We start from the raw sequence: 144,179 nt of genomic DNA, 5'->3' as shown, positions 1-144,179 counted from the left end.
TTATGATTTTAAATGTTATAGTGAAATGTTTATACTAAAGTTACGTTTTATCAGTGTTTGCACATTTTTCCTCACCATATATCGTCACTAATAAGCTGAACTATCGTAACTCCAAAAATGCAGTTTTGAGAAAATTGAATTTTAAAGTTCAGCCGTGTTTGCTGTACATTGTTTGATCTTTCTAAAAGTTTCAGGAATTCTCCTTCAATGTTTGCTTTTAGAATTGCTTATACTTTTCAGAGTGCTACGTAGTGCACTGTTCGGCTTATGCGATTGTTTAGCTGTTTTGTTTCTACCATGTAAGAAGTCTCGTAGTGGCAAAAAATATGACTCCTCATACGCATACAGCACTTCAGTTCAGTTTTTTTTTTATTTCTGACCATCACAGCGAAAACAATACACGTCAACATAGTAAGGGTCTAGAAAAGTTCTTCAAAAGCGCCTTCGTACAGGGTTTCTATATGGATTGCTGTATACCTTGCACAGTCCAAGTCCGGCAATAAGCTTTCTTCACAATAGTCTTGATATGCATTAGGCAGATTAAGGTTGTTAATTTCATTGCGTGCAATATGTCGGTGTAATACCCCACCTTTCGAAGGGAATATCCCTGTCACAGGCGAATTTCCACCTTCCAAATCTTCATTCAACTGTAAAATACAAATAAATTCAGTAATGCATCATCTTCAAGTGCCATTAATCTCTCCGAACTTGGGTGACCATTTGATGCCATAGTTTTTCAGCATACCAGTAATGTAATGCATATGTTTTGTGTAAAATAAGTCACGTTCAATTGCTATATATAGTATGCAAAAAATGGCACCCAAAGAAGAATGTTCATTACCGGTACCTCAAAATATAAATATAGCTACGGAATTATTGAATTAATGCACTTCTAACTTCTTTTCATAATATGCAATCATACTATACTACCATCATAATGGTGTATATTGCATATTATGCTTTCGAAAGCTAACTTTTTCAACGTGCAGTTATGTATTTCATTGGCTACATTTCCAAATTTGATATTGATAATATTATTATTACTATTTATTTGCATCAGACCAATAAGTCTATATTAATTACCATACATGCAAAAAGACAAAAACAAAAAATACAAGAATAATCACAATAACCCGGTTAACAGATAATGCTGTTGCGGAGAATTGTTAACGAGTAAGCTGCAAAAGTATTAAGTGTAGTTAAACATACCTCATCAAAAATATTATACAATAAGTTCTTCTTCACTCATGTCTTAAGAGCCTCCAAACATTGTGACAACATTTTAATGACTTTTTAAAACAATATAATAAAAAACCTTTCTGTACACTTATTGCTGTATTGTAATAAACATATACTGTATTTATGAACATTCTCTATTTGCATTATGCATATAAATTGTTTTCTATATCATGAGTGGCCCACGAGTAACATGCTAAATGTGACATATCTGAAATATCATATAGAAGTGCTGTATTTCCTTTTCTATGAAGCTAGCTGTTATTTTTAGTGGAATTGGCTCAAAATCAACCATGGTTACGGTAGTGAATAAGAACTCATAATATATAGGCTACAAATGTGTCATGACAAATGCACTTCTTCATTTTGGTGCAAAATATCTTAAGTGGAACAAGAAAGGAAATAACATACATAACGTAACTTTATTTTTATCAGTAGTAAACAAACAAGTTTTTTTGCCAGTATATCTGCAGTCTGTAGTGTAAACTGACAAACAATAAATATTCAATGGCAAGTTAGAATAAACTTATTGGGCCTAACCTAGAAAACTAGCCAAAAGAATGGGCAGTTTTTTGACTGTAATTCACATATTCTTAATGAACAGCAAAATTGTTGTTTGTGACAAGTATAGATTTGACCAGTGCATCATAATTTGCACATGTCTGATATCGCCTTATCTAGATTACATAATGTAATTAATATCTTTTAAAAATTCTTCAGTATAAATAACCTGTACAGTGTAGGCTACATATTATATATATTTATAGACTTTGAATAGACAAAAGTAACCTACTGTTTAATCTTGAGTTTAGGTCAATTTCCATTGGCAACAAGTGCCTTCCTTTAAACTGACCAGTGCCTAATATTCCTGGCAGAAAAGTTTATCAACTAACCAGCCTTTCAACAACCTATGTTTTGGTCTTCTGCTGAAGAAACTCAAACTCACATCATCTTTTAACTACTTGTAGTCATGCTAACCTAAGCCTCAGAAAAGTAAACCAAACGAATTTTTCTAGATAAATACTGTAACTAACTTCCTAAACATTCTACATTAGTTAAAAACAAGTCTGCAACCACAATATCTTGCACAATTTCACCATTGATAGTAGACAATATAACTGTATTTGCATACCTTTGCTGCTTTGCTTTCATAATATTCTGACGCACCACTAGGGGCGCTGTTTCACGAGCGACGACAACTGCCTTTTTCGTTAGCCTTCCAGACTAGTAATATAGAGACTGTGGTCCAAATCACCCCTTTTCTGGGATATTACCCCTCACCAGTGGTGACGTTCTCCGAAGTTACGCCCTAGTGAAAGAAGAAAATCATGAAGAAGGAGCACACCGGAGATTAAGAAAAGGGTCATTGAAGGCCAGTTTTTGCCTTCACACTCTTTTCGACGTGGTTGACGACAAATTGCTGCACTCACGCGATGTTGATTTTGTTAAAAACCAACGCGGAGCACGCATTGGTTTCATTGGATTGGGAGGCAGTGAAATCTGAGAAGAGGGACGAGCGGAAATAGCAACTGTTTTCGAGAGAGAAGCGAGAAAACGAGTGGAAGAACGAGAAAAATGTAGGCCTACTCACCACTCGGATGACGACAATACAGAAAAAACTCCCGGAAGGCGCTTCCTTTCAAAGTGCTCGATCGGCAGAGAAGAATTCGAAGAATAGCAGGAGCGATGTACTTTCAATCTGCATAAAGTTGCGCGTGAGGCGAAAAGGTATGGAATTCCGAGTCTGGCAGCAGCTGTCCTCGCAACCGTAACATTACTGGACAAAAAAGATGATTTCAATCCGACGATGATAGTCGACAAAAACGAGCTCGTTCGTGCACGAAAACGACTCCGTTTAGAGACGAGTCACTTCGCGTCCAGTTGGCTTGCCACAATAGTTGAAGGCCTTTACTTTGACGACAGAAAGAATAAAACCCTTACATTGAATGGCAATACTGGCTATCGACAAAAATCAATCAAAGCCCACTACGTGATGCTGAAATACCCAGGATCTGAATATATCGACCACGTTTCCATTTAAGGGCATTCAACTGGGAGCAAGATTACAAAAACGATGTTTGCTGCTTTTGAAGTCAAGGGAACTGACGTGAAAGGCATTCGGGTCGTTGGCTGCGACGGAACTGCCGTCAATACAGGTAAGCACACAAGGCCATCACTACCATTGAGCATTGAGCAACATATCGGGAGTACGGTGCAATAATCGATTTGCCAGTTTTATTTCAACGAACTCCTGCTTCGGCATCTCTTCGGCAAGCTAAACGGGAAATCATCAGAACCGCAAACCTTCAAAGCATTTATCAGCCGTGTCGTCAATAATGATAAGTGCAAAATGGGAGAATTTGCAGTCGTCGAGTTCGAGAAGACAAAATCCAATGTGCCGGAAGTCGATAAGGTGATGGAAATTAGCGGCGATCAAAAGTATCTGCTCGATATCGTGTTGTTCATCAAGGGAAGTCTACCTCCATAAAGCATTCGATTCGTGATCCAGGAAAACAGGGTCATGCACGATGGCTTACTCTCGCTTCAAGGATATGCCGACTTTTTATCTCTGAGCCAGAACCAACTGAGGCGCTGATAGAAATGACGACGTACATCGTTAAAGTTTACGCTCCCATGTGGTTTACTACCAAACGAAACAAGAAGATTCACTTCGCTGCTCGGTCCTTCCTTCGGTTGGTTAAGCTGACTCGCATCTAACAGGCCAATCAAAAAAAGTCGTCGACAGTTGCCTACAAACAAACGCCTTCGCTGCGCATCCGAAAAATGTAGTGTTGGCCCTTCTGTATGACGAGTCTAAACTAATGCGTAAGCTCGCAGTTTATCGGATCCAGAAAGCAAGGGACAAGTAGGCTACACGGGTGGGATACGTCGTTTTGAAATTCCTAAACTAAACTTTGGGTACACAGGTTTGACAACAAACTCGTTGCTCCGGTGGAGCGAGCGGAAACTCACTGAGCCGCCAATTCTACGCGACTTCAGCATCCAACAGCTCACAGAGCTTTTTGTCGAGACCGATGTTCCTACATCGATTGACTGTTTTCCGTGCTGCACACAAGCAGTTGAACACGCAATCAAACTCGACACCGAAGTGAGCGATGAAGTCATCGGCCATGTCAGCAAACATGAACTTATGCTGACGCGAACTGCTGCTCGCTCACAGCGTTCACGTTTTGAGTCAAAAAAAGGTTACGTTCTGTGATTGTTTTTGACTGTTTTTTTCGTTTTGTGTATTTTCTAATTTTGTAATAATTTTTTTATTTTTTTTGGTAGAAAAAATGTTTTTTATTTTATTTGAGTAATATTGGCTTTTTTGTGCGGCGTTTTTCGCGGCACGATCTAAAAAAATTTGGATTATTGGTTTGTGACCTAAGCCTCCTATCTGAGCCGAGTTGCTAAGTGATTTGACAAAAAAAGTGCATTGACGGCCCTCCCTAATGCACAAGGTGGTGAGTCGTCGAACCCCTTTGGAACATGTTACGATTGAAACGGTCCATCCCAGTTGGTAAGCCATTGAGCTTCACCCATTTATTCCGAGATAGTTCTGCTCCGGGTAGAGCATTAGCACTATAAGAAGACCTGTAAATTGAATTGGTCTTGCGACTGCTTTGCATTCGCTGTTTTAGACTTTGGAGTTGCCGGTAGCTATAGCATGGTGGAAAACGGCATCGACATTTTAAGAGTTGTGACTCTTGGAAGTGTGAGTTTAGTACTATCTAGTGGAGGAAGTGGTTATTCCTTGATGTAGCTTGTACAACTAGACCATGTTCACGATTTTCAGTATCCAGTGTAGCTGGTGCAATACTTGATAGTTCCGGCAGAAAATCTTAATTCTTTTCCATCTTTCACTTTTTACCTTTCATATCATTGTCACGATTTCTTTCTATCTCTTACCAGGAAAAAGACTTGGAAAGGTTCAATGACGTAGTTTAATGGGTTATAACCGAAAAGCAGTCGATTAAATGTCGAATGGTTCCACTAGTGAGATGATAATCTAACTTCTTGAAGGACTTTAACGAACGGCTTCTCGAATAACTCTAATTTCGAACACAATTTATATCAGCACCAATTGTCATCTACTTGTATTCGATTTCTTCAACTCTCAATCAACAATAATTTCTGCACCAACTACCAATCCACAACTCATAACACAACTCTCATAATCAACTCGTCATAATACAACTCCCATAATCACATAATCAACTCAATAATAATCATTACGCAAACTACACTACTATTTATAGAAAGTTGTTTCGGTCTAGTAACATCGAGAAGGTTACGTAATGTTACATTGTTCTGTCAAGTTACAAAAAAATATCAACAAGCAGAAGCTTAAAGAAGTCTAAAGAATGTCAAGTAGGGTAAAAGATTCTTACATAATAACGATTTCGCAATCAGAGATCCATTGGTAAACATTCTTGTGACATCATGACAAACGATATTTGGTGAACAACAGAATGTTCGTGGTTCGCATCAAAGGTTACTTCAGGTCATAACCGGTAATAACACATCGCACCAGAATTTTACAATCAAAACAGCACGCTCGTTGAAGACACAAAGCAGTCTATCGCGAGGCCTTGGACATTGATTGTGACAATCATCTTTGATTTTGCTCCATTTTTTAACCAACAGCCAGCCGTTGCCTTACTGTAAAATCTGTAAGCTTACCATTAGTGATGTTATGCTTGTTTGTTTCTATCATATACACCCAGTCATCCTTCTCCCAGCTTTCCAATGTTCTTAGTTTGATATTATCCTATATCACTAGGCTCAACCGCAAAGGCAATCCGACTGTTGTCGAATATAGATGGAAATGGTTTATTGAATTGGAACGAAATTACAATGATATTTGACGTTTTTGTCAATTCTTGACGTTTTTGTCAAATCACAATTCCGAGTGACCAGAACAGGAACAGTGGCTAGAAAAGTCGTTTTCTGAAATAACATAAAAGCAAAAATCACGCATTTTCCTAAAACTACAAGGCAATATTGATTAATGTGAAAATATTGATTAATGTTTTTACATTGCTATACATCCATCATGAATATGCATCGATCTTAGCGCTTTATGAAGCAGATAATGTGCACTGTGAACAACATTAAATCAGCAATAAAATTCACATAATTAAAATGTCCACACCAATTTTTACCAAGTAAGCCGGGAATTTCGGCAACAGCTACAGTCTGAAATTCTTTACACAGGATTCCCATGCGGTCACAATTCAGCTATAACAAATGAAAATAACGCGTTACGATACGTCGAAAATACGTAGATCGTGCGCAATAAAAACTGTGTCATTAAGTAGGCCCTTTTACAAGTGAACACAGTGCGTACAAAACTGATAGTGATAGATATGTTCAGCTTAGATAGGTCAGACGATTAACACACCATCATCATTGCCAGCCATTGTTGTTCCACTGCAGGATGAAGGCCTTACCATATCTTTATAATTTTGTCTGTCTTTGCACGTTTGTGTCCAGTGTTTGTCGAATTGGTAGAGTTTGTCTCGCCATCTTGTTTTCTGTTTCCCTCTTTTGCGTTTGTTGTCAAGCGGTATCCAGTCAGTAGCTCTTCTTGTCCATCTGTTGTCAGTTGTTCGCATGATATGTCCTACCTAATTCCACTTTAAACTTTTTATTGTTTGAATGAATCTTTGATTTGTGTTTGTTGTCGTATCCATTTGGCTGGTTTCCTGTCTTTCCATGTAATACCTAAGAGTACTTTTTCATGTGATCTTTGTGCAGTGCGTAGTTTGAGTGTCAGTGCTTTCGTTAAGTTCCATGTTTCTGCTCCGTATGTCATTGTTGGGAGAATGCATTGATTATATACTTTTCTTTTCATTGAGATCGGTAATTTACTTTTAAATATTTAGCTCGCTCTTCCAAATGCCTGCCAACAAAGTGTAATTCTTCTTTTAATTTTTTTTTTTTATCAGGTGATGTGGTTACTATTTGGCCAAGGTATGTGTATTTTGTTTACGTTTTGGAGATTGGCTCAATCTAATGTAATGTTTTGGTTTCCTTTGACATGGTGATTGAACATAACTTGTGTTTTAGTCAAATTCATTTTGAGACCGACCTCTTTGCTTGTCTCGTCAAGTTCAGTCAACATTGTTTGGAGTTCATTGGGTGTTGAAGATATCAAAATGGTGTCATCAGCTAACCTGAGATTAGATAGGTATTTGCCATCTACTCTGATACCTTTTTCTTCCCAATTTAAATTTTTGAAAATTTCTTCTAAGCATGCTGTGAAAAGCTTAGGAGAGATGGTGTCTCCTTGCCTAACATCTCGTTTAAGTTGATATTTGGCTGAGTCTTTGTGTAGTCTGATGAAGGAAAAGCAATTTTGATAGATGTGTTGAAGGATATTGATATATGTCTGGTCAATTGCTTGGTTTCTGATGGCTTGTAGCACTGCAGGGATCTGTATTGAATTAAACGCTTTACTGTAGTTAACAAAGGCAAGGCAGAGAGGCAAGTTGTATTCATTTGTTTTTTCGATTATTTGGTTGATTGTTTGTAGATGGTCTATGGTAGAGTAGCCACTTCTAAACCCAGCTTGTTCTCTTGGTTGGCATTCATCCAGTTGATTAGCTAGCCTATAGGAAAGGATTTTGGTGAAAAGGTTGTAGACACTACTAAGTAGACTGATTGGTCGGTAATTGTTCAGATCTTTGTGATCTTTTTTATGCAGCAAGATCATGATAGCAGTATTTCCAACCTTAACAACGACATTATCCCCAGTTGTAGAACTTATACGTAGCTATACAATGTCAACCTCTGGGGTTCACTGTTTTATTTGTTACCTACTATTCTATACCTAAACATTAAATTGAGAGCCGCTCTGATATCAATCATTCATTAATCTGAGCGGGATATAAATGCTATCATTATTATTATTATTATAATTTCACGATTCAACTAGCAACAGTGCAAGACTATAGCCTAAGGGTTTAAAAACATTGTAAGACTTACGACGCTAGTCTAGACGGCTTATTAGAAATTCAGGTCCTTCAAAATTGATTAAGTTGCTGACAGGCTAACAGTAGCCTGGCTGGGTTAACTTTAGGGCTGCACTAGAGTTTAATTTTAGGCTTCTGACAATAACATAATGTTAAATAATACGGTAGGTTGAAAGTAGCCTAACATGTGGATAGCACCTTACCCATGGTACAAAACTATATTACTAATTAGCCAAGCACCTTAGGCGGTGAGATAGCTCAGTGGTAGAGCTCAACGCACATAAAATCGAAGGAACATCCCATCTAAAACTCTTGTGATGTCCGTTTAATCCACTGCGCAAGTGTCTGTAGTGAAGCGTGACGGCCGACACGTAAAACGGAGCAAAAAGAGGAGTTTCCACTCATTGTGTTATATCTCGTTGGTTGCACGATGGCCTGACCAGCGAACCGAAAATTTATTAACAGTTTGTCCAACATATTTGTTCATGGCACAGCCACTCAATACGCCTTAAATTTTGCTTGATAAAAAAATTGCCTTTGACGTATAGCTTTTAATTTTCTGCTTATGTATTTTTCAGTATGCGCCTGATGATTGTACCTTGCAGTAGGCTACATGAAACCAATGGTAGCGCAAACTTTTTGAAGTTGAATAAATAATGGTTTATATATACTTTATTTCAGATAGATGGGTTCTACATAGAAACGAAAACTCATTGCTTTTCCTTTGTAATATATCAGAAGAGAAAGCAGAACCTAGCATCAGGTATCAACGTCATACATTTTTGTGGTATGGTGAAAGCTGAAAACTTTCACAAAGTCAAAGCTTGCTTGATACATTCTATTTTACTAGGAGCATATTTTGCATTGTGGACATGGTGCTGTAAAAAATGCTGTTGTTATTATCATTACAAAGACTTGGGTGATTAGTTTGATGCAATTAACTTCCATATGAAACCTAACTGCTTGGTTACTGATAAGCATATTTTTCTGCAGTGTGTCAATTAATGAAAATCTGGAGACAAAGTATGTGGCATACAGTGGTTGGAGATGTCCAGATTTCTCTCAGTTGAACACAGAGTTATGTCATTCCACATTATTTGAATATCTTAGTAAGTAGTTACTCACAAGCACTGGTTACAAAAAAATTCCACCTGCTTGATTTAGCAATTATTTCTGTCAATGATGGGTAGCATGTGTGCTTCTCAAATTGATACAGCTTTGGCTGCGAAGCCAGATATGTTCTTGAGCAACAGTCATGTTTACTCTGATAGGAACACAATGTGGTTTTGCAATATTTTATGAAAAATATTATTTTATCATGACTTATTATTTCATTAACTGTGTTGTAAAAAGCGCTATGAACTTCCTATTACTACTTCAACATTAACTTGGCAAACAAGCATTACAAGCCTACTGTATTCTTAATTGTTTTCTTCTAAAAGGTGATTTGGAAAGACATAAACTATGCAAAGGAGTTGTAGCTGCAACAAAAAACACTACTCCCCATTATTTGCAAACATGGTCAGGTGATCATATGGAGGTGATGTGTATAAACCGATCTCCAAAATGTAGTTGCATAGGTAAGTGTTTAGATTATCATATGCACTATTTGCAGTGTTGCTCAATGCGTCAACAACAAAATTATTTATCTTTTAATTTATTTTTGCTTCAGTTCTTTGCAGTAGCATTGGTGGTGTTTGCCGCCAGTGCAGTTGCTACGATGCAAGAACAAAACGTAACAGGGAGTTCTCTAAGGAAGCCATTTCTTCGAAGCAAGAGCTTGTAGAAGTTCAAAAAGATTTTCATAATGATGTGGTGGTAAATACTCATTGCCTTTTTGTGTGAAACGTGTTTTGCTGTAATCTTTTGTTTTGCAGGAACTGTATAGACAAGAAGAAGACGGGATGAATGAATGGCAGCAAATGTTCTTTGAAGAAAAGTGTACAAATGCCAGCAAATGCAGCAATGGGCGCCGGTACCATCCTGATGTTGTACGATGGGCCTTGGAGCTCTACGCAAGATCGCTTGCGGCATATGAGCACATACGGACTTCAGCTGTGCTCACACTTCCTTGTTCGAAAACCCTTTATCTTTACAGGTTAGTTTCCTTTGAGTTATGTTTGCGGTCTAGCAATTATCATACACATCATTCAATCGTAAGTGAACATTAAATGTCTACATATCCACATACATATTGTACCAATGTGTTGTGTTTGAAGGAACTCTGGTGTCTAAGCCAGAAATAAACCCTGTAGCTCTTGATGCAATGCGCAAGTTATCAAGTCCTGTTGAAGCATACATTACATTGGATGAAATGAAAGGTACTACAGTATGATGATATGCTTATTCCATGTACGGTACTTTTAATGCAATACAATAATAAATTGTCTGCAAGCAGTACGTTGTTGATGGTTGTTTTAACGAGTTCTTAATGTTTGTTTTAGCCAGTAGGCCTATCATATTTGGTGTTTTCCAGTAAGAGAAAACTTAGTGATTAAAAATGGTGGATTTGTTGGGTTGGTGGATTACGGTGACAGGAAATGCGAGGAAAAACTGGCTACACACATTTGCAATGAGTTATTGGAGAACTTTCTTGACAATTTCTGGATTGAATACAGAATGTGAGGAAACTAAACATAGCTTTTTTGGCTTGCAGTGTTCTACCTGCGTTCGTTCCAGAAAGAAATTTCTATTCCGTTGGCATGGTGGCCAACGGCAAATTCCACACCACCTCATAAGCTGACTTCCATGTTTTTGGATGCTGTTATCACCTGCGAAAATGAAGGCGTTCTCATAAATGCAGTTGTGGCAGATGGAGCGTCTACAAATAGAAAGTTTATTGAAATTCTCCATGGCAAGCCGTTAAACATTACATGTAGCTTCACTTGCCCCAATCCTTGTCGATTGGAACAGACAATATATACGTGTTTGGACAAGGTAAGTTTTAGTGGCAAGAAATTATATTGTATTTTTACAAAACTTACATTTCCTGCACTACACTTTTTGTAAGGGGATGATAAACTAAAAGTGTGTTGAAATATACCTTTAATTGAAGGGCTGTGTTGCATAATTTTCAGTGTGTTTGGAATGGTTTGTACAGTTCTAAGCCTAATGGAACCAAGTACTGCCACAAAGCAGGCCATGACTTGCTATGGACACACATACAAGACTTCTGGCAACCACTTCTGGCAACTAGCCAAGCTGGCAACCTTGATTGTTGATTGTGTCAATAAAGTCAGTCGAGCGTGACGATAATTCCACGATTGCTGAGTTGCATATCTATATGTAAGATATCTATGATTACACTGTATTTTACAGTAGTAGCCCATTTATCAAACTCAGTGACGTTCGGTGGCTTAAACCATTGGGAAAGCAACTTGGAAATATGTTGCAGCAAGGTAGTAGGCACGAGGGGCGTAACCGTCGGGCGAAGCCCGAAGGCGTGTTGCCGAAGGCAACACTTCCAGCGGGGGGTCTGGGGGGCCTCCCCCAGAAAATTTTGAAAAACACTTCCAATTTGGTGCGCTCTGAGAGCATTTCCAAAACAAAATCTTCGGACTTTCCCAGCCCGAGGATAAAGATTCAATCAATCAATCAAACTGGGACTAGTCTAGAATGTTGGCTGCTTTTTTAGACTGAGCACAAAAACTTATTGTCAATGTCATCTGTAAGCATTTACAACATGCATTGGACTGGTGCACTAGTAAAGAGCAAATAATTAGCCTATAAATTAAGCTAGTCCATTCTTGAAGAACACAAGTATGTTTGCTCTGAACTTGTGATGTCAGTCTATTGACCCAAAGAATTTAAAAAACACTTGTGCTGTTTCAGTACTGGTTGGTTAATGTACCCTTTGGAATTGCATGTCTTATTGTAGAATCTATGTTTTTTTTGGTAAGAGAACCAGCTTTATTTTCAGCGTACTCAGTAGCCTATAGTTACAAGCCCGAAAATCACTCATGCGTAGAGGCTGTATTCCTTTCACCTGAAACCAAAAACAGCCGCTATGAGATACGCATTGACGTCACTGGGAAAGCAAGTTTAACCATAACACCAGATAACACATCTGATTGGCTAAGCAGCTGGTGTCGTTTTGCAAAACGATTGAGGATTGGATAAAACGAAGGCGTTTTTCAATGTAAGGTAAGCACTTTTGAAAGTTGATTTCCTTGGAGCTTCAGTGATGGTTTCTGACAAAAGCGTTTGCGTTAATTGGCATTTATAGGCAAGAAATGCGGTTTGGTGAGGACTTAGATACTCACAAGAGTTACGAGTAATTCTAGTCACGAACACAGTAATTTTCAAGTTAAAATAGACTTGATAAAAATAATAAGAAGTTAAACCTAGAATTCAGTCATTATATTTTGCATAGTTTTCGCTCAGGTAAGCACTGCTTTCCTTGCTTTCCCTCACCGATCGTCACTGATTCAAACTACTCTAAACCAAAACTTTGCTGTCGTTTCAATATTTCGTGCCATTGCTTAGCTTTTTTACTGTATATATATTTTGTTCTTGTTCTATTTGATTCTATTTGAATAAGACCTTCTGATGATCCGTTAGGTGAAACAATTTGTAAAGGCTTCAGATAGTAATAACTATATTTGATTTATTTTGTTCTTGTTGTATTCTTCCCAGAGAGCAAAATCTGTCATTTTTACATTGATTCAAACTATGACAGATTTTTACAGTCTGGGTTACTTATGCCTCGTTATTAAGTCAGGAGATACTTCGGTAAGATATAGGTTTTGCGACTTTCGGCAAACCATACGTCGAATCTAAAAGCAATGACCCGTAGCCAGTGATGGGCATTATCGGCGATAATTTATCGGCGATAATTATCAGCGATAAATTTTTATCGCTCAATTATTTTTTCAGTTATCGTTTATCGTTATCGCCAAAGGCAATATTTGATTATCGCCGATAAATTACAGTAACTTACTAAAACTGTCCCTCCACGCAGCAGTAAAAAGTAGAATAACTGAGATGAATTTTACATGTAGGATAAGAAATGCTTATGACGGTGCAATCTAGAACAAACGCTTCTATTACATCATCATGCTAAACTTGCAAGATGCAAAACGTCAGCAATCAATGCGGCAGAAATAGGTGACAAGGGAAACTAGAAAAACCAATCTATGATCAAAAGTGAGAAAAACTAACTGTAAAAGGTGATCAGGTACTATGACACTTCCTCAAATGGGCGATCTACCTAACACAGAAAGCAATCAAGAAAATAAATCAATAGTTTTTTTTTCAAGTTTAAACCTTAAACCATTTGACCAGGTTAACACTCACAATAGTATTTCAAAAAAAAATTTAATATAATTTATGTTGTGGAACCGGTTTTCTTCCAATAGGATTCATCAGCACAACTGGATCGAAACGAAACGAAAAAATTACAGAAGATTACTACCAGCACAACTAGCCCGAAAAACGCAAATTTACATATTAAATGAATAAAAGTCACTGATTGTTCAAAACCTCCATTTCTTTGCTTTATTCTTTTTCATTTACTTTTTTTCTTCATAGTATTGCTAAATAGGCCAAATACAGAAATATTACTACAATCAAATGCGGTACAGTAACTTACTAAAACTGTCCCTCCACGCAGCAGTAAAAAGTAGAATAACTGAGATGAATTTTACATGTAGGATAAGAAATGCTTATGACGGTGCAATCTAGAACAAACGCTTTTATTACATCATCATGCTAAACTTGCAAGATGCAAAACGTTAGCAATCAATGCGGCAGAAATAGGTGACAAGGGATGGATAAACTAGAAAAAACAATCTATGATCAAAAGTGAGAAAAACCAACTGTAAAAGGTGATCAGGTACTATGACACTTCCTCAAATGGGCGATCTACCTAACACAGAAAGCAATCATTAAGAAAATAAATCAATAGTTTTTTTTTCAAGTCTAAACCTTAAACCATTTGACCAGGTTAACACTCACAATAGTATTTCAAAAAAAAATTTAATATAATTTATGTTGTGGAACCGGTTTTCTTCCAATAGGATTCATCAGCACAACTAGATCGAAACGACACGAAAAAATTACAGAAGATTACTATCAGCACAACTAGCCCGAAAAAACGCAAATTTACATATTAAATGAATAAAAGTCACTGAATGTTCAAAACCTTCATTTCTTTGCTTTATTCTTTTTCATTTTTATTTTTTTTTTCTTTATAGTATTGTTAAATAGGCCAAATACAGAAATATTACAACAATCAAATGCGGTACAGTAACTTACTAAAACTGTCCCTCCACGCAGCAGTAAAAAGTAGAATAACTGAGATGAATTTTACATGTAGGATAAGAAATGCTTATGACGGTGCAATCTAGAGCAAACGCTTCTATTACATCATCATGCTCGTCGTCGTCGTCTGAGCTTCTGGGGCCGAGGGTCTATCCTTTTGCATTGCAAGATGCAACCTAATAGGCAACTTATTGAACTGCATTAAGCGAAATGAGATGACGCACGTTATTTCACAACCGGAATTAGTTTAGTTTTCAATGGACATGACGCAAGCGCATTTCATGGCCATGCATTCTTTACATACTGCTAAGAAACATATCAAATTAACACCAAACAAACTAAGCCCTACATACAGAACTAAGCCCTACATAGAGTCACAATAAACGTTAAATTATTACAGTTCACGTTAGAGGCTTCTGTCGTAACGAAATTCGGGCGATAAATGCCCATAATTGGCAAATTGTGTCCGGAAGCACACTCCAATTTCGAACTGCAATGTTGCAATGGTGGTTTGCCTAGCTGCAGCCAACAATGTTTGCACATGCAATTCTCCCCAGCTCCAGTATCAACTTCAAAACTAAACATCATGTTATCAAAAGAAAAAGATTGTTGGAGCTGAGGCCCATTATTAGTTGTTTTTAATTTTTGCAATTTAGTGTTACAAATCACCTTCACCTGCGCAGTTCGCTTCTTCTTGAAACATGCCGGTTCGATATGTCCCTTCTGGTTAGGCTACAGTAGTTGCAAATCGAATCTTTGAAACGGCAATTTTTTCCAGTGTGGCCCTTCTTCCCGTAGTGTCCACACTGTAAGTTTCTTTTCGGATCTGCTCGCTCTCTATGGTTAAAGGAATTAGTTTGTCCTCTGTGCCGATTGTCTCTTTTCCTCGATCATTTAATCATTTTATTTTTCGTCATTAACGCGTCCGGGACGAAAAAGATACTAGCCTAACTACAAAAATCGATATAGACCTACCAGCACGTTAATGAACGGGAAAAGATGGCAAAACATTGAAAGGTTTAAAACGTGCCTGATTGGAAAATCATGTAGTAGGCTATATGTCTGTAGTTAGCACGGCCACAAAACCCAAAGGTTAACTTGGCCATGTTAACTTTCGTGATATAAACGTTTTTATACCGTAAACTGTCTATTTTGCTACCTAATTAGCAGCATTTTCTGTATCCAAGGCAATTTGTATGGCCTAGGCAAAGCTTAATTCTTCAGCGTCTACTTTGAACAAGGCTTTCAACACCGCTTCATTGCTGACGGAGCACATAAAGCGTGTGCACAAACTGCAATGGCCTCATCTTGAACATCCTTTATGGAAGAAAAATCGTATGTGAAAACGTCCAGTCCGATTCGAGCTGCCAACGTGTTGATAGAGTCGCCTGGCTTGCGGTGCATGTCGGTCCAGAACGTAAATCTTTCCAGCACTTTGATTTGTCAAGAAAACTTGCGCAGTCTTTCCTTCGGGGACAGAGTGTGATCCCAAAAATGTTTTGAATCTGGGGTGATAGTCAGACCATAACTCACTCGACGGATCGAATGCGCTGAAATTAGAGACAACAGAACTACTCTCTGTTTTAGTAGTAGTTGTCCCTTGGTCTTCAGGCTTCTCTAAAGCTTTCGTGAGCATTTGCATTTGTTGCATGTTATCTCTGCTGCTGCTGTTATTTCTGCTGCTTCTGTCGTGCATGATATTGAGCTTCGTTTCGTCGCTCAATTTGCAGTTGTTGCTGCTGTAGCTGTTCTTTCATCAGCTGAATGAGTTCTTTGTTCGACATTTTTATTCACTTTAAAAAACAATTTCAAGTTGCGTTAACTTCTTACCAACTCACTGCTTAAAACGAATATCCGATCCTTGTCGCCAAAACTTCTGTTGTATTCTTAATGCCTCGCTATTAAGTTAGGAGATAGCCTACTTCGGTAAGATGTAGGTTTTTAGTATATCAAACGAAACGCTTGTAGCCTAAGTCAGACAAGATGGTCCTGCTATATTGCATTTATCCAATGCTAACATTTGCACAACAATCTAACCTCTTAGTGTAACTTATTAGGAATCGATTTCGCTATAGTAATAGTTCAGCTTATTCAAATAGAATATAAATACTCAAATAGAATAAGTCAGACAACACAATCACAACGCACTGTACTTCACGAACTATATATATCACCAATGTTGCCACTCTCTTGTTATGGAAAAGTAGACTAGATTTGACTGAAAAAACACTGGATTCACAAAACAACACTCACGATCATTTACATGCATAATGCACAAACATGACAGCCACTGGTGTTAAAAGTTCAAAATAGAACTAAATTTCCTTAAAATAAGGAAAGTTCCTTGAAAGTGAGAGCCCTGAAGTTGATATAAATTCCAGATGAGTGACGTGTCTGTAAATGAGTCATAAGGAATGCTTCGTCTTCTACCATTATAATCCACAGCCGAAATGTAAGCGACTAAGCGTACCGTAAGGTAGGGCTACTTTGAACAGTTTTCACAGTTATTTTGGTTAATTTTTTTAAAGTATTTATTCTAAATATTTCAACTTTGGTCATCATTGGGTGCAACCAGACAAAAAACTCGCTGTCCACTTTGAAAAGCACTACAAACATATTGATGCAGCCAAACAAAACAATAGGTGGGTTACTTTTAACATTGTCCAAAGTTAAGCAAACCAACATAGCGCTAAATCGATAAAAAAACACTACATTTAGTGGAAAAACACTAGCAGTGGCACCATTGTATAATTATTGCATCAAGATACAACCACGTCCACGAGAGTTTACGCCTCATCAAATACTCAAGCTTCCATGCAATTTTACGCAGATCATGCCATATGTCGAATCTAAAAGCAATGATCCGCAGCGATACACAACAGTTGTTCAGTAGAAAACCGCTATTTCTTCAACCACTTGGTCTGCTGGTGTTGGACAGTAAAAAGAAAGACGCGCGTAAACACAAAGTGGAGGTTGCAGTTTATTGTCGGACGCAGCTACGTCCAGGGCTCCCATTCCTGGGTTTTTAAACCCAGATCTGGGTTTTTTGCTACCCGTCTGGGTTTTGAAGTTGTTTTTTTATAAAACGTTGATGTCTTTTTTTTTCTGCATTTTTAACTTTTCTTGAATATCTATTGATTTTGCATGAAATTATAGGAATCGCGAGCTGAATTAACCATTCTAAGTAATTCTTTCGCTACAAAATATAGCCTATCTAGAGTAAATTCTGTCTGATTTGAAAGCTATAAGCTAGTTCCCCCTCCTGATCACAAATAAAGCATTCAGTTTCCAGTTTGAGTAGCGGTAATGACTTTCAGTCAAGTTTAAATGCAGTTTTACCAGGCTGATCTGCTGAGTGAGTATCACTAGGTTTGGTTCAATTGCTAGTTTTGTAAAAGATTTGTTGATGGCAAAACAGGCCATGAAAAGAGCGGGGAAAAACTGTCATACCTGCTGGGAACATAGAAGAAAATTGGTGAACGAAGTAATGGAGGGTGTTTGCCATCAACGTTATGAAAAACGACTCCAAGGACAAAAAGACTTGCAGAAAAAACTCTTGTAGTAATGAAATGTATTTGAATAGTCAATTGGGTGGTACAAAATTTAAAGATAACAGAAAGTGTAGTAGACATCTCGAAGCTTTTCTATTAGCAATTATGAATACCTGTTTTTTTTTTAGCCAATCTGTTTTTTTTAAATAAAATCTAGTTTTTTTTTTAATTTGTGGATGGGACCACTGGTGTATCCTGACTGTAATAAGGAGAACGTTTCGTCAAGCTGAGCTATACACGGCATATGAAACATTAGGCCTACGTACACAATGAAACAAAATTTGTGAGATGGCATTTTACTTAAAAGGCTACACAGAATTATTGTTAACCAATTATCTAGACAGCCACTTTATCTGGTTCAGATCTGGTAAAGTTCTGGTCACACTCACAGCCGATCTAGTAAAGATCTGGACCAGATGAAATGGCAGTCTGGGTACATTGCTAAATACCACCCTATTGAAGTTCATTGCTTTCGCTTGCTGAATTTGGTGAAACAAAATATCCTATTTGAAATTACATGGTAGGCTATTGTTACGCTTGTAGGTACTGCAGAATAGCTGCAGAAACTCACAAACGTAAAGGAATTTAAAAGAGGTCTTAGCACGAGTAGAGCTTTGTTTACAAGTGACAAATCACTGTGTGGTAGGAACCAAGTTCTGCTGCAATAATTAGGAACTACTCACAGCTACAGGGTGGCACGACGTAATCAAGAGCACGTGACTCGGTGCAATGCATTTGCACTAAGGCAATAATCATAATGCAAAACAAACGTTACTGAACTGTATCATTCCTCCCTTATAAATTAACACTTAGCAATTGAAATAAGACATGGCATTCCACCATGTGTAGACCTACACGACACACGATCTCGTGTAAAAAAAAACATTACAACTAAAGCAGGGTGGTATTAACCAAGTATTCACATTTCACAACTTACCATACACAACAATACAGTAGGCTATATAATGCTTCTGACAGATCACTGTTATAATGGTCATATTACAATTAGGGTCAGAAGCACATACGACTAAACGTATTGACTAAGCTTGATAAAAATCAGGTTTGCGTCTGTTGCAAACTGTATAGCGTCTCTGTGGGACAGCTTTACTATGCCCAGAGTGTTCATTGGTATCAATCAGTTCACACCCTTTCTTTGGACTTGGTGCAACCTTATCTTTACTTGAATCAGAAAAGTCACTTTTAATTTCAGTATGAATGTTCTGAAACCTGGGCTGAAGTTGATTTATGTGTGACCTCCAAACGCCTCGTTCCGTTCGTAAGTTGTAGGCTACAGGACATCTCCCCGGGTTTTAATTACCGTACCCGGTAGCCACTTCGAACCAGATGCATAGTTTCGAGAATAAACTAATAAGTCTTCTTCATAGCTTCGCTTGTTATGAGATGCAGGTCCTTGTTTTGAATTACTTTGTTCGATTGGCGAGAACAAGAACAATAGCGTTTAATGAAGAACTTCGACTGGGGTCTTCCAGTCAAGGCATGAGTGAGGTGTGCTTCTGTACGTCGTAAGTTTTAACAGATGGGCATCTTGCTTGCTCACTTCTCCCTTGCAGTTTTTGTCCATTGCCCTTTTAAAGGTTTATATAAAGCGTTCCGCTTCGCCATTTGAAGCTGGATGGAACACTGCTGGCGAGGTGATGTGATCTATTTCTAATTTCGAGCAAAATTTCTTAAACTCTCCAGACGTGAACTGACTTCCTTTGTCTGAAACAATCGTGTTTGGGGAGCCTTCTATCGTAAAGATCTGTTTTAATGTGTTGATCGTTGCTTTAGACTTTTAGAGGTTGCCTGTCCGATGTTCTGCATAGAAACATAAGGATATTTTTAGTGTGCATCAATGCAAATCATCCACATCTTTTCCAAGAAGGGTCCAGCATAGTCGAGATGAATCCGCTGCCATGGCTTTGTTGTATTCGTCCATGCTTGGTACTCTTTGTCTGGAGCTTTTGCGACAAGCCTGCAAGGTCTTCAATGCTTTTGTTTAACTCCGGCCACCATACGTATTTGCGTGCCATCTGCTTCGTTCGGGTGATTCTCCAGTGACCTTCATGCAAGAGTTTTAAAACTTGTGCCTGCAAAAATTGAGGAATTACTGCTCGTGGAAAACCGTCGCGTTGTAAAAGTATTACATCGTTTTCTACCCACATCGAGTCTTCATACGAAGCATAGCAGCGCAGTTTATCATTGTCAGGTAATCTTCTAGGCCAACCGTTTTGTATATACGACAATTAAAATAACAGCCCATCGTTGAAGACGCTGAGCTGTTAGGACTGGTAGATTCTTTTTTGGTAAGAAACTCGAAACTAGTAGTTTATGATCTGTATTTAAAGTAAACTTCCTACCGTACAGGTATTGGTGAAACTTTGTTACTCCATAGATGATAGAGAGCGCTTTTCGTTCAATTTGTGAGTACCTCTCCTGAGTTTCACCCAAAATTTTCGATGCATGGGCGAGTGGACGTTCCACACCATCGTGCTTCTGCATCAAAACTGCTCTTATTCCGTACTGGGATGCATCGATGGCTAGTATGAGGGGTTTGCTCTGATCGTAGTGACTTAGCGCGTTGCCGGTCGTTTGGTCGACAGGACATTAGGGTTAGGGTTAGGTTGATAACAACCCAACCCAGGATAACAAACATGCCTTTTTCTTGTTGTTGTATTTCCAGACGTTTAATATAAAATAAACAATAATAATTGTAGCGATAGCCAACCAAGCGAGAAAACCATTTACCTCTTGTACTTACTGACTTATGTGCACAAAAACAACTCAATATATATCAAGAAAGAAACGCAAAACAATCAACTAAGGAACGTGGTACAGAACGCTCAATTGATTACACGCGCAGTGCGGTGGTAATCAATTCCAACGTCTGTACCAGAAAACGCTGAATGTGATTATGTAGTGAGGCAGGTCACAAGTTTACATAAAATCAACGTAAATAAAATGACGACTATGACATCTCCCCCGATAATTTTAATACACAAAGAAAAATATGAATAAGACGCCGAATTAAACAATAAAACTCAAAGTCCGAAACGGGCCGGAGGTCTGCGGCGACGGCTCGACCTTCGTGGATTGTGTGGCCCAAATTCCGGTACAGTCGGTGTGTCGTCCGAATCCGTTCGAGCTGAGGTGGAGACAGCGGAGGAGTCGACTGTTGGTGCAGGAGTTTCTCCCGGCTCCTGGTCCTCCGATGATGCATAGCGAGGTTGCAGTTGGTCCATATGCCGCCTCCACGTCGGACCATGTGGCAGCAGACGTACCAGGAAGATTCGGCTACCCTGTCGCTTAATCACCTCGGCTGAAACCCAACGAGGATCCTGGCCCTGTTACTGACAAATAAAACATTGATTGATCCGTGTTATGAGGTTTTTGTCGGGGTACCACTTGAGACGATGTGGGTAAAAGCGTGTCGATCTTGGTTCGAATCTGACGATTGTTGAGTAATTGGCCTGGAGAGTAGCCACTCGGAGTTGGCGTGCGTCGATACTGCTGTAGGAATTCCAAGACTGCCTGCTTCGGGGGTAGAGAAGATTTTCGAAGTGCTTGCTTGAACGTACGTACGAGGCGCTCCGCCGCTCCATTGGTTTCCGGATGGTAAGGGGCACCCGTGATGTGTACCATACCCCTCTCCTTACAGAAAGTTTGAAATTCTGTGGATTTAAAAGTAGTAGCATTATCGGTAACTATACTATGGGGATAGCCGAAATGAGCAAAATTTTCCTCTAGCAGGTTGATAGTAGCTGTTGAAGATAAGGAAGTAGTAGCATGAATACATGGGTATTTAGAAAAAGCATCAATGCTGAGTAACCAATGGTAACCCATGAATTCTACCGCATGATCTATGTGCAAGCGACTCCACGGTGCTTCTGGAACCGTCCATGAGTGGACCTGGGTTTTAGATTGCGGTTGATATTCGCTACAGGTACTGCACTTGTGACAAAGTTCCGCTATGTCTCGATCGATGTTTGGCCAGTAAACGGAAGTTCTTGCCAACTGCTTCATTCTCTCAATGCCAAAATGTCCTTCATGAAGCAATTGAAGGACGGAAGGACGAAGTTTGGACGGGATGTCCACTCTGGAACCGTAAAGTAGACATCCGTAACAAATAGAAAGAGAGTCTGCGTACTTACGAAACGGTTCGACCGGGTCTTGTGGGGAAGACTTGGCCGGCCATCCTTCATGAATGAAACGCATTACCGTGGAAATGGTAGGATCTTTAGAAGATTCCTTACGTAGTGAGGCAGCATTTGGCGTCTGGACATGCAAATCCAAAGCATCGATAGCGCAGACGATATCAATGTCATCCGCACTTTCCTCTTCATCGAAGACTTTGTCCCCTCCTGCTGGTAAGCGACTCAAAGCATCAGCGTTTTGATGATCCTTCGTCTTCCTGTACTCAATAGTGTATGTAAATTGCGACAAAAAGAGTGCCCAACGAGCCAAACGATTTGCTGCCAAAGAAGGTGTCGATTTGGTCGGGCCAAAAAGACTAAGCAATGGTTTATGATCTGTGACCAAAATGAATGATCTACCAAAAAGATATTGATAGAATTTCTTTAGCGCAAAAATTATCGACAAAGCCTCTATCTGAATTTGACTATAGTTTCTCTGCGAAGCTGTTAATATCTTTGAAACGTTTGCTATTGGCCGTTCTGTGCCATCTGGGTAACGGTGAAACAAAGTAGCACCGATGCCCACACTAGAAGCATCACATGTGATACCTACCGGAAGTGACGCATTGAAATGTGTAAGAACCTCATCAGTAGAAAGATAATGCTTCAGCTGAACAAACGAGTTTTCCTCTTGTTTTCCCCATCTCCAAGGAATGTCCTTTTTCGTGAGATGGTATAGTGGTTCTGCTGCAGTAGAAGCGTTCAACGGTAGAAACTTCGAATAAAATTGTAAGGAACCTAAAAATGAACGAAGAGAAGATACGTCAGTGGGGGCAGACATCTCCAGTATGGCGTTTACCTTAGGACCTTTGGAGATGCCCTGCCTGGACAAAATGTGTCCGAGATACTCTACCTGAGGTTGTGCAAACTTACACTTGTCTTTCCTACACCTCAGGCCTTTTGAGTGAAGTCCATCGAGGAGCCGTCTAAGATTCTGGAGATGCTCCTCAGCAGTAGTGCCACTGACAAGAATGTCGTCTAGGTAGACTGCGACCCCTGGAAGGTCGGCTGTAAGGTCGTCCATGATTTTTTGAAAATAACCTGGAGCAGAAGATATGCCAAAAGGTAAAACATTTGTAAAAGTACGCCACGGTGAGTGCTTAATGCGAGTCGTTTTCGACTGTCAGGACCAAGTCGAATCTGATTGTAGGCATCAGCCAAGTCTATCTTGCTGAAACCATACCCACCACCCAACTTTTGCATTAAGTCTTCTGGTAAGGGTAACGGGTGAGGATGGGTTTCCAGGAAAGGGTTCACCGTGACTGAATAATCGCCACATATGCGTAACATTGCCTTCGCTTCTGAAGAGTTTGAAGGCTTACGGACTGGAACAACCGGTGTGCCCCAATCGCAAAACTGAACTGGTGTCCATACACCACGTGCAATGCCCGAATCATAGGCTTGTGCTAAGTCCTCCTTTAGGGCGAAAGGTACAGGCCTAGGTTTGAGAAAAACAGGTTTAGCATCAGACTTAAAATCTATGTTTAGTTCATAATCACGTAAGCACCCGAGTTCAGGCTTAAAAACATCTTTGAACTCGTCACATAAGAGGGAGCATGCTTTCTCCAGACTCTTATCAGGCTTGTCGTATGACTGGATAATCTGTAAAGTAGAATAGTTAGACAGAAGGAATTTATCGATAGAAATTCCTAAAGACGAGATTGCATCACGACCTAGCCAGTTTAGTCCTTTGACTGTCGTGACTACAAAAGGAATATTATCTGACCTTTCCGTGGAAGGACAAGTTACCTGGGCCGTGAAAGAACCCGTGATTGGTACTAGATGCTTGGTAGCAGATTGGAACTGCGACACTGGTGCTTGCAATTGAGGTGCGCCTACCCGAGTCCAGACGTCGTTGGAACGGAAATTTCCATTTGTAGCAGTGTCCAGTTCTAGGTGTGTGGTTACCGAATTGGAGATCGGTACTTCCAACTTTGAATTTCGAGGTTTTCTGCAAGCACTAGAAAGCATGTTAATTTCCTCGATGCAATTTACCTTAGAAGGTTTGAACTGTCTAGCTTTCTTTCGACAAACACTCTGTAAGTGTCCCGTAATATTGCAGAAATGGCAGGTGGCTTTCTTAAACCTACAGTCATTGGCGTTGTGGTTGGAATTACCACAACGATAGCATTCTTTATTTTTAGAAGAAAAGAAAGTACCTGTAAGTTGCCTAGTTTTTAGAGGTTTGCTGATGGTCCTTACATTCGCAACTGGTGCTGGTGGAGTGCCGTAAACAGTTTCTTTGGCCACCTTGGCTGCCTCTTCGGTTTCTGATGCAACCTCTACCGCACGTTTGAAAGTAAGTTCATCAGCTCTGATTTTGAATAACGCCTTAAGCACCGCCTCGTTACCTATTGAACAAATAAAACGAGTACGTAAAGCTTCGTCCAATGGATTTGAAATAGACGAGAAGTCACAGGTGGCAGCTGCCTGTCGTATGCGGATGGCTAGTTCTTGACTTGTTTCACCGGGCTTGCGCTTCATTTCGCTCCAGAAACGGAATCGCTCCCTCACGATGAAGCGTTTTGGGTCGAATTGTTGAGCCATGTAATTTGTAATTTCCGTCATGGTGAGATCGTTGACTTCCTTTGGGTTTGTTTCCTGCGCAGCCAAATTTGTTAACATTTTGCAGATTGTAGGTGATTGATTGGTGAGAAAAACCTGCGACATTTTGTCTTGTGCGACTAAATGTGCTGCTACAAAGGCGTTAAACCTCTTCCAATAGTCTGCCCACAGTTCAGTGGTGGCATCGAACGCTACGAACTTAAGTAAAGATACCTGTTGTTGTATTGTTGTTGGCTGTGATCTCGCAGTTTGGGCTCGTATTTCTCGTAGTTGTTCTTGGTGGCGCCTTTCTTGTTCTTCTTGACGTTCCTGGTGACGTTGTTCTTGTCTGGCAATTTGCTCCTTCGTCTGGCGTTCTTGGTTGGCAATTTGTTGCTGCAGGACTTCGATCAGTTTCTCCATGTTTCTAAAATCCTGTAGAAATTCTGTAAAGATCCTGCCGACGACGCCAGTTAAATGTCTGTTATATTTCCAGACGTTTAATATAAAATAAACAATAATAATTGTAGCGATAGCCAACCAAGTGAGAAAACCATTTACCTCTTGTACTTACTGACTTATGTGCACAAAAACAACTCAATATATATCAAGAAAGAAACGCAAAACAATCAACTAAGGAACGTGGTACAGAACGCTCAATTGATTGCACGCGCAGTGCAGTGGTAATCAATTCCAACGTCTGTACCAGAAAACGCTGAATGTGATTATGTAGTGAGGCAGGTCAGAAGTTTACATAAAATCAACGTAAATAAAATGACGACTATGACACTTGTCATCAGTTGTAACAATGTAAATGTCCATGCCCATGCGATGCAAGAACCTTTCCATATACTGTTTCCATTTTTAGGGTTAGGGTTAGTTAACCCTAACCCTAAAATGAATCGTTCTGTCGACCAAATGTCCAGTCGATCAAATGTCCTGTCGACCTAACGTCCTGTCAATCAAATGTCCTGTCGACCAAATGTCCTGTCGACCAAATGTCCTGTCGACCAAATGTCCAGTCGGCCAAATGTTTGTCGACCTAACGTCATGTCGACCAAATGTCTGCCGACCAAATGACTGTCGATCAAATGTCTGTCGACCAAATGACCGGGTACCACTTACCGTGGTTACATTGATCACGTTCTCTTTCACTTGTTGAAAAGCGAGTTTGCACTGCTGCGTCCATCTGAACTCTGCTCGCTCCTTTTTTCAACAACGAATTTATAGGTTTTGCCTTGTCTGGAAGATTTGCTATAAAACGACCATAATAGTTAATTTTCCCTAAAAAAGCTTGACGGGGTAATTTTTTTATTGCTTCGACTGATGTGTTCGACGGTCGCTTACCGTCTTTGTCGATTACATGACCAAGATATTCGACCAAAGCCTTGAAAAATTCACATTTTTGTACTTTAACACAAAACCTATACTTGCTTAAACGTTCCATAAGCTTATCAAAGTTATTCCAACGATCTTTTCCTGTCGATCTCGTAACCAAGATATCATCTAGATATGCTGCTACACCAGGGATTTCCGAAATCATTTTATCCATGCAACGTTGAAATTGGGCTGGGCTTGACGCCACACCAAAACACATGCGATTGTATTGGAAGAGACCAAAAGGTGTGTTATGGCTCAAAGTTTTTTTGCTTCTTCATCAAGCTCTAATTGCAAGTAAGCATCCGATAAGTCAATTTTAGAAAAGTGTTGACCTTTTCCCAGCGCTTTCAGCAACGTTTCCAATGTCGGCAACGGATGTTGATCCACTTGTATTTGCTGGTTCAGTCCCTTGAAATCACCGCAAATTCGTATGCTTCCATTCGCTTTCGACACCGCTACGATTGGAGCTGCCCAGTCGCTATAATTTATTAGCTGCAAAACGTTACGCTCTACAAGTCTGTCCAATTTTTCTTTGATAGCTTGCTTTTTGAACGATGGAATTTGTCTTGGATTAGAAAAAAACTGGCTTTACTTCCGGTTTTAAGTGTATAGAAACTTTTGTCTTAACATATTTTCCAAGATTTGAAGAAAAACTCTGGAAAATTTGCAGGAGCTGAAACTTGTCTTTCCCTTTGCATTAGCAACGATTTTTCTGTCTGTTGAACTTGTGATGATACGAGATGTTTTTTTCTTGTCTGAAACTCGATCTAGCACCGAAATGCCCTGAAGCTAAAACTGTCGCTCCAGTCTAGACCAGAGCTTTGGAGCAGGCGTAAATGTTAAGTTGCTCCAGCTCCGGAGCTCTCTTTTATCATAAATTAGCTCCACCTCCTGCTCCGGAGCTTATTGACACCACTGCTCCGGCTCCAGCTCCAGGCTCCGAAAAGTGCTTTCATTAAAATAATGACGACATATTAATTTAATTTCTATAGCTTAAAAGTGCCTGCAGTCAACTGTTGCTAAAAACTGGCACAACTTTATGAAATTTAAGGTAGCCTACTTTCATCAAAATGTCATGCGGAACTGCGTTTCAAAACATATTCGTTAATTCGACGTCTGATTACGTAAGTAATTTTTTAATTTTCTAAAGGGTATCTGTTAAATTCTGTGAATTCAGCCAATAGTAGTATAACATCTTATGAAATACATCGGGGCCGGAGCTATTTTTCAAACCACTGGCTCCAGCTCCACTTGAATTTCACGTAGAGCTCCGGCTTCAGCTCCAGTTCCATTAAAAATGCTCAACTCCAAGGCTCCGGCTCCATAGCCCTGGTCTAGACCCATTAGATTTGTGCCTTTGTATTCATTTAGTACGATTAACTTCATCCTTGCTTTTATTTGACAACCATTTACAAAGCATTGACCTTTAACATGCAAAGGCCTACCACCATAAGCATGTAGTGAGGTTTATGATGAATAGCACGTGGGAGAACCTAACTTATGATATCCATCTAATCCAACCATGGAACACGTTGAGCCAGTGTCCCACTGGCACGTGAACGGTTTGTTTGCCGTTAACTTCGGCGCGTATCCAAATTTGCTTTCCGATGTGTTGGTAAGCTTTTGAGTTCCGCTTTTCCTTCCACGGAGGTATCTTTTGTATTTGGTTGCAACTGCTTACATGGCCTATAGCTTCTACTCGGTTTTTCTGCTGGCGTTGTAACGCCTTTACCTGGCACACAGATTTGATGTTCCCGTTTTTTCGCACTTGTGACACACGTACCGTAACTTTTAAAAAGACATTCACCCTTAGAATGTTTAGAAAAACAATCCTGACATGACTTCCACGCCTTGCGACCTTGATTTGTGGAACCAGCTGAAGGTTTCTTTCTCTTTTTAATGTAGGTTGCGGATATTTTATTAACGACAACTGCTTCATTTGATGTTCCTTCTGCTCTTAGGATGTTATCAGTTTGCACATTTCTGATATAAACTTAAGTTTTATTGCGAACATCATCAAGTGAAAATTTTAAATTCGTCAAACAATGACGCCTGACTTCAGGGTATGGGGCGTTTATGTTTAACACAATAACATCTCTAATCTGTTCGTCGACATAGCTGAGATGATTGCACTGCTCACTTTTGCATATAAACTCACAATTTTGAGCAAGCCCTTGTAAAGTTGTTGTCCAATCTTTATAAGACTGACCCACTTGTAATTTACAGTTGTAAAAACTATGGCGCACTGCTTGAACATGGATGGTTTCTTTAAAATGCGATACTGACTTATCTGAAATTTGTTTGAAAGATTTATCACGTACGTTTTTGTCACCAAAAAGATTCTCAATCAATCAAGCTGTAAGTAAGCTGTAGGCTAACAAGCTATACGTCTCGGAGCCAACCTAGGATAACAAACATGCCTTTTTCTTGTCATCAGTTGTAACATTGTAAATGTCCATGCCCATGCGATGCAAGAACCTTTCTATGTACTGTTTCCATTTTTTCTTATCATGGTTAAAACTTTCAAACTTTGGCACTGATTTGTTGGTTTGCATTTGAATAATATCATTTAACGTTGATAAAAACTGTTCCTGCTGTTTCTCCATTGTGGCTAGCATTGCTTTGATTGTTTCTTCCATGAGTAATTTCTGCAGAAAACCACCGCGACAATGTAATAATCTACTCACTTTAGAAAACTGCAACGTAGATTCTATTTTACTTCTGTAATTAACCTTATTGTAAACTTTACTGTAAAAGCAAAAGCAAGGATGTAAAATTAGAAACAAAAAAGAAGCTGATCAAAACTATATTCCCAATTGCAACTTACGGATGCAAAACATGGACAATGAACAAAACAGAATAAAGAAAGATTGACGCATTTGAATTGTGGTGTTGGAAAAGGTTACTGCGTGTTCCTTGGACAGCCAAACTAACAAATGAGAAAATTCCCGAACAAATTAAACCGAACATATCCCTAGAAGCTAGAATCGACAGGCAGAAACTTTTATATTTTGGCCACATAATGAGAAGCAAATCAATGGAAAAAGACATCATGCTTGGTTTGGTCAGCGGAGGAAGAGGAAGGGGGCGCCCAAAAACAAGATGGCTTGACACAATCGTAAATGACAGTGGTATGAGAGTGCATGAATTGAAGGAGGCTGCGTGGGGTCGAAAGATGTGGGGAAAGATGACGTATAGAGTGACCGAGAGTCGTAAACTACAGAACGGATGAAGAAGAAGAAGTAAACTTTACTGTAATATTGCTATACTAGATGTAGACTCTACAATGCCGTAGACGTCCGCCCCAAAAGCTCAGTTGGTTAACGCGTGACTACGTGAACGAAGAAGCTTAAAGATCAAGCGGCGCTGGTTCGACTCTCGGTGTGTGCGCTTGAGCAAAGCATTCTAAGGACAGCTCTCCATTCAGCGGCATTTAATGGATGGAATAATTTCCCGGCAACAACACTTCACCAATCGGAAATTTCACTCTGTCAATCTCGGTAACCGGCCGGGCGTCAAGAGCCTCTACAAGTATGCGAAACTACTAGGAATAACCAATCAAGGCTTTTTCAGTCCGAGGATAGAGATTCAAAATCAACCAACCATTTTACTGTGACTAGATGTGCAGTAAATCTAAAAAGTTTTCTTAGTTTGTGCAAATTATGTTTGTATGCCTGCTGATATGCTTTATTTTTGTCATTTTTATAGCAAATTAAGCTAATTACGGCTAAGTTATATCAAAGTTTTCTTTCTGGAAGTTCAATCATTGACAAGATAATGAAAAGAAATTTATTTTTGCAAATCAAACAAATTGCGTTTGGAATCTGCTTTCTTGTTGGCTTGGTTATAACTTCATATTGGTCTTCTCAGTTGTCGGAAGGCCATGAAAAATATTTACAAATGAATCAAACTTTTGTTCAAAAAGAACACACAAGCTTGAAGCCCAGGAAGAAAGGTACGGTATTAAAATAGTAGCTTATTATCCAAGACAAGTAATTAATCTAAAACAAATCAAGTGTTTGGTGTTTGGAGATACAGCCTTTTTTTTTTAAGGAAAATTTTCTTTTGCTTTTTTGACATACAGTATACAAGCAATTTTGCTTGTATACTGTATTACTTGTATACTTGTGTTTATTTGCCCCAGGAGTTGCTAGAAACGGGCCTAGCTTTCAGCCTAGGTTCACCTTTACACTACGTTGAGGCATTTCCAAAGAGGTGAGGTCTGAAGAAAATCAGTTTTCTAGACAGTCCAATATCGTAAAATACAAAATAGGCTACAAGGGGTTGGCCGGTTGGGCTAGTGAAACTACTAACTGTTGTAGTGAACACGTGAATAAAAAAATAACAGTAACCTTTCAAGTACATGTAACTCAACACAAACTGAAATTTGCATCACTTTTGACTCTTTTTTTAATTCTTTAAAACTAAAAAGACATTATTAAACGTAACTACGGACAGTGGCTAGTGTTTCGATCTTTCGATCTCTTCAGCATAGTAAAATGAAAGTAGAGTAAAAAACTATGAATTGGTCTGAAGTTTTGAAATGATGGTTTCAAAGAATGATTTTAATAAGCTAATGAGAATTGATTTAATTTTTAATTTCGGAATCCAGCGAAAGGTAAATTTACTGCCAATTGGAAAGAGTGATTTTTTTAAATATTTCAAGACAATTTTCTACTTTTGTTTTACTACGCTAAAGATATCGGAAGATCGAAACACTATGGCCACTGTCTGTAGTTACTTTTACTAATGTGTTTTTAGACATTATTTTCAAATAAAAAAGTAGTTAAAAGTCATGCAAATTTTACTTTGTGTGGAGCTACAGTACATGTAGCCTACTTGAGAGGTTACTGTTATTTTATTATTCACTTGTTGATTTATGCATAACAGTTTGTATCCTCTGTGGATCCTTTTCTTGCATCAAGGGTCAATCCTATGGATGTTTTCTACAACACGCCTTCATTTTCTTTGTTATAGTAAAGGTTGCTACTTTCAGAGAAAGAATTTCATTAAATTGGTTTACGTCTACTAAAAGTTTTTTGGTTAGTTGGGAATATTCCAAGCTTCCATACCAGGCCTGGCCAACCCACGGCTCGCGAGCCCCATGAGGCTCTTTTTCAGATTTGATGAGGCTCTTATGCACGGTATAATTCGTCTAAGTCGACTCCCTAAAATTTCCCAAGAAGTTGTGTCTAAAATATTGAATTGCTACAACGTCATCAAGCACTCAATTACTAGCAATTTAAGACTCTTATAACTGAGTTGAACCAAAAGCGGCCAGGTGACATGTCGCTGCATTTTGTGCTGTCAAAGACCCAAGTAGGCTACTCTCTTGATCTTCCAGCTTTGAGATGTCTTAGAACTGTTTCTCACAGAAAAAAAACTAAAACTATCCCGAGCCCTCGGCATCCTCAGTGAATTATGGATTTGGCTTTTTTGGTTGAACTAGATTACTAGAACTAGATCAACCTGAATTTCCAGGATAAGTTAAAATTCTACCTGACCTAGTGCGAAGCGTGTTTGTGTTTGTCAATAAACTGAAACTGTTCAAGGCGGAAATGCGAAAATGGAGATTTATCACATTTTACCGATCTGCTAAAAGTCAGCGAGAAAGTCAATAACATCGCCCTAAATAAGCAAATTGTTTGAAGCCCTGAAATCGTTTTGTGCTCTTGTTCCGTGATCTGGTGCAACAGAAAAGGTCACAAATTTCGTTCCTGAAAGCCCCGCTGGTCTCAAATGAGGCTACGGCTGAGTTGGACATGATTAATCTTTGTAAGGAAAATCAACTGAAACCTTTTTTAAAAGAAGGGACGATTGAGATGAATAAATATGCCAATGCAAGTGCACCCAATGTCAAAGGTCTGCATTTAAGTTACTGTCAGTGTTCATAGTCAAAATACGCCTATGAGTCCGTGCTTTTTATCTTAAAACACAGGACATCGAAGCATCGATACACCCATGTCAACGAGTTGCTTCGATTTGCAACCATGAAGAACAATTCAGATTTGAAGAGGATTGTTCAAGACAATGATTGTCAAAAGTCTGACGTGCATAACAATAAATTCAATTCAACAATATGTTTGATTAAGAAGGAGTGTTAACAGGAGAGAACGTATATAGGCTAACGTGTCAACTGTACTAGGTGTATGTAAAGAATGGTGACTATAACAAAGAACACGACTCCTACCAAGTATGACGTCACACAATTTACGTTGGTGATTTAGGTTTAACTGTAGATATTCTTCTTTTCTCAAAAATGGCGAATTACGTTATCAAAAAATATGAAGAGTAGACCTACAAGCAATGAAATAAATACACGAAACAACATTCATTCAACAATACATAATCAGCGCATCTTGTGAAAGGTCTTCGATTTCTCCGAGGACGCTCTCAGACAGGTTCCCTATGCTGTTCCTGCTGATGTGGTTTGCAAGGCAACTAGTTAAGTTCGGTAATGTCAACTTCAAAAAAATTACTTTATAGTCAACAGTGATTATGTAGTTTTTGTTTTGATAATGGCAAATTTCGACATCAACTTTTTCAAACAACGTTTTACCTTCGGCATGTTAAATTGAAGTTTCTATTTGATTTTTCAGCTTAAATTTTTGACAAACATCACGCAAATTAGCAATTTTAGAAACTTCTTTGCACATTCCTTTCCAAAAAATGGTGTTTGAAGTACGATGCATCATCCTATCACATCTTTAGTGTGCTTTATGAAGGCGCTGCTTCATTTCATATTTGAGAGCTTTTGGTATTAAAAGTCAATCGTTTTAGGACAATGCCATCGTGGCAACTTAGAGTGTCTCTTGAAGAAAAAGTATGGTCGTATAGATACTTCCAGTTCATTTTAGTGATCTGGTCATCCACTTTGACTGACTTAGCTTCTGGATGTCAGGATCTTTGTTAGAGGCTTTTCTTACTTCTTCTACCAAAAGATAGAGTTTTGCTACTTTGAGTTCGAAAGGTAGTCTATTCTACTAATACCGTTTAAATGGAGTGATCATAGTTGTAAGGTTTCTTGACGCTTCACTCAGCTTGATGTGCCAATCAGCTTTTTTTATATCTACTGTAGTTATACAATTTTGGTAAAGAGGTGACTTTCTTCAACCATAAACAGATAAAACCAAGCAACCACACGGCATTTAACATAATATATTAAACTGAACATAAACTATAAACTACGAACGTTTTCGGCCACACATGTTAGCCCTTTTCAAGTAACGAAAAAAATAACTGATTTGTGCCATGTCCACATCTGCTTTCCATCAGGCCATTTTCTTCCAAACCGTTGCGCAAATGCACGCTACACACTGCACAGCCTTATTCGATTGTGTTCTGGCATAGGCTTACTCCAGTACACAAAATGCTTTTTCTACGCTATTGTATGGCATTTCTAGCTTACACCTAAAACCAAAAAAGGCCTGAAAATGTTGTATTTTTACATACTGTTAAAAATTGAGATCGTATAAACAATAATTGGCAAAGTTACAAGACTGTACAATAATGTCAATTTTTTTGAAACACCCTGTAGGCTACTGTCAAGAGTTGATTTCTGTTACCATGTTAACAATTAAGGAGAGAACATAATTATATAACGTGACAACTGTTAGTAGCCTACTCACTAGGTGCAGGTAAAGAATTGTGACTACAACACAGAACAAAGAACACGACGTCTACCAATTATGACGTCACATAATTTACGTTGATGCTTTTTAGGTTGTAACTGTCGACAAAGAGACAGGGTGATTTAACGTGTGCCCATGTGTATGATGCGAGTGTGGCTCTGTCGTTTAAAAAATAAAAATTAGGCTCTAACTCTGACTGGTTGGCCATGTTTGCTTTACACTTCAGCAGTCATTTTTAAACTCAGTTTCCTGGTCCATTGGGCGCCCTCAAACACTTTTGGAGAATTGTAAAACCTTTGTAATAATCACATAGCTTGGTGTATCCATAACATTGTTTTCATGCTTAATGCAGTAGTAACATCTTTTCCTTGTGGTCACAGCGGTAAACAATAATCTCTTCGTGGGAAAATTGTAACGATTCCCGGATCCGTTCGTCTGTATGTAATGACCGAAAAAAAAACACTCTTCTGAAACGTCTATTCAAAAAGTGTATTTCTGTAAAATTAGCCCACGGCTATCGAAAATGAGGTGCAACGCGATACACCACTAAAAACCTGTCACTACAATCTAAACTACTTAGATAAAGACGGAATTTTCGTCCAGCTGGCAAGCACTAAGCAAACAGTTAAATATGCTACCAACTTTCAAGCAATCATTTTACGAATGACCGCAGTTACTGTGACGTCATAGTGAAACATTGTGAAGTAATTCTCAACAGGTGTGATACAAGTCTTACGAACGATGGTGCAATCTTGGCTCATTTTTTAGGAAAAATTCCATCACGTAATACGCTAAGATTCAGTAGACCTGAACTGTTTTATATGACGTTTGATTTGGTGAACCATTGTCGGGAACATAGCGACCCCAGTTATGACAGTCTGACATGGCATAACTAAAAAAGAATTGACGGCAATTGTGAGCCTATGAATAAAAACACACGATACACAAATTGTTTGAATCACTCACGTTTAAGTTAATACGCAAATACAAAGGGCATACAAAGAATGAACAACAATAAGAATAATACACGACGATACATGAAATTGGTACCATAGGTACACGCTAAAATGACGCTATATACAATTATTGCGATAATAACCGACTGTTCCGGGCTCAGACAAGGTATGGCCACCGCAGACAAAACCAGGCTCAAACCCTAACACTTAGGTGTTCTTTACGGGGGCGAGGCACGAAATATCCCTCAACACGTAGTCTACTTTCACTTTCCCCGTACTCTCATCATAGTCGCAGACGGCAACTTTAGCTTTACGAACCACAGGCTTCCCTTTCCTAATTTGTGGAACTACCTCATGCACCCTCCCAAGTTGATACTTCCCACGTTTACCAATGTCTTGGAGAGAACCCAACACTACAAGTTGACCAGGCTCCAAATTCTCGGCCATTTTTAGCCATTTTTTTCGGCCCTGAAGACCTGGCAAGTAAAAATCGATCCATTTACTCCAAAACTGCTGAGAAAGTGACAAATTAAACCGATAATCCCTTCTTAATTGGTCACGATCATGTGATTGCCCAACAACACAGTATGGGTCTAAGTATGGGGTCAAAAGTGAGGCAGGGGTGATGACAGTAAAATCCTTAGGGTCGTCACTCAAAGGTACCAAAGGGCGTTCGTTCACGATTCGAACGGCACTGCCTGTGTACGTAAGCAGTTCAATAAAATTGGGCTTACGAATTGAAGAGTCCAAAATGTGAAAAAAGTACTTGGTCATATCGGCCACAAAACCACATCTATCAAGCCAAAATCTAGCCAAGACATCTGCCAGAGGGTTTAACAAGTCAGGACACGAAAACATTATATCATTTACACAAGTTCCTCGAAATTCAGACTTGCCATCGTAAACAATGCGCTTTTTTAATTGTGACGTTACAAAGTATGGTAAATACCACTCAAATCCCTTTACATTTTCTGCTTCACCCGCACGCTCAATATAGCCATTAGGTTTATGATCCTTCATGGTGTCAGTAAGGAAATCACGAAGTTCAGGTTGTTTTAAAGCCTTCTTCCTTAAAGTAGCAGCTCTATCTGACGCCAACACAAAATTATTAGGTAAATCAATATCTTCCTTCAACGGTACAGGTATCTCAAATCGACCATCTTTCAACTCAATATTTGGTTCAACAAGTTCTCTAGCCAAAATGTCATTGCGAGACAATTCACAGGTTTCATTTTGCAAGGTCAAATCCTGAATGACTTTGTTCAGGTCTGCTATTTCCATATCACGAGACTGAATTTTACGCTGAAAGCCAAAGATGACATCCGACTCTGAAGACGTCTGCACTCTGCACACATTAGCAACGCTTTCATCTAAGGATGACTTACCACCACAAGCCAACCAACCGAGAGGAGTGAGTAAAGCATGCGGTTCACTACGATTCTCACCAACACGCTCTTCTTTAGCCCACATCAAATAAGCGTTGTCGTTACCAATCAGTACATCTACAGTACTACAATCATTCAAATGAAACATATTCACGTCATGAAAATGACGAAAACCACTTAAATCCTGCTTATGCGGTAAAATTTTAACATCGTCAGCCCAAGCTGGGTTAACCACCGAAGTTATATCACAAAACAGTTCATTCGTCTCTAACGACTGAATGTTGAGTTTAACAGGTTAGCACAAGTAGCTTTCTGACCAGCCAGAGTATCCATTTTAAACGACGCTTTATCATACGGTTTAAGGCCAAGTTCACATACCAAATCACTCGAAACAAGCGTCAACTGCGAACCAGGATCATGCTGACAATACACCAATTTCGATTTGCCGGTCATTGGATTCAAAACACGAGCAGCAGTAATGCGGTTAAGGGCTGCTTTAACATTTCCAATCTTAACATTACGCACAGGAACTCTGGCATCAGCATCATCTTTGCCGATCGAATCCAGAGAATCACGTGACGTCACATAAAAATCATGCAGAAGAAAATAGTGTTTCCTATCGTTGTTAGGCCCACACTTACGACAGTTGTTTGCATGAACGCAATCCTAACCATATGCTGGCGCAAACAATTCAAGCATTTGCCAGCTTTCCCAATAACATCTCTCCGACCTTTAGGTGTCAAGTGCAAAAATTCTTTACAATTAGACAAAAAATGATATTCAACTTGACCACGTGACGAACAATAAATACATGCCGGTAGGTCTCTTCGTCTGGCCCCACCACCGCGCGGCGCGCCAACAGCAGTCGAGTACTGCGAACTCCCCGACACCACACCACCATGGGATTCCACCGATGTCTGCCTAACCGGACATGAAGGCAATTTTCTTTGCCAAACTTTTTAAAATGCTGCGACTCACCAGAATCGCCCATTAGCATAATGCTAAAATCAGTCGACTTACGCGTTTCCTCCCGTACTACAAAATCAAACAAACTCTGAAAAGTAGGCTCATCAGTGCTACCATACTGATCACCTAAAAAGTCTAGATAATGCTGCTTAGCGTCAAACGGGAGTCGCTTAGCCAAATCCAAAACAAAACGTCCTTCCAATTTATCACGTTGACCATAAGCTTGTGCGTAAAGCAGACACTGCGACAATTCACCTTTAAACTCTTTCAAATCACTTGAAGAGATCGAAGTCAATTTGCTACCATAGCGATACTTTCTAATTTCTGGTTCGGTGAAAAAACCTCCACGAACTCCAAAACGTTGGGACAAGCGAGCTAATGACATTTCTATCCTGTCTTCCTCTGACAAGCCAGGAGTGTCAGAAACCAAGTTAGCAATCGTTTGCGCAGCTGTTCTAACACAAGCTGCTTGTAACAAAGTGAAACGAGTTCCATTTAAAGGGAGAAGCTGCCATCAAGGCCGTAACACGATTTTTAAAGAAGACAAATGGCATATTATTACCATCGTAACCAATCAAGGACGCCTTATCAAAAAACGTCCTACTATTTTGGTATTCAAAAAAAGCAATCCTGTTGTTGAGAACTCGATTTAGCGGGAGAAGACAAGCTATATCCCTTATGGGGCTGAGGGGGCTCAGTCACATGCACAGCTCGATCACGCTCCTTACACAAGTTAAAATCAGTACACGTGACACGCCTCTCACAACCACTTAGATTACGTGTAGCTGGGCGATCAAAACCTAGCGGCGCAGAAAATTGTGAAGGGGGAAAAACATTACTGCTAATGGTGGCCCCGTGACCTGTACGCTCTGGAAGAGGAGTTAGGTTATAATTCACAGGCCTTGGCTCTACAGCCTTCGGAAGACCCTTAGCTGCGGCCCCGAGACCTCCTGAAACAGCTGGAAAACGTGTGGATTGCACTGGTCCACCCACAGATTGAACAGGCGCCTGGAAAAGGTTATGTAAATTAAACTGCGATTGATGTTCATTTCTGGAATGGCTAGAAGAGCCCTTCTTAGAACTACGCCGAGAGCCCAACTCTGAACGATATTCAGCTAAAACTACCTCTTTACGTTGTTCAGCCCTCAACTGAGCGTCTTTGAGTGCGAACTCAGCAGCTCTCGCTTCGGCCTTAGCTCTCGCGGCAGCCTCAGCTCGTATGGCCTCAGCTCTGGCGGGGGCCTCAGCAGCTCTCGCTTCGGCCTCAGCTCTCGCGGCGGCCTCAGCAGCTCTTGCTTCGGCCTCGGCTTGTATCTGGAGCTCCTCTCGTCTTAGCTGTAGGTTAATTTGTGCAATTATTCGTGACGAGCTCCTAGACATCCTAGTGCTTACATTTGAGGCGCTATCCTCAGGATGTATGTCAGCATCTAACATACCTGAGAACTCACTTTCTTTTTGTTCGAAGTTATTTTTTAACGAGTTAAATTCGAGATCTACCCTATCACGAAGTTCTGCCAAGATTGCAGAGTTAAAAATTTTACTCAAAAGAGCATGGAAATGCCGTAAATCCTCTTCCAAAGTAGAGAACTTAGATCTAAAATTTAACAGTTCCTGCTTATCACTCAAAGAACCTAGGGCTACAGAAAGTTCCCCAATTTGAGTCAAAATATCCCTTTTAAAATGCCGGGCCTCTCGAACTGGCTTAGCCTCATCGTTACTGGGTCCCTCCCCAGAATGGCCTGCCCGACCGCAAAGAACATCATCAAGCTTAAACTCAGTCGAGTCGACGGCGGCCGAGTCCCTGTCACCACCGAGTGTAGACATATTAAATGTTGGGGCTAAATTTAACAATTAAAAAATTAAGTTACACAAACACACAAAATAGTAAGTTATAAAAAACTTAACTGCAAAGACCGTAAAAATACAAAAAGAATTTAAATGCACAATACCGTAGTTATAGGGTTATATGAAGTCCTAAAGTTCCACAAAACTTGCTTGGATTCGTCCACTTGAATCTTCAAGCACAGATCGATTGTCTTTAATCTTTTTTCTTGCCAATGAAGGTCAATGTTCTTTTCCTTCAGAACCAACAATAAAACGCCTTTAATTTTTAGCTTGAAGTTCTTCAGTACCAACTGAGAAGAAATGTCTTTAATTTTCTTTTGCTTCTGTAGACTACCAACCAACAAGATCTTCTTTTATTATTTCTTTGCTTCTGTAGCCTACCAACCAGCAACTTCGTCTTTATTATTTATGCTGCCTGTGCTTCCGTACAAACACCAGCTAGAGTAACATCTTTTCCTTGTGGTCACAGCGGTAAACCATAATCTCTTCGTGGGAAAATTGTAACGATTCCCGGATCCGTTCGTCTGTATGTAATGACCAAAAAAAAAACACTCTTCTGAAACGTCTATTCAAAAAGTGTATTTCTTTAAAATTAGCTCGCGGCTATCGAAAATGAGGTGCAACGCGATACACCACTAAAAACCTGTCACTACAATCTAAACTACTTAGATAAAGACGGAATTTTCGTCCAGCTAGCAAGCACTAAGCAAACAGTTAAATATGCTACCAACGTTCAAGCAATTATTTTACGAATGACCAAAATAGATTGCAATATCTCAAACTCACCTACGCAGTTACTGTGACGTCATAGTGAAACATTGTAAAGTAATTCTCAACAGGTGTGATACACGTCTTACGAACGATGGTGCAATCTTGGCTCATTTTTTAGAAAAAATTCCATGACGTAATACGCTAAGATTCAGTAGACCTGAACGGTTTTATATGACGTTTGATTTGGTGAACCATTGTCGGGAACACCTTGTGCAGCTCAGGCATTCTGATTTCTTGTTAGGCTACATTTCAGTAACACGTTTATCTTCTTTCAGGTTGGCTATTATCTGTTTTTAAACACAGTTATTTCTTTGTGTTTTTACAACCATCTCCCTTGTCTGGTACCGTGGTAACAATTATGTTGCAATTTTAAAGCGATACCGTAGCTAACACTTTGTTCCTCAAAAGGAGGCCAGATTTGCCCCCCTCCCCTCATATTTCCTTTGATTACTTGAAGCACAGTAACGCCATGCACTTGGTTTTTCTTGACTTTTCCTAAAATTGCCAGGCGGATCTAAGTGAAACATCCTCTTGTTTTCCTTTGTTTGGTTTGACCTCAATAATACAAAGCGCGTTATTTCTTAGGCTACAAAAGAAAAGCCAGTGATCACAAAGCTGTTAATTAGAAACAATAATAACAAACGTTTTTTGCGTTATCAGCTCTACGAATAATAGCAATCCACGATCAAAATAGTAGGCTATGTAAGCCACAAACTATTCAAAACAGTTGTTTCAAGCAGATAATATTCATTGACGAATAAAAAACGTCACAATAAGAAATCTTCCCTTGGGTAAAGACACAAAAAACCTAGTTTCGAAATAAACGTTCTATGGAAATGCTCTCATTGACAAAACTTGCAATTGAGGAAATGTATCACTGCAAATGCTTTTGGGAGAAGCCGGAGAAAGAGCATTGTTGCAAACAGTAATTGTGAGATACACTCAAAATTACTAGATGGGCTCCATTTACATTACATGTAACAGCTAACTCGATGGCTACATGTCCCTTCCCTGCTTTATGTCGCCTACTTGTTGTTATGTCCTGCATTTTTGTTTCACAGTGCACTGTGTGTTGTTCCAAAGAGCATTTATACACGATCCAATTATACCAAAAGTGGGACAACCTAGTGGATCAAAGAATGAATAAACAATGCTGAGAAAACTAAATCTAAGTGACGAACAATTCCGATGTCTTCATTTATCTTGGAAAAATGCTGCCTAAACTTATCAACAAAAAATACAGTAAATAACGGCAAGGATCCCTAAAGCAGAATTTGCTCAACTTTGGCATGAATTTAGTCAGACATCTACAGTAATAATTCCACACATACAATAACGGGCTTTCAACGGCTGTAAGATAAATAATAATTAACCTGGTTCTGGGCGGTTTGTGTAACAGTTTAGTGGAAGACACTACTTGAAATGATGCACCACACAAAAGATTTTCAATGAAGACTGAGTCTAAAAATTGATGTGGATTGTGCTGCACAATGACTTCAAGTTTAGGACAGAAAAGGCACAAAAATATCACGATAAAAATAAAGACCTTGTGGGAAAATTTCGAGAATCATCACACGATGCAAATGCCATAAACGCGTAGTTTGCATGCTGCTCTAAGCTGGCCGGCAACCACAAAGGTAGACAATACAAGCAGTTTATAATTCGATAAGAGCGCAATAAACGTTTGAAATACGTAAACCGACAATTTTCTTTTACAAACGTTTTACCTCTAATAGTAAATTTTCCGCAACAATTTTTGTGAAGCGCTTGCAAACCACGGTTTTGTAAAATAATTCATCATTATTATTTTTTACTTCTCGGATGTTGTAAAACGCCATCAGCAAAATCACAAAAAAACATTTCATTACTTTAATGTAGTAGGCCTAAGAATTTTTTATAGAATTGTAGCCACGTTGTTTCAACAAAGAAGCCATTTTTTGGCAATATAAAGTTATAGAAAATAATTTGCAATCATGCAAATGTTTAGAAAGAATCTAGGAAGTCTTCTCACAATCTGGCACAAAATGATTATGTCTATTGTATCTCTGCAATATTTTTTACGACAAACTTTGAAGCTTCGTTATGATCATTTTTATCTTTGAAGTCAAAAAGTTAATTTTTCTTTTGGCCAGAAACATATTCGCTGCCTTGCTGATGTTGTCGCTTTACGCGTATAATCAATAAGGACCCAGTCACTCAGCAATCCAGTCCTTTTACATTGGTTCAACATTTGTAAACGTTAAATTTATGTAGATTCGCTGACTGTGGGTTATTTCACATTTCCTCTATTTACGCATGTTCCTCAATTCGCTGTTGCATTGTTTTGACGCTGGCGGACTAAAAATGTATTTTCAAATTGATTGACACAATCTTGAATAAAAAGTGAGCTTCGAACTTAGCTTTTTTGATGTAAATGCTGCATTTTTTGTGGATGTAATTTATGAGTAAGCGAAGAAGATTGTTAACACCCGTAAGCGAAATGATTTATGATGCAGCCTGCATGATATTTGTGATGCGACTTGACACAAATCCACAATACACCAATCCATCGCCTAGCAACGCTCAGCCAATCAGAGCGAAGGAGAGCAAGCTATCTTTGCAAGCCCACTATCTGGCATTGCTTTTATGCAGTTTCTGTCACATTTATGCTGTGATTTTTTAGAAGTAGAATTTTCTTCTGCGGTACTTGCAGGTTTGACAGCAAATACCTATTTGAGATGTCTTAAAAAACTTAAAATTAGAAACCTGCTGGAAATAGTGCTTTCTAAGACACAGTTAACTGGGTTGTTATGGCCATGCAGTGTTATCAATGCATTGAATAGTTGATCATATTTTTATACTGTAGTAGAAGTTATATAGCCTGGATGGTGTGCTGTGCTGCAACTGCTACGTTGTTTGTTTGAGTTGTTACAATTCACTGCAGTAAAAAATTAATCTATAAGTCAAATCTTTTAAATGAAACCCATTTCTTAGCCTGCAAAGAGTCAAAATTGGCAAAATTTATAACCCTGTTTGATTTTTTGACGCAAAATGCCACAAGTGCCATTAAATACAAAGAATGCAAAGAAAAATGTTTGAAATTGTCTTTGGAAAATCAGCCAATTTTGACTCTTTGCAGGCTAAGAAATGGGTTTCATTTAAAAGATTTGACTTATAGATTAATTTTTTACTGCAGTGAATTGTAACAACTCAAACAAACAACGTAGCAGTTGCAGCACAGCACACCATCCAGGCTATATAACTTCTACTACAGTATAAAAATATGATCAACTATTCAATGCATTGATAACACTGCATGGCCATAACAACCCAGGTAACTGTGTCTTAGAAAGCACTATTTCCAGCAGGTTTCTAATTTTAAGTTTTTTAAGACATCTCAAATAGGTATTTGCTGTCAAACCTGCAAGTACCGCAGAAGAAAATTCTACTTCTAAAAAATCACAGCATAAATGTGACAGAAACTGCATAAAAGCAATGCCAGATAGTGGGCTTGCAAAGATAGATTGCTCTCCTTCGCTCTGATTGGCTGAGCGTTGCTAGGCGATGGATTGGTGTATTGTGGATTTGTGTCAAGTCGCATCACAAATATCATGCAGGCTGCATCATAAATCATTTCGCTTACCGGTGTTAACAATCTTCTTCGCTTACTCATAAATTACATCCACAAAAAATACAGCATTTACATCAAAAAAGCTAAGTTCGAAGCTCACTTTTTATTCAAGATTGTGTCAATCAATTTGAAAATACATTTTTAGTCCGCCAGCGTCAAAACAATGCAACAGCGAATTGAGGAACATGCGTAAATAGAGGAAATGTGAAATAACCCACAGTCAGCGAATCTACATAAATTTAACGTTTACAAATGTTGAATCAATGTAAAAGGACTGGATTGCTGAGTGACTGGGTCCTTATTGTTTATACGCGTAAAGCGACAACATCAGCAAGGCAGCGAATATGTTTCTGGCCAAAAGAAAAATTAACTTTTTGACTTCAAAGATAAAAATGATCATAACGAAGCTTCAAAGTTTGTCGTAAAAAATATTGCAGAGATACAATAAACATAATCATTTTGTGCCAGATTGTGAGAAAACTTCCTAGATTCTTTCTAAACATTTGCATGATTGCAAATTATTTTCTATAACTTTATATTGCCAAAAAATGGCTTCTTTGTTGAAACAACGTGGCTACAATTCTATAAAAAATTCTTAGGCCTACTACATTAAAGTAATGAAATGTTTTTTTGTGATTTTGCTGATGGCGTTTTACAACATCCGAGAAGTAAAAAATAATAATGATGAATTATTTTACAAAACCGTGGTTTGCAAGCGCTTCACAAAAATTGTTGCGGAAAATTTACTATTAGAGGTAAAACGTTTGTAAAAGAAAATTGTCGGTTTACGTATTTCAAACGTTTATTGCGCTCTTATCGAATTATAAACTGCTTGTATTGTCTACCTTTGTGGTTGCCAGCCAGCTTAGAGCAGCATGCAAACTACGCGTTTATGGCATTTGCATCGTGTGATGATTCTCGAAATTTTCCCACAAGGTCTTTATTTTTATCGTGATATTTTTGTGCCTTTTCTGTCCTAAACTTGAAGTCATTGTGCAGCACAATCCACATCGGTTTTTAGACTCAGTCTTCATTGAAAATCTTTTGTGTGGTGCATCATTTCAAGTAGTGTCTTCCACTAAACTGTTACACAAACCGCCCAGAACCAGGTTAATTATTATTTATCTTACAGCCGTTGAAAGCCCGTTATTGTATGTGTGGAATTATTACTGTAGATGTCTGACTAAATTCATGCCAAAGTTGAGCAAATTCTGCTTTAGGGATCCTTGCCGTTATTTACTGTATTTTTTGTTGATAAGTTTAGGCAGCATTTTTCCAAGATAAATGAAGACATCGGTATTGTTCGTCACTTAGATTTAGTTTTCTCAGCATTGTTTATTCATTCTTTGATCCACTAGGTTGTCCCACTTTTGGTATAATTGGATCGTGTATAAATGCTCTTTGGAACAACACACAGTGCACTGTGAAACAAAAATGCAGGACATAACAACAAGTAGGCGACATAAAGCAGGGAAGGGACATGTAGCCATCGAGTTAGCTGTTACATGTAATGTAAATGGAGCCCATCTAGTAATTTTGAGTGTATCTCACAATTACTGTTTGCAACAATGCTCTTTCTCCGGCTTCTCCCAAAAGCATTTGCAGTGATACATTTCCTCAATTGCAAGTTTTGTCAATGAGAGCATTTCCATAGAACGTTTATTTCGAAACTAGGTTTTTTGTGTCTTTACCCAAGGGAAGATTTCTTATTGTGACGTTTTTTATTCGTCAATGAATATTATCTGCTTGAAACAACTGTTTTGAATAGTTTGTGGCCTACATAGCCTACTATTTTGATCGTGGATTGCTATTATTCGTAGAGCTGATAACGCAAAAAACGTTTGTTATTATTGTTTCTAATTAACAGCTTTGTGATCACTGGCTTTTCTTTTGTAGCCTAAGAAATAACGCGCTTTGTATTATTGAGGTCAAACCAAACAAAGGAAAACAAGAGGATGTTTCACTTAGATCCGCCTGGCAATTTTAGGAAAAGTCAAGAAAAACCAAGTGCATGGCGTTACTGTGCTTCAAGTAATCAAAGGAAATATGAGGGGAGGGGGGCAAATCTGGCCTCCTTTTGAGGAACAAAGTGTTAGCTACGGTATCGCTTTAAAATTGCAACATAATTGTTACCACGGTACCAGACAAGGGAGATGGTTGTAAAAACACAAAGAAATAACTGTGTTTAAAAACAGATAATAGCCAACCTGAAAGAAGATAAACGTGTTACTGGAATGTAGCCTAACAAGAAATCAGAATGCCTGAGCTGCACAAGGTGTTCCCGACAATGGTTCACCAAATCAAACGTCATATAAAACCGTTCAGGTCTACTGAATCTTAGCGTTGCAGCACACTAGCGTTGCAGTTGCAGCACAGCACACCATCCAGGCTATATAACTTCTTCTAAAAAAATATGATCAATTATTCAATGCATTGATAACACTGCATGGCTCTAACAACCTAGTTAAACTGTGTGTTAGAAAGCACTATTTGCAGCAGGTTTCCAATTTTAAGTTTTTTAAGACATCTCAAATAGGTATTTGCTGTCAAACCTGCAAGTACCGCAGAAGAAAATTCTACTTCTAAAAAATCACAGCATAAATGTGACAGAAACTGCATAAAAGCAATGCCAGATAGTGGGCTAGCAAAGATAGCTTGCTCTCCTTCGCTCTGATTGGCTGAGCGTTGCTAGGTGATGGATCGGTCTATTTCAAAAGCACCTAATTTGAACTTAGAAATTTCAGATAATTTCAACAACTTATTCAATTGTCTTCTCTCTACTAAAAATATTCATACTGCAAACTCAATTGTAGACCTAAAATACACAAACGAAGATGTAAACAGCTATTCAAGCAGGCTAAGCTGTTACTTATGAGAAGTTTGGTTCCATAAAACTAGAAGCTAGCCATGAGTTTCGGAAAGCATTAGTTTAGGACAAAAATGTAAAACAACAAATGCAGTTTTGTCTTTTTTCAAACTCGTGTAACAATATTACTCTGATTGTAACTATTTTAGAATCAATGAGTAGCCTACAATAAGATTTGCTCGCAAGTCGTAAATCTTTATCAATGCAATAATTCGACACACCGCACACACACTTCGTGCGGTTGATCGAGCTCTTTGTTATTCAGAACTTTGCATGAAATCGGATTAGCACGGTAATTAAACAGCGGCAAGATAAATCAAAATTGTCGTTTTTGGGTAGGCTACCTTTGCAAAAATTGAAATATCAAATTTAACATATAAAATTTTAAAATAATGACTTTTCAAACTTATAGACAAATGATTTTTTTTCACACCAGTGCAACTTCTGTTGAAATAGCACCAGCGGATAACACGTATCAGCTGATTGAATTTGATCCAAAAACGGCCCCTCCTTGAGCAGTTAACTTCCAAAAAAAAGGTTGAAAAGCAAAGGGTAGTATTAACCCTTTATAACCCTTAATTAACCCTGGGTCCTTATTATTTGAAGCACAAAAAATACGCGTAAAGGCGACAACATCAGCAAGGCAGCGATTATGTTTTTGGCCAAAAAAAAAATTAACTTTTGACTTCAAAGATAAAAATGATTATAACGAAGCTTCAAAGTTTGTCGTAAAAAATATTGCAGAGATACAATAAACATAATCATTTTGTGCCAGATTGTGAGAAGACTTCCTAGATTCTTTCCAAACATTTGCATGATTGCAAATTATTTTCTATAACTTTATATTGCCAAAAAATGGCTTCTTTGTTGAAACAACGTGGCCACAATTCTATAAAAAATTCTTAGGCCTACTACATTGAAGTAATGAAATTTTTTTTGTGATTTTGCTGATGACGTTTTACAATATTCGAGAAGTAAAAAAATAATAATGATGAATTATTTTACAAAACCGTGGTTTGCAAGCGCTTTACAAAAAATTGTTGAGAAAAATTTACTATTAGAGGTAAAATGTTTGTAAAAGAAAATAGTCGGTTTACGTATTTATAATGTTTATTGCGCTGTTATTGAATTATAAACTGCTTGTATTGTCTACCTTTGTGGTTGCCGGCCAGCTTAGACCAGCATGCAAACTACGCGTTTTTGGTATTTGCATCGTGTTATGATTCTCGAAAATTTCCCACAAGGTCTTTATTTTCATCGTGATATTTTTGTGCCTTTTCTGTCCTAAACTTGAAGTCATTGTGAAGCACAATCCACATCGGTTTTTAGACTCAGTCTTCATTGAAAATCTTTTGTGTGGTGCATCATTTCAAGTAGTGTCTTCCCCTAAGCTGTTACACAAACCGCCCAGAACCAGATTGATTATTATGTATCTTACAGCCGTTGAAAGCCCGTTATTGTATGTGTGGAATTATTACTGTAGATGTCTGACTAAATTCATGCCAAAGTCGAGCAAATTCTGCTTTCGGGATCCTTGCCGTTATTTACTGTATTTTTTGTTGATAAGTTTAGGCAGCATTATTCCAAGATAAATGAAGACATCGGTATTGTTCGTTACTTAGATTTAGTTTCCTCAGCATTGTTTATTCATTCTTTGATCCACTAGTTTGTCTCACTTTTGGTATAATCGGATCGTTTATAAATGGCGGGTCTTCACAATAGCCGGCCTCTTATACTGTACATTGGCACAACGTATTCAGATGTTGAATCAATGATCAAGAAAGCTGATTTGTTTTTTGTCTAATGTGACGCCTAACTTTATGCCTTATCTACATTACAAAATATTTTGTAATGTACATGAGGCATTATCATCTTTATTTTGCGCTCTTTGGAACAACACACAGTGCACGGTGAAACAAAAATGCAGGACATAAGAACAAGTAGGCGACATAAAGCAGGGAAGGGACATGTAGCCATCGAGTTAGCTGCTACGTGTAAATGGAGCCTATCTCATAATTTTGAGTGTATCTCACAATTACTGTTTGCAAAAACGCTATTTCTCCGGCTTCTCCCAAAAGCATTTGCAGTCATACTTTTCCGCAATTGCAATGCTTGTCAATGAGAGTATTTCCATAGAACATTTATTTCGAAACCAGGTTTTCGTGCCTTTACCCAAGATTTCTTATTGTAACGTTTATTGTAACGATTTCTTATTGTAACGTTTCTTATTGTAACTTATTGTAACCCAAGATTTCTTATTGTAACGTATTGTAATATTATCTGCTTGAAACAACTGTTTTGAATAGTTTGTGGCCTACATAGCCTACTATTTTGATCGTGGATTGCTATTCTTCTTTGTAGAGCTGATAACGCAAAAAACGTTTGCTATTATTTTTTCTAATTAACAGCTTTGTGATCACTGGCTTTTCTTTTGTAGCGTAAGAAATAACGCGCTTTGTATTATTGAGGTCAAACCAAACAAAGGAAAACAAGAGGATTTTTCTCTCTGCTCGCGCATATCGATGCACGAAGCAATTATGAGCTTATGGCTTGTTATCGCAATGTAATCCATTTCACGCTTTGCTGGAAGTTAGCTAGAAATAGCAAAAATTCACCAAAATCTTGAATTTACAAGAAAACTACACAACTGTTAGCATCAAATTTAATATCATTAGATCCGCCTGGCAATTTTAGGAAAAGTCAAGAAAAATCAAGTGCATGGAGTTACTGTGCTTCAAATAGTCAAAGGAAATATGAGGGGGGGGCCAAATCTGGCCTCCCTTTGAGGAGCAAAGTGTTAACGTAATCCAAATAGTTTTCCTTTCAAACTGCTTGAACGGATGATGTTTGCCAGTAGTTCTCAATCTTTCTGTCTTGGCAGACCCCTTTTGGTGCCTTCGAAGTGGTCGCGGACCCTTAAAAAAGTTTTATTTGAAATTTTGGTATATCGCGTCTCCTAATGGAATCAAACGTTTCATAAGTTTCGAAATGACACACTCAAAAGAATTTTCTGAACTCACGACGCAATTATGAAGATTGATGATATTGACGAAGTTATGTTATATGACATGAGCTATATGTTGGCACACAGGATTAAAATCAGTAATTTATATGCTGATTTAATGTTTTTCTATAAATTTTATCGAAAATAAACCAGTCTGCGTCGGCTATTGCGCTTTAGGGTGGGCCGTTTTTGACTTTTTTTCGAAATTCAAAAACGGCTAGTCATAAAAAGTGGCACATGCATGAAAAAATTACGTGTGCAAAATTTCATCAGTTTGGAGGTGCATCTTCTGCCCCCGCAAGGGGGTCAAACTTTCAATTTTTTGAAAAAAAAGGCGAATTTCACTTTCCGTTTTAACATAATTTTTCTTATAATTTTTCTGCTGGCTAGTTATAAATTGTAAGTGGGATGTACCCAGAACTTTCCTATGTAAAGGCATGTTCGAAGCTTAAGGTTTACTGCCCCCGCATCGACGACCAAAGTGCTGACTTTTCACCGATTTGAAATGCTATTTTGTCATTGCTCAATAAACAAAGTTGTCGCAAAAGGGCGAGATGGTGATAACGCTGTACGCTCATTTATGTTCTGTCCACTAACTTTGCAGGTTGACACGAACTGACAAACTATAAGACGTTGTCTTGCTTAAATTAAAAGCAATAGTAGCCTAGCCTACGTTTGATCAGTTGCAGCTATAAAACGCAACCTATAATTTACTTCAGAATAAAAACAATATTATCTGCAGGTTCCAATGTACTGTACAGTTCCACGTGAATTGTTATCATGATTTTGTTTACACAAATTTGTCATTTACAAACCATTAAACGTTCACTTAGTAGGCTACGGTACAACAGAACCACATACAAAAGTAAATTTTGTTTGACAGCAATGTAACGATAAAAAAGAACTTGTGTTAACAAAAAAAAACAAAATTCTGTCAAAAATACAACAAACAACAAGGTCTTTTAGCCAGTTCCCCAGATTATTGCTCAAATTTAGTTCTGGCTGAAGTCTAATGAATCATAAAATCTTGTTTCGACTGGAACCTACGAAATTTTTTTCCTTGATTGTAATATTGCTTTAATGTAGGCTACCCATCTCTTTCAACGCTGTCCACCACATGTGATGAGCATCTGTTGTGTGTGGCAGAGAAAACGTAGAAAACAACTGTTGTGAAGACATCTTTGTTTTGATGTGCTCTTTTATCACATTGCTGTCAACACCACGCATCGGGGTTCCGTAACTGGAATATTTTGCCAGTCTATCATCTCAAAGTAACGTTCGGAACTGAACTGAACTGCAATATTGACAGGGTGAATTTTTGCTGACGAGTGGTGTGAGATGATAATATTCTTGAATTGAAAATTCTTCTTCATCCTAGTTCCCTTACATACTCTTTGGTATAACATATGATTGCAATCAAAATGTTTTCAGGATGGCATAAAACGCATTCCTCTATATTACTTTGTTGGGGATATTGGGGGTTTATTCGATAGCTTCTGAGCAGAGTGTAGAATTTTAATGTTTTTGGCCATTAGTGAAATTGCTTTCCTTTATAATGGCAAACCATACTGGAATATAAACATTCATAATATAGTCCACACGTTCCACCAATACAGCTGACGCGTTTGATGCAACATATAAGCGTAGAATTCTATTGGCTGTGTTCAACCATCTTGAGTGGTTCATCATACCTGGACTCTTATATGCGAAATGAATGGATATATCTCCAATTTTCACTGCTCTATGCATATGTAGAAGATATTTTTGGTCAGTGCTGAGGTCATTTTCATCAATTTCAGTCTCTGGTGCAGGAACTGCTTTATATTTTACAACATCTAGTTGTGTGGCAGTAGATACTGCTTTATAATGGGCCCAGTGAAGCTATCAGATCTGCTAGTATTGCCATATCTTTTATAAGATGCCTAAGAGGCAATTCATTACTATGGAGTAGGCATATTAACCATTGAAGTGGCTTTTGGAAATGATCTTCCAGGAGCTTAATCACGACGCCTTTTTGACCTGTGTTTATTGCGGTTCCATCGCATCCAATTACCATTACATTATCACAGCTAATTTTATTGGATCCAAGATATTCAAGAATTCCGGTAGCTATTGACACATTAGATCAGTTGGCTGCAGTAAAATGACCAATGAAATGATAACTTGGCTCCTCCAGTAAAGTAATGTGTTCTTCAACTGCAAAATGTTTTCGAAGTCACCCAGCAATTTCATTTTGTTTGATGGTTTAATTTTTTCGGCCATCAAAATATATGCTTTGCAAATTTATGCACATGATAGGCCTACTTTCCATTTGAGTTGTACGCCTCATTTTTTTCTCGCCCTTCTCACTTTGCTTTTGTGGCCGATTATTCATGTTTATCAATCACCATTATGCGAGTTGTTCTTTGATCAAGAAGGAACTGTTGTTCTGTAACAGGGACACGATTTTCCTGCGGGCAAGTACATTGCAGAAAATTGGAACACTTAGGCTACAACAACCGATTTCAAATATTTTTACTTTGCAGATTCTTTCATTTGGTCCAAATTTCGCTGAAATTTAGGCCCACCTCTAGAATTTGACTTCAAAAGGTTATTCATTTTTTTTTTGTAACTCTTTATCATAAATATGTAGGTTACTGCTGATGTTCGTACCTCATTCGTATCATCCTGCAAAGTTAGTGGACAGAACATAAATGAGAGTACAGCGTTAACACCATCTCGCCCTTTTACGACAAGTTTGTTTATTGAGCAATGACAAAATAGCAGCTCAAATTGGTGAAAATTCAACATTTTGGTCGTCGATGCGGGGGCAGTAAACCTTAAGCTTCGAACATGCCTTTACATAGGAAAGTTCTGGGTACATCCCACTTACAATTTATAACTAGCCAGTAGAAAAATTATAAAAAAAATTATGTTAAAACGGAAAGTGAAATTTCGCCTTTTTTTTCAAAAAATTGAAAGTTTGACCCCCTTGCGGGGGCAGAAGATGCACCCCCAAACTGATGAAATTTTGCACACGTAATTTTTTCATGCATGTGCCACTTTTTATGACTAGCCGTTTTTGAATTTCGAAAAAAAGTCAAAAACGGCCCACCCTATTGCGCTTACCGCATCGTAACGTACCATCGGCTTTTTTTAGGAAAAATGTAAACTCGTGTGAAACCACTTCAAATAGCAGATCTTCTACTTCAAACAGTAAATCAGCCTCTTTTAGATAGATTCAACGTATTCAGGTCTTCAATCAATGTAAAACAACTTTTTTAAAAACTAGTTCTAAACAAACAAGCTTTTGTCCGGTTTTGAGATTCCTTCAAGGTATGTGAACTGATGTGAAACGAATTCAGCTCGGCAATTCAGCCAGCATCTAGTAATCAGCTTCTTTTACCTGGATTCAACGTGTCTAGGGCTTAATCCTTTGCTTTTCAACTATTTTTTGCAAGTTAACTGCTCAAGGGGACCGTTTTTGGATCAACTTCAATCAGCTGTTACGTGTCATCCGCTGGTGCTATTTCAACAGCACTAACGTGTAAAAAAATTATTTGTCTATCTCAGATTGAAAAGTCATGGAATGAGTAGGCAGTTACACTTCGTGCGGTTTGGGTTTGGAGTATGAGCATTTTTAATAGAGAGAAAGCAATTGAAAATAAGGTGTTGAAATTGCGTACCTGAAATTCCTATTTTCAAATTCGTTGATTTTGGAATTATGGATTTTTGTCAAGTCGCATCAAAAATATCATGCAAGCTACATCATAAAATGACTCATGTATTACATCCACGAAAATACAGCATTTACAATACATCAACAAAGCTAAGTTCGAACGTCACTTTTATTGAAGAATTTGTATTTGTGTCAACCGATTTGATATCAGTCCGTCATCATCGAAAATTCGAAGCAATGCAACAGCAAAGTGAGGAACATGCGTAAAAAAGGAAATGTGAGATAAATCAACAGTCAGAAAATCAGTTCTTCTACTTTGATTCAACATTCACAAAAGCTACATCCAGGGGCGCCGGAACGATTTTTGACTGGGGGGGGGCAGGTTATGAAAAAAGGGCACTTTTGTTGGTGAAAGGCCATTTTTTTTCATATTTTAAGATGATATAGCGATAATCAGTGACGTTCGGTGGCTTAAACCGTTGGGAAAACAACTTGGAAATATTTTGCAGCAAGGTAGTAGGCATGAAGGGCGTAACCGTCGGGCGAAGCCCGAAGGCGTGTTGCCGAAGGTAACACTTCCAGCGGGGGGTTTGGGGGGCCTCCCCCAGAAATTTTTGAAAAACACTTCCAATTTGTTGCGCTCTGAGAACATTTTCAAATAAAATCTGTAAAATTATGCTTCGCCTATGTCGTGATCATACATCCATTTAATGTTTAGAAGTCATGAACAATCTTAATTTTAACGTTGCAGGACCAAAATCCAGTGTTAGACATGGAATAATAGTTGTCTAAATATTTAATTCGTCATGAATGTTTATTCTCAGATATTCAGTTAGGGCTACACTACAAAAACTAACACTTAGGCCTAAACATTACAACCGCAAGCAATTTGTACAAAAAGCTGGATAAGTTTGCCTCCTGCGTATAGAAGCTTAACGAACTAAATATTGCATCTGCACCTGAACGTTCATTGGCGAAGTAACGTTATATCAACGCTGTAAAAGGGCAAAGGCATGACTATGAAAGCTAGTAGGCTATAGTACATGGCGAGGAGACATCAAAAAACAGCAACAATTTTTTCGCCCCTATGATGCTGTGCTGTGTACCATGACGAGAGACCATTCTGTGCGTATGACCAGTTAGTCTAGCGATTGAACGCATTGACGTCACTGGGAAAGCAACTTTAACCATAACACATCTGATTGGCTAAGCAGCTGGTGACGTTTTGCAAAACGTGTGAAGATTGGATAAAACGAAGGCGTTTTTTGACGTTTTTGGACGTGGAGAAAGCAACTTTGCAAGTTGATTTCCCTGAAGCCTCAGTGGTTGTTTCTGACAAGAGCGTTTGCGTTAATTGGCATTTATAGGCAAGACATGCGGTTTGGTGAGGACTTAGACTACTCACAAGCGTTACGAGTAATTCTAGTCACGAACACAGTAATTTTCAAGTTAAAATAGACGTGATAAAACAATAAGAAGTTAAATCTAGAATTCATTCATTATATTTTTGCATAGTTTTCGCTCAGGTAAGCACTGCTTTCCTTGCTTTCCCTCACCGATCGTCTGCCGATAATGTTTATCTATCAGCTCATTATTATGAGTAATGATACAAGTGTCCGGTATACACAGAACAATAGCACGAAAGGGCATCATGCTATGTTATAATGATGTAACCTACTGTGATACAGATTTTGTGTCGTGAATATTATTTTGAGGCAAAAATAAAAGAATATCATTCTCTCTGTAGGTATCATGGCTGATACAGCCCTCGATGTACAATGGTGCTCCAGTTTGATCGATCTATCGTGCGTCTTGCCAAAGTTTAGCAGGGTTTTTGCAGGGATTCCTTGTTTAGGAATTTTTGGGTTTGAATTGTAGTTGAAAATTGTGCAAAAATGTGAATCTTTGAGCTCCTTTTGACTGTTTTCTTAGTATTTTTCCATCTTCCAAAGATAAATCTTCAAGTTCGCCTTTCCTCATGATGTGACCCAAGAACTTCAGCTGCCACATTTCTAAAGATCTCATTATCAGCTGCTCCTGGCCCATCTGTTGGAGAACTGCTCTATTGGTTCGAAAAGCTGTCCATGGAATTTTAAGAATTCTTCGGTAAAACCACATTTCTGCAGCTTCAAGTTTTTTTTTCGGGTTTTTACCGTTAGTGTCCAAGTTTCACATCCGTAGCCTACATCAAAATTGACCAAACAACAAACGAATTTTTAAGGTTTTGGAGAGTCTTCGATCTAGCTTTTTGCCATGGTGTTGAAACTTGACTTTGATAATGCAATGCGTTGTCTAATTTCTTCTTCACATCGGGTGCTTGGAATCAGTATTGAGCCCAAATAATTGAATTTTTAAACCTGTTCAATTTTGTTATCATTGCAGTACACGCAAATTGTTGGTTCAAAAAGATTATAAAGATTATAATTAAGCTAAAACCGAATAGCAGAAATTGTTATATTGCAAAATGTGCAGTAGTTTACATTACCTTAGAAAGGCACCATTTCCCCCCTGCCCCCCATCCACAGAAAAATTGAGGGCAGGGGAACATCCGCCCCCCTGCCCCCCCCCCCCCCCGCTTCCGGTGCCCCTGCCTACATCGTTTAAAAAACGTTGAATCAATGTAAAAAGATTGAATTGTTGGTCGTTATGGTTTGAAGCACATAAAAAAGCACCCATAAAGGTGACAAAGCGATGCACCTACAAAACAACAATTATTGAATAAGTTGTCCATCATGTTTTTGACTGAAAACAAAAAATAATTTACTTGTGACTTCAAAGATAAAGATGATTATAACGATACTTCAAAGTTTATGGTAAAAAATATTGCACTGATACAATTGAATAAACATTAATATTTTGTGCCAGATTATGAGAAAATTTCTTAATTTTTTTTCCAAACATTTCTAGGATTGCAAATAATTTTTTGTAAACTTTTATTGCCCAAAAATGGCTTTTTTATTGAAACAATGCGGCTACAATAATATAAAAAAAATAAAGAGCTATAGGCCTACTACAGTGGTTCCCAACCTGGGGTCGCAGAGCATTTTATAGGGGGTCGCGAAGCTGTTGCTCATGCAACAACAAAAGTGAATGTAAGTGGGACGAGGTACCGGTCCGCTAGTAGTATGTGCCAGGCTACGTTTACATGTCGTTTCATTGCGCCAGAAATGAAAAATTTCCGTTTCGGTTAGTCTGCCAGACTCGTAGTCTGTTTGCATGCGATGATCAAAATGAGATTCGTGCCAGTCTGGATTTCATGTCGGTAGTTTGAACAGAAATGAAACCGAAATGAAGCGGTTGCGGGTGATGTAAACACACCGCAATGAGATCCTAGCAACGAGATTGGCCCTAGTGCTAGTAGTTTGTGGTCTGTTTAAGTATTTATTTGTAGTGTAGGAGGAAGAGAGAAGTTGAACATTACATCAGTGCAATAGCTTTGTGTTTTTGAAATCATAATGATAGATAATTTAAACTGGGGCTGGAACGCTGGTTGTTTAATTTAAGTGAGCAATTAGCAATTGCGAACCAGCAATACAAAGTCACTCTCTCAATTTTGGTGTGAATTGTATGATTCATACCCACAGATTTCTTAGCTGGCTTTTCAAGTATTACTGCCCTTCGCTACGACGTATCTAAATGAGAGTGGTTTTTCAGCTCTTCTGCACATGAAAACGACGGAAAGAAATAAAATGCATGTGGAAGACGACATGAGACTGGCTCTGTCTAGCACGCAACTTCGAATTTCACGGTTAGCTGCAGACCTACAAGGTCAACCATCGCATTGATTTGTCAATAAATGCAAGAAAAACATTTTTAGTGCTGCCTTTTGTTGTATTATTCGTTTATAGTAGGCTATACCTGCATTTAGGAAAAATATAAGTGGGGGTCGCGGTATCTACGAAAATTTTTAAAGGGGGTCGCCAAGACAAAAAGATTGGGAACCACTGGCCTACTAGATTAAAATAATAAAATATTTTCTTGCAATTTTTCCTGAAGACGTTTTGCTGCATCTGAAAAGTAAAAAAATAATAATGATGAATAATTTCACAAAACTGTGGTTCGTAAACGCTTCACAAAACATTGTTGCGGTAACTACTAGTAGACGTAACATGTTTAATAGTAAAGAAATATGCCTACTACATTTGGCTACAAATCGTTCTTTGCTTCTCACTTCATGTGCAGCTTCAATTCAACAAATATTTAAAGATACGTTGTAAACCTTTGCTTTCATCATTTTGAGAAAATTTTTAAAGTATTTGTATTTGCTGCTTTTGGTATCGCGTGGCAGGTTACAATTTATTTATTTTTCAGTGTTGCTTATCATTACCTACTATCGATCGGGTTCAAGTTTTCTCGGTCAATACTTCAACCAAAGAAACGATACTTTCTATATTTTCGAACCGCTTGTTCCGTTTGGTGACAATTGTATTGAAGGGTCGAATGAAAGTCGTCAAGTTGAACATTTGATAAATCTCTTCAAATGCAACATGGAAGATCCTGAAAGCTTTTCAAGAAGAATTGGTGGTTTAGAAGACGAAAAGTTTGCAGGAAATCTTCGAGACTTGTGCTTAAAACGAAACTTTTGTTTCAGGTAGGCTACCGTAACTTTTGTATCGCTTGAATCTATTTCATTGATACTCAGACTATTCGCTTCACTCGCTCAATCACATTTCATTGACCTAACCAGTGGCATAAGAGTCGCATGTTTTGGTGCAGTATTAACAAAAAAAAATCATTCCATTGATTACTCAGCATCTTGAATCTTTGTAGAAAAGAATGAGAATTACTTTCTAACGTTATGAACAGAAAATTGTGCATGGGTGTAAGAGATACATTTTCATCACCGCCCAACCGGAATCTCCTGTTATTTTGACCCTCAGAGGAAAAACTAACAAACATGCGTAACGATGGAGATATAAAGCTGTTACATAAGAAAGTGCCACTCGATAAGTTCTTGATAAAAATTCGAAAGAAATATCCTTGCATTCGATAAACGGCAATGGTGATTTTATCACAGTTTTCCACAATATAGCCTACCATGGCCACCTGGAGATGCGGCCTGATTTGTCACATTTTGCAGATTTTGATTACAGCTACTGCTAGTGCTTGACTGACATTTTTTTAGATGTTTGTAATTTTTGCGGTTTCCTAATGACAAAAAACTTTTTTGTTGCCTTGGGGAAGCAGTAGCAAGTGAGAAAAAGGAAGTTGAAAAACGCAAAATCAGACTGTTATTGAAAATTAACAGTCTGACTAAAATCTACAAAATCAAATTTTCTTTGTTTTTCAACATGTGAGGATGTTAAAACCTATTGTGTCATCTGGGGAAAAGAATAAAGAAAGCGTAAATATCAAATTTTTAGAAAAATTTATTTAAACGTTCGCCCAAAGTAAGAAAAACCTGAAAATTTCTGCTAAATGTGACAAATCAGGCCATATCTTTAGGTGACCATGAGCCTACCTATGCCAGATTGGATTTTAAGCTTTGACCAACTTCAAAACGGAAAAAGGAAAAGTCTATTTATAGTCGAAAAGGAAATGAGGGCAGCTTAATCGAATGTGCCCCCAAATATAAAGAGGACTCGCACGGGAAACAAAAAACAAATTTCACACTGACTTCGAACTAATTAAACAAAAGCCTAGGCTACTTTGCTTTCTTTTCAAAGTAGCGTTTCAGAGTGGCATTCAAACTTTAAGTAAAACTGCTGTGTTACTATTATTTTTATTGATTTCTGAAATTGTTATTGTCACAACAAGCAAACGTGCCTAGTTTTTTGCTCACTGCTTTAGAGCTGAAAGTTAAGCAGAGAAGCTATGAATACCATTTTTAGAGTTTTTGGTATGAAAGTTAAAATTTATCCAATTAACTGCTGCATTCAAGATGAAAAATTTTTGGTATGCCACGGATGCCAGAATTTGTTTTCTTTTTTGTACGGCCAATTAATGCCGTACGGCCAATACGACCAATAATGCCGTAAGCCCAAGAAGGTTGGAAACCACTGACCTAGCCTAATCCTTATAAAAAATAGGCTACTGCTGTTAAATTTGTAGCTGAAAGTTGGTCACAGCGGAAAACCATAATATCTTCGTGGGAAAGTTGTAACATAAAATTCCCGAATCCTTTCGTCTGTATGCGATGACACCGAAAAAATACTCTTCTGAAAACGTTTTTTCACGAATTGTATTTCAAGAAAAAATAGCCACAGGCTGTCGAAAAGGAGGCGCAACGTGGTACGCACTAAAACTTAACACCACAATACAGATTACTGAGGATAAAAGACGGAAATTTCGTCTAGTTGGTAAGCACAAGCAAAACAGTTTTAATATTTGACCAACCTTTTTAACGACACTTCTAAAATGACGAAACTGACTTGAAATATTTCAAACCACATAACTTGCATACTGTGACGTAATAGTAGATAAACATTGTTAAGCAATTTCACAGGTGTTCAAAAGAATTGTGCAATGTTTTACAGGTGTTACGAAGTATGATGCAATCTCTGCTCATTTTTTAGAAATATTCTATGACGTAAGACGCCAGGTTAAATAGACCTTAACGGTTTTATGCGACGTTTGATTCGGGAAACGATTGTCCGTAACAAAAGTTAGCAGCAAAATTTGTAGATGAAAGATGGAAAAAAATTGAGTGATGGAATGGAAGATTTTTATGATGGAATGGAAATGGATTGGAAGAAAATCTCAGGATAGAAGATGAATAAACTTCTTCCATTCCACACCTTAATCTTTACTAGATCTGGTCAGATCCGTACCATATCTGATGAAGATATGTATAAGTATCAGATAAAGTGGTTTTCTGGGTAGCCTATTAGGTTACTACAAGGTCTACTATAAACTTGTGCTTGATGGAATGGTGTTATTTCTACAGCACATAGCTGGTGAATAACAATCATGCATACGGTTACAATCAACTTTGCAGTTACCACAAGCACAAGTAGTTTGATTAAACTTTTTACATTAAATTATTTTCTCACCGAGCCTGATATTGAACCTCATAATGAGAAAGATTTGCATGAACACAGCTCGTTTTTGCCTTCATCCGACAAAGCTTTTAATACCCGAAGCGGTCGTCGAGGTTCTTCTCTCACATTTTAACTTTTCATTCTATATTTTTCTACAAACTCCAAATTTTAAACTCAGCACAATATCATTAAATGTTCTTCTATTTATGTTTGTTACAGGATCAAAACGAAAGCATTGTGCTCCGAAGAATTTTGCAACAAAACAAGAACTTGTTCAAATTGCAAACCAGTCAACACGACTTTGGCTTCCATGAAATGCAAATCAGCTGATATTGTTGTCATCAAAGTTATACGAATCTGCAGAATCGAACATTTAAGACCATTACTTGAAGATCCATATCTTGATGTCAAGGTAATAAAATCATAAAACTTAAATACAGTAAAAATGTATATAAACAGTAACTTACAATGAGTAGCCTACATGTAGTTTTATAAAATGTTTTACAACTGCCTCTAAAAAAGTAACTATTTTTTGTGAACGCTTAACAACATTCTGTATCCTACTCTGTAACATGTTAGCCTATATTTTAAAGTGCAACCACACTGAATCACACCCAAGCAACTTATAAAGCAACCATACTGAGTACTGACCATCCCACTGGGTGTTTTACATTTACCACACATAGCCCTACAAGCATGTCTGGACATGACCTGGAACAAAAAGTAGGCTAAACAATAGGCTGGCGCAAAATCTCGAAAAAAAAATTATTTTCTTTTAAATTTTTTGTCAGTTTGTAATATTGTTCCTTTTGGTAAATGTATCTCCTATACCAGGGGTTCCCAAACTGGGGTACATGTACCCCCAAGGGTACATTTCGACTTTTCAAGGGGTACATTAGATTAAGTATAAGGATATTCTTTCCATAACTTCTAATCTGCCTTAAAATATTTTTTGTCACTTGATGATGTTAATAATTTGAAGATTTGAGATTAAGAACTCCTTAGTAAGACACATTTTAACCCCAGTAGAAGCTTTAACTACAACTACAGTAACTACCAAGTTCACATGACTTATTTTGTCCAATCACAGCACACAAGACAAAACAGCTGATTGATTGCTATGAGAACCGTAATTACAAAGACTAGCCTACAAAGTAAATACAGTCGACCAGTCGTCCCCGCTTATTAAACACCTGAACATGATCTTCGTTGTGCTGTTGCTAATGTTTCAACTCGTATTAATGAGCTTGTTGCTAAAAAGCAGACTCATCCATCACATTAGCTAGGATTGCTGGGTTTATTCAGCCGATATATTGTTTGTTTGATGGATTGATTGTAGTGTTTGTTAAAGCTTGGATTACATTGTTATGAATAACTTTGTGTGCTTTGATTGGTACAAAATATCATGTACGCAGTCTTCTAATGCAGCTCTACTGTTAATTTGTTGCAATATCTAAACTTTTTAAAGCCAAAAATATGAGAAAATTTTGGGGGTACACGAGCGAATCTATAAATTGACCAAAAGGTACCGATGAACAGAAAGTTTGGGAACCCCTGTCCTATACCAAATTTCACAAAAAAATATTAACGTTTGACCCTGGTTCACCTGGTTTGAATTTTTCAAAATATCGAATTTTCGCTTATCCCTGAAACTGCTCTCGCTATCTTCTACTGCACTCTAACATCTTAATGGACACAATAAGAGGCAGTAATACAAACTTGTAGCAAGCAAAGTGGTTTAATTAGCAGCTCCATGAACACTGACACGTGTATTACTCTCAAAATATCGAATTCTATCACATTTCAGACATGATTTTTTTTGTGCACCGTTTACTGTAGTAAATATCTACTGCTTTCAGTTTCTTGAATCATTTGACGATGTTTATCGATTTACACAGGCCAACAAAATTTTTTTATATATAAAGGCAGGACATGTGAGAGACATTTTAAGGTATTTCGATGCCCCTGATTCTGAAAATGCACTAAGTTTTATCGAATTGGCTCTAGTTTTGAGTTAGCCAAGATTCCAGCTACCACTTTTGATAACTAAATCTTTAACTACTACAGTAGGTGGTAGAAATGGTTTTGAGAAAAAAGCTTGACCTTGCTCCAAAACATTACTGAAAGTATTGAGGTTACTCTCAGTCATGCCCGTTTTCCTATTGTTTCAAGCAAATCACCACTTGAAACAAGAGAGGGCAAACAAAAAACAGAAATAGCAACGTCCACGCAATGATGGCCTTGCACACTCCATGTAAACATGATGTTCCAACTTCCTTCGAACATGCTCACCGAACAAAAGTATCAATTTTCATGGTGATTCCACGGCTCTCTTTATGCCATGGTACTCTGAACTTCTTAGTCTTGAGCCCAGAAACGGGTTTGAGTGCAATGTTTGCATACTTTAGGAGGAGCCCAGGACTTATCTTGATCACCCAGCTTCATGTCAAAGTAATAATAATAATGCTTGTTTTTATATAGCGCTGTGTCTACCGCGGAATGCGTTACTCCTCTGCGTTGCCTCATGCAGTAAAATATATCTGGGTTGTTTGTACAGCATCTTACTTGTCAAAGGCGTATTTTATTAGCCTATATGCCATTTATTTAGCCTATAGACCAGAAAAAAACTTTTTGCAGCAAAGACTTGGCCTTAGCAAAGGCTTAGAATAAAATTTCATTTGTACGTACAGTATCCATTTCAGTAGGCCTACCTTTTCAATATAAAGCTGCATTCATAAACACATGACTTTCGGGTATTTTTCTTGTGATGTAGGCCTACTGATTCACAACTGTTTACATTGAATATTTATGGCTCCCTTACGTTAAACACAGTTCATTTCAACCTTTGCTTGCGTTTTGAACTTTCGTGCAATATGAACCAATTGAACTAGACAAGTGTAATTATGACATCATAATGGTAAACAGGGCTGAAAATAAGTAATTTGCTAATTGAAAGCTTTTGAGTAACGATTTCAAAAATATTTTCATTGTCGAATATCTCAAAAACTAGAGCCAATTCGAAAAAACTAAGTGCATTTTCGGAATCAGGGGCCCTGAAATACTCTAATATGACTCTCATCTTTTGTGCCAAAAATTTTTGTTGGTCTTTATGTTATAGATTCACTGACTGCCAAAAGGCTGTAAAATCAACTAAAATGACACTAAAAGCATGCACTATTAGTGACTCTCAGACTTGGAGTAGGGTGAAGATGTTCCACGTGGAAGTTAACAGAGGAAGTGACGTCAAAATCACGTGGTCAAATTTTGAGAAATCCCCTTTTCAAACACTGCTAAACCACTTCAAAATTTACTAATTTTTCAGAAAAATTCAGAATTTCTCCTTGGGTGAACCAGTGTCAAAGGTCAAAACCCAACAAAAATTTTTGGTTTGCAAATATCAGTGAGCAAAATGGAACATTATTCCAAACTGACAAAAATTTTAAAGAACATCAAGGAAAATGAGCCACCCTACTAAACAACTTTAAAAAATTTTAGAACAAAATAGTAAATATGCCAACAATGCACTGGCGGATTTGGAAAGAAATAAGGAAAGGCCAGAATTTTAACAAAGCAAAATTTATAAGATAAACAGGCAATGCAAAACTTTACCTCCGAAAAAGTAACGTTGGATGGAGGAGTTGTGGGGTGAGGTGTTTAACCCCAGAAATTTTTGACAAATATTATTTTTTAGGCATTTTCGACCCATTTTGTTTTGTTTTTATCAAGATGTACAGTTGTATACTTTGTATGTAACCAAATTTATTAAATTAATAGTTGAATTAGGTAGAAGGTTTGGTTTAAAATAAGTTAGTATAGTAAATTTAAAAAAAAAGTTTACAACTACAAAAGTTTCAATAATTTATTTCTTGAAAATTTGTAGTCTTTCAGGAGGTTAGAGCCTCCAAAATCTATCTAAAGTGTCCTCAACTTCGTTTCACTTAGGTTATAGTATTTTCACGGCACATGGAACTTTATAGCCTATCTCTATTTACACTGAAACTTATCAATTTAATTGTTAATTAACTATAGGCTATTTGAGTGAGTATACTAGTGTTTATTTCGGAATATAAAATTATTTTGTTAGTATTTTGTGAGGTAGCCTATGAAAGCTTTTTATTTCCTTAAATTCACTTCTGAAACTCAGGGATATCTAAAGAAGGGGATACGAAAGCTTTTATTACGTCTGACAATAGAAGAGTTTCTGTTCATCGTAAATAATCTCTGTTTATCGTAAAATGACAATTGGCACCGATGGTAGTTTAATAAATCTTGTTATGATAACCTGCATTGCGCTATTAGAAGTTGTGTTATGATAAACTGCATTGTGCTCTGTCAATCAAGAAGAAGTATTAAAACATCTCAATAATCTTTCTGTCTCTAAAAGTACAGGACATGATAGAATTCCTATAAAATTTGTCAAACTATCCTCACCAATAATCGCCCCTTTCCTCACCAACTTATTCAATGAGTGCATCGATAAAGGTGTATATCCTGACGGACTAAAGGTCGCTCAAGTCACCCCAATCTTCAAAAGTGGCTCCAGAAAAAAATGTTCCAACAACAGATCCATATCACTATTGTCCTCTTTCACCAAAATATTCAAAAAATGCCTGTACGAACAAATGTACAATTATCTAACAAGAAAAAACCTGATCTCACCACATCAGTATGGATTTAGAACACAATATTCTACTTCGTTAGCTGTGTCAAACGTTTGTGATAACATTTTAACTAACTTAGATAATAAAAATACAACTTGCTCTGTATTTCTTGATTTAGCTAAAGCCTTCGACACAGTTGATCACACTATTCTCATACAGAAACTGCAAACATATGGTTTTCGGGGCCTTCCATTACAATTGTTAAAAAGCTAGATCAGCAATCGTGTACAGCACACGGTCGTCAATGGAATCTCTTCAAACTCAAGATAGGTTACCTGCGGTGTGCCCCAAGGATCGACATTGAGACCCCTTCTTTTCTTACTTTATATAAATGACTTACCAAATTCAACAAACATGAATGTTAAACTATTTGCAGACGACACCAATCTTACGATGAGCGACAAATGTGAAATTTGCAGAACAATGTGAATGCCGAAATGCAAAAAGTTTACAACTGGTTGAAGCTTAATAGATTATCGTTAAATTTTTTTAAAACTGAATACATGCTAATAACAAATAAAAAACAAATAAAAAAATTTAAGATTAACATTGGTAACACAAGCATTCAACAAAAAGATCAAATAAAATACCTTGGCGTTTACATAGATAACAAATTAACATGGAAATATCACATAGACAAAATTTGCGGAAAAGCAGCAAATGGTTCATGGGCGTTGCTAAAATTCAAAACTTATGTCAACACAGACACTTTAAAAGATGTGTATCACGCTTTGATTTACTGTCATTTGCAATATTGTATATCAAGTTGGGAAAAGGCCTGTGACAATGTACTGGATCCAATAATAAAATTACAAAAAAAGGTTATAAGAATAATTACGAAACAAAATTACCATGCTCACACTGACTCTATTTTTCAAAATAAACATCTTAAAACTAAAAGACATACATAACATTGAAATAAAAAAAACACATGTACAAAGTTCATATGAATCGGTATCCGTCAACGTATTGTGATTTATTTACAAATGCCTCATCCGTTCATCAGCATAACACAAGATATCAAACAAGCAACAACTATTTTATAAATAGATCAAACACAGAATTTGGCAAAAAGTCCATGCAGGTATTGGGACCAATGGTCTGGTCAGAGGTTCCAACTAGGCTAAAAAACTTATCATTTCATTGTTTCAAAAAAGATATCAAAACGTTAATTTTACAAAGCTACAGTGCATCGTAAGTGATATGTTATGGAAACCAACTTGCCAGTTTCATTATTATGCAATACAATGTTCAGTCGGAAACTTGATTAATCTCTACTTGCTTCTTGGAATTTTGCATTTAGGCCTACGTTATCTTAAATATGTTTTTTTTTTTTGGTGCGTATGTTGAAGCGCGGGAACGTTTTAACGTTTTATTTTATTTTTCTATTGTAAGCTTATTTTAAATGGCAAAATTGTCATTTCCGTAGGGTGGCAATTGACTAGTAGACCGTATGGTCGTCTCGTTGTCTCCTTGTCGGTATGGGAACTTGTGTAACTTTGCATTGTGTATATTAATTGCATATTTCAAACATGTACCTATGTTCCCGTTACTGACAAATAAAACATTGATTGATTTATTAGCATCAGGCCTGGATACTCATTGCATGCTCATTGTCACAATCAAGGTGCAATGCCTCGCCATGGCTTGCTTTGTATCTTCAACGAGCGTGTTGTTTTGGTTGTAGAATTCTGGTGCGATGTGTTATTATCGGTTATGACCTGAAGTAACCTCTGATTACGAAATCTGTATTATGTAAAATGTGTTTTCTGGAATCATTTTCCCTACGTGACATTCTAGAGACTTCTGTTGTTTACATTTAAATGCTGCTTGATAGAACAATGGTTCTTTATGATGTAACATTACGTAACCTTCTCGAAGTTACTGGACTGAACAACCAACTATAAACAGTGGTGTAGTTTGTGTAATTATGATAATAATTATGAGTTGATTATGAGAGTTGTGTTATGAGTTGTGGATTGGTAGTTGGTACAGAAATTATTGTTGATTGAGAGTTGAAGTAATCGAATACAAGTAGATGAGAATTGGTGCTGATATAAATTGTGTTCGAAATTAGAGTTATTTGAGAAGCCGTTCGTTAAAGTCCTTCAAGAAGTTAGATTATCATCTCACTAGTAGAACCATTCGACATTTAATTGACTGCTTTTCGGTTTGACCCATTAAACTACGTCATTGAACCTTTCCAAGTCTTTTTCCTGGTAAGAGATAGAAAGAAATCGTGACATTCTGGGGGCTCGTCCGGGAAGTTTTAACCGAAAAACCGAAGAATACCGAAGATTTATTGAAAGAATAATAAATTAATGTCAAGATGGCGGATACTGTCAAACATGAGATGATTGAAGACTTAAGGAGCATGGCTGAACGAATGGGGCTGACTGGTAATGAGAAGTCTCAGTTTGTGATGGAAGAGTATCACAAGATAATGGACCAGAAAGCTCAGCGAGAAGCTGACGAAAGAGAAGATAGAAGAGCTGCTCGTGAAATAAGGAAAGCAGAACTTGAAGCTGAAGAAAAGCGAGCACAACTTGAAGCTGAAGAAAAGCGAGCACAACTTGAAGCTGAAGAAAAGCGAGCACAACTTGAAGCTGAAGAGAAGCGAGCACAACTTGAAGCTGAAGAAAAACGAGCACAGCGTGAAGCTGAAGCAGAAGAGAAGCGGGCGCAGCGCGAAGCCGAAGAGAAGCGGGCACAACGCGAAGCAGAAGAGAATCGGGCGCAACGCAAAGCTGAAGAAAGAAGAGCGCAATATGAATTGGAAAAGATAAGACTTGATTTAGAAAGACAAAAGCTGGACATTGGTGAGCGATCTAATTCTACTAACGATAATGCTCGAGATGTTATTGTGGCGCAAGTTAGACGTCCAGATTTGCCATCATTTGTTGAAGAAAAAGATGAGTTGGATAGTTATTTGTTAAGATTTGAAAGATATGCTACAATAACCAAATTGGAGAAGTCGACGTGGGCTACCCAGCTAAGCATGTTATTATCGGGACAAGCTCTTGATGTATATTCAAGATTTTCACAAGAAGAGGCCATGAATTACGACAGATTGAAGTTAGCTCTGTTAAAGCAATACAATTTTACCGAGCATGGATACCGTCAAAGATTCCGTGAGGCAAAGCCTGAACAACACGAAAGCCCAGGTCAATTTATTGAACGTTTAAGAAACCTTTTGTTAAAATGGTTTGAACTTTCGGGGCCGAACAATCATTGGACGGATTGGCAAACCTTATAGTTAAGGAACAATTCACAGATTCATGTTTAAAAGATCTGTCTGTTTATCTAATGGAGAGAAGTCCAAAGACTTTAGAAGACATAGCCAGTGTGGCGGAACAGTACTTAGTTGCTCATGATGAGAAGTTGTCGACTGAAGAGACGTTGTCATTCAATAATGACGAAGAGCAAGCAAATAATTTTGAAGGAGGTGCTGTTCCAAGAGAAGTACGTTGTTTTAATTGTAATGGCTTAGGTCATAAGTCTGTTAATTGCCGGACTAAGATTAACAGAAATCATCAGGAATCGAGGAAGTGGTGCAATCGTTGCAATAGGCAAGGACACGAAGCGAAGGAATGCAAGGACAAGTCGTTTTCCCTATCCAATCAGTCTGGAAAAGATAAAGACACGGACGTTTATCGATGCGGTTGTGCGTTAATGATTCCTGAACCCACGCTTGAGGAGAAGAGATCGGATGAAGATGTTGTGGAAAAAATAATACCTGAAGATTACCTGCCAGTAGTAGATGGAAAAGTTGGAAACAAAAAGGTAAAAGTTTTACGTGATTCTGGTTCTACGGGTATAATGGTGAGGAGAGATTTGGTTAAAGACAGTCAGTTAACAGGAAAAACTGGAATTGTAATGTCGATAAATAACACTTCAATCCAAGGACCGTTAGCGAAGATATATATCGAAACTCCATATTGTAGTGGGACTGTGAAAGCGTTATGTTTACAAAACTCTTTAGTTGATCTTATAATCGGAAATGTTATTGAGAGAATTTCTGAAGTTACTTGTTATTCTCGTGGCAAGAATGGTCACTTTGCTCGAGATTGTTCTGCAGATAATCAGCAACGATCTCACGATCGCGGATGCTACGAGCGCGAAGAGCTGAGGAGAGGGTGCAGGCGACGACCATTTGGAGTTTGCTATGGATGCGGTAGACGCGGACACTTCGCCAGGGAATGCGTTGCTAACGGCGGACATTCGGAAAACAGACGTTGCTGTGACAACCACTGCTACCGATGTGGGGAGATTGGACACATAGCCAGGAGCTGCCCTTTTGATGAAAAGGCTTGCTACAACTGTCACAGAGAAGGTCATCTGGCCAAGGACTGTCCGGAGAGGAAGTGTTTCCGATGTAAGAAGATGGGTCATCTTGCTCGCCAGTGAACTGAAGTCATCGAGGACGATGGAAACTTTCACAGTAAACGTAATTATTGTTTTGAAAAACGCAGTCCTTGGTAGTTCATGCAACGATGGATTAATGAGAACTGTTTTATTGAGTAATTAATTGTTTTGTAATATGTTTTGTATTGATTGTGCTGTTATATTGTTTGCAACAATATTCTAAGGGGGGCGTATGTTACAATCAAGGTGCAATGCCTCGCCATGGCTTGCTTTGTATCTTCAACGAGCGTGTTGTTTTGGTTGTAGAATTCTGGTGCGATGTGTTATTATCGGTTATGACCTGAAGTAACCTCTGATTACGAAATCTGTATTATGTAAAATGTGTTTTCTGGAATCATTTTCCCTACGTGACATTCTAGAGACTTCTGTTGTTTACATTTAAATGCTGCTTGATAGAACAATGGTTCTTTATGATGTAACATTACGTAACCTTCTCGAAGTTACTGGACTGAACAACCAACTATAAACAGTGGTGTAGTTTGTGTAATTATGATAATAATTATGAGTTGATTATGAGAGTTGTGTTATGAGTTGTGGATTGGTAGTTGGTACAGAAATTATTGTTGATTGAGAGTTGAAGTAATCGAATACAAGTAGATGAGAATTGGTGCTGATATAAATTGTGTTCGAAATTAGAGTTATTTGAGAAGCCGTTCGTTAAAGTCCTTCAAGAAGTTAGATTATCATCTCACTAGTAGAACCATTCGACATTTAATTGACTGCCTTTTGGTTTGACCCATTAAACTACGTCATTGAACCTTTCCAAGTCTTTTTCCTGGTAAGAGATAAAAAGAAATCGTGACACTCATGGTAATTTATTAATCCAACTACCCGTATACTTGCTTTACATCTAGCCTACTGCAAAGGCTTTGCTAAGAAAAACAGATTACTGGTAACTTTTCAACTGTTTTTCCAAACAAGTATTCTTTAAAAATGCTCTACATAACATTTGCTAACTGTCTTCTGTAGCTGACTGTATCAGCTGCACAACAAAACTTTCTGCAATTTTGAAAAGAACCGCATGTTTCACGCGCTACAAACTCCCGCCCTGGTAGTGTCATAAGAATAAGGCAATCGCTGTGAGCCTTCGCATCCCCTTCTTTAGATATCCCTGCTGAAACTATGCATGCCCAACACCACTATAGTTAGGTAAATAAATGTGTTTTGAGCGAGCAAAGCGTGCTAAAAAATTTCGCAAACATGGAAAAAATTACATAATATTAAATTGTAGCCTAAATGTAAAATTACAAGCCGAAAAACGCTACCGTACACGAGCTAAATATGCGTGGGCCCCTAAACGGAGGTGAGCCTCCAGCCAGGGGTTTTGGAAGCAGTAAATGCGGCCTTGCACGATTTAAGCTATTGATTTTCGAGTTTCTGCAAAAGCTTTTTTAGACTGAAAAAAGACAAAAAACAGATCAAAATGAATAGGACACCAAATAGCTGTAGGCCTCCCTCGGCCGGGGGCGGTTAACACAGCCCTGGCCAGTACCATAAGTTAGCATCTTATTATACATATGCCCCAACAAAATAGTTGTAACATAGATAAAAGTTGTGTACTCAAATTTCTGCATTTTTTCGAAATATTATGCTATACTGCATGTTGTAAGTCAGCTAATTTTTTTAAAAAGCTTTTAATATTTTCTAGTTTTATATAAGGGAACGTTCAAATAATACGTAATGCCTTTGAGGGGGAGGGGGTTTATGCAAAGCGTTACGTTAGCGTCACATCGGGGGGGAGGGGGTTCAAGCAAAATGTTACGTAACGCTTTCGAGTACGGAATGGTAGTTTTTTTGTGCTGAATTTGTAGTGAAAAAGCGTTACATAGGGGAGGGGGATTGAAAAAAGCGTTACGTTGGCGTTACATGGGGGAGGGGGGGGTGAAAAATTCGGAAAAAAGCGTTACGTAATATTTGAACGTTCCCTAACACTTCCTTCCATCCAGGTGCTTGAGCTTGTACGAGACCCGAGAGGAGCCTTTGCATCGAGACTAATATTAAAAAATCGAGATATTTATAAGGACACTTCAGATACGTGCAATTCAGTAAAAAATAATTGGAATTTTGTACAAAAAAATCATGATTGGATTGGAAATAGCTATAAATTAATCAGGTTTGTATGAGATTGTAATGTCCATGGATACCAGAATTTAAATAAAAATTGGTTTTAATATTATAATATACATTCCTTTAGGCTACATTACTTCACTTCGAGATGAAAACTGGGTTACGCAGGCATAAGTTACTGGTATAAAAAGAATGTTGGTAAGCTTATTGCTTAAATAAACTTAATTTTCTCCCTATTAATGAGGTATTGTGTAGATTTATTTTGTCATACCAATAAGTTTGCATAGGATACAAAAAATGCAAATTGTTACTTGGATTTTTATTTGAATTCAAAAATACTCAGGAAATATTGTTGGGGTTCGACAATCGACATCCCGTAAACTTTAAAAACTGCTGTTTTAATAGATTGTTAGTGTTCTTAAAGAATGCTAGTGTCCATCCTTTTATAGTTTATTTAATTTTTTGTCTTCTTCATTTTCTCTTTGCCTTTTGATCGTTCATTAGAGAAACTTATCGATATGGGACAGCATTTCCGCTTTTTTGAAACTACACCTTTCAAATTTTTGAAACCGAAGCACCCAATTGTACAGAAATACAGTACAAAAGGATACGTACTGTAGAAATGAAATTAGGCTACTTTCAATTCTAAAAAGTCATTTGGTATTTTATTCTCCCCAAAAAACTTTTATCTTTCACGTGTTCCTCTGCTACAAACAGTGATGGGCATTATCGGCGATAATTTACCGGCGATAATTATCGGCAATAAATTTTTATCGCTTATCGTTATCGCACAATTATTTTTTCAGTTATCGTTTATCGTTATCGCCAAAGGCAAGATTTGATTATCGCCGATAAATTTTATTTCGGATCAACACACAAGTGGAAAAACCATGAAAAATAATATTTTTACTAGCCACCTAGTTAATGAAACTAAAATTGAAACCAGTTCTTCTTCAGTGCCTGAAGTGTGTGTGCACAGGTCGTTGTCAGGGGAGGGGGCACGCCCCCCTGCACCGATGGCCTTGACAACACAATAATTTTTAGAGTTGCAAATTGCAATGCAATGAAATGCATGCAACAATTCTCTTGTTGTTTTGCTGCAATCGGCAATCGTGAGTGGATTTTACAATTAAAATGTAAGCGCAACTCTGATTGCAGCATCGTGCATTTTACCGCACTTTTCAAGATCAAGACTCTGGAGAGTGGGATTTTATTGCATAGGCTTAGATTAGGGGCGTAGCAAGTTAAAAGTTGTTCCTGATTAAAGTTAAAGAAAATTAGCCATGCAGTAAGCATGAAGTAGATAGGCTATGTATGATCGTCGAGAAAAGATGCAAGAACAATTACAGTAGGCCTATAGTTCAGTGTTCTCGCCAGAGCGAAAAAAGTAGGGAGGGGGGCACCTGCCCAAAGTGAGAGAGCACCAAAATGTTAACCTAATGAACAAGTCATAAAAAAGCCGGTCACATAATAAACGCCATAAGTTTTCGTGGGGCAACAATATTATGAATGCGGAATGGTAATTTTGCAAATCAAAGTTAACAAATAACTAATCAACATAATAAGAAATCGGTTTATAAGGAGAGGCCACAGAGACAAAAAACGTAACAAATAATAGCCTAGTGAATTAGAATGAAAAATCATTTAAAACTCAGCCAGAAAACTGGGGAAGCGCTGCAAACTCATTTAGTGGAATCCAAGGTTTGGAAGCTCAGGGAGGTTATCAGAGAGTTTTTGGCATTAAATGGCTAATTTTAACATTGAAAAATCCGATATTGTTGTTCCGATATAAATTTCGTTTGATTTTGCGTTTTTTGGAATTTTTTCAATTATTGCTGACTTTGCTGTAAACAGCCCTTAAAGCAGAAAACAAAATACAAAGTTTGGAATTTTTTATGGTATTTTCATTTGATTTAATTATTTTGCCTACTGCACGTAAGCGGCAGTGTAACTCAATTGATAAAAGCATCCAACTGGTGTCTGAAGGTATAATTATAAGCACGGCGGCTACCTCAGTGGTTTGATCCTGGATCAAGAGGTTGAAGATTCGATACCCACTGCCGCTAGTGCGATTTTATTCATGCATAACTTACAAAAAGTTTTGTCCCTTTACAGTAGCCTATATTATGTTCGATTTTTCGTCATGTTGATGAAAACAGTTCGTGCTGCATGGGATGGGGCAGCGCTAATCAAGAAAAAAAAAATTATTGTTATCGGACATTATCGGCGATAATTTTATCGTTTATCGTTATCGCTTAACTTTTTTTTGATTTTTCGTTTATCGTTATCGCTTTAGGCATTTTTCGTTTATCGATTATCGCTATCGCTCAACTGAGAAATGAGTTATCGCGCCCAACACTGGCTACAAATAGGTAAATCTGAAATTGTGTTCACAGACTCTGTAAAATACCTGGGTGTTTTTATTGAGAGTTCTCTCTCAGATGAAAATGATATTTCAAGGCAGGAACGCTCTCAGTAGCCTACTGTGCTACAAACAATGCAAAATCTCATTTTGCTAAATGCTCACTCCCGCTGTAAAAAAACACTGTATTTCGCTCTTATCACATGTCTTTTTATGCATCCCAGTTGTAAAACAAGTTTAGATCTTCCAGCATAAAACGATTAGGCCTACTTGTTGATTACAATGATTCTTTTAGAATATTGCACAATTTGCCTCGTTATGTCAGTGCCCGTGAATATCAAGTAATGAATAATTACCATGTAACAAAATTTCGCAAAAGTTTTAGTTGCAGAAAAATTTTTATGTATTGTGTTCTGTTACTTCAAACTATTCACCAAAAAATAGCAAAAAAAATCTGAAGTGTATTTACTTTTGATAAAATGTCACTTTTTCTGATTGTTAATGTTACTCAAAGATTTTCTGTATTAACCAGCATAATTTTCTATTAAACGTGTAAGCATGCAAACCAGTGGTGGCGAAGTTAGTTGAGGATTGGGGGGGATAATTCAACAACTTATCAAATTTTAGATGATTTTTGAACATTGGGGGGATGCAAATTTTTGTACACAATTTTAGTGGTACCGGTATTAAGTTTATCCAATCATCGGACCTTGGTAAATTAGCTGCTAACAGCATAATATACAGATAAGAAATCATGGAGATAATAAAAGTGCTACCAGTGCGCTTGTGAATGCTTGTTTCTTATTTTTGCAGCAGTCAAAGAAAAATTGCTACTTCCAGCCGGATTCGAACTTATGACCTTCCAATGAATACTTAGTTTTTCAAAAAGACAAACAGAAGTTATACATTTCTTCTTGTCCTCTCCTTCACTAGAATCACTACACTTAGTGCACTATAGGACAAAGTCACTAGTCAGGATACTAAAAAACAATCGAAGCTACAGAAGAACATCTGCAAATTTATGACAAAAATAATAACTTTCAAACACTTAACAAGAACTTGTTACAACCGAACATATTGCGTCTTACGGTAGTACGCATTGAAAACTCATTAGCAATGTCATTTATGCTGATGTCATTAAGAATATTTTGGTGAATGTTGCAAATAATACTAGCATTCAACCTCTCCTGTCCCAAAGTATTTCTCAGAAAGGTTTTCAATCTACGAAGGTTGGAAAATGACCTCTTACAAGCAGCAGAGCTTACCAGGCAAACTAAGAGGATCTTAAGCAGTTGAAGTATTTGAGAATAGAGAGGTTTTTCCAACTCGGACAATGCCTGATAAGCTCTTTTAGATTAGAACAGCAGACACTACAGTTAGGAGCTGCGATTAAACGCGGGAGATTAATCCATTGCATACCAGAGACACAAGGCCTGCACAGGAGATTAAAACAATGAATCCCCTCATAAGCATTAGGCTACTACATTGCCGTGGCCGGTGGCCTGGTCCAACGCGTCCTTAATACCTTCAATGAAGGTCTTTCATTGTCTAGCGTCACATCCAAGACAATTTAGAACTGTGATCACACATCAACAAAAGAAAAACAACAGCAATGCATTTGCAAGATGCTTGCAAACAACTAAATCGAAGTACAACTTCATAGCAAATATTTTTTTCTAAATTATTGGGGGGGGGATGCTGCCAAAATATTGGGGGGGTATATCCTCCCCATCCCCCCTACTTCGGCACCACTGATGCAAACACAAAGAAATATTATGCAAATATAAGCCATATATGCATCATGCAAAGATGAAAACACTTCAAAAGTGATCACATTTGTGTGACTTGTGTCTAGAAACTGAGAAATCTTCTCGTATTACGGACCATACGTGCCCCCCCCTCCCCAATTCATGTTGCAAATCCACCGCCCTTGATATTTTCTTTCCATATAAGATGAAACCTTTCACCATCTTTTCCGCTTCCACCAATCACCCATACAGGGATCAACACAATCAAGATGGGAGTGCAGGAAATGCATTTTCATGGACATGAAACACACCATTTTTCATATTCTTTCATCACATTGTTTCCAAAAGTTGATAGTTATTGCTTCGTTTAACCTATTACTAAAATTCTGAATTTATGTTGAATTTGTAATGAGAGACTTTTTTTCTATATATTGAGACACTACCGTGTCTTATGCAGCTTTTTTGCTCGAAGGTTTGAGAATCGGCAACTCAGCTGCTGACTGCTATGCGAAACAGGTGCAATAGACTAGAGCAGTGGTTCTTAACCTATGGGTAATTACCCACATGTGGGTAATTTGAAGATAGCAGGTGGGTAATCAGCTGAACCAGAATATATAGAATTAGATGTAACAAACAATGTCACAGCTGTAAGTGGTAAAGTTGCTTTATTACTTACACTTTTTTTGATGTTTTGAGTCCCTTCAAAACAACCAAACAAGCACAGTGATATTTTATCATTTTTAAAATTGTTTCGTCATAGTAATTTATTCAAAAGTGAGAAAAACTAACTGGTAAAGGTGATCAGGTACTATGACACTTCCTCAAGTAATTTATTTTCTCATCAGTTTTGTCGCCGGTTTTATGTATTTTATTTTTGTGACATAATAATAAGATTTTTCTTGTATAATAATCAGTTCAGTTACAGTTGTTTTATGAGCAAGCTTGATGGCTGCGTTGCTGTTTGAAGTAGTATAGCTAAGTGTACATTTAGAGTTAGTGTTGAGACGAGCGAGCTATATTCTTTTGAAGATGAAAGCTTGGAAAAATTCTGGGGAAAGCATATCCAAAAATCACTAACATTGTTGACCATGTAGCCTATATATATTCTACTTATCTCTGTGAATCAGCAATTTCAAGTGTTGTTGCTTTTTGAAATCAAAATCCCGAAACAAGCTGTTAGATCTGGAGTCAGATTTGAGTTGTGCAGTATCCAAAATCGCACCCAATATTGCATCGATTGTACACAAAAAAAACAAGAACAAATGTCTCACTGACACTATTGATGTCGTTCTTTGCATTAAATGTTATTTTTGTTGAATAACGCTGTTCTATATTTTTAATACGGCAAAATAGATAAAATTAGATTTTGGGTAATCGGACTTTGATCTGGACAGAAATGGGTAATAAGGGAAAAAAGGTTAAGAACCCCTGGACTAGAGCATAGTATGGAAGAATATGCAATGTCATGCCGGTTTTTTGTTTTTCTAAACGATAAACTGTCAACCATATAGCAACAACGGTCTTCTGTATAGTTTCGGGGTTCTCTCCAAACTCTTGAAATAACAAATACTGCAGTATCAAACGTCGTTTTCCCTTAGTCAGCCATCTAAATTGGACCGATGTGTTCTGCAGATCACATAAGGTGCACAGCTTTAACTTGGTCATTAATTTCCATGCCAAAATACATTTCATAAGTATAAAAGCTTTGCTTCTAGCTTTGTTTCACTGCACATTTCGCTTGTTATTGTTAGTCTGATATGGTTACTGATGTAGATAGACCACAGACATAGCAAAAGTTTCAAAACAATCAGTAGAAAATTCAAAGAAAATGAAGGGGTGTACCAGCAAACATCTATAGGATTGGCCCATGATACAAGAGAAGGATCCCCAGATGATACAAACTGATATGAATGAATCAACAAGTGAATAAAAAAATAACAGTTAACCTCTCAAGTACATGTAGCTCCACACAGAGTGAAATTTACATGCCTTTTGACTCTTTTTTATTTCTTTAAAAGTATTATTGACTCAAAAAGAATGTCTAAAAAGACATTACGAAAAGTAACTACGGACAAAGGCCAGTGTTTCGATCTTCAGATCTCTTCAGCGTATCTCTTTCAGATCTCACAACAATCACTCAAGTTTCAAATCATCATCTCAACCAACGCTTCAAGACAACTTTCTACTTTCACTTTACTACGCTGAAGAGATCTGAAGATCGAAACACTGGCCTTTGGCAACTATGACAAAACAAAGGTCATTGTTATTATACTGGTTACAGTTGTGAAGCTAAAATGATAGCCACTATGACGTCACACTTCATCGACCTTATAAGGAATTTAGAATAGGAGATTGAGAAACAGGGTACTAAAAGTTCAAAAACCTTAAATACATATTTTTTAAACGACACTTGTGGAAAAAAAATTGCTAGAAGCATGTTTTAATTAGCAATATCTTTCAAAAAATACTAAAAACTTGACACAACTAATTTTTTGTTACATGGTGTACAACGTTTGATGCTTCATTGAGGAAACACATGTTTTTGTTTATCAACCGTTGCATTCACTCCTCAAATCGCTTTATATCAGATCTGATGTCATCTGATTGTTTTTATCGTTTTGATACTTTCAATTCTTCCAACGCTCATTGTATGTAAATTTGTAACAGTAGATTTACCCATTTAGTGAGTTTTTAAACTGACGAAATCCAAAGTGGCTCTCTGAGACCTTTGCAGTTTGTGTATTATTTCGTTGTTTTGTTTTGGATATGGACAGCTTTGTCTGATGCAAATAAATAATAATAATAATAATAGCCTTCCATTGCAGATACGAAGATGTTTGTCAACATCCTCTTGAAATGGGTTATCAGATTTATCGTTTTGCTGGACTAACTATGACATCACACATAAAAGAATGGATTAAAGCAAATACTCAGGTAAGAAAAAAAACAGTTAGGAAAACACTAGCTTTAAAACTGGTTTCCTTTTATAGTTTAATTTTTTTAGAAGAACCAGACATCTTAGCAGCAGTCTACTGCTTGTTAAGCATATGCATAAGCTGGTTTAAATTTGATTATACCATTAGGCTATTAATATAGGCTATAAGGGAATCATTTTCCTCGAACTGGGAAAGCTTCTTTGAGAGCTTTATCCTGGCAGTTTTGCATACTTGTGGGGGCTTTGAACCAGTGGCGTAGCTAGGCTGGGAGGGGGGCAGACCGCCCCGTGCGGCACGTCTGGGGGCAGCACTTTCAGACAGGACGTTTTTTTTTTGATAATGCAAAAATACACGAAAAATAAAAGCAAACAGAATGGCAACGTTTAAAACATAGAATAATTCCATGTCAAATCAATTAAGAAAATGAAATTATTTATTGCAAATGTCTTGAAACTACAAGGTTTTTTTTTTTTATTGCAAACTGACTAAATTAACTTAGTCTCTATAATAGTTTTATGACCCCATCGAGTGAAAATAGGAGAGTTACCTTGTTTTTACACATCGTTGCTGAATACTGATTAACCATAGTAGTGGCGTATTCTCCATGCATGCAAGTTATGCACTGCATGCCTTACAATTCTGATGAAATCAGAAATCTTTCAGGTACAACGAATTTATGTGTAGAAATAGAAAATGTTAATAGCAGAACCTACTCGCTCTCTTAATTTCAATATTTGAAACAACTGTTCGTTTTCAAACTTTGGCAACTTTGCTGACCCTGGCAACCCTGCATGCTGAGGAGAGCTCAGCATTAGAGATGCAGCAAACCCAAAATTTTTATCCGCACACCGCACCGCAACTGACTCATCTATCTGCGCACCGCACCGCACACCGCAATTTATCTGGAACTTTGACACTGCACCGCACATTAGTGATGCAAGCCGCGCCGCGCCGCGCCGCGTACGCGGCCGCTTTTGACTTTTTCGCCGCGTGCCGCGCCGCGCCGCGTGGAAGGTTGAAATGACAAAGCCGCGCCGCTTGCCGCGTAAACTTTCAAGAAATTAATTTTTCGTAAACGTAAACTTTCAAGAAATTAAACTTTCGTAAACGTAAACTTTCAACTTTTCAAGAATCAGCTATGAAACTTCAAATTTAAATTGGAAACACGGATCAGTTATTTTTCCCTTCGGAAACCCTAAGATGGAAAGCTATGCAAATGCAAATTGCAAATGGCTTGCAGTTGACAGGGTTTTAGGGCTTGCTTGTCAGGGAAGCTGTACGAATGTTTTTGGTTAGTAGCCTAGCTGATAAGCTCAGTTACCAGGCTATAGGCCTAGCGCAACTACCGCATTATTTACTATATCAGTTAGCCCAGTGAGTTCAGGCTATAAGTTTTACTCTTGTGTGTGTAGTTCATATAGCCACTGGCATTATAATTGCATTATTGCTTACAAAAAGTGTTCAAAAGTCCTGATACTGGATCCAGGAACATTCTATTTGTCTTAGTTTGTATTATGTCTTAGAACTTAGATGCATTGCTGATAAGAGAATATGATCTGGTTAGCCTGGCCAATTAGTGCACAACTGTATTGGTACTAGGTTACCAGTTATATGCCATGGATGCTTTTTCCTACAATTGACTTTCTAAACAATAACTCGTTAAAATATTTTTTTTTAATTTTGTAATTTGCGGTGTGCAGTGCGGTGCAGTGTCAAAGTTCCAGATAAATTGCGGTGTGCGGTGCGGTGCGCGGATAGATGAGTCAGTTGCGGTGCGGTGTGCGGATAAAAATTTTGGGTTCGCTGCATCTCTACCGCACATCGCAAATTACAAAATTTTTAAAAATTATTTTAACGCGTTATTTTTTAGAAAGTCAATTGTAGCAAAAAGCACCCATGGCATATAACTGGTAACCTACCAGTACAATTGTGCACTAATTGGCTAGGCTAACCAGATCATATCCTCTTATCAGCAATGCATCTAAGACATAATACAAACTAAGACAAATAGAATGTTCCTGGATCCACTATCAGGACTTTTGAACACTTTTTGTAAGCAATAATGCAATTTTAATGTCAGTGGTTATATGAATTACACACAGTGAGTAAAACTTATAGCCTGAACTCACTGGGCTAACTGTTATAGTAACTAATGCGGTAGTTGCGCTAGGTCTATAGCCTGGTAACTGAGCTTATCAGCTAGGCTATTAACCAAAAACATTCGTACAGCTTCCCTGACAAGCCAGCCCCAAAAACCCTGTCAACTGCAAGCCATTTGCAATTTGCTTAGCTTTCCAGCTTTGGGTTTCCGAAGGAAAAAAAACTGATCGTGTTTCCAATTTAAATTTGAAGTTTCATAACTGATTTTCTTGAAAAGTTGAAAGTTTACGTTTACGAAAGTTTAATTTTTTGAAAGTTTACGTTTACGAAAGTTTAATTTCTTGAAAGTTTACGCGGGAAGCGGCGCGGCTTTGTCATTTCAACCTTCCGCGCGGCGCGGCGCGGCACGCGGCGAAAAAATCAAAAGCGGCCGCCTACGTGGCGCGGCTTGCATCACTACTCAGCATGCGTTGATAAACAATTTGCCTATTCGCCGCTCTTTTACAACACCGTGGCGCAAAGGCAACCAAAACATGCAGATTTGAAATTGCATGCAAGACAAAAATCACTATCTGTAGACAGGGTTGCCAGGTTGGCTTCTTTACGACCGATTTAGGAAATTTCACTTTTTTGAAAAGTGTTTCGCCAGACAATTTTTGTTTGGCCATTGAGCTTTTTTTAGTTTCCCGACTGGCATTTGTTTGGCCTTTCTTCTTTTGGTCTTCATAGTTTAAGTCCTTGCGGCTTTCTACTGTAGATACGGAAACTCTAAGCTAGGCCTATATCAGTGACGTTCGGTGGCTTAAACCGTTGGGAAAGCAACTTGGAAATATGTTCCAGCAAGGTAGTAGGCATGAAGGGCGTAACCGTCGGGCGAAGCCCGAAGGCGTGTTGCCGAAGGCAACACTTCCAGCGGGGGATTCGGGGGGCCTCCCCCAGAAATTTTTGAAAAACACTTCCAATTTGTTGCGCTCTGAGAGCATTTCCAAAACAAATCAAAAATAAAAATCTGTCAAATTGTGCTTCGCTTATGTCGTGATCATACATCCATTTAATGTTTAGAAGTCATGAACAATCTTAATTTTAACGTTGCAGGACCAAAATCCAGTGTTAGACATGGAATAATAGTTGTCTAAATATTTAATTCGTCATGAATGTTCATTCTCAGATATTCAGTTAGGCATACACTACAAAAACTAACACTTAGGCTTAAACATTACAACCGCAAGCAATTTGTACAAAAAGCTGGATAAGTTTGCCTCCTGCGTATAGAAGCTTAACGAACTAAATATTGCATCCGCACCTGAACGTTCATTGGCGAAGTAACGTTATATCAACGCTGTAAAAAGGGCAAAGGCATGACTATGAAAGCTAGTAGGCTAAAGTACATGGCGAGGAGACATCAAAAAACAGCAACAATTTTTTCGCCCCTATGATGCTGTGCTGTGTACCGTGACGAGAGACCATTCTGTGCGTATGACCAGTTAGTCTAGTGGTTGTACGCATTGACGTCACTGGGAAAGCACAACTAACCATAACACATCTGATTGGCTAAGCAACTGGTGACGTTTTGCAAAACGTGTAAAGATTGGATAAAACAAAGGCGTTTTTTGACGTTTTTGGACGTGGAGAAAGCAACTTTGCAAGTTGATTTTCCTGAAGCCTCAGTGGTTGTTTCTGACAAGAGCGTTTGCATTAATTGGCATTTATAGGCAAGACATGCGGTTTGGTGAGGACTTAGACTACTCACAAGCGTTACGAGTAATTCTAGTCACGAACACAGTAATTTTCAAGTTAAAATAGACGTGATAAAAATAAGAAGTTAAACCTAGAATTCAGTCATTATATTTTGCATAGTTTTCGCTCAGGTAAGCACTGCTTTCCTTGCTTTCCCTCACCGATCGTCACTAGCCTATACTGTATCAAAGTTTTCAGTCAGATTTCGGCATTGGCGATGTCACAGAGCACCAGGGATGTTTTGGTTGGGTGGTCGGTAATTTAATCCTATTTCAGCTAGTCAGGTTTAAACTGGTATTCGTTGTATTGCATTGCAAAAGGTTTAGCCTAACTGGTTTTGAATGTTTAAAATGGCATATAAAATTAAGACATTGGATTCATGATGTGTTTTAAACCTCTTTTTTTTGCAAAACAGCTCAAACAATTATCAGCTAAATAAAGCTCAGATTGCAAGAAAAGCTATAAAACTTAGGGAAAATTTGCAAAATTTTCCTGGAGAGCATGCCCCCAGACCCCCCTGCGCTGGCTATGACCCTCCCTCCATTGCATGCCTAAGACAATCAACCAGGATACGCCACTGAACCATAGTAATTTACTGCTGCTGCACTATACAGTACAAACATTTTAGTAAATGATTTTACCGTATAGCGCTATAAGGCAGTGTCGATGGAGTCTACAGACGCTTTATGTTTGAAATCGATTTCACACGATCCACGCTTAAACCCCCCACAAAAACAAGTCAGAAAATCTTTGAATCCTGCTTACGCGAAACCATAATCCTATCGCTGTGTAAGTTAGACTGGTTTTGCAGAGCTCCGCAGTGCATTTTTTCAGATTTAGATTTTTTATTAATTGCTGTAACAATATACTACCTACTGTAGGCCTACTATTATTACTGATGCCATGCCGCACTGGATTTTACATTTGGCCACATAAACCGGCCGTGTATCCTGAATTATATATTTTAAATACAGGGAGAGGGGGAGCACAACACTATGTTTATTTAGTGTTGTAATAAATAACTTTGCTACCGTCACTAGAATGTGGCTGTTAGATTGCGAAAAGTGAAAACATTGCGAAATAGCATGGCTAAATTTACTGCATTTGCAACCTTGTAATTTTTGCGCTTGCTCATTTTGTATTCGTTTTACAGTTGATAGGAATAAGCTTCTATATGATTTTATCCATATTCTATTTGAAAGTATTGTAAGTATATAAAAATTAATGGAAAAATTATAAAACTTACGTTGCGAATAAGTAAAGAAATTTCAATGAACAAAAGAAGAAAACGTCTACATCATTAGCCTACATTGGTAAGCAACTATTCATATTACACTATATTACACATAGTCCAGTCAAAGTACGAAAATAAAACCTTTACCCTGAACAAATTCCAAGAAAGCGTTTTATTGTTTTTTTTTGGTACGTAGTATAACATGTAGGGAAAAACATACTAAAAGTTTACCAAAATAGGGTTACCACAAAGGGTCCAAATGTGACGTCAAAGAATATGGCCGCCAAAGCTATAAAATGTTAAAGGCGACTATATCATATTTTGTATAGTTTTCTGTGTATGATTTCATTGATGACTGTAATAAATAGATTGCAGTAATGTTTCTGTCGGTTCTAACAATTGATTTTTTTTTCTTACAAAGTTGAGAATGTATATAACTTAAATCAAATGTAGTTATTACTATCTGAAGCCTTTACAAATTGTTTCACCTAACGGATCATCAGAAGGTCTGTAAAAACATGTAAACAGTAAAGAATCGATAATTCTGAAAAGATATTAAATATTACAACTGTAATTTAATCTGCCAAAAAAAATCTCTAAACCTGTACTTCCTGAGGAGATATTAAATATTACAACTGTAATTTAATCTGCAAAAAAAACCTCTAAACCTGAATTCCTGAAAAGATATTAAATATTATAACCGTAATCCAATCTGCAGAAAAAAACTCCAGAATTACTAAGGACAGCCTCCATCCGCCACGATAAAGTTTCAATCAATTTGTCCCAATGGAAACCAAGCAACATGATGGCAACATCTATGACATCACAAAGAAGCAAAATGCTTGTTATGATCGGCGCATCCTGTAGTAATCTGAACAGAATGAACAAAAATTGTTTTTAAACCGGTAAAAATTAAATGAGATTTACAACCTGTAAAAATGAAATGAAATTCAATTTTTTCAAAATTATAACCTGTAAAAATCCCAAGGAATTGTGATAATGTAACCTGTAGTGTCCTGAACAAATGAAATAAAATCTGTTTATAAACCTGTAAAAATTAAATGAGATTGATAGCCTGTAAAAATCAAATGAAATTTTAAAAAGTGAATAAAAAAATAACAGTTAACCTCTCAAGTACATGTAGCTCCACACAGAGTGAAATTTACATGCCTTTTGACTCTTTTTTATTTCTTTAAAAGTATTATTGACTCAAAAAGAATGTCTAAAAAGACATTACGAAAAGTAACTACGGACAAAGGCCAGTGTTTTGATCTTCAGATCTCTTCAGCGTAGTAAAGTGAAAGTAGAAAGTTGTGGTCACAGCGGTAAACCATAATCTCTTCGTGGGAAAATTGTAACATAAGATTCCCAAATCCGTTCGTCTGTATATAATGACCGAAGAAACACACACTTGAACTTCTTTTCAAACAGTGTATTTCTGTAAAATTAGCCCGAGGCTATCGAAAACGAGGGGGTTGCAACGCCGTACACCACTGAAAACTGTCACTACAGAACAGATTACTTGGTTAAAAGACGGAACCTTTGTCCAGCTAGCAAGCACTAAGCCAACAGTTAAATGTGCGGCCAACTTTCAAACAATCATTTCACGAATGACCAGAATAGATATCAATATCTCAAATTCACGTAGAAAGTAACTGTGACGCAATAAATGAAGACAATTATGAAGTCATTCCAACAGGTGTTTAAAGCTGATGTAATATTTCCTGTTTAAACAGGCCCAAACAGGCCCAAACAGGTTTGACACAAGTTTTATTAACGATGGTGCAATTTTGGCACATTTTCTAGCAACTTCCATGACGTAATATTCAGTAGACTTGAACGGTTTTTATATGACGTTTGATTAGGTGAACCATTGTCTGGAACATAGCGGCCCCTAGTTATGACAGTCTGACATGGCATAACTAAAAAAGAATTGACGACAATTGTGAGCCAATGAATAAAAACACATGATACACAAATTGTTTGAATCACTCACGTTTAAGTTAATACGCAAATACAAAGGGCATGCAAAGAATGAACAGCAATAAGAATAATACACGACGATACATGAAATTGGTACCATAGGTACACGCTAAAATGACGCTATATACAATTGTTGCGATAATAACCGACTGTTCTGGGCTCAGACAAGGGTCGGCCACCGCAGACAAAACCAGGCTCAAACCCTAACACTTAGGTGTTCTTTACGGGGGCGAGGCACGAAATATCCCTCAACACGTAGTCTACTTTCACTTTCCCCGTACTCTCATCACAGTTGCAGACGGCAACTTTGGCTTTACGAACCACAGGCTTCCCTTTCCTAATTTGTGGAACTACCTCATGCACCCTCCCAAGTTGATACTTCCCACGTTTACCAATGTCTTGGAGAGAACCTACCACTACAAGTTGACCAGGCTCCAAATTCTCGGCCATTTTTAGCCATTTTTTCCGGCCCTGAAGACCTGGCAAGTAAAAATTGATCCATTTACTCCAAAACTGCTGAGAAAGTGACAAATTGAACCGATAATCCCTTCTTAATTGGTCACGATCATGTGGTTGCCCAACAGCACAGTATGGGTCTAAGTATGGGGTCAAAAGTGAGGCAGGGGTGATGACAGTAAAATCCCTAGGGTCGTCACTCAAAGGTACCAAAGGGCGTTCGTTCACGATCCGAACGGCACTGCTGGTGTACGTAAGCAGTTCAATAAATTTGGGCTTACGTGTTGAAGAGTCCAAAATGTGAAAAAATTACTTGGTCATATCGGCCACGAAACCAAATCTACTCAGCCGAAATCTAGCCAAGACATTTACCAGAGGGTTTAACAAGTCAGGACCCGAAAACATTACATCATTAACACAAGTTCCTCGAAATTCAGACTTGCCATCGTAAACAATGCGCTTTTTTAATTGTGACGTCACAAAGTATGGTAAATACCATTCAAATCCCTTGACATTTCCTGCTTCACCCGCACGCTCAATATAGCCATTAGATTTAAGATCTTTCATGGTGTCAGTAAGGAAATCACGAAGTTCAGGTTGTTTTAAAGCTTTCTTTCTTAAAGCAGCAGCTCTATCTGACGCCAACACAAAATTGTTAGGTAGATCAATATCTTCCTTCAACGGAACAGGTATCTCAAATCGACCATCTTTCAACTCAATATTCGGTTCAACAAGTTCTCTAGCCAAAATATCATTGCGAGACAATTCACAGGTTTCATTTTGCAAAGTCAAATCCTGAATGACTTTATTCAGGTCTGCTATTTCCATATCACGAGACTGAATTTTACGCTGAAAGCCAGAGATGACATCCGACTCTGAAGACGTCTGCACTCTGCACACTTTAGCAGCGCTTTCAACTAAGGGTGACTTACCACCACAAGCCAACCAACCGAGAGGAGTGAGTAAAGCATGCGGTTCACTGCGATTTTCACCAACACGTTCTTCTTTTGTCCACATCAAATAAGCGTTGTCGTTTCCAATCAGTACATCTACAGTACTACAATCATTCAAATGAAACATATTCACGTCATGAAAATGACGGAAACTACTTAAATCCTGCTTATGTGGTAAAGTCTTAACATCGTCAGCCCAAGCTGGGTTAACCACCGAAGTTATATCACAAAACAGTTCATTCGTCTCTAACGACTGAATGTTGAGTTTAACAAGTTCAGCACAAGTAGATTTCTGACCAGCCAGAGTATCCATTTTAAACGACGCTTTATCATACGGTTTAAGACCAAGTTCGCACACCAAATCACTCGAAACAAACGTCAACTGCGAACCAGGATCATGCTGACAATACACCAACTTCGATTTGCCAGTCATTGGATTCAAAACACGAGCAGCAGTAACGCGGTTAAAGGCTGCTTTAACATTTCCAATCTTAACATTACGCACAGGAACTCTGGCACCAGCCTCATCTTTACCGATCAAATCCAGAGAATCACGTGACGTCACATAAAAATCATGCAGAAGAAAATAGTGTTTCCTATCGTTGGTAGGTCCACACTTACGACAGTTATTTGCATGATTACAGTCTCTAACCATATGCTGGCGCAAACAATTCAAGCATTTGCCAGCTTTCACAATGACATCTCTCCGATCTTTAGGTGTCAAGCGCAAAAATTCTTTACAATTAGACAAAAAATGATATTCAACTTGACCACGTGACGAACAACAAATACATGCCGGCAGGTCTTTTTGTCTAGCCTCACCACCGCGCGGTGCGCCAACAGCAGTCGAGTACTGCGAACTTCCTGACATGACATTATCATGGGGTTTTACAGACGTCTGCCTAACCGGACATGAAGGCAATTTTCCTTTGCCAAACTTTTTAAAATGCTGCGACTCACCAGAATCGCCCATTAGCATAATGCTAAAATCAGTCGACTTGCGCGTTTCCTCCCGTACTACAAATTCAAACAAACTCTGAAAAGTAGGTTCCTCAGTGCTACCATACTGATCACCTAAAAAGTCAAGATAACGCTGCTTAGCGTCAAACGGGAGTCGCTTAGCCAAATCCAAAACAAAACGTCCTTCTAATTTATCACGCTGACCATAAGCTTTCGCGTAAAGCAAACACTGCGACAATTCATCTTTAAACTTTTTCAAATCACTGGAAGAGATCGAAGTCAATTTGCTACCATAGCGATACTTTCTAATTTCTGGTTCTGCGAAAAGACCTCCACGAACTCCAAAACGTTGGGACAAGCGAGCTAACGACATTTCTATCCTGTCTTCCTCTGACAAGCCAGGAGTGTCAGAAACCAAATTAGCAATCGTTTGTGCAGCTGTTCTAACACAAGCTGTTTGCAACAAAGTCAAACGAGTTCCCTTAAAGGGCGAAGCTGCCATCAAGGCCATAACACGATTTTTCAAGAAGACAAATGGCATATTATTACCATCGTAACCAATCAAGGCCGCCTTATCGAAGAACGTCCTACTATTTTGGTATTCAAAAAAGCAATCCTGCTGTTGAGAACTCGATTTAGCGGGAGAAGACAAGCTATATCCCTTAAGGGGCCGAGTGGGCTCAGTCACATGCACAGCCCGATCACGATCCTCAAACACGTTAAAATCAGGAGACACGATACGCCTCTCACAACCACCCAAATTACGTGTAGCTGGGCGATCAGCAACTAGCGGCGCAGAAAACTTTGAAGGGGGCAAAGCATTACTGCTAATGGCGGCCCCGTGACCTGTACGCTCTGGGGGAGGAGTTCGGTTGTAATTTGCAGACCTTGGCTCTACAGCCTTCGGAAGACCCTTAGCCGCGGCCCTTAGACCTCCTGAAACAGCTGGAAAACATGTGGATTGTACAGGTCCACTTACAGATTGAACAGGCGTCTGGAAAAGGTTAGATAAATTAAATTGCGATTGATGTTCACTTCTGGAATGCCTAGAAGAGCCCTTCCTAGAGCTACGCCGGGAGCCCAACTCAGAACAATATTCAGCTAAAACTACCTCTTTACGTTGTTCGGCCCTCAACTGAGCGTCTTTGAGTGCGTACTCAGCAGCTCTAGCTTCGGCTCTCGCGGCGGCCTCAGCAGCTCTCGCTTCGGCCTCAGCTCTCGCGGCAGCCTCTGCTCGTGCGGCCTCAGCAGCTCTCGCGTCGGCCTCAGCTCTCGCGGCAGCCTCTGCTCGTGCGGCCTCAGCAGCTCTCGCGTCGGCCTCAGCTCTCGCGGCAGCCTCAGCTCGTATGGCCTCAGCTCGTATGGCCTCAGCTCTTGCGATGGCCTCAGCAGCTCTAGCTTCGGCTTCAGCTTGGATCTGGAGCTCCTCTCGTCTTAACTGTAGGTTAATTTGTGCAACTATCCGTGACGAGCTCTCAGACATCCAAGTGCTTACATTTGAGGCGCTATCCTCAGGATGTATGTCAGCATCCAACCTATCTGAGAACTCACTTTCTTTTTGTTCGAAGTTATTTTTTAACGAGTTAAATTCGGGATCTACCCTATCACGAAGTTCTGCTAAGATTGCAGAGTTAAAAATTTTACTCAAGAGAGCATGGAAATGCCGTAATTCCTCTTCTAAAGTAGATAAGTTAGATCGAAAAATTAACAGTTCCTGCTTATCACTCAAAGAACCTAGGGCCACAGAAAGTTTCCCAATTTGAGTCAAAATATCCCTTCTAAGATGCCGGGCCTCTCGAACTGACTTAGCCTCATCGTTAATGGGTCCCTCCCCAGAATGGCCTGCCCGACCGCAAAGAACATCATCAGGCTTAAACTCAGTCGAGTCGACGGCGGTCGAGTCCCTGTCGCCACCGAGTGTAGACATATTAAATGTTATGGCTAAATTCAACAATTAAAAAATTAAGTTACACAAACACACAAATTTAAGTTTTAAAAAAAAAAAAAAAAAAACTTAACTGTAAAGACCGTAAAAAATACAAAAAAGAATTTAAATGCACGATACCGTAGCTGTACGAGTATAAAGTCCAAAAGTCCACAAAACTTGCTTGGATTCTTCCACTTGAATCTTCAAGCACAGATGGATTGTCTTTAATCTTCTTTCTTGCCAATGGACGTCAAAGTTATTTTTCTTCAGTACCAAACTGAGAAGAAATGTCTTTACTTTTTAGCTTAAAGTTCTTCAGTTGCCTACCGAGAAGAAATGTCTTTAATTTTTTTTGCTTCTGTAGACTACCAACCAATAAGATCTTCTTTTATTATTTCTTTGCTTCTAAGTGCTTCTTGGCCTACCAACTAACAAACTTCGTCTTTTATTTTTTTATGGTCACAGCGGTAAACCATAATCTCTTCGTGGGAAAATTGTAACATAAGATTCCCAAATCCGTTCGTCTGTATATAATGACCGAAGAAACACACACTTGAACTTCTTTTCAAACAGTGTATTTCTGTAAAATTAGCCCGAGGCTATCGAAAACGAAGGGGTGCAACGCCGTACACCACTGAAAACTGTCACTACAGAACAGATTACTTGGTTAAAAGACGGAACCTTTGTCCAGCTAGCAAGCACTAAGCCAACAGTTAAATGTGCGGCCAACTTTCAAACAATCATTTCACGAATGACCAGAATAGATATCAATATCTCAAATTCACGTAGAAAGTAACTGTGACGCAATAAATGAAGACAATTATGAAGTCATTCCAACAGGTGTTTAAAGCTGATGTAATATTTCCTGTTTAACCCTTTGCTTTTCAACGTTTTTTTGGAAGTTAACTGCTCAAGGGGGGGCCGTTTTTGGATCAAATTCAATCAGCTGTTACGTGTTATCCGCTGATGCTATTTCAACAGAAGTTGCACTGGTGTGAAAGCAAATCATTTGTCTATAAGTTTGAAAAGTCATTTGTTTAAAATTTTATATGTTAAACTTGATATTTCAATTTTTGCAAAAGTACCCAAAAACGACAATTTTGATTTAACTAACCGCTATTTAATTACCATGCTAATCCGATTTCATGCAAACTTCTAAATAACAAAGAGCTCGATCGAACGCACGAAGTGTGTGTGCGGTGTGCCGAATCATTGCATTGATTAGAATTTACGACTTGCGAGCAAATCTTATTGTAAGCTACTCACTGATTCTAAAATAGTTACAATCAGAGTAACATTGTTACACGAATTTGAAAAAAAATCAAAACTGCGTTTGTTGTCTTACATTTTTATCCTAAACTAATGCATTCCGAAACTCATGGCTAGCTTCTAGTTTTATGGAACCAAATTTTTCATAAGTAACAGGCTAACAGCTTAGCCTGCTTGAATAGCTGTTTACATCTTCGTTTGTGTATTTTAGGTCTACAATTGAGTTCGTAGTATGAATATTTTTAGTAGAGAGAAGACAATTGAACATGTTGTTGAAATTATCTGAAATTTCTAAGTTCAAATTAGGTGCTTTTGAAATTGTGGATTTGTGTCAAGTCGCATCACAAATATCATGCAGGCCACATCATAAGTCATTTCGCTTACGGGTGTTTATAAACATGACTCATAAATTACATCCACAAAAAATACAGCATTTACATCAACAAAGCTAAGTTGGAAGCTCACTTTTTATTGAAGATTGTGTCAATCAATTTGAAAATACATTTTTAGTCCGCCAGCGTCGTAATAATGCAACAGCGAATTGAGGAACATGCGTAACAAAGGAAATGTGAAATAACCCACAGTCAGCAAATCTACATAAATTTAACGTTTACAAATGTTGAATCAATGTAAAAGGACTGGATTGCTGACTGGGTCCTTATTGTTTGAAGCACTAAAAATACGCGTAAAAGCGACAACATCAGCAAGTCAGTGATTATGTTTCTGGCCAAAAAAAATAATAACTTTTGACTTCAAAGATAAACATGATTATAACAAAGCTTCAAAGTTTGTCGTAAAAAATTTTACAGAGATACAATAAACATAATCATTTTGTGCCAGATTGTGAGAAGATTTCCTAGATTCTTTCCAACCATTTGCAGGATTGCAAATTATTTTCCATAACTTTATATTGCTAAAAAATGGCTTCTTTGTTGAAACAACGTGGCTACAGTTTTACTGTATAAAAAATTCTTAGGCCTACTACATTGAAGTAATGAAATTTTTTTTGTGATTTTGCTGATGACGTTTTACAATATCCGAGAAGTAAAAAATAATAATGATGAATTATTTTACAAAACCGTGGTTTGCAAGTGCTTCACAAAAAATTGTTGGGGGAAAATTTACTATTAGACGTAAAACGTTTGTAAAAGAAAATTGTCGGTTTACGTATTTATAATGCTTATTGCGCTGTTATCGAATTATAAACTGCCTGTAGGCTATTGTCTACCTTTGTAGTTGCCAGCCAGCTTAGAGCAGCATGCAAACTAAGCGTTTATGGTATTTGCATCGTGTTATGATTCTCGAAATTTCCCACAAGGTCTTTATTTTTATCGTGATATTTTGTGCCTCTTCTGTCCTAAACTTGAAGTTATTGTGCAGCACAATCCACATCGGTTTTTAGACTCAGTCTTCATTGAAAATCTTTTGTGTGGTGCATCATTTCAAGTAGTGTCTTCCACTAAACTGTTACACAAATCGCCCAGAACCAGGTTGATTATTATGTATCTTACAGCCGTTGAGAGCCCGTTATTGTATGTGTGGAATTATTACTGTAGATGTCTGACTAAATTCATGCCAAAGTCGAGCAAATTCTGCTTTCGGGATCCTTGCCGTTATTTACGGTATTTTTTGTTGATAAGTTTAGGCAGCATTTTTCCAAGATAAATGAAGACATCGGTATTGTTTGTCACTTAGATTTAGTTTTCTCAGCATTGTTTATTCATTCTTTGATCCACTAGTTTGTCCCACTTTTGGTATAATCGGATCGTTTATAAATGGCGGGTCTTCACAATAGCCGGCCTCTTATACATTGGCGCAACGTATTCAGATGTTGAATCAATGATGAAGAAAGCTGATTTGTTGTTTGTCTTATGTGACGCCTAACTTTATGCCTCGTCTACAGTACAAAATATTTTGTAATGTACATTGTGTACATTGTACATTTTGTTTGTAGGCCTACATTACAAAATATTTTGTAATGTAGATGAGGCATTATCATCTTTATTTTGCGCTCTTTGGAACAAAACACAGTGCACTGTGAAACAAAAATACAGGACATAACAACAAGTAGGCGACATAAAGCATTGAAGGGACACCATCGAGTTAGCTGATACGTGTAAATGGAGCCTATCTCATAATTTTGAGTGTATCTCACAATTACTGTTTGCATAAACGCTATTTCTCCGGCTTCTCCCAAAAGCATTTGCAGTGATACATTTCCTCAATTGCAAGTTTTGTCAATGAGAGCATTTCCATAGAACGTTTATTTCGAAACCAGGTTTTCGTGTCTTTATCCAAGAGAAGATTTTTTATTGTAACGTTTTTTATTCGTCAATGAATATTATCTGCTTGAAACAACTGTTTTGAATAGTTTGTGGCCTCCATAGCCTACTATTTTGATCGTGGATTACTATTCTTCTTTGTAGAGCTGATAACGCAAAAAACGTTTGCTATTATTGTTTCTAATTAACAGCTTTACGATCACTGGCTTTTCTTTGTAGCATAAGAAATAACGCGCTTTGTATTATTGAGGTCAAACCAAACAAAGGAAAGCAAGAGGATGCTTCTTTCTGCTCGCGCATATCGATGCACGAAGCAATTATGAGCTTATGGCTTGTCATCGCAATGTAATCCATTTCACGCTTTGCTGGAAGTGAGCTAGAAATAGCAAAAATTCACCAAAATCTTGAATTTACAAGAAAACTACACAACTTTTAGCATCAAATTTAATATCATCAGATCCGCCTGGCAATTTTAGGAAAAGTCAAGAAAAACCAAGTGCATGGCGTTACTGTGCTTCAAATAATTAAAGGAAATATGAGGGGGGGGCCAAATCTGGCCTCCCTTTAAGGAGCAAAGTGTTCACAGGCCCAAACAGGCCCAAACAGGTTTGACAGAAGTTTTATTAACGATGGTGCAATTTTGGCACATTTTCTAGCAACTTCCATGACGTAATATTCAGTAGACTTGAACGGTTTTTATATGACGTTTGATTAGGTGAACCATTGTCTGGAACAAGTTGTCTTGAAGCGTTGGTTGAGGTGATGATTTGAAACTTGAGTGATTGTTGTGAGACAATGAGACTGGATTTAAGTTTTAAATTTGGACCTCAGCAAAACGTAGTTTTACAGCTTATTAAAAGGTGTGATTTTTTTAAGAGAATTTGTGCTAAGAAATGGCAGGAATTTGTTAAAAATAAAAACTAGAAAAAAAGACAAGAATTTGCAACTGGGCTAGGACAAAACAATCATCTGAGATGGATCTAAAATACAAGAAATTAGATTCTAGCGGCACATATAAGTATAAAAATTCAAAGAAAATGAAGGGGTGTACCAGCAAACATCTATAGGATTGGCCCATGATACAAGAGAAGGATCCCCAGAGGATACCAACTGATATGAATGAATCAACAAGTGAATAAAAAAATAACAGTTAACCTCTCAAGTACATGTAGCTCCACACAGAGTGAAATTTACATGCCTTTTGACTCTTTTTTATTTCTTTAAAAGTATTATTGACTCAAAAAGAATGTCTAAAAAGACATTACGAAAAGTAACCACGGACAAAGGCCAGTGTTTCGATCTTCATATCTCTTCAGCGTAGTAAAGTGAAAGTAGAAAGTTGTCTTGAAGCGTTGGTTGAGGTGATGATTTGAAACTTGAGTGATTGTTGTGAGACAATGAGACTGGATTTAAGTTTTAAATTTGGACCTCAGCGAAACGTAGTTTTACAGCCTATTAAAAGGTGTGATTTTTTTAAGAGAATTTGTGCTAAGAAATGGCAGGAATTTGTTAAAAATAAAAACTAGAAAAAAAGACAAGAATTTGCAACTGAGCTAGGACAAAACAATCATCTGAGATGGATCTAAAATACAAGAAATTAGATTCTAGCGGCACATATAAGTATAAAAATTCAAAGAAAATGAAGGGGTGTACCAGCAAACATCTATAGGATTGGCCCATGATACAAGAGAAGGATCCCCAGAGGATACCAACTGATATGAATGAATCAATAAGTGAATAAAAAAATAACAGTTAACCTCTGAAGTACATGTAGCTCCACACAGAGTGAAATTTACATGCCTACATTTTATTTACATTAATTACATTAAATTACATTAAAATTACATTAAATTACATTAAATTATTTACATTAAATTACATTACATTAAATTATTTTTATTTACATTAAATTTACATTTTACATTTACATTTACATTTTTTATTCACTTGTTGATTCATTCATATCAGTATGTATCCTCTGGGGATCCTTCTCTTGTATCATGGGCCAATCCTATAGATGTTTGCTGGTACACCCCTTCATTTTCTTTGAATTTTTATACTTATATGTGCCGCTAGAATCTAATTTCTTGTATTTTAGATCCATCTCAGATGATTGTTTTGTCCTAGCTCAGTTGCAAATTCTTGTCTTTTTTTCTAGTTTTATTTTTAACAAATTCCTGCCATTTCTTAGCACAAATTCTCTTAAAAAAATCACACCTTTTAATAGGCTGTAAAACTACGTTTCGCTGAGGTCCAAATTTAAAACTTAAATCCAGTCTCATTGTCTCACAACAATCACTCAAGTTTCAAATCATCACCTCAACCAACGCTTCAGGACAACTTTCTACTTTCACTTTACTACGCTGAAGATATCTGAAGATCGAAACACTAGCCTTTGTCCGTAGTTACTTTTCGTAATGTCTTTTTAGACATTCTTTTTGAGTCAATAATACTTTTAAAGAAATAAAAAAGAGTCAAAAGGCATGTAAATTTCACTCTGTGTGGAGCTACATGTACTTGAGAGGTTAACTGTTATTTTTTTATTCACTTGTTGATTCATTCATATCAGTTTGTATCCTCTGGGGATCCTTCTCTTGTATCATGGGCCAATCCTATAGATGTTTGCTGGTACACCCCTTCATTTTCTTTGAAATTTTAAAAACCTGTGAAAATCAAAAGGAATTTATTTTATTTTGAAGTACTTGAGTTTAAATTTGTTTCTATGACGACATTTGCCGACCAGTTCCGAACGCTTGTTCAAAAGGTGGCCACTATCAGCCTTCAGAATGGCCAGCTTTTCAGCCAAACATAGGCCACAATTGTTACGACCACCACCACTATAAGGCCGAGCACAGCTGTGGATGGACCAAGTTATTTGAGGACCAACACCCTTGTCCTTAAGGTCCCAAACTGCCTTAGATAGTTCGGTACTGTTTCGTTTAGACCTATCCATGAAGGTACATTTATGGTTGGAAAAACGTTTTTTAAAAGTAGTTTCGCAACAACCAATGTAATTAAGAACCTTTGGGCTGTTATCAATGGTAGCTTTGTAAACAATGGCCTTCTGCAAGCATTGCCCATTCAAAGGACATTCTGGCCTCACCCTACAATTGCAACCAGGCTGCGATGGTATATTATCAGCCTGCAATATTGCTTTATTGTGGGAGGATATGACGCTTGCAACATTCGGAGTACAACTGTAGCTCAGCTTAATAGTATTACGGTTGAATATTTTGTGCAATCTATGATGGGGTGGAAAGTGTATGGAAACAAGTTTGAAAAATTCCTTACCAATATTGCTATCAACCTGCAAGCTGAAAGGAGGGTTAAACCATAAAATTTTCCGGCTCCTTTTCCTAGATGTTCGTAAGTTATTAGCAGGGTTGTAGCAAACTCTCTCCGCAAAACCACTTTTCAAAAGGGCATCGTTATAAACAGATGCGGTCTTATCAAATTCATTTTGGCCAAATGATGTGGCGGACAATCGCTTTGAAATCATAGTCGGGATTTGTCTCTTAATGTTGGGTGGGTGATTGGACTGGGCATGGATGTAAATTGGATCATTATTGGGTTTTCTATAAGGCCAGAATTTACCAGATAGCAAATTCAAAGTGACGTCAAGAAAATCAGTTTCAATTAGACCAGTATCCACAGTAATATTTAAGCCATGTTGTTTAAATAATTGAATGACATTCTTTCTCAAACGATCAATCTTAGGGCCGGATAAATTACGCAAAATAGCCAGACCATCATCACGATATAAGCCAAGCATGTCTCTGTCAACAATAGCAGAAAGTTCGTTCAAAAGAAACAAGCCGACCAACTCACAAATCTCAGCACCATCAAATGAGCCCATTGTAACGTCAAACAAACCATCTTTCTTAGCCCAAGTTTCACCACCATCAAAAAGCAACGATTTCCTAGCATGGAAAATTGTTTGTATGATACAATCATCCAAATCCATAAATGGTTTGGCAAACTCAATTGCTTTACACAAAAGTTCCTCCGTAATGGATGGATAAAAATCAACAATGTCAAATTTCATAAAGGTGCATTGACGTTTAGATGGAATAGCCTTAAACCATGATAACACAGAGTCTGTGTTTTTCCATTGATTCAGTCGTGATGCATCACGGATGGTTACGTTAATAGAGTCCAAGTATTGTTTACTTATACGGCCAATCTGGGACTTGGAAGGGTTAATCAACCTGCATTTAGGGTTCGATGTAAAATTTGGTTTATGATCTTTTAGCGTAATAAACGCTGGGTTGCTTGATACTTTTTCAACCCGATCATCAACCTTTAACGCCTTGGCAATCTTTTTAGCCTCAGTATTGATCGTGTCACTGATAGCAGGATTCGCCTTTTTGTATTTTGCCGATACATTATCATTAAGCAATTTTTTATAATCCTGGGTTTTAACTTTGTATAAGTTAGTAGTTTTATCTGCTGATATCAACAGATCCGTAGAGTTAATAATATTCTTAATGTCATTAGTTAGTTTTCTCTGAAAAGAATTGTAAATGGGTTTGAACTTAATATTACGAACCATCTCGTATAAACCATTCTCAAATGGTATCAAAGCACCATGCTGTGGAGGTGTTCTTTCAGTCGTAAAGCCAAAGTTATTAAAATGCTCAGACTGAGAAACATCCTGCTGGTTAAGATCGAAAAAATAGGCCTTCCAACGTAAACGTTTAATAAAATTTTCAATCTTACCTAACATCGTCTTCAAATATCGATCTTTACTTGGAATAGCAATGTTTTTTAAAGAATAACCGTAGTTAATCTTTTCCAAATTCATAATAACTGGATAGTAGCATCAAACGAAAGTGCTCAACTAGATCAGTGCTAGGAGCAATATTAAAACAATGAAAACTATTAATACTACAAAAAGTGCTCAATGCCAAGCAAAAAGGCAAAGCAGAGCGAATTAAATCAAATGTAGTTATTACTATCTGAAGCCTTTACAAAATGTTTCACCTAACGGATCATCAGAAGGTCTGTAAAAACATGTAAACAGTAAAGAATCGATAATTCTGAAAAGATATTAAATATTACAACTGTAATTTAATCTGCCAAAAAAAATCTCTAAACCTGTACTTCCTGAGGAGATATTAAATATTACAACTGTAATTTAATCTGCAAAAAAAACCTCTAAACCTGAATTCCTGAAAAGATATTAAATATTATAACCGTAATCCAATCTGCAGAAAAAAACTCCAGAATTACTAAGGACAGCCTCCATCCGCCACGATAAAGTTTCAATCAATTTGTCCCAATGGAAACCAAGCAACATGATGGCAACATCTATGACATCACAAAGAAGCAAACATCTGTTTATAACGATGCCCTTTTGAAAAGTGGTTTTGCGGAGAGAGTTTGCTACAACCCTGCTAATAACTTACGAACATCTAGGAAAAGGAGCCGGAAAATTTTATGGTTTAACCCTCCTTTCAGCTTGCAGGTTGATAGCAATATTGGTAAGGAATTTTTCAAACTTGTTTCCATACACTTTCCACCCCATCATAGATTGCACAAAATATTCAACCGTAATACTATTAAGCTGAGCTACAGTTGTACTCCGAATGTTGCAAGCGTCATATCCTCCCACAATAAAGCAATATTGCAGGCTGATAATATACCATCGCAGCCTGGTTGCAATTGTAGGGTGAGGCCAGAATGTCCTTTGAATGGGCAATGCTTGCAGAAGGCCATTGTTTACAAAGCTACCATTGATAACAGCCCAAAGGTTCTTAATTACATTGGTTGTTGCGAAACTACTTTTAAAAAACGTTTTTCCAACCATAAATGTACCTTCATGGATAGGTCTAAACGAAACAGTACCGAACTATCTAAGGCAGTTTGGGACCTTAAGGACAAGGGTGTTGGTCCTCAAATAACTTGGTCCATCCACAGCTGTGCTCGGCCTTATAGTGGTGGTGGTCGTAACAATTGTGGCCTATGTTTGGCTGAAAAGCTGGCCATTCTGAAGGCTGATAGTGGCCACCTTTTGAACAAGCGTTCGGAACTGGTCGGCAAATGTCGTCATAGAAACAAATTTAAACTCAAGTACTTCAAAATAAAATAAATTCCTTTTGATTTTCACAGGTTTTTAAAATTTCATTTGATTTTTACAGGCTATAAATCTCATTTAATTTTTACAGGTTTATAAGCAGATTTTATTTCATTTGTTCAGGACACTACAGGTTACATTATCACAATTCCTTGGGATTTTTACAGGTTATAATTTTGAAAAAATTGAATTTCATTTCATTTTTACAGGTTGTAAATCTCATTTAATTTTTACCGGTTTAAAAACAATTTTTGTTCATTCTGTTCAGATTACTACAGGATGCGCCGATCATAACAAGCATTTTGCTTCTTTGTGATGTCATAGATGTTGCCATCATGTTGCTTGGTTTCCATTGGGACAAATTGATTGAAACTTTATCGTGGCGGATGGAGGCTGTCCTTAGTAATTCTGGAGTTTTTTTCTGCAGATTGGATTACGGTTATAATATTTAATATCTTTTCAGGAATTCAGGTTTAGAGGTTTTTTTTGCAGATTAAATTACAGTTGTAATATTTAATATCTCCTCAGGAAGTACAGGTTTAGAGATTTTTTTTGGCAGATTAAATTACAGTTGTAATATTTAATATCTTTTCAGAATTATCGATTCTTTACTGTTTACATGTTTTTACAGACCTTCTGATGATCCGTTAGGTGAAACAATTTGTAAAGGCTTCAGATAGTAATAACTACATTTGATTTAATTCGCTCTGCTTTGCCTTTTTGCTTGGCATTGAGCACTTTTTGTAGTATTAATAGTTTTCATTGTTTTTTTATATAACTTAAATGTATATAAGAAAACTTATATAATAATGATGGAAAGTCAAGAAACTTCCCCCTTATGCAGCCATGAAGTAGAAGATGACGGAGAAAGAGTGGTGATTGGTGCGAAAGGAGCTGAAGGGATCAATAAAGCCAGTATTGAGAGGGGCGTTAGCACTGTGGTAGCTGCTGGAGCAGTGGTGCACAAGAGATGTCGTATGAAGTACATAAACATGAAGCAAATAGACTTGGATAAGAAAGCTACCTCCGTTCATGGTTCAAGAGAGGTACACGGGTGTCTACTGGATCCTATGATAGCACGACGCAGTGTTTCTTCTGTGGACATGAAGTGGTGAAGACAAGGTCTAGTGCTAATTTCGATAACTATAGCTTTGTTAAAACGGATGGATTTGTAAGGTCCATCTTGTCACATTGCAAACAGCGTAATGATGACTGGGCAATCACCATTCAAGGGATAATCGCGTACTTTGAGAAGGACTTACATGCACACTGTCTGTATCATCGTTCATGTGACATTAACTTTCGGACAAATTACGGAATTCCTATGCGTCATGGTGGTGGATCTACTACAAAGAAGGAGAGACAGGCAGGAGAGACTGGCAGCCGGACCGACATTGGCCAATATGGAGCTCACACCCATGGAGAGCCTTCCTCCCGGAAAACGTGAACCGTGGAAGTATTGGCGATGCCTCAACCGCTTAAGAACTGGTATTGGCAGGTGTAAAACCTTGATGAGACACTGGGGGTATTCCATGGGGAGCACAAGTTGCAAATGCGGACAGGAGCAAACGATGCAACATCTACTCGAATGCCCTGACCTAAAAGCAAGGTGCTCTGCACAGGATTTGGCCGAGTTCAACGATAGAGCAAGAGCCTGCGTGATGCTCTGGGCTACGGCCGTGTGACACACGATGAAGAAGAAGACTACAAAGAAACCGCAGAAGGTAGGGAGGCCGATGAACATGGACCAAGAGCAAGCGTTCTTGAGAATGTGTGCCTTTCTCGAGGACAACGATGAAGAGCAACTGACTGTCACAGATCTTGCAAAGAAAATGACGGAGTATCTTGTAGAAGGAGACAGTGCTACCTATAGTAATAAATCGCTGAGGTATAAGCTGGAGGAGAAGTATGGCGATTCGCTATTTATAGCAGAGTGTGAAGGGTTGCCTAACATTGTAACGTTCCGTGAAAAGACAAGAACAATCCTGAGGCACTATTTCAGTATTAAGGAAAAGAATGAAGAAGCCCAGCAGAGAGCCATCATAGAGACTGCGGCGAAACTCATCAAGAGCGATATCAAGTCTAAGATCCCATTTTCAACCGATGAATATCCGAAGACTTCTTCGCTTGAATGTGAGTCTGCCTTAAATTATCTCCCCCCTGAGTTTGCGTTGCTTGCTTGAAAACCTCTTCGTTGGAAAGGACATTCACAGGAAGGTCGCAAGCATTGGACAATCAGTTGTTCAGGCAGTACGTCCCAGGGCTGTAGTAGCTCCATTGCAGTTTGGGTTAGCAATCCAGCTGCATTATCATTTCAGGTCTCGATTTCTTGTAGACACTCTCTCAGCCATGGGATATTGTTCATCATATTCGGAAGTTCAGCGATTCGAGGAAAACACTGCCGCTTCTGTTGGCCAGGATGTACTCGGTGGTGCCATAGACAGACTGGATATGGCACTGCTGTTCGCTGCGGACAACGTCGATCATAATATCATCACGTTAGATGGGAAGGGGACTTTCCACGGCATGGGGATGGTAGCTACTGTTACTCCAGGAAGGAAGGTCAGTCGCACTGTTCTCAGACGGAAGACTGCGGACTTGGAGATAATTGAACAAAGCAGAGTTGATGTAAGGGAATACCGTTTCGCAAAACACACTCGCCGAAACATAACATTCAAACCCTTGCCATTTCTCGACGCCATTGACCATCGGGTTGATGTATTGTGGGAGATGTCTTTCCGCTTCAGACAGCCTGCACCGAGCTGGAATGGATTGATGCACATGCTACATAAAGACTGTGATCATCCGGGGTCGTCTTCGGTAATCTTCCTGCCCATCATTGACATGTATTCTGGAGACAAGTCATGCATCTTCTCCACTCTTGAGTATCTGTGCAAACTTGCTGATAAACACCGCTCCGCTGCAGTTGTTACATTCGATCAGCCACTCTACTGGAAAGCGTCAAAAATCAAACACGAGGTGCCTGAAGACAGCCCGGTTCAAGATGTTGTCCTGATGCTCGGGAGCTTCCACACATTGATGAATCTTACGGGTGCCATAGGAACGTTGTTGGATGGGAGTGGAATCAAAGAGATCTTGGGAACAATTTACGGTGACAATGCTGTGCAACCCATCATGACTGGAAAGGCAGTTCAGCGTGCAGTTCGTGGCCATCTCATCCTTGATCAGTGTCTTAACAGCAAGTTGCAGACAAAGTACTTTGCAACCATCCCGGTTTTGCAGACCTGTTCCAAGAACTTGAGCAGTTGTATGCTCGGACACTGACAGGGGACAGTGACTTGAATTCGGTCATCACTTCTACCTGCCTTAGTGAAATTGTCCACCTCTTGTCCACCAAAAGAAATGGATTATCCGCTCACTCTCGCACCAGTAAAGTATGGCTGAATTACCAAAGGATAGTAGGAATTGCAAAGGAGCTTATCGAGGCCGATCGTACAGGATTGTCACGATTTCTTTCTATCTCTTACCAGGAAAAAGACTTGGAAAGGTTCAATGACGTAGTTTAATGGGTTATAACCGAAAAGCAGTCAATTAAATATCCAATGGTTCTACTAGTGAAATGATAATCTAACTTCTTGAAGGACTTTAACGAACGGCTTCTCAAATAACTCTAATTTCGATCACAATTTATATCAGCACCAATTCTCATCTACTTGTATTCGATTTCTTCAACTCTCAATCAACAATAATTTCTGCACCAACTACCAATCCACAACTCATAACACAACTCTCATAATCAACTCATAATAATCATCATAATTTCATTGCGCAAATTACACCACTATTTTTTATAGAAGGTTGTTTCGATCTAGTAACATCGAGAAGGTTACGTAATGTCACATTGTTCTGTCAAGTTGTAATAAATGTCAACAAGCAGAAGCTTTCAGAAGTCTAAAGAAGGTCACGTAGGGGAGGAGACTCTTACATAATACAGATTTCGCAATCAGAGATCCATTGGTAAACATCCTTATGACGTCATGACAAACGACGCTCAGAAATTATGACAAACAACAAAACATTCCAGATTTGCATGCTTACTGACGATTCTGGAAATGCGTTACATAATACAGACTTCTCATTCAAAGGTTACTTCAGGTCAATACCCGATAATAACACATCGCTCAAAATTCCATAATGAAAACAGCACATTCTGTCAAGACGCAAAGCAGCCCAACGCGAGGCCTTGCAGATTGATTGTGACAAGGATCCTGGCTGATGCACCTTCATGCTGTAGCCGAATGTTTGCCCATTTTTGCAGCTGCTGGGCATGAGAACTATGTGAAGTCCGCCTACCTTAACCTCCAGTCAATGACCACTCTGGAAGATGATATGCCATTAGTGTTCCATAGATTTATGAATGGCTTGCATGTTGTAAGGCGTACTGATCAGTACTCGGCAGGCTTGGGTTGCGACCTAGTCATCGAGCAAACTCTGATGCCCTCCCTAAAAACTGTAGGAGGACTCACCAGAGGAAGTGGAATGTCCGAACATCAGAGGGCCTTGTGGACTCTGTCTGTGCCAGTATCCTCTTCCTACAGTGATACAATGCGGGGTTTCACTCGGCAGAGCTTTGTCACTAATGAACAACACAAGGAGGCAAGAACGTCAAGGACAAGACGAGATCGTGAAGACCTGGAGAAAATTGCAGATAAACTCGAGACCTTTTCACCTTTTTCTGATGAAGTGTCTCTTCGCAACATTATCACTGGGGTCAATGCAAATAAGGATGTGAATGTCCATAACCTGTTTACCATTGGCAGAGAAATAGTGGCAACAATGGAGGGTCAATCACTGTTTTCAGTTAAGTACAAGTGGTCTATGAAAGCCAAGACCCTGGCATCTAGTGTGGCAATTGACGTTGCTATGGACAAAACAATAGACCCCGCTCTTTGTTCCAAAGGTTTCTTGTGGTGTCTCAAACTGCTCATCTTTCCCTTGATGAGGTGATGGCCTATGAACTTTCACCATACCCACCATCCCTCTTTGAGGCAAAACATCTTTTACGCAAACCAAACAAAGCACAACTGATGGCTGCTATAAAAGAACAGAGTTCAGATGACGCAGTACTCAAGGATGTACCAGAAGTGGAACATAATGTTCTTGACGGAAGTTCTCTTCTCCATCGACTGAAGTGGTCAGAAGGAAAGACATATTGTTCAATCGCTGACGATTATGCATCTTTCACAGTAAAGCAATATGGTAAGGCTACGATAGTATTTGATGGTTACATTGGAGGACCAAACACTAACGACATTACCCATCAGAGACGGCGCAAAAATCGAACAAGTAACAAAGTGAACATTGCTGAAGGAACGAAATTTGTCGGGAAAAAGGAGGATTTCCTTTCGAATGTGGAGAACAAACAGTCTCTTATCAATCTTATTTCACAACGCATGAAGGACAGAGGTTGTCACGTAATACAATCAGAAGGGGATGCAGATGTGGAGATTGTTAAGGCAGCAGTGTCAATGTCATCCAAAAAAAGTACTAGTCTCATTGGCGAAGATACAGATCTATTAGTGTTGTTACTTCATCACGCGTCAACCAGCAATAGCAACAAGCTTTATTTCTACTCGGATAAAGGGAGTCCTGCAACAGTATACGACATTAAGGTTATGAAGAAGTTGCTTGGAAACGATGTCTGCAGCAGTCTTCTCTTCTGTTTCTGCATGCATTCACGGAATGCGATACCACTTTCGCGGTTTTTAGAATCGGAAAAAAAATCGCTCTACACAAGGTTTTGAAGGGAGACTCTGTCTTAAATAGCTGTGCTACGATGTTTTCCACACCTAAGAAAAACATAGCTGAAATTGAAGACGCTGGGTGTAGAACGATGGTGGCATTGTTCGGGGGCAAACCTGGAGACAATCTGTCTGCAATGAGGTATTCTAGTCTCTGCCAAAAAGTTGGTTCAGCCAAAGGCTTTGTTACACCTGAACGACTGCCACCAACCTCCTCTGCAACGAAGTATCATGCCCTTCGGAGTTACCTCCAAGTAATGCTTTGGATGGACAATGGTGAGGCCATGGACACTACTGAATGGGGATGGAAATTGCAGAACAACAGTCTAGTTCCAGTGATGATAGATACTTCACCTGCGCCAGAAACACTTCTGAAAATAATTCACTGTAATTGTTCTCGTGGTTGTAGTACAGTTCGGTGCACTTGCAAAAGATACCGACTTATCTGTTCACGGGTATGTGGACCATGTCAAGAAGGACATTGTGACAATATGAGTGAGGAAGCAGTGTCTGCTGATAAAAATAGTGACTATTAAAATGCACTACACGTGTATTCTATAATTTTTAGAAATGTACATGTATGTCATGACGTCATTGATGACGTCATGGCCTCGCCTGTCCATGTAGTTAGTATAAAACGTTGTATAAAAATTGTTAAATCAAAATATATAGTATAAAAAATGCAAACTCTTCTGCAACCTACAGCTTTGAAATAAGGAAATATTGGTTATTTTTAGTGCGATGGCTGTCATCGTCTTGTGACGTCATAGTTAGAACCTTTGTGGTAATCAATTTTTGGTAAACTTTTAGTATGTTGTTCCCCACATATAATAGTAATAAAAAAATCATAAAACGCTTTCTTGGAATTTGTTCAGGGTCAAACCGCATTTTGACTGGACTAACAGTCTAGTAGAAATGAATTAAATGAATTTTTCTGCCGTTATGTTTTTATTACGTTACAAAATTCTTACTAGCCTTTATTAAGCAGAGGCGGAAACATGCTCTTCAAATTTGGGTAGCCTTGTAAAAGGTTACCATTTGACTTTACACCGCAAATTGAATAAAGCACGTTGCGTATTGCAGTGCTGATAAAAAAACGCATTTCATTTTCACATGCTTTTTCTTGAAGGGGCTGCAAAATCTGAATCCGCCCCGGGCGGCACATTCCCTAGCTACGCCACTGTTTTGAACCACTGACGCAGGCACGGTCACCTAGATTGACAGAGTGAAGTTTCCGCTTGTTGATATGTTATCTGTGAACAATTATAGGCTACTATTCCATCTAGTTGACGCCGCTCAATGTAGAGCAGTTCTTGAAATGCATTGCTCAAGTGCACATCCTGTCACTCGAGCAAGCGCCTCTTGAATTTGCAGTTTCTGTTGTTAAATATACTCGCTTAACCAACTGAGCTATCATAGTGGACGATGTTTTTTGTTTTGTTATACAACTGTTTCCCAGGTGACAATCAATCACGTGACTCTGGAAAGGTACACTTGACCATGGAATAGGCCTACGGTTACTCAATTGACACTTTTGTCTACTCTACTTGTCTATGTTCGTCTGCATAAGATGCCATAGAACAGGGGTGTCCAAACTTTTTCCAAGGGGAGCAAAATTTGATAATGCTAAAGTGCTCTCGGGCCAACAATCTCTGATCATCTTGTTTTGACCAAAAAAGGTGCATTATACAATAATATTGGGTTATTTAATACCATTTTCATAAAACAAAGCAATATAAAGTTGAAATATTTTGTTATACAAGTTATATATCATCACAGGATGTGATAAGTTTTATCTGCTTTTCTATTACGAAGTGAAACATCCAGAAATATTATAAAATACAGCTGTGTTGATGTGAAGGATGAAACTGACGCATTGACTTCAATACCCAGGTCAGGTCTGGTTCGAACCTTTGAGGATAGAGATAGACAAGCATAAAACATCACGTATGCGAGAGTGGCTCAGTTTTGATCTTAAGTGGTTTTTGTTGAAGTTTATAACCAAGAGCGTCAGCTTCCGTAAGTAAGTTGAATCGAACAAACTCAACTTTTGCATTTCTGGAAATTGTTGTATCCAGCTGCAGCTAGAGCAGTGTTTTTCAAACTTTTTCCAATCGCGTACCGCTCATTTGTTTTTTAATACACTGCGTACCACCTGGCTGGTATTTATTAGTTACCGTATTACTATACCATACGGTAACACCAATGAATAGCAAGAAAATACAATTTAGTGCGATTGATGCAACTGTTTCCTCTGCACAAGCATGTCTATCCGGAGTACAACCTTACTCACAGCACATCGGAAATCATGTTCAGGCGCAATTAGACGATTTCGGCTCTCGGACTTAATAGCCATCAAGGCCGAGAACCCTTGCTCAATGCTCACACTCCCATGTAGAAGGGAAAACGAGTAACTGAGGAACAGCATTTCGGGCCAATGTTGGGTAAGTGGAACCCATGATTAGCCAGAAATCTATAGGAGAGTATTCCTTCGGCTTTGCTTTTGCTGTCTCGTCAACTTGAATATCAATTATCTCTTCTTGTTCTCCCGTTCCTACGGGTAGAAGAGCTGGATCGATGCAGAATGGATTGACAGCGTAGGTGCAACTTACTAAATCTGGGAAGTAATGCATTAATTCCGTTCTGAGCAGCTTAAGGTGATCACCAATGTCTTGAGATAATTTATGACTGGGGTCCACTGGAAGAGCGGTAAGGAGTTTGAACATTCCGTACTGTTTGCTCTCCACGTTTTTAGTCCAGATATCTAGTTTATAAATGAATGCTTCCAGCTTTGTAATAAAAATAGTGATATTGTTGTTTAAGCTTTGAAACAAAAGATTCACAAAGTTAAGAGCCTGGAAAATATCCGACAAGTAGGCCAGCCGTGAGATAAACTCAACGATTTCCAAATCATCTTTAAAGTCGTGGTTTTTTTCTTTAAAAAATGTCAGTAATTCATGCCTAAGTTCAAAGACCCTCATTGTCACATTTCCATGGGAAAGCCAGCGGACCTGTGTGTGGAAAAGGAGACACTTATGATCAGAACCGAGACACTTATGATTTGCTTTATTGTGCATTTGTGACGCAATAGTATCAACGTGAAATTGTTGCACAGTTGAAGTAATTGTGACATCATGTTCTGTATTTGCAGTGATTTTGGCTACTGCAAAGTGCGGCAAATTGTATAAAGTAGACCAAATGCAACAAAAAACCGCCGAACTCTTTGCGTACCACTTAAAATGCTCTCGTGTACCACTAGTGGTACGCGTACCACAGTTTGAGAACCACTGAGGTAGAGGAAGCACAAGGGAAAGACGTTGCTGCCGACTTTGACACTCGGCTTCGTAAGTTCATAATTAGCTGCAGGGAATCGAAATCTCATCAGGGTTCACGCAGAAAGAAGTGAAAAGCAATCAGTAATTTTCAACCGGTGTTCTGCAAAACACTAGTTTTCCATGCAAAGTCGTCAGGTATTCCTCAAGAAATGTTTAGTTTGACTTGTGTTTCATGAAACACCGGTCAAAAATGAAAATCCCAAGAGCTTCGCGTTTGTCTTTCTGCAATCCCTGCCCTTAATTCAACTTTGTGCTCATCCAAATAGCCCCAAATATCGTACTGGAAAAAATAGAAAATGAATAAATTTGTTGTTGTGTGGTTTATTTTATAGTTAGTTGCATCATTAGTATTACAACAATTCGTCTGGTGTTCTGCAAGATTTTTTAATACATAAAATGTTTCGTAAAACAAAAACAAAAGTGATAGCAATAAGTAAAACAGATGAAACTTGTCCAAGCTTATACATTGATGGAAATGCTGTTGAAAATGTAAGTAGTTTCTCCTATCTGAGCTGTGTCGTAAACAGACACTTACGATGATAGCACAGAAATTAGAAGGCCAATTACAATGGCAAAAACAGCTGTGACATCACTTGCAACGGTGTGGAAACAGAGGAAAACAGAGGTCTATTGGTAAGTTAAAATTACTGCAAACTCTCGTTTTCCCAATTGCCACGTATGGATGTGAAATTTGAACATTAAAAAAAACGTGACTTCACAAAGGAAGTGTTGAAATGTGGTGCTACAGGAGACTGTTACGTATCAGATGGATGGAAAGAAAAACAAACAAATTTGTTACTCAACAAATAGACGATTACCGTTCAAATTCAATCGTTATTTGTAACCGTTAAATTCTTTATCGAATGTCGATCAATTAATCCCGTGAGGTCATCTCGCGGTCGCTTTAGAACTGTCTTTTTGAGATTGACTTGTTAGAGCGTAGACGTATTTTGCTGCCTCTTAATTACTAGGCAGTGGTTGGTTAGGTTAGAAAGACATTTGGTAATCAACCTCATCACTCCAATCAACCATACTACGTTGGCTATTAGTATTTCTTTTAGTGTTTGCATCATAGGCTTGAGCCACAATTGTACTGTATGTCTGTATTACTCATCTCCTTTGGTAAATTTGACTGAGCGTGGTATCTTAGACATTGTGGGTGTCAAGTCAGAAATAATAGGAACAGGTTGAAGTTTGATCTACCAGACTGTTTACAAAAATTAAATAGGCGAGCAGCGGCGGTAACAGAATTCATATTTTGAATTAACATTTGTGTTGTAACTGCAAACGCTCTCCCTAGATAAAGTAAACAATATCACACCAAATCAGAAGAATCGGTTTATTTAAATACAGAGCTTTCGCCACACAAGTGTGGCTTCATCAGTATAAACTGCAACAATAATAAAGAATGATATACTATTAAGATGGTTATAAAATTTAATGAAAGTGTTAAAAAAGTAGATAATATAGTAAAAAAATAAAAAAGATCAAATATTATACATAACTATAAGACTTTAGGTCAATACACTAGATAATAAGATGATGATCAACATGTAAAAATTCAAATCTATTAAAATTGTAATTGGAGAGAACTTTTAACTATAAAACTAGTTTCTACGTATTGTAGCTCCTACCATTTGTCTGACTTGTCTGACGTCTAACGATGACATAGCCTACACTATTTATTATCGTGATAGCAAGGAATAAAAACAAACTGAACTGCTAATTCAAAGAATGTTGAGATGCAAACAAACTGAACCGCTAATTTAAACAGAACTAAATTCTAAGAATGTTGAGATGCAATGACATTGGCATAGAAACGATAGGTTAAAAGTAAAAATGCATTTCAATAATGATGTCATAATGAAAATTTTATATTAGAAATGAATTAAAAATGAACAAGGGAGTAGTAAAGAAAAAAACGTATTGAAATGTTTAAATCAATTAGTGAAAGAAAAGAACATCTAAAACGAGAGAATTAGGAAAATAGACAAAACAAGAAGGTCTAAAAAGTAGTTAGTAAAAAGATCGTCAGTAAAAGAGTGATAAGATTGTTTATTCTCTAATGTTTATCCCAGTAGGTTCTTGTGAGTGAAGTGTTTTAATCCAAAATTGTTCTTTAATTTTTCTATATTCACACGTTTTGTTAAGTTTATCAATGGCAATGGCGTGAAAATCAACAGTGGTATGATTTTGTTTGTTGAAATGTGAAGCTACAGCTGTGTTTTTATTGTTCTTGATGTCTCGTAAGTGTTCACTAATTCTGATTTTAAATTTGCGTCCAGTTTCTCCAACGTATTGTTGGAAACATTTTTGGCAAGTAATTAAATAAATGATGTTAGAAGAATCACAGTTAACTGACTGGAAAATATTAAACTGTTTATTTGTAACACTGCTGGAAAAGTTTTCGCAAGGATTAGAATGAGCACAAGTGGAACAACTTTTTCTGTTACAATGGGTGAAACCAGGTGGGGTCAAGGTGGAATGTAAAAGTTTAAGGTTAGTTTTGACTAGAAGATCACGAAGAGTAGGGCATCTTTTGTAAGCAGGAAGGAACATTAAAAAATACTTTTTTGATGTTAGGAAGTGAGGGATGATATGTGGTGACGAATGGTTTACGTTTAGAGTTAGTGGTTTTTATTAGACTTTGTTGCTCAAGAAGACTTACACGATTCATTGCTTTAGCTTTATTAATGGCATCAGTTATGATTTTAGTTTTGTAATTTCGTGTTTTGAGATGAATGCTTAAAATTTGGGTGTGTTTATCAAAAAATTGAGTTGTCGAGCATATTCTGCGAAGGCGTAGTGCTAAACTGTATGGAATATTTTTAGTGACGTGAGATGGATGGCATGAGGTGGGTAAAAGGTATTGATGTGCATCTGTGGGTTTACAATAAAGTTCTGTTTCAATTTTGTTATTAATAATGTGTACAGTTGTGTCTAGAAAGTTTATTTCATTTGAAGAGTAGTTTAATGTGAAGCGAATAGTGGGGTGAAGTGAATTGGCAAAATTAAAGAAGTCTAAAAGTGATTGTTCTCCCGTTGTCCAAATGATAAAGATGTCATCAATGTATCTTAAGTAACAGAGTGGCTTGTGTTTTGTAGATTGAAGTAGCTGGTTTTCAAAGTTTGCCATGAAAATGTTAGCATATTTCGGAGCCATTTTAGTGCCCATGGCTGTGCCTTGAAGTTGTAAGTAGTTTTTAGAATCGAAGGTGAAGTAATTGTTTTTTAAAATGCAATTAACAGATTCTTTTAATAATGTAATGAAATCGTTGTTAACATTTGTGCTGTGTAACATTTGGTCTAATGCATTGATACCATCTTCATGCGGAATGTTTGTGTACAAAGATATAACATCAAGTGTGACAAGCAATGATCCTGTAGGTATAGATTTGATTTGATTTAAATACGAAAGAAAGTCTGTGGTGTCTTTAATGTGGGAAGAAATGAAAGATCTGTTCATAAACTTTGAGAGATGAAAGTCAACAAATTCAGATAGTTTTTCAGTTGCTACACCGTTACATGATATAATAGACTCTCCCTAGACTCTGCTTTTTTCTTAGCCTAGTGATATTAAATACAGTTATTTTGTATTTGTAGGGAAGCATTTCTCCTAGTACTTCGGACTCTCAAGCCGACACTCTTATCCAAGATTTTAAAATACGTAGTCTCGAACAAAGAAGATTAGTAAAAGAAACAGCGATAAACGTTTCAATAAACAAACGTTTAAATAAAATTATTTTAAACCACCCTTTCACCACTGTTCGTGATTCTAGCGCAATCTGGACGAAATGGATTTCGACATTAACTTTTCAAAATGTGACTTATGTTCAAAATGTTTGCTCAAGAATGATGTCAATCTTCAATTATGTGCCAATCACTGTCACAAGCCAACTTCAGAATACATCAACTTCAGTGGTAGAAAGGTTTTGCCCAGAAAATGGTTTAAATGTTAATGGTGATTGCTAATGTTGTTGCAACCGGCTGCGTAGCCGAGTGGTGAGAACGTCTGCGCGACGTTCGAAAGGACGTGGGTTCGACACCGCTCCAGAGCACGCGGCTGTGTCTCGGCGAAAGACACTTAAAGGCGAGCCAAAATAAGGGAAGCAGCTGACTCGAAGACTATATGTCACTTCGCTGCTTCCTGTCGTCTGTTGTATCGCAGTGTACTGTATGTTATCGCAATGGGCGCAAATAAAAGCATTATTAAAAAAAAAAAAAAAAATGGCTTTGTGACGTGATAAATATTAAATTTTATATTATACATAGTACATTTGATTTCACTCAGGGACGTAGCTACCGGAGCGTCCGCCAGCGATTTTCCGTCGCTGCTTGTGTTGGTGTAACCCTAGTCGATGTGCTGGCAGTTGAAATAGCCAGCGTAAAGACTGGGAAAGGGGGATGTTAGAAGAGATGATAGTGACATTCGCGAAGGCTGGGCTTGTAGATATTGGCGCTGTTGTGGTCTGCAATACCAATGCGCATCCACTCAATCTCGGCATCAGTTGAAGATTAATCGACAAAGGTCCACTTCTCAGGCTCTCATGCACAAACGTGGCAATGCCGTGCTTTCTGCTTAAGGTAGACCTGGCTAGAGTGTAGTTGGGAATAGCTAGCCCATCTGCAGAGGTACCGTACAGTGTGTCTCTTAGAGGAGGATGACAAGTGCCTAGACTATGGGCAAGCTGCTCTACAACTTTGATCTTGCTTTTTGTTTAACCTTCTATGTTGAGCATCAGGTTGGTGGAGCGCATAAGTGTAAGAGCTGGGGGTTCAGTCGCACCCATAAAAGTTTGATTTGTAGATAAGTCAAGTAAAATTGAAAAACAAATTGAGAACATTTTTAGATATTTTTTTGATGTATTAAAATTGTATTTCTTTTCAGCTTCTTGCTTTATAAAACTAATTAAAACTGCATTTTATGTTTTAAAAAAAGCATTGATTGACAAGAAATTCAACAATTTGGATAAAATATTTGCATGTCTCATATCTTTGAGTGACGACATAACTCAAGTATGAACTTTAATCAAAGAAAATTAACCAAAATTGTTGCGAAAAAAGATTGGGGTCAATTAGAATAGCACAGAACACATATTTGTTGCAACCTAATTTTGTGTGACCTTCGAACTTCTTATAGAATCAACTTTGAGCAAAAAAAATTTGTCCGTTATTGTTGCAAAGAAAATTTGTTAGAACAGTGTGGGATACATTTTGTTGCAACCTAGTTTTGTATATGGAATATGGGAACCCTCAAAGGTCATATAGCGTGAACTTTGGGCAAAAAAATATTAGGCAAAATGGTTGTGAAGAAAGTTTGAGCACAGTTAGTCAGAACAGCCTGGAACACATATTTGTTGCAACCTAGTTTTGTGTACCTCCCGAAACTTTTATAGCGCGGAACGACATTTGGGCAGAAAAACTAGCCAGTTATTGTTGCGAGGAAAATTTGGGCACAGTTAGTCAGAATATTGTGGGATACATTTTACTGCAACCTAGTTTTGTTGTATGGTAACTCTCAAAACTCATAAGTTATAGGCTAGTTTGAATTTTGGGCAAAAAAAATTAGTTACTTTTTAGGTCACTTCCTGGTGTTTAATTTCACATTTAATGTTTATCAAAATCAACAGTCAAGACCCTCAGCAGGTGCAAAAAAATGGTGACAAGCTTTGCGGTGGAGCATGGTTGATTGCAAAAATTTTTTGGGCACATTTATTACAGGCTATTTTGGCAACGTTTGTTTCGCATCCCCCAAGAATAACCTTCTACTACACCAAAGGTGGAGCGTCTGAACTTGTCCATTAGGCTACCTCTTGTAGCTGTGTCATCCAGGTGGAGGGTCTTGATTGACAATAAGTTTCGTTTTTCGTCTGCTTGAAAGTAGGTGTTACTCACAGGATGGGGCACGAGAAGTCACCTGTCGTCCATCCCAATCTAATTTCTCTATTATAATAGATGTTCAATCAATGAACATAGCCATGGCCCCATGAGATAAAAAAAACTTCAAAACAGAAAAAATATAACCGTGCATGCTTATAAACAGTCTAAAGTGGCATTTCTTAACCGGTGCGGCGCGCTAGTGTGGTAAAAGCTTTAACATGGTCATGAATTTAACAATGCATTAGCGGTAAGAAACGAGCATGTATTGAAACGAGTGTCGTTTACGAAAACAATAGAACTTTTGAGAGACTAACATAGTGCGGTAGGCTCATAGACATCGTATAACGATGACTGATGAGATACGTTAGATGAATAATGTTATGCGATGTCTATGGGTATTGGGTAGGCTACGTTTTCTGGCAGGTTGGACAATTTTGAATTAGTGAAAGTTCACAAACACCATTCATTTTATAATTGGTCAATTAAATGGCCTCTTGTGGATGTGATGATGAGGAACAGACTGCAGATCACATCATCAACGATTGCACCATCTTCAACTCACATAACGAAGTGAAAGATCTTCGCGCCCTGGATAATGAAACCAAAAACCAGCATGGTTTCTAGTACCTTTTCAAGTTAGTTTGAGAACATCGTGAATCTGGGGTGGTAAAATCCTTGGCCCAAAAGGCTGACACGATGACGATTGATTTTATGCAATCTTTTGAAAACTTGTATCGATGAAAAAAATAGTTTAAAACATTTGAGAAGTGCTAGCCTACATGAAAACTCAAAAAGATTTGCTCTAAGTTACTTGAATAGTACTAGCTGTCATTTGAAGCGGTGGCCTAAGTTACGTTGCCCGTCATACGGAAAACATCAGTGTAATCAACACGCAGCTGAATTAAGGAAATAGGCCAACAAGAGCAATGGCACCACGCACCAAAGCTATCATGCAAAAACATTAACACAATGCAAACTGGAATGTAAATTTGTAAACAGATTTTAAGCACTTTGTTCGAGTGTTTATGTAAACTTAAGATAGGCCTACAGGTACGTTAGTTTTAAAAAACTAAATGTCCAAAATGTGAGCACTAATTCTGCAATCACTGTTACGAACTCGCCCCTTCTCAAATTATGTTTAAATACTGTAATGTCAGGCATGAGCGATTTCGGACATGCGATGTTTGTCCCTTCCCTTTGATTAATATTTCTTTTCGGTTTCGTCTACTGCTAAGGTAAGATCTTGCACTTTTTTGTAATTGTCTCTTTCATTGTTTGTTTGTGACTCATAGTGTTCTGCTTGTATAATATACTGTTTTCCTACTTAGTTGTCAATGGGCTAAGGTTTAGATAGGTCACAGTTTAAGCAAGTGGTTCAGGTCAACAGACTGGAAAGAGCGATCTGCAACTAGTTCTCAGGTACAGACATATACAACCAAACATAAAAAACCTGGTGTAATTTAAACGCCATGTGATGTGCCTTTCTCCTATGTTCTGCCGTTTTATTTTGCGTTTCGTTTTTCAATTCAGTGTTTAGATCAGTTATTCATTTTCATTGTAGATACGATAAGCAGTTATTTTTTGTTACTTGATAAGGGCTAACGTGTGTATGGCCGAAAACGTTTGTAGCTTATAGTTTTGTTCAAGTTTAATCGATTATGTTAAATGCCGTGTGGTTGCTTGGTTGTATATGTCTGTGGTTGAAGAAAGTGACCTTTTTACCAAAATTGTAGTTCTCAGGTAGTAGACAAACACATAGGCCACTTGTTGGTAACCGTCAGTGTTGGGCGCGATAACTCATTTTTCAGTTAAGCGATAACGATAATCGATAAACGAAAAATGCCTAAAGCGATAACGATAAACGATGAATCAAAAAAAAGTTAAGCGATAACGATAAACGATAAAATTATTGCCGATAATGTCCGATAACGATAATTTTTTTTTCTTGATTAGCGCTGCCCCATCCCATGCAGCACAAACTGTTTTCATCAACATGACGAAAAATCGAACATAATATACTGTAAAGGGACAAAACTTTTTGTAAGTTATGCATGAATAGAATCGCAACAGCGGCAGTGGGTATCGAATCTTCAACCTCTTGATCCAGAATCAAACCACTGAGGTAACCGCCGTGCTTATACCTTCAAATACCAGTTGGATGCTTTTATCAATTGAGCTACACTGCCGCTTACGTGCAGTAGGCAAAATAATTAAATCAAATGAAAATACCATAAAAAATTCCAAACTTTGCATTTTGTTTTCTGCTTTAAGGGCTGTTTACAGCAAAGTCAGCAATAATTGAAAAAATTCCAAAAAACGCGAAATGCTTGAAAATTTATCAGTAATCTTAAGCGTTATTGGTAGTAAAAATGTGCATACTGTGAAATCCATCATACTTGTCAAATTAGACGTGTTTGTTTTAAAACAATAACATAATTATCGTAATTTACTGATAATTTCAGATAAGTTTTTTTGTTTTCTTTGTGAACACTATCATTAAAGCAATGACAGAACGCTGAGTTGTTGAAATAAGAATTACAATATAGGCACTGTATTAGTGGGAATAAAATTTTTGATTGAGGTAGGCTATGTCGCATAGGTAAATGAGAAAGGTTATACTGTATTTAGCATAATTTTACCACGCAACTCGATGCGCCTATTGTCATGCAAAAACTACTAGCCCACAAGCTGCAAAAAATGTGATGTCGGTCTGCATGTCTAATGCTTCAAGCAATATCATATTTCGCAATGACTTGTTTCAGTGATGTTGTGTTACTTTAAATTGTTGCATGCATTTCATTGCATTGCAATTTGCAACTCTAAAAATTGTTGTGTTGTCAGGGCCGTCGCTGCAGGGGGGGCGTGCCCCCTTCTCTGACAACGACCTGTGCATACACACTTCAGGCACTGAAGAAGAACTGGTTTCAATTTAGTTTCATTAACTAGGTGGCTAGTAAAAATATTACTTTTCATGGTCTTTCACCTTTTGTGTTGATCCGAAATAAAATTTATCGGCGATTATCGGCGATAATCAAATATTGCCTTTGGCGATAACGATAAACGATAACTGAAAAAATAATTGAGCGATAACGAGAAGCGATAAAAATTTATCGCCGATAATTATCGCCGGTAAATCATCGCCGATAATGCCTATCACTGACTATAACTAAAGTAGCCTACTAAACAGAAGCTTGGTGTCAAGATGAATGTGACAATAAATCGAAATAAAGAAAAAAATTGCATTGAATATCTTGGTGTATTAATTGTGTTGTGTCATGCTTCACTGCACACGTGCTATTTGATGAGTCACGCTCTCCTTGATTGCCTTCAGCACGCATGCAAGCCTGCATTGGCTTGACGATGGCAATCGAGCAGAAGGTGACAGAGATTGAATAAGATTTGTTGAGCAGCGGTCACGTTTAGGAGAACTTGCATTACATTGGCGACGAGGATAAAAATGGAACCACCTCGACCATTTTTAGCTAGTGCAGGCAGTTTGCCATATACTTGGAAAACAAGGAAACAAATGTTTCAAAATTATGTTGCGGCTTCAGGAGCATCCAATTAGAACGCTGATAGGAAGAAAGCTATATTGCTACACTGTTTTGGCGCAGAAGGTCAGCGAATTTTTTACGCATTAGCAGTGGACGAATTCTTGTTTGAGGAAGAAGACAGTGCGTATGTCAAAACAATCAAAATATTAGAGAACCACTTCGAACCTAAAGAAAATCTAGTCGCAGCAAAGATACGCTTCCGACAAAGAGCCCAAAACCCAGGAGAATCAATTGACGATTATGTAGTTGCATTGCGTAGTTTGTTACCGGCTTGTCAGTATTTAGACAACACGATAGAAGAAATGCTGCGTGATCAAATTGTAGAAAAAAAAACAATATAGCCTACCAACATTACAACAAAATTGTTAATGAAACATAAACTCTCACTAGAAAAAACAATGGAAATAGCGCAACTGACAGAACAGGCGGTTAAAGAAACGGAATCAATAAAAGCGTCCAAAGAAGAATGCGACTCAGTGCAATCTATTCCGAGGTCGGCCCAACGAAAAGCAATAAAATGTTATAGGTGTGGTTCTTTTAACCATGTTGCAAATAGTGCACTTTGTCCTGCTAAAGAAGTACGCTGTAACAAATGCAGGATCATCGTTCACTCTGCAAGAATGTGTCGACGAAACGCAGCCATGCCAGGTACGACGCTTTTGCACAATTTGTATATACAGTAGAACTCGGTTAATCCGGATTCGGTTAATCCCAATTTTCGCTTAATCCGGATAAAACTGGAAGTACAGATGATTTGTAATCTTTTTCTTGAGAAACAGCTTTGGATTATTCGGATTCTTCGCTTTTTCCGGACAAAAGTTGGGCTTTTTCTACCGCTTTATCCGAATTTGCCCGACAGTTTTGCAATTTTATGCTAAAACTAAAACTTTGACCGTGATTTTTTGTAAGTTTTCTATAGAAACTCGTCTTCGGTAACTGTTTTCAAAAGTTTTGAGTGATTACACATTATTCCGACACGCATGTCTGAAGATGTAACTTTTGCCAGTGTGTTCTTGCGTTACACGCAGAGTCTACAAATATATTCATTTTACATGCATACTGCATTTCAAAAGAACTCTATCACTGGGACGCTAATGTGGTGATCGCGCGTTTCGGAATTGGCAGATGACCACACTAATGCGTTCAGTTTCGGTGATTTTTACCGATACCCTTCTATCTAGGTAACGTCAGGCTTGATAGAACCGTCATCGGTTAATCCGGTCAAATCGAATCCGGATTAACCGAGTTTTACTGTACTTAATATTCATTCAAAATATCAACCTGTATCTTGTGAAGTGACGATAAACTCTCATTAATTACAAATGGTTGTTGACACAGGAAGTCCCAGAACCTTAATTTCTCAAAAGGAATATTTGAACTATTTCAAGGCTTATCCTTTACGACATACCACAACCAATCTCGTATCGTATTCCAGTCACGCAATTTAAGTTCTAGGATGCTTTAAAGCTACATTGCAAATTGCTAAGCAGTCATGTAATTTAGACTTGCTGGTGGTAAGAGAAGGAAAGTGCCTCCTAGGAAGAGATGCCTTAAGATGTTTCAAGTTTACAATTGCTGATTTAAAATTCCAGGAGCTGCCCAGCTGTGAAGATGTCAATGCTACGGATGTCACGGGTGTAGGTATCACAAATTCTATTAATTTGTCTATCTAATTTGTCCCCAAAGGGGGGGGAGTTACAACCCCCCCCCCTTTGGCACGCGTGTGACGTCACGATATTGAGAATGGTGCTTTCAGTCTCTTTATGCTTGAGAATGATGCTTTCAGTTTAAAAAAAAATTACCTAATTTTAAACAAAACTGGATTAAAAGAGCGAGTTTTGCCAATACCCAACATTCAAACATCTCAGCCAGGAATTCGCAACAAGAATACATAGAGACTTAGCTTTATTTCCGAAAAACGCCGAATAAAACATGATCTTATCCTTTTGCTATGCAACCAGACAGCACCATTTTACAGGAATATTCATACCCACATTTTTGTTGAAAATGCTCTCAGAATGCACCAAAATCAAAGTAATTTGTCCGGTATCATAGGGGAGACCGGGGAGGGTTGTTACAATTTTCAGTAAATCTAAGATTTCTCTTTCAATATTTGTACAAAGTTGCTGAAAATTTTATGTAATCTTGCCACATCACCAGTTGTTATAAATACAACTTCAAAATTTAACAAAGTTATGTTTACAGCAAAATATTTGCATTAATATATCAATGAGTCAGTTGTAACAAGTCACCCCAGTATCGAGGTGACTTGTTACACAGATGGGGTAAAATGTTACAATTTCAAATAGGCTGTTCTATTAACTAATTTTTCTTACTAAAATACCTAAAACTGATGGAATACGTTGACACAACATTCTTGAATTTATTGAACATCCAAATTTAATAGAAAAAAATCATGAACAAACAAATAACATCATTATTGACAATGCATTGTCACCAGGATTGCAAACACATGGTCTCCATTCAACCATTCATGGTATTTGGCCTCAATAAGGCACCCTTTATTAGTTTTTGGCATGTTTAGGCACAGATACAGCAACAACAGATATTAGTAGAACTTAAAAATGTAATCAACTATTCTAAATAATACAAAATTTGTTATTTAAGTACCAAATTAAGTACTTTTTCCAGTTGGGATGAGCAAGCATTACACTGTGTAACAACTCACCCCAATAGTACTTGGCTGAATAAGATCAACATATGTCAAACATGTGACACTCAGCTTTAAAATATTTATAATGAATCAAAGTTATTGCACTTCAAGTCTGATTTAACTTTGAAGCCAGTTAAATATCACTCATAGTTTTGTAGCAATAACATTTTCTTTGACAAAGCAAAAATTTACTTTTCATACCCTAAAACAGTTTTTCATCAATAATTTTCTACTGCAGCCTTCAAAATGGCTGAAGCTTCGTTTGCACATGGAAACTAAAAACCTGAATAAAACAACTTAATTCCAGCGGTTGATGTGAACTAATTTAAAAGTTAGAAGGACTGTAACAACCCTCCCTTGTAACAGATCTCCCCGGTCTCCCCTACTCTTAAAGATGCACTGATGGTGGTCGACAAAGTGATTCTCCGCGAGAATCTTTTCTTGTACGGAAAGTCATTGAGTTAGGACATTTTGGCCACCAAGGTATCGTAAGAACAAAACAACGCATTCGTCAGTTGTATTGGTGGAAAGGGATGGATAAGCATATAGAAGAATTTGTAAAAAACTGTTCAATTTGTAACTTAAACGACAAAACGGCTACTGCAAAAACCGCTCCATTGCAGCCAGTATCGTTACCCGGAGGACTCTGGGATAAATTGGCCATTGACATTGTGGGACCATATTTAAATGGACCTGTTCGTAATAGATACGCTATAACATTGATTGATTACTTTAGCAAATGGCCAGAAGTTGAATTTAAGTCAAATGTTACTTCATATGATGTAATTAACTTTTTAGAGAATGTATTTTGCAGAAAGGGGTTGCCGTCGGAAATAGTTTCTGACCACGGCCCACAATTTACATCGCATGAGTTTGAAGAATATTTGAAACACAGAAACATCAAGCACACGTTTTCTGCCATCTACCATCCCCAAGCAAATGGAGCTGTCGAACGTTTCAACCGAGTGCTCAAGGACGCTATCCAAAGTGTGAATCTTGAAGGCAAAGATGTGCAAGCTGGTATCTGAGATTTTTTATACGTTTATCGTAGCACTCCGCATGCAATTACAGACATTGCTCCTTCCGAGCTGTTGCATAGGAGACGAATGCGCACGAACTTAGATGTGAAACAACTTCACGATACTAAAATTAAAAACTGTGATGTAGTTAATTTGCGTGAAAACGTAAACTTGAAACAAGCTAAAAGTAAAATATACTGATGCTAAGCGTGCTGCTAAGTGGGAAAACTTCGAACCTGGTTCCATAGTTCGTATCCGTAAACCAGGCCACGTACAAAAAAGCCACAGTAAATTTATGTCTCCATGTACTCAAGTAAAAAGAATTGGGCCAGCTACTTACAAAACAGACGATAATAAAACTTGGAACCAAGCTGCAATTACAAAATTTAGCGATACTAATACATCACATTCTCCAACTACGTGTAAAACAAATGATTCAACGGCCATGGAGGGTATTTCTGCTAGTGGTGGTAAGGGTGATAGGCCCAGGAGAATACGACAACCTCCAGTGTGGCACAAAGATTATCATCTTGAGTAGTGTAGACGTTGTTGGTGCAGCACCATATGAACTGTATTTTTATTTCATAATTAGTCGTTATCCTTGTGTTGTGTATTGCTGTGCATTTCATTGTATTATTGTCCTGTTCATTTATGTCTGAGGTTTTTCTAACAAATGGGGAAATGTTGTGTCGTGCTTCACTGCACACGTGTTATTTGATGAGTCACGCTCTCCTTGATTGCCTTCAGCACGCATACAAGCCTGCATGGCTCGACGATGGCAATCGAGCAGAAGGTGAGAGATGAAATGAGATTTGTTGAGCAGCGGTCACGTTTAGGAGAACGTACATTACACGTTGCATCCGTGATTCGCAGTGTATTGTACGTTGTCGCAATAGGAGACACAATAGCACAAGATTGCTATTGTCATTACATGCTACATACACATTACATTACAATATTACATTATGCCTTATGTCAGCTACATCCCAGCTAGAAAGCTACGTATATTACACGTTGATTTTTGGTTGATTTTAGGTAGTATGGTATCTTAGGTAGAATTCAGGTGTTATTAAGGAGTTTGTGTACACCAACACAAATTCACTTGTTTAAAAAACATTTTTTTAGAGACATATTTTAGCTATCATTTAGTATGACTAGTGTGTAAATATGATTCTAGAAGTTTTATCAGGGATTATTTTTTGAATATAACTCTTGCAAAAATAACACGTGTTTTCCACGTATATTACACGTGTTCAAATTCCTATGATTATTTGACTAATTTTTAAGGTATATAAGGTAAAATTACACCCAGAAGAGGGCATACAAAAGAGAAGAAATGTTTACCCGAGCAGAAGGATGTTTTACCGGAATTTTTTGTATGTTGATTATATGTTGTTTCCACGTGTATTGCACGTTTCCATCTGTTGAAAAGTAACACGTGTTTTCCACGTATATTAAACGTGTTGAAGTTCTTTCGTTCATTTGGGCAATTTTTAATCTGTGTTAGGTAAAACTACCTCCCAAGGACGGTATAAACAGAAAGAATTCTCCACTCAAGTGGATTGGTGTCAACCACGCTCCTCCGCATTTTTTAGGATATAAGTTAGATTATGTGTTTTTGTAGGTATTTTTACACGTTTTTATTACGTTATGTAAAAAGGAAACTTCATGACATTTTTTAGTCGCAAATTAATGTGATCTTTTACCGATAGTTCTTAGTGTAAATTTAAGTGGTCTCGCTTACTGATATTAAACAATTACTTACTAAGGTTTGGTACGGTAGCCACTTTAACAAGTCGAAATTCTGCCACTAAAAATGACCAGAATGAAACCGCCAACCAATCATAAGCTCTGGTTTAAGTGACGTAAAAATGGCGGAAAGAAGATGATACAAAGCAAATGAAGTGATGGATTTTTTGTCAGCTGGTTGGCTTAGGGGTTTTGTCAGCTGGTTGGCTTTCATTGACGCGGGTTCGATTCCCACCACTGCTATTGCTCTTTTTCTTCTCTAATTCCAAATAAAGTTCAAAACAAGCGTTAACTCTCCGAATGAGTGCTAGAAGGGTCACAATTGGACAGTAGCCTCTTATAACAATATGTGTTAAATAAATACAAATGTGTTAAAGTGTTGATTTCAGATACGGTACGCGGAAATTAGGTAGAATGTGGGTGTAAAAACACGTAAAATCCACCACCAAATATACGTGTAATACACGTGAAATAGTGTCGACACTTATACGTGTATTATACGTGAAAATTAACGTATAATACACGACCCAAGGAAGGTAGAATCTACGTGTCAGATACGAGGAAATTAGGTGTAATGCGGGTGTAAAACACGTAAAATCCACCACCAAATATACGTGTAATGCACGTGAAATAGTGTCTACACATATGCGTGTATTATACGTGAAAATTAACGTATAATACACGACCCAAGGAACGTAGAATCTACGTGTCAGATACGAGGAAATTAGGTGTAATGCGGGCGTAAAACACGTAAAATCCACCACCAAATATACGTGTAATGCACGTGAAATAGTGTCTACACATATGCGTGTATTATACGTGAAAATTAACGTATAATACACGACCCAAGGTACGTAGAATCTACGTGTCAGATACGAGGAAATTAGGTGTAATGCGGGTGTAAAACACGTAAAATCCACTACCAAATATACGTGGAAAACACGTGTATTAGTGTTGTCAGATACGAGGAAATTAGGTGTAATGCGGGCGTAAAACACGTAAAATCCACCACCAGATATACGTGTAATGCACGTGAAATAGTGTCTACACATATGCGTGTATTATACGTGAAAATTAACGTATAATACACGACCCAAGGTACGTAGAATCTACGTGTAATACACGTGAAACTTCTAGCTGAGATATAGCCTACTGATGAGAGCCCTGGTGCGACACTCAAAAGGGCGCCGGTTCGACGACGCTTCAGAGCTTGTATAGCTGTGTCTTTGGAAAGACACTTACAGGAATGTCTGAAAGTGAACACAAAGATTAGCTCCCGTGCCTTTTCATCCACTTAACCCAAATCTTCAAACACCAGGCGTAAGCTTGGAATCGACAAAAAAATACCATCATAAAGGGTGACGTTTCCAGACTTAAAAACAATCGGTGGCAATAATTACGTCACTAGCAAAGTAAGTGACCCTTACGCAGAAAAAATCTGAGTATTTCTCGTTGTTGGTGCTGTGGTAACAATAATATCAATCTAATGAAATGTTGTGTTGCTTATACGGTGGATAGAGCGACTTTCAATAGAGCAAGACCCTTTAGGCCAGGGTTTCCCAAACTTTTTTGGACCACTATTTGTAAATCTGTTCATTCGCGGACCCTCAATACAAAATCAGTAAAAATGAATAAAACCGAATTTTGTTTATTTAAAAAAACTGAAAACATCAAATCAATGGGACGGATGGGATTGCTTCTTATTGCATAAGTCATCAATTATCGGAATTATTTGTGAAAGGCAAACTCGTAAGTCAGGGTCCACGGAAAGTCTGGACCTGTATTGTAGGTAGGTCGTGGCAAAAGGCAATAAAATTTTAGTTGCCTTTTGGGATAGCATTGGGTATTCCTTCACAACACTCAACCAGAAAGATGCAATAGCTGTTTGACTGAAACTAAGCATTAAAGTTCGATCAGATGATGATTCGGCTAATTCTTCTTCTTTGCGTCCTGACAGATCAGTCTTTGTAACAACAAAACGGTTTTAAAATCCAGTCAAAACTCTCATATGTCTCTTTTGAAAAGTACTTCTTGAAGTGTGCAGAAAGCAATTCCAAATGTTGTGTAACGTCAGAGAAAATCAACTCTGCATTAACTAAGAGTTTGTTGGTAATGTAGTCATACAAAACAGGCAACATATCCACAGCATTATCATTTATCCTTGTTTTCCATATGTTGAGTTTCTTTATGAATGCTGTTATTTTGTTTTGAGGAATACGAGAATTTTTCGTAAACAACTTTTTAACTGCAACAAGTAAGATTTGCAATAGTGGATAGCAAGAGCTTTCGAAATCATTTAAGTTGTAAAGAATTGCGGCAATTATTTTTGACAGGATACGTACTGTGCAACGTATATGTGTGACTTTTTAATTTCTTGTCATATCGCCAGGAACCACCTGTGCAGTCGTCGCGGACCACCAATATTCCGCGGACCACAGTTTAAGAAACCCTGCTTTAGGCTACCGCCAGCTATTTATGACGCACCACATATCCGCGGTTTTAATGGATTTTTAGTTACTGTATTAATCACTGATTTTGATTTCATGTATTTTCGTGCTCTATTATCTGCTGAACTGGAAATTATGAAGTAGATTTACTAAAACCTCCCACAAACGTTACTGAACTGTATCAATTTGTTGTGATGCAACACATATCTCATGATATCTTCCCAGCTAGAAATTTCACGTGTATTACTCGTAGATTCTACGTACCTTGGGTTGTGTATTATACGTTAATTTTCACGTATAATACACGCATATGTGTCGACACTATTTCACGTGTATTACACGTATATTTGGTGGTGGATTTTACGTGTTTTACACCCGCATTACACCTAATTTCCTCGTATCTGACAACACTAATACACGTGTTTTCCACGTATATTTGGCGGTGGATTTTACGTGTTTTACACCCGCATTGCACCTAATTTCCTCGTATCTGACACGTAGATTCTATGTACCTTGGGTCGTATATTATACGTTAATTTTCACGTATAATACACGCATGTGTGTCGACGCTATTTCACGTGTATTACACGTATATTTGGTGGTGGATTTTACGTGTTTTACACCCGCATTACACCTAATTTCCTCGTATCTGACACGTAGATTCTACGTTCCTTGGGTCGTGTATTATACGTTAATTTTCACGTATAATACACGCATATGTGTCGACACTATTTCACGTGTATTACACGTATATTTGGTGGTGGATTTTACGTGTTTTTACACCCACATTCTACCTAATTTCCGCGTACCGTATCTGAAATCAACAATTTAACACATTTGTATTTATTTAACACATTTGTATAACACATATTGTTATAAGAGGCTACTGTCCAATTGTGACCCTTCTAGCACTCATTCGGAGAGTTAATGCTTGTTTTGAACTTTATTTGGAATTCAGATAACATGAAACCAAGGAACTTTCAGAAATCATTAGTTAAACTACCATTCAACGTTTTATAGGCAGAGAAAACTTTTTCTCGAATCGATCTGACAATGAAATTTTCTACGGTTCGAGAAAAAGTTTTCTCTGCCTATAAAACGTTGAATGGTAGTTTAACTAATGATTATTTGGAATTAGAGAAGAAAAAGAGAATAGCAGTGATGGGAATCGAACACGCGTCAATGAAATGACTACTTTCTAGCCCTAACCTTAACCCCTAAGCCAACCAGCTGACAAAAAATCCATCACTTAATTTGCTTTCTATCATCTTCTTTTCGCCATTTTTACGTCACTTAAACCGGAGCTTATGATTGGTTGGCGGTTTCATTCTAGTCATTTTTAGTGGCAGAATTTCGACTTGTTAAAGTGGCTACCGTACCAAACCTTAGTAAGTAATTGTTTAATATCAGCAAGCGAGACCACTTAAATTTACACTAAGAACTATCGTTAAAAGATCACATTAATTTGCGACTAAAAAATGTCATGAAGTTTCCTTTTTACATAACGTAATAAAAACGTGTAAAAACACCTACAAAAACACATAATCTAACTTTTGTCCTAAAAAATGCGGAGGAGCGTGGTTGACACCAATCCACTTGAGTGGAGAATTCTTTCTGTTTATACCGTCCTTGGGAGGTAGTTTTACCTAACACAGATTAAAAATTGCCCAAATGAACGAAAGAACTTCAACACGTTTAATATACGTGGAAAACACGTGTTACTTTTCAACAGATGGAAACGTGCAATACACGTGAAAACAACATATAATCAACATACAAAAAGTTTCGGTAAAACATCCTTCTGCTGGGGTAAACATTTTTTCTCTTTTGTATGCCCTCTTCTGGGTGTGATTTTACCTTATATACCTTAAAAATTAGTCAAATAATCATAGGATTTTGAACACGTGTAATATACGTGGAAAACACGTGTTATTTTTGCAAGAGTTATATTCACAAAATAATCCCTGATAAAACTTCTAGAATCATATTTACACACTAGTCATACAAAATGATAGCAAAAATATGTCTCTAAAAAAATGTTTTTTAAACAAGTGAATTTTTGTTGGTGTACACAAACTCCTTAATAACACCTGAATTCTACCTAAGATACCATACTACCTAAAATCAACCAAAAATCAATGTGTAACATACGTAGCTTTCTAGCTGGGTTGTTCTCCTTGTAAGTCGCTCTGTAAATCCAGTGCCTTGCAAAATTACTTTAGCGCTTATTTCAACATTGTTTTTGGTAGAAAAAGTTGCAAAACCATATCGACTGCTTGTAATTTTATTTTATTAAAATGATGTTTTAATAACAGTATGTTTGCACTTTTTTCAGCTTTAATTACCGTGACGTACCATCGGTCAGGATCGAGCTTTCTCAGTCAGTACTTCAACCAAAGGAATGACACATTCTTCATATACGAACCGCTACTACCGTTCGGTCTTAACTGCACTAATGAATCTGATGACCGACCAAAAGTAGAATACTTGAGAAACCTTATTAAGTGTGAGATAGAAGATCAAAAGAAGTTATCTAAAAAGTCTGGAGCTGTAAATGATGAAAAACTGATGGAGCTTCTGGAAGAAAACTGCTTTCGGAAGAACATGTGCTTCAGGTAACCAAAAGTGAAATGATTATTTATTTGCTTCAGATATGCACACATGTTACACAATACACATTCATATGGAATTACATGAGAAAAAAAACACAAAACAAACAAAAAAATCAAAGTAAGAAAAAAAGCCCGTGCAAGGGAAAGACTGCAAACACCTCAATCTTCCTTGTACAACAATTCACAAGCAACATTATAAAATATTGATCTTAGATAAACATCAGTATTTAGCAGAACACAAATTAGATTATTTTTGGAGTCTGAGCAGCGTAACACAAAACTATACACATTTTTTCTCAACGGAACATCAATAGTTAGTAGCCTACATTACAACGAACTTGGTGAGTGCTCACACTTTCATGTCTATGTAAACCAAACACACTTCTATATGCCTTATTGTAAGTAACTTTAAATTTCTTTTTCCATTTAGCAGAGGAATTGGTCCACAAATGTGAATTATAAAGAGGAATACAATAAGCTCGAAACACAGCTCGTTTTACATCCACACTACAATGTTTGACAAACGAAGGCACATTATTAGTGGCACAAGGCAGCCTAAAAGGCTCCAATTGCTAAAATTACTACAATTACTGAATTACTAGAAGTGCTAGGCACCCCTGTTCTGAAGTAACGTTTGGCCTGAGAAGTGAGCATTGCATAACCTATGTTGCTAGTTGTGGTTAGGTTGGTGGTTAACTGCTACAACTCTTCATCGACAGGGCTATCAAAACACACCAACCCGTCCAAATTGCTAAAAAATTCGACAAACTGTTAATCATTTGATTTTTGTACTGTCCATGGACTGCACTACCATATTTATTTATGTATAACTATATAAATATAACTATATTTATCGATGTATATACCGCAATATTAGATCCTTTCATGCACGTCTTAAACCATTATGGTTTTGCCATCTTTTCCTTTTGTTGGTTTTGTTATTGTATTTCTTTTTCACAATATCATTTCTTCTGCATTCTGACAAAGAAAAATAAATTGAATTGAATTGCAAAAAAAAAACTGTGAAAACGTCAAACGAAACTACTATACTACCTCTGTTGCTAAATTAAATTCTAAAGAATTCGATACATTGCATTTGTAGAAACTTGATTTTATTGTCTTTTAAATAGTTTGGCCATCTGATAAGTCCACAGAAATAAATTGAGTTGAGAAGCCCTGCAAAAGTATGCAAAATTGCCAGGCCTTCAATGAAACGTTTTTAGTCCGAGGATAAGGATTCCCACAATCCCTTGTTAACTCTTATTTGTGTCTTCCACAATTTTTTGCCACAAGCCTCCATTTCCTTGATCTCTTATGAGGTCCTTTTGGATAAGATTCCAATCTTCTATCATCCGAGATTGAAGATGCTTTTGAGACTACACCAAAAAGCAAACAGTGAGAAGCCAATATTTAGCCTGATAGTCCAAGATATGCAGACTCTGCTCTATTCGTTGACGGAAGAAAGCTGATTGATAATGTTGTCTGCGGTCTGTTCTTCCTAATTTAGCACAATAGGTTGTGCGTACTTTTACACTACAATACAATAGGCCTACTTTAAAATCTACAACATCTTTTTGTTTGTTTCCAGGATCGTATTCATGCGACATCTTTTAAACCCTTCTTCTTTCACAGTCAAAAAGAATGGGTGTCTGTTTCTGTTTTTCCCTCCGATGACCAGTGGCAGTGCTTGGACTACATGTTACAGCATGTGTCATGAAGCTATGGCATTGATTGATCATCCAGTTATCACAAACCATACACACAGCTTGGCACTCGTTGTTATGCGCAGATTTCTGAATAGTGATAACTAGACATAGCCTACCTAACTCAAATACAGTAACTAAAATACCTGTTAAAAAAGCCTTTAGTTGGTCTGATGATGGTTAGAGAAATATTAAGAAGCTTCTGATGTTAAGTTTCGGTTAAATTGACATTTTTGTTACTGTATTCTTTTTTTTGTATTGAGCGTCTTGGAAAAAGTCCAACATAATTATCTGGCATTGCTACATACCTGTATTCAAACTTAAAACGAAACATTTACAAACCAGATAACCAGTCGAAAATAACGAAAATAATCCTTATTGAATGCTGACAAGTTTGGGTGTTGTTCATCAAGAGAATTATCGTTTCTAGCACTAGTTGCAATGTTCATCTGATGAAAAATTTTGAAAAATGAAATAAATTATTCTCAACGCACCACGTCAGAAAGTTGCTTTATCAACATCACGTCAAAACAATGTAATGTACTCAACCAGAATGATGGAAATCTTCGAATTTATGTTTAACTGTTTGAAGGTTGGGGGGGGGCTGTCAATTCAACTTTTTTGCATCAACAGTTGTATCTCTAAAACCACTGAGGCTGCGACTACGAGATTTCTTGACTTTTCCTAACTTTCATTCACCTCTATTGAGCTGAAATTTTGAGCGAATAAAGGTTATAAATTGAGAGATATAAGGCATTTCTCAGCACATCCTCTGAAATATATCATATTCTATTGTTCAAAACTTTCCCACCAGTTGGATGAAAGTAATTAATTTGGTCCATGTCTCGTTAATCCTAACTGCTTCACAGCGTGAAGGAAATTGGCAGAATGCGTGGATCTTTTGTTCTCACCACGGCTTATAAGCGACGTCGATACAGGAAAAGCTTCAACTTTGATACGATGATTTACCGTCGCTTGCGGTTGAAATTGCGTAAAATTAAACATAAGACTTGGTGACAATACATCTAGCGCGACAATTGTTTTTCGCAGAAAATGATGTCCTTTCAATCAAACAAAGCATAGGCTACAACGTTATTGCAATGACTCAGCGTCATTTGGAGTAGATTTGATATAAAATGTGAGATAAGTATTGAAAGTGATTGGCTGGTTTCTTTTGATTGCATTTTCCTTTCTCGTGACATATTCAACGTTGTGGACTGGTTTTAGATTGTACTGTTTGGGCCACAACGCTTTTTTGAATAATTAGAAATTTAGCTACTGTAGAAGCTGCGCTGTAACATATCATGATTTTGGTTTCAAATCTTTCCTTTTGTCCGACACACTATCAAAAGCAGAAAAGGCGTCGATGTTCCCAAAGCTTCTCACATATACTTGTAAACATTTATTTCCAAGTCGACATGTAATAATTTGAAATGCAATACGCTTCTCATTTGTGTAGGATAAACCAGAACATCACGCTTTTGTGAAAAGGACGATCGTTCCACCACGTTTATACGTGATGCAGCTTAGTTGAATCAATATATTCGAGGCTTCTTGTACCAGGTTCACTGTCACTGATAAACTAAACCACAATGCAGTACCTCCCAAAGCAATTGTAGCGTAACATTTCCATGTGCTATAACTCGTCGTAAATTGTGAAAACTTGTATATTTACTTGTCAAGTTGTCTCATGTGAAATATAAGTTTACATAGCAATGTCACAATGAAATCTTATCTCTGTTTACCAAACTAAAGATATGAACTTATGCGACGTCTTGCAATGTTGAATCGACGGAAAGGCGGGTAACTGCCAACCTGAACTGAGAATGCATGAAAGAAATCGTTTGTTGTCGAATGGACGTGACGTCAGAAAACGGTGAATCGAGATAGGCTAGCGGCGAGAGATATTTTAGTTAGATAATGACACGCGGCAGCGCGTTTACATTGAATAAAAATACCTTTATTTTATCCATTTCTATTTCCATTCTTCCTAGTTTCGTCTCACAATAACAAACAAATGAAGTTACGCATATTTACTAAATTATTCAATAAACAATAATGCATCATCCAGCATTATGTCAGCGCTGATTGACTAGACATATTCACGAGTTGTGTGAGAATTGTATTCGATTAATCGCATTATTTATTGTAGGTCACACCTGCAAAAATTCAAGTAATTGCAGACTCTGCCTTCATAAGTGTAGTTTAGAAGTAGCCATCTCATATTGAGCCAATCGAATCAATGTAAAATAGAACGCTTTTACTTGATAGCGCGTGTGATATATAGGTTTTATCTAACAACTATTTGCAGTTACATTGAAAGTGAATGAGTGAGCATTATGCAGTCTGTGACAAGGACTGGAAATGTATAATCAGAAAATATAATATCATAAAGTATATTGCGTTATGCAGGCTACATCGAGTAATTTTTATGAACATGGTATCATCTTGCAGGCAGGCGTTTTTATAGGGAAACAAACTTATTCCATAGTTTGATTTATGGCACTTATCCAACTGTTTCATAATGCGAATAGCTGTTTTAGTTCAATTTAGAAAAAAATATAACTTATAACCGCAGACAGATGCAACTTTTTTCATGCTTTAGGCAATCGGCAGTACGGTGAACCATAGTGGTACATAACATACCCCATATGCGGATTAATTGCAAGGGCCAACCCAAGTAATGGAAAGGTTCTTTTTGAATTATGGTGATGGAATTCTTGTAATGCTATTGAACTTCATCTTGTTATGAAAAACTTATATTGTTTGCATTTGCAAGAAATATCAAACTTTTGGATTTTTTTTATCACTGAATTGTCCGTTAGTAGAATGTTTCTTTATTACCTTAGTTAGGCCTATTTGTAAGTCAGGAAAGTATTTGTTGATATGACATATGAGGATATTCTAAGAGATCGAGTTATTTTGTAAATAATATTTGATTTTTGGACACCATCAAAATTTTACACAATACACAAATGCGCATCGAGATATAGTGCTCATAGTTGGGAAAAGTTAGATTGTGATAATTACAACTTGCCTAAGTACGCCTACAGCAAGGGACAATCAAAATAGATGAAACCGCATTCATGGTAATATAGACGTTTTGCAAACTTTTTTTTAATTTTCAATATAATAACAAGAATGACAGCTTATTTTCACTAAACATATAAACAAATATCAAAAATAATGGATGAACAGCGCATCTATATTTTTCGGTTTAGGTTCAACAATGCATTCTAGCCGTCAATATGATGGAATATTTGGTAATTTTGTTGAGACATACCATTGCCCAATCGTTGAATTTACATCAGAGATTATTTTATTAGATAGATTATCAGTTTCATGCACATGGTTTCATTCAGCGTTATAATGTTGTTTTTCAAGCCACGTGGCGTTCATGGTCATAACGCAACATTGCAGAAACAGCCAATATTGATACCAGGTAGGCCTAATAATTATTACGCCGCTTTCGTCGAATCTACGTCGCTAAACGACGAAATTGTGCAAACGCCTGTTGGATTTCCCTTCTACGTGTAGTTTATCATAAACGTGAAGCATTGCTCAAGAAGCTAATCTGAATCACCATAGATAACCATAGCATTCATATAGTTTCATCATCAGTAAATATGTAAAGTGCACTTCACAATTTTTGACAACGGTCTGACAATTTATTATATTGCAAAGTTTTGGTTTATTCTTGACTTTTATAATTCTGTGTAAAAGTTTTTTTCTAACTAGTTTCTACGTGACTAACAATTTGTTTCATTATACATTTTCTTTAGTATTTCAACGCCATTATTAAAAAAATTACGTCCTTTTCACTTTTAAATAAAACATGGCAAGGCAAGGATTCAGTGCTGAAGAAATATTGCAACATGTTTTACTGGATTCTGACGACGAAAGCCAGGCGGATGATTTGGAGGATTTATGGCACTCCGATTCAGATGAAGAAGCGGATTCTTCTCCGTCAACTTCCGCAACAGCGATTCCGATCGAGATTGACGACCAGTTACCTTCCATGGGCGATGTTCAACCGGAGTTTGCGCCACCACGACGGATTATAACATCGAAAAGACTGGTGAACAGCATAGATTCCTCTCTCGACATGAACAACTACGATGCTGTTGAGTTTCCCGACACACTGAAGTCTTATACAACTTTTGTAGAAAAGCCAAAGAACAGACAAGAGGGCGGCGTCAGCATTACTTGGTCTAATGCGAGACCGGTGCACAATGGGAGAAGGGGCCGGGCTAACATTATATCTGGCCCGACTGGTGTTAGAGGAGAAGCCAAAGAAGCCAAGACTCCTCGGCAAGCATGGGAACTATTTTTTTCTTTAAACATTTTGAACATTATTGTTCAAGAAACAAATAGAAAAATTGCCACACTCATTTCTCAATTGCCAGAGAGAATTTTACATGACAGCAGGTACTGCTATTTTGGCCCACCCAACAACGAGGAGATGCTGGCCTTTGTTGGATTGGGGTATTTTCGGGGGCTTTTAGGACAGGCTGGTCATTCCACGGATGTATTGTTCAATCAACTGCAAGGGCATCCCGTGTTTAGTGCAACAATGAGCAAGAACCGCTTTAAATTTTTATTTTCGAACATTTCGTTTGACGACCAAAATACTAGGCCGCAACGTTGGAAGAATGACCGGTTTGCCGCATTTCGAGTCATTTTCGAAATGTTTAACGAAAACTGCGGCAAACATGTCATTTCAGGTGACTACTTGTCGTTGGACGAAACGCTATACCCCATGAGGACACAAATTGCCTTCAAGCAATATAATCCAAACAAGCCTGCGAAATATGGCCTTCTGTTCAAGTCGGTAAACGCCAGCAGATTCCCATACACATTTACGGCATCGGTCTATTCAGGTAAACCGAAGGAAGAGCCATTTCATTTTTACGTTCGTGGAACAGAAGAAGTGGTAAAAGGAATGGTGATGAGCCTGGAACAACACGGTGACCTTCAAGGTCGGAATATTTCGTATGACCGCTTGTACACCTCCATACCACTCGCGCAGTGGTTGCTTGACAGGGGTATAACGTCAGTGGGAACCCTCAACGCTATACGTAGAGGAATACCCCTGGAAGTGAAGCAAGTGAGTGGTAGGGAGAAATTTTCGTACGAAATTTATTGGCAGACGAGTGAGGCTGATCTTAGTCTACATTCTTATGTAGTAAAAACGAAGAGTTCTGGCATGCGGAATGTTTTGATGTTGACGACCATGCAACCTCTATTGGAGATTACCAAGGATGACGGCAAAAAGAAGCCAGGCTTGTATAAGCTTTACGACTTCACAAAGGGTGGCACCGATATCATCGACCAAAGGATGGGTTCATTCACGTGCAAAGCGAAGTCCCCACGGTGGACAACTACTGCGTTTGCTTATTTTTTGGATACTTGCCGCGTCAACGCATCTACAGTTTTAGCACTAAATGAAGGGACTGATCCACGCAAGCGAAAATCCTTCGACTTCGGTTGGGAACTGGCCATGGAACTCGTGAAGCCATTCATAAAGTCGCGATCTCTCCAGGGCCTGAACTATCACACCATACATAAGATTGAAGCAGTAATAGGGAAACAACCTTCAACAACAACTCCAAGCGGCAGAAGGGCCACTCTGCCCCAACTATCGTCGACACGACGTAGATGCGACGTATGCAAACACGCTATTATGGGAGAAGGTGCCAAAGCCAGAAAAAATAAACTACCAAAAAACCGTGGCCAATGTCAGTGCTGTGAAAAGCCTTTATGCCCTGCACATTCCACACGAGTATGTCAAGCTTGCTTTTAGGCAGAATAAACTATTTGAATGATTGCGGTTTTATAAACATTGGCTTCAACCACAGCCTAAATAAAACGCGGAGCTCAATGAAAGTTTTTCCTTTCATTAGACAGATAGCTATTTTTAGGTTGATTCAACATATCATGACGTTGAATATTTGTAAACATGCGCGGTTTTGCAATTTGATTGCTTATCAAAATCATCTATCCTTCTTTGTATAAAAAGTGGGTCATAAAACTAATCGTAATACTGGATGTAAAATTCAGCATTTTTATATGCTGAAACAGTATTGTATTCATATTTTATAAATCCATTTTCTATTTAGAAAATATCAATATAATGCGGTTTGAGCATAGCTGAATTTTAGCACGGATACAACGACTGATTTTATGTCTTTTATACAAACAAGGACAGAAGAGAAGTAATCTAATTGCAAACCCGCGCATGTTTACATTGTATTGCAATGTTGAATCCACGTCGAAATGATTGTATTAGCGTTGTATTCAATTCCTCGTATTATCGAACTGTAAATGTGCAGCCACTTGTAATTTCAATGTGCCTCATTGCATATTCCTAAATATTTCTGAACTTGTGTGTACATAACCTGACAGAACACAGGTTGCTTTACCATTGAATCAAGTTGAAAAACGTTGCTGCAAGAGCCTTGTGCCAATTGCTGCAGTCCGGTATTGCTGTAACCAAATCAAAATACTTATCAATATTTTGCTGCCAAACTGACATTTTTATCGCATAAACGCCCATTAGGCAGCTAATTCTTTGTAAAGTATTTCTCCAGGTTCACAATGATTTGACGCATAATAAATACTACTTTGAATAAATCTAAATATTGTTTGGATTTTAGTGTGTGGCATATGAATCTTAGAGAGCTTATTGAATCCACAAGAAAATGACCCGAGGCATTACAGATTTTCCTTTTGGTGAAAAGCGTTGTGACGTTCTGTTTATTAATGAACCGTAACTGTTTTATTTTGAATTTCTTTCTGACTTCTGTTTACGTAGAGCATCATCGACTTTATCGGGTAATCTTACTCCTAGTACTAGCCTTGTATGTAGCCGAGTTCACATTGAACTTACATTGAGAGACGCTGTTGCAACTACAATACATTGCATTTAAACCGCGTTTTTTGTTGCATGATCTTCCATTCGTTTCGTGGATTACATAATAGTATTTGATAAACGCGACCCTGCTTCTTCAGCTGGTCTACATTTGTTAATAAAGCGTAGGAGTTGCTGTTCTTGGAACCGAGGTCACAAGATCATAATCCAAATTGGTGTGACACGCGTTCAGAAATCTCATTACTGCATGTAATAGATGAAGCATTGTTCTTTTAGTCAAGTAGCGAGGTTTATTTTGAGCGTGGGAAAAGTTATTATTTTGCATGAAAAATATAGATTCAAATTGAGATTATGTAAAAAAAATTTAATCACAACATTGCAATGCATGTTCTTCATTACTCTATCAAAAAATAATGTGTAAACTCACGCTACAATCGCTTTAATCGCAAAATAATCCAAAAGTCATAAGTCACCTCAACATTTCAACGTCTATGAGCAGTTCTAAAATTCACATAGGTTTAATTTTCGGATATGCTCAGCGTAAATAATTTTACAAATTGAATCCCAAAGTTTGAAACCGTATCTTAAAAAATAACATAGATATCATTCCTAAAGCATAAGAAGAATCGACAGCCCCCCCCCAAACTGAGCAAGACTCCAGGGAGCCCAACCTCGTAAGGGTTAATGTTGAAATTTTTTACGTAATCTAACGTGGAAAGTAACCGCTCACACATCTTGCCAACCTTTAAAATAACGTGTATGTCATTTTTTCTTGCCTTCAACGCAGTGCAGTATATAAATTTGTAAATTTTATTTTGTATGTTATTCGCTCTGAGGATGCGCATTGTCATGGTGCGGGAAACGTCAGTGAAGCAAAAAATCAGTCTGTTTGTTGTTGCTTTTACTTTCACTTTCATCAGATGAACGTTGCAGCTTTTACTGTGGATACAAATATATTTTCTTTGACTATTTTTAAATTGCAGAAACAAAATGAGATCTTTGTGCACAAAGGAATTCTGTAAGGTAAAACATACTCCAACTTGCGTCCTATGCGAGTCAGTAAACACAACTCTGGCCTCCAAAAAGTGCGCATTAGCGGATATTGTTGTCATCAAATCATTAAGAATGTTAACTGCTTCATGACAGCAACTTGTCTTTGTGGTAGGCTAAATAGTTTTAGTTTTCAAACTTTTTTTTATTATTAGATTCTTGAGCTCGTTCGAGATCCAAAAGGAGTCCACGCTTCAAGGAAGAAACTGGAAAAAGAATACCTTAGTCAAGATGTTTCATCTACTTGCAATAAAATAGTTAAAAACCGTGAATTAGTAAAAAGAAGTGAAAATCAATGGATAAAGGAAAACTACAGAATACTAAGGTAAGTTTTAAAATTCATTATAAGTAACCAAATTTACCAATTTACGACCAATTACTTTGTACTGAATACTGGTGATACGTTCCACTAATAACTTGTGAGAAATGATTGTTGTGATGAATATGCAAGTACCACACTCAGAGCCATTGAAAGGTTAATTTGGGCCCGGTACCAATGAGATCCTCGGTCCCCAAATCAATACACTTCTGAGAGAAATGCGCAATATTCAAAGAATACGCGATGGTTTCTTCAAGTTCTGTGAGCCTTTGAGAAGGTTATGGGCTCCTAAAGTCATCTCGTGCCCGGGTCACAAAGTACTCCCTGGAATCCCTTGTCAATGCTATTGACCACTGTTGATCCCAGAGAATATCTACCTGTGCTTCTAACTAACATCGTTAATCTGTAAATAGCCCAGACACCGTGCAGAAGCCTTCAGAACTGAAGGATGAAGTCGATTGCAAATAACCAATTACTTGGATGCTATATTTGCCCAAAATGGATCTTCTGGTGTTTTCATTCACTTGTTTCAGTGTTCAAGTTTTTTTTGTTTTTTTTATTATGAAAAGCTTATGAGAAAACATTAGCATTTTATAAAGCAATGTGCAAACACATCTCATTAGTTTAAACATTAAATGGAATTTTCTATAAGCTAAGCAGATTCAATAGTGTTCATTTGCGGGTGGATGCTACTTTATTAACTATCAACATGGTAACATTCAGATTGCAGGATGAGAAAAAGCACTAAGCAGTAAAACAATTGAACACTTGAATTTTTTAAGCAAATGTAGAACCTAAGTTCCTTTTTATCTGCAATCAACATCAGCTTTCAGTTCTGAAGACTTGTGTATCTAGAGCCTTTCTAGGCCATCAATTTTCTGATTAATCTTATATATCATTTTTTCTATTTTAAGCATTTCAAGTATTTTAATGGACAAGCACATCTTAATTGTAATGTTATAGACCGATATCTCTGAAAAGTTTACATAAGTTGTTATCTCATAGTTTAGATCAGTGTTCACCAAACTATTTTCTCTGAGGGCCGAATTGCTGCGAGATTAACAGCTGTGGGCCAGATGCAAATTGCGAAAAGATATAGGCCTACAACTATTTAGAATCTCCATTGACTTGAATTGAGCACAATAAATAGCAAAGTTGTGATGAGAATCAAAAGGTTGCTGGAAAAGTTATCACCTGCTGTGATACACTACAGGGCATCGTGCTCTTGAAAAAACATTACATCTTTCCAAATTTGGCCTGCCCTCGGCTGTCCCCATTTGCAGGGAATGGGATGGGATGGAATGGAAGACAGATTTTGGGATGGAAGATGGAAAATGTCAAGGATGGAAAGGAATGGAAAATCTTGATGATGGGATGGAAGACAATCTTCCATCATTCCATCCCGATTCCATCATTAACTTTCTAACGCTTTATCAAGACATGCAAAATGTTACGTTGCTTGCTGAAATAATTCGATTTTCGGTTCGTATTAAACCAACGCCTAACACCAAACGGTACGTAATCCTAAGAAAAATGCTGCTGTTAAATTTTTAGCTTAAATTTAGCCTGTGGTTTTTAGGTTTATTTGTGGCATATTCAACGTGGAGATCACAAAATATGAAGATGGAAGAGATTTCTGAGGTGGAATGGAAAATTTCTAAGATGGAATGGAAGAAAATTTCATGATGGAAGATGGAAAAAGCGTCTTCCATTCCATCCCATACCCTGCCCATTTGTGGTGGCCTAATAATAAATACAGAACACCAACATGTAGGCTGCCTGGTGGAAAAATGTAAAAATTCAACATACAACAACGAACTATAAGAACGAACAATTTTAACAAAGAATTCTCTATTACACAAAAAGGCAAAGCTAAAGACGGTTGCTAATGCCAAGGGAAGCACATGTACAGAATTGTAGTGCAGCTGTAATTTCCGCAGCACGTGGCGGGCTGGATGAAATTAGTTCGCGGGCCGGTTCTGGCCCGCGGGCCGTAGTTTGGTGACCCCTGGTTTAGATTAATCGTTTTGTTTTCACCAATAAGCAGCGATATTATTTCATTGACGCAGATACGAAGATCTATGTCAGTATCCTCTCACAATGGGTCATCAGATTTATCGGTTTGTTGGTCTCAAAATGACGTCAGCGATGGAGCAATGGATCATAGCAAATACCCAGGTAAAAACCCTAACCAAGCTAATGCAGTAGAAACCACCTAAGCCGAAAGCGGATAACTCGACGTTCCATTTAACTCGATGCTTTTTTTCTGGTCCCATCAAAACGCCATTTGTTTCGTACATAGGCAGGGTTGGCTAATTTAACACCGGATATCTCGACGTTCCCTCTAGTTCGACATCTTTTTCGCGGTTCCCACAAAGGGAATTGCGTGTCGACGATTTCGATGTGTCAAACTGAATGTTATGCTTAAATTGCTGATGTTTGGCTTCCCACTGAACGTTTTGCTATGAATAGATTTGCGGCTAAGCACCACGTTTCACAGTTTGAGTCTTTATTTCAACTTTTCCCAGATGTACAATTGCAAGATTCAATTTGTTTATTTCTAAAAAAAAAACGGTTTACGTTTATTGAACAAATACCATACGGTTGCTGCGAGTTGCAATTTTGGACAATGTCAGGAAGATTTATCAAACAAAAATGCTTAACTTTACAAAAAAAATACGATATTATTACAAGACATGAAAGTAGAAAAAAAAAAATCAAAACAATTTTTTGATAAATTTCTCCCACTTATCACAATCATGTCTGGCGTCATTTTTATCAGTTCAGTTCAGTTTTCTTTTATTTTTGACCATCACAACGAAAAAACAATATACGACAAACATAGCAGAGATCTATCAAAGCAACTATTGTCTTCAGTAACAAGAGATAATCCGCTCATTAATGAAAAATCAAGCAATCATTTTCCGCTTTCCAGACGGGATGTTCTGCGATGCCTGTTCTTTTTATGACAGCATCGTATTCTCATTCCAAACTCGTTCTCACTTGCGCAGATGAATAGCGTCTACTATAGTAATAAGCAAAAATACACAGAGTTTTTCTTATTTGGGTGGAAAATTCATGCTTTACTTAACTCGTCGTTCCGCCTAACTTGACGGCTTTTTTAATACCCCTTTAGGGCGGTTTCTTCTGTATCTATAAATTCTATTTTCATAATATTGTGCTATGAAGTGCTATCACAGCATGGGAATAAGATGTGCTGTTCTAAACTAAAGAGTTACGTATAAGAACTAGTTTAGTGACATTTTTGAAAGTTAATTAATATATTGCTATAATTAAAACAATGAAAACTATTAATACTACAAAAAGTGCTCAATGCCAAGCAAAAAGGCAAAGCAGAGCGAATTAAATCAAATGTAGTTATTACTATCTGAAGCCTTTACAAATTGTTTCACCTAACGGATCATCAGAAGGTCTTATTCAAATAGATTCTATTTGAATAAGACCTTCTGATGATCCGTTAGGTGAAACAATTTGTAAAGGCTTCAGATAGTAATAACTACATTTGATTTTATTGCTATAATTATGTACCTAGTTCAATGATCATGCATTTCTAATTAAAAGTTGCTTTGATACCAGCTCTTACTATGCGTGGCTTAGCCTAGCCTACTGTAAGTTTGTAAAACTTCAAACTTAATTTTTGTAGATGAAGATCTTTGTCAAGGAAATTCTTCAATTCAGTGCTGATGATATATGTGCTATCGCTACCAGTTGTAATAAAAATATTGCATTAAGGCAAAAAGTAGCAAAATTGAAACCATATTACTAACAATAATTATTTTTAAGGGAGATCTCTCGTATTCTTTGGACATCCGAGCCCACATGCTTGTTCAAGAAATTAAATTTGATAGAATATTCAAGAGTAGATTACAAAGCGCCGGTGAAACAGATCATATTTTTACTTTCCCAAACTTTTCAAAGATTCTAGATGAGGAACCCATCAAGGAAACTATTTTTAACGATCCTTACACCACTATTCGTAACTCTAGCGCCAACTGGCAAAAGTGGACTACAGAAATGGATTTCCCCACAGTGGCATCAGTACAAAGAGTTTGTTTAATAATGATGTCAACTTTCCATTATTTGCCAATTCTGGATAGAGACCAACTCAAGGATTCATCAACTGCTGTAATACAGAAATTCTGTCCTAGTGTTGAACTTACGCTTAGAAAAAGCACTGATTGTTAATGTTTTGTATTGAGGGAAATACACTACAGTTTGAAAAGTAGGCAATAATTAGACCGGGAGCCCGCGACGTCCACCCTAGGTGAAAAAGTTACCAATTTCTATTCATACAGCGATGTCCGGTGGTATGTGGGTACTCATAATCTGGAAGTCTGGCGAGCCGCCGGTGGTGGGTCTGGGAATGGGGGGCATTTTTCATGGCCCAAAAAATGCGCTAGGTCAGCTGAAATAGTTACCGCTTGAAACTTAGTTGGTTGTAAAGTAAATTGTTTCTAGATGATTGTCTGGTATGTGACAGACATTTTCGGTGGTGGGGGGGCTCTGACAGACAAGTTTTATACCCCCCAAAATTTGCGCTAGGTCAGCTGAAAAAGTTACCGGATAAAACCAACTGATTATTAATTTGTGAGTGTTAAGCTTCACAAAAATATATGTGACAGACAAAGTTGCTGGTGGGTGTCCCCTGACAGACGACCTAAAGTAGGCGACCCCCCTAACTGAGCTAGGTCAGCTGAAATAGTTACCGGATAAAACCAATTGAAAATTAATGTGTGAGTGTTAAGCTTCACAAAAATATATGTGATAGACAAATATGGTGGTGGGTCTCCCCTGACAGACGACCTAAAGTAGGTGACCCCCCTAACTTGAGCTAGGTCAGCTGAAATAGTTACCGGATAAAACCAATTGAAAATAAATGTATGAGTGTTAAGCTTCACAAAAATGTATGTGACAGACAAATATGGTGGTGGGTGTCCCTTGACAGACGACCTGAAATAGGCCTAGGTAGCCTAACCCCCAGGTTTGCACTAAGTCAATTGATAGGAGGGATTTGTTAGCTGTGCTTTTGAAGTATGGTATATTAAGTAACAGAACGTGATTTATCTACTTCATTTGTCCACACAAATAAAAATAGTTTCAGTGCAAGGAACTATATCAAGCGTTTTTACATCTGCTTGGCTCACTACAATCTCAGCTAAAAAATCAACCGTTTTCTACATTGGTTTAACGTTTGCAGACGTTGAATCAATTTAAAAAAGGGTTGATTTGCTGTCTGAGATAGAAAAATCTGGTTGTCTTACTTTTAGCGAGTTTGGTGATTGGAATTTTACAGCCCTAGTGCAAGCTGTTAAATTAGTTTGAAAGGGATCATTTGCTTTTGTGTCACAGTGGGCAACGACACATTACTAACAATTCACTCCTTAAAGCGCTTGATCATCTAACTATACCCTAACCATTTAGCTATGTGATAACACTTTTTTCGAAACTCCCTACAATAAGCTACTATATGACATCACAATGATAAATAATCATGTACTCTACGTTTTTTATTTCTCCAGCTCCAAATGTTTTTCCATGAACAAGACTTTTCAAAGAGGCAGTTAGTGACAATTCAGTTTAAGCTACGCAACAAATCAGCGATCTAACGAGTATGGATAAACATTAGTAGGCTAAGTTGAAGAATATGATACAAAAACAGTGTAAAAAGCATCCTTTCGAAGAAAACATTGACAGCAAATCAACCGTTTTTTACATCCATTCAACGTCTGCAGACGTTGAATCAATGGAAAAAAACAGTTGATTTGCTGTCTGGAAGTAGGCTAATTAGTGTACGTTATTAGCCAATACAAGTATTGCAACTATTTGTATAGTTTTGATTTATGTCTGGTGATGTCTGCAATACGTACTCCTAACTTTAGAAGAGTTATCAGGTGGCTTGGCTACTTTATTACTTTCAAGCCAGCAATGTTTCGCCTATCACACCAAGGTTTCATTTACCCATAATTCTAGGAGTTACTCAAAAGATTTGCAAGATTTTTTGTAACAAGCATGTTGGAAAAGCAGCAGTAACTTGGACAGACTTCAAAAGAATGTCCGAATTTCGGAGTGATATTTTACAGACAAACAACCACCAAATGGAGGAGTGTGTCATTGATCAGTTGCCTACAATCATCGTAACTCCGCCAACCGATGAGGATGCGACTAAGGTACCGCATAGTAACTATCACGA

At 37.8% G+C, this 144,179-nt stretch overlaps 2 protein-coding genes and 1 pseudogene across 3 annotated transcripts; 2 read left to right on the top strand and 1 right to left on the bottom strand.

Annotated features, from left to right (window-relative positions):
* Positions 1-29,889: 29,889 nt before the first annotated feature.
* On the top strand, positions 29,890-106,861 carry LOC145766444 (carbohydrate sulfotransferase 3-like). 2 transcript variants are annotated; one of them, XM_082578159.1, is made up of 6 exons: positions 29,890-30,100; positions 57,149-57,428; positions 60,037-60,229; positions 70,850-71,016; positions 77,906-78,014; positions 106,215-106,861. In XM_082578159.1, exons 1-6 carry the CDS (start codon positions 29,923-29,925, stop codon positions 106,251-106,253), a joined length of 966 nt encoding a protein of 321 aa, XP_082434285.1. In that variant the 5' UTR covers positions 29,890-29,922; the 3' UTR covers positions 106,254-106,861. The 2 variants fall into 2 exon arrangements, with proteins under 2 accessions (XP_082434285.1, XP_082434284.1); XM_082578158.1 differs by having other exon boundaries at positions 105,885-106,262.
* A 121-nt stretch (positions 106,862-106,982) lies between these two features.
* Positions 106,983-107,492, bottom strand: LOC145766445 (zinc finger BED domain-containing protein 5-like; annotated as a pseudogene).
* A 10,430-nt stretch (positions 107,493-117,922) lies between these two features.
* Positions 117,923-142,270, top strand: LOC145766680 (carbohydrate sulfotransferase 1-like). Its single transcript, XM_082578389.1, has 7 exons — positions 117,923-118,017; positions 121,013-121,218; positions 127,749-128,028; positions 137,583-137,733; positions 137,805-137,974; positions 140,038-140,146; positions 141,773-142,270. The coding sequence occupies exons 1-7, from the start codon at positions 117,923-117,925 to the stop codon at positions 142,172-142,174; spliced, it is 1,413 nt and encodes a 470-aa protein (XP_082434515.1). The 3' UTR covers positions 142,175-142,270.
* Positions 142,271-144,179: the final 1,909 nt, after the last annotated feature.

Source organism: Aplidium turbinatum, chromosome 3, assembly GCF_918807975.1.
Source record: "Aplidium turbinatum chromosome 3, kaAplTurb1.1, whole genome shotgun sequence".
Lineage (NCBI taxonomy): Eukaryota > Metazoa > Chordata > Ascidiacea > Aplousobranchia > Polyclinidae > Aplidium > Aplidium turbinatum.
This window is presented reverse-complemented; position numbering and strand designations above follow the sequence as displayed.

Bases quoted from the DNA above. Each gene is read 5' to 3' on its own strand.
- LOC145766444 (XM_082578158.1), top strand. From the start codon at position 29,923: ATGAAAAGAAATTTATTTTTGCAAATCAAACAAATTGCGTTTGGAATC. The intron at 30,101-57,148 runs GTACGGTATTAA...TTTATTTTTCAG, and splicing joins CTTGAAGCCCAGGAAGAAAG to TGTTGCTTATCATTACCTAC. The intron at 78,015-105,884 runs GTAAGAAAAAAA...TTTTTCTTGAAG, and splicing joins GGATTAAAGCAAATACTCAG to GGGCTGCAAAATCTGAATCC.
- LOC145766680 (XM_082578389.1), top strand. From the start codon at position 117,923: ATGGAAATAGCGCAACTGACAGAACAGGCGGTTAAAGAAACGGAATCA. The intron at 121,219-127,748 runs GTATCTGAGATT...CACTTTTTTCAG, and splicing joins AGGCAAAGATGTGCAAGCTG to CTTTAATTACCGTGACGTAC. The intron at 137,975-140,037 runs GTAAGTTTTAAA...TCATTGACGCAG, and splicing joins GAAAACTACAGAATACTAAG to ATACGAAGATCTATGTCAGT.